General features: G+C 34.8%; 1 protein-coding gene across 2 annotated transcripts; it reads right to left on the reverse strand.

The window, feature by feature from the left end:
* Window positions 1-40595: 40595 nt before the first annotated feature.
* On the reverse strand, window positions 40596-107008 carry LOC132561921 (choline transporter-like protein 1). Of its 2 annotated transcripts, none has more exons than XM_060226640.1 (17): window positions 106959-107008; window positions 86405-86455; window positions 75938-76039; window positions 74896-75044; window positions 67109-67321; window positions 64820-64986; window positions 52847-52936; window positions 52176-52324; window positions 51637-51823; window positions 50811-50976; window positions 50356-50496; window positions 49947-50062; window positions 47555-47592; window positions 46756-46884; window positions 45986-46078; window positions 45641-45736; window positions 40596-44831 (listed from the first exon to the last, which is right to left on the reverse strand). In XM_060226640.1, the coding sequence occupies exons 2-17, from the start codon at window positions 86426-86428 to the stop codon at window positions 44748-44750; spliced, it is 1944 nt and encodes a 647-aa protein (XP_060082623.1). In that variant the 5' UTR covers window positions 86429-86455; window positions 106959-107008; the 3' UTR covers window positions 40596-44747. The 2 variants fall into 2 exon arrangements, with proteins under 2 accessions (XP_060082623.1, XP_060082631.1); XM_060226648.1 differs by lacking the exon at window positions 106959-107008 and adding an exon at window positions 96606-96951.
* Between the last annotated feature and the right edge of the window lie 353 nt (window positions 107009-107361).

The following is a 107361-nucleotide window of genomic DNA, read 5'->3' on the forward strand; positions in this document are numbered from 1 at the left end:
GGTCAATCCAACTAAATACTGTTAGTTTCTCACATAGGAACATGTATACAACAACGGAACCAATAGGCAAACTAACGAGCATCAAACACGTCCAACTTCATACATCAGCTTTCCACATTGATTTCGTTGCAGGAACAGATTCAGATAAGTAGTTAATGGAGAACAGTTGACTAATCCCTTCCTTCCCATGGTATTTTTCTAAAGGGAGAAATCGTCTTTAATGACTCATTAATGATCCTCCACTATGGCGAGTCTACCAGTAGCTACTAACCAAGCCATCTATATCTTGCTCTCTGACAAGTATTCCTCCAGATCCTAACCAGTAGCTACTAACCAAGCCATCGTTATCTTTCTCTCTGACAAGTATTTCTCTCGATCCTAACCAGTAGCTACTATCCAAGACATCTATATCTTGCTCTCTGACAAGTAGACCTCCAGATCCTAACCAGTAGCTACTAACCAAGACATCTATATATTAGGTGACATTCGTGTGAGAGGCATGCCCTTTGCAGATTAATGTTTTTTACCGTTATAATTTATCATCATTGATATAAATCTCAATGAAAAAGAGATAATATAAAGTGACAATGCTTTTTGTTAGTCACAACTGAGCATTCTTTTTACATAATCACTAGACAATCAAACTTTTTAATTTACATACAAACACTCCTAGTTTAAGGACGAAATACAACGGACAATTTAGAAAGACGTTTTGTGATCAATTACTTCTTGCACTACTTGCTTTTTGGCGAATCCAGTAATTTTACAAAGAGAAGACCTAACTTTAGAAATTATATAACACGAAGTACTAAGGATCTATGTGCAGATACAGTAATCAACAAGACTTAGGATGCCAAGGATGGCCGGCTGGCTCATTGGTAAAGCTATCGCATTTCACCTGCACGTCCGGGGTTTGTTGCCTGAAGCGGATGTGAAAATGTATGAGGGTCACCTGCCCAACCACTTGGGTTTCAACTGGTAGTTCGGTTTCCATCTAAAGTCAGACACACGCTGGCATCAATCCGGGCCTGTAAGGGTGATTAATTAATGTACAATAAGTAGAACTTCTATTTTGTTAGATACAAGGCACAAGAAAGTTTAGTTTAGTCGTATACAATGAAATCATTAAACATCAGACGACAAAACATATAAAAGTGATGACACAGAGATTGTACGTAAGTAAACAAACTACAACAAATTATACAATTTGAATATAAAGAATATAGTTGATCACAATGAATAAGAATATAATAATTACAATACTGGATATATCATTACAACAGAATAACAAATATATAGAATACAGTGTATCACAGTGAGTTAGTATATACAGCACTGGACATATCATTACAACAGAATAACAAATATATAGAATACAGTGGATCACCATGAGTTAGTATATACAGCACTGGACATATCATTACAACAGAATAACAAATATATAGAATACAGTGGATCACCATGAGTTAGTATATACAGCACGGAATATATACTACAACAAAATAACAAATATATAGAATACAGTGGATCACCATGAGTTAGTATATACAGCACTGAATATATACTACAACAGAATAACAAATATATATATGAGTTAGTATATACAGCACTGAATATATATACAGCACTGAATATATACTACAACAGAATGACAAATATATATAGAATACAGTGTATCACAGTGGGTTAGTATATACAGCACTGAATATATCATTACAACAGAATAACAAAAATATATAGAATACAGTGGATCACCATGAGTTAGTATATACAGCACTGAATATATACTACAACAGAATAACAAATATATATAGAATACAGTGGATCACCATGAGTTAGTATATACAGCACTGAATATATACTACAACAGAATAACAAATATATAGAATACAGTGGATCACCATGAGTTAGTATATACAGCACTGAATATATACTACAACAGAATAACAAATATATAGAATACAGTGGATCACCATGAGTTAGTATATACAGCACTGAATATATACTACAACAGAATAACAAATATATAGAATACAGTGGATCACCATGAGTTAGTATATACAGCACTGAATATATACTACAACAGAATAACAAATATATAGAATACAGTGTATCACCATGAGTTAGTATATACAGCACTGAATATATACTACAACAGAATAACAAATATATAGAATACAGTGGATCACCATGAGTTAGTATATACAGCACTGAATATATACTACAACAGAATAACAAATATATAGAATACAGTGGATCACCATGAGTTAGTATATACAGCACTGAATATATACTACAACAAAATAACAAATATATAGAATACAGTGGATCACAGTGAGTTAGTATATACAGCACTGGACATATCATACTACAACAGAATAACAAATATATAGAATACAGTGGATCACCATGAGTTAGTATATACAGCACTGAATATATACTACAACAGAATAACAAATATATATAGAATACAGTGGATCACCATGAGTTAGTATATACAGCACTGAATATATACTACAACAGAATAACAAATATATAGAATACAGTGGATCACAGTGAGTTAGTATATACAGCACAGAATATATACTACAACAGAATAACAAATATATAGAATACAGTGTATCACAATGAGTTAGTATATACAGCACTGAATATATACTACAACAGAATAACAAATATATAGAATACAGTGGATCACAGTGAGTTAGTATATACAGCACTGAATATATATATAACAAATATATAGAATACAGTGGAACAGTATATACAGCACTGAATATATACTACAACAAAATAACAAATATATAGAATACAGTGGATCACAGTGAGTTAGTATATACAGCACTGAATATATACTACAACAGAATAACAAATATATAGAATACAGTGGATCACCATGAGTTAGTATATACAGCACTGAATATATACTACAACAGAATAACAAATATATAGAATACAGTGGATCACAGTGAGTTAGTATATACAGCACAGAATATATACTACAACAGAATAACAAATATATAGAATACAGTGGATCACAGTGAGTTAGTATATACAGCACTGAATATATACTACAACAGAATAACAAATATATAGAATACAGTGGATCACAATGAGTTAGTATATACAGCACAGAATATATACTACAACAAAATAACAAATATATAGAATACAGTGGATCACAGTGAGTTAGTATATACAGCACAGAATATATACTACAACAGAATAACAAATATATAGAATACAGTGGATATATAGTATATACAGCACAGAATATATACTACAACAAAATAACAAATATATAGAATACAGTGGATCACAGTGAGTTAGTATATACAGCACAGAATATATACTACAACAAAATAACAAATATATAAAATACAGTGGATCACAGTGAGTTAGAATGTTATCATAAAATACAGAAAATGTAACAAAACAGAAAAATGCTACATTCTTTTAAGATCTGTATATGACCGAGATTGGTTAAGATTAATGAATGGACTGTTGATACATGGTCAGTCTCACTGATGGTTTTATCAACTGTGGCCATGAATAGTTTGACCCGCTGCCCACACTTGTACTGAAAGAATTCGGTCAAATATTTAAGTTAAATTATTGAACTTTGATTTAACTGGTCTTGGCAAACAGAGTTTAAAATTTCATTGAAAAAAATATATCATGATTCGAATAACAGATATAGCCACTGGTTAGAATACACCTGATGATAAAATAATGGTTAGGTTATAAATAAATTAACAAAAAATACTTAGTTTACTATGATGGTATGTCTGATGCCAAGAGCAGTGAAGATACAGAACTGATATTCTGAGGACAACATGGGTGAACACCGATACTAATCACGACATCTTATCACATACCAGAAATACGTCAAACTGGAAACTGCGTCTTAGAATGTACTGACAAATTTAATGTACGCAGAGACCTTGATAAAGTCGATTTTATCTAAAAATTGGTGCACAATGTTCTACAGAGGTGTAGTTTTAAAACTGGATGTTCCGCATACTGAGAGATATTTTGTATCTGAGAAGGCGACAGAAAGTAATAAATTATTGGATAAACCATAAAATATGATAGTGAAAGCTTTTTTGTAAAGTCGATACAGAAACCCAAACAAATTCGTAATTTTAGCCACCACAGACAAAAGGGGGATCTCGCGTATTACCTGCACTAAACATCAAAAGAATTAATCCAATTTAGAAACACAAAGGAAAGGAAAATAACACTTCAGCTTTTAAAATAACTGGCATAGTTTATACAGGTATTTAATGTCAATCACACAACCAGAATGAACAACAAGGGACAGATAGACCCAAGGTATGCAGCTTTAACCACCGTGTTACAATATATTAAGTGTCGATCTAAAATATATAAATAAATCGTATCAATGAACTGGCTCCGCTTAGATCTGAAAAAACCAGAACATAACTTATTATCAAAGTCTTGGTAGTGCTTCACAATGTAGTTCAGGTTGAGAATAAAAATGTTCGGTCTGCTCTGATTGGACATGGCAACAATACCGTGCAGTTTTGAAAGTATGGTAATACCTGGACTTGAAGATTGGAGTTAGTTGCCAGAGATCAAAAACACTCCACGAGATAGAAAAAAAGGAAAGTAGAATGGCTCCAAAATTTTATAAGTGACCTGCTTGAACAAACCGATAGCGAAGACATTGCTTATCGTTTCATTAAAGTAACAGAGAACAGAATCTACTCCTTTAATACCGAACGACTTATTTGTGTTTTGGTACATGATCGACCGACCACGTTTTGGTGGTAAACAGGAGAGGAAGGTCAAAACAAATTCTGCCCACTTATCTGAAAAAGATAGTTTGCTTGTATATGTAGATTTTTTTACATCTTATATCTAAAACTGGTTAAAATGTGTTTACATTCTTGTTATTAACATCGTTCTGACAAACGAGCGATGCTTAAACTTTGTGTGTGCCAAAGAGCCCCAGATATCTAACGAAACACCGCCATCAGATATACACAGGTTAGGGCGATATGATAGTAAGTGCAAACATTACACTGTGTACGTACGTGGTTTACTTGTTTGTGAATCTAGCTAATATAAAATCGGCAGGAGTTACAGCACTGAAATTCGTGTAATCTCTGTTATACCCTGAAGTTTACTTTTAGATCGACATAAAGCATGTCATTTTGTAGCTCAATAATTAATGTGATATATATGGAAATACGTATGGAAATTTTCTTTGAGTTGAATTAAGAAACATTGGATTACCTTATACGTTATAACACAACTATATATCGTCCATAATATTTAGATTTTAGTAAGTAACATCGACGGTATATTCCAATGTTGGTAATGGAATAGATATATGATCAATGAAGTAATATTTAACGCCAGCCGAGTTTTTGACGCAATCTGCCGTTTTATCAAGAAAACAAAATATTACAAAGTTACAACACACACATAGAACACGTAACTTCCATATTTACTCTGCATCGTGTTAAACCTTTGAAGAATTTCCTCTTGTAGCACATCGATAGACTTCTCAAATATCTTATGCTACTCTGATTAACATCTTCGTTGAGTTTGGTGGTAAGATCTTGCATCAGACTATATGTATACCAATGTGAATTTACTGTGCATCTCTGTTGGCTGATTTGTTTTTGTTTTCCTCCGAGGATGAATTTGTTGAAGAGCTTATCAAAACAGGTCACAAAGACCTTGCATAGTCGTTTAATTTCACTTTTAGATATATCGTTGACATCTTGTGTAACGCGAAATTTATTTAGGTCGTCAATCGTATATACCTTCCAGAATTTACTACAAATAAATCGATATTGACAACGTTCAACCAAGCTGTGTGATAAATGTAATGATTTCAATTATATTATTGTGAATTTGGAATTGTGATTGCGGATAGCAATAGCCCTGCATTCCCAACCTGTGGTATTTACATGTCACAGTTGAGTCGATATCCAATGGCTTATTCTCATTGTGAAACATTCTATTTCTTTGTGCGAAATGAGGCTGGACCATTGAATTGAATTGACCAAGGTTTACATGGTGGGTGTCGTCGATGAAGCAGAAGACGCTTACTCGTTCCGGAACACCTGGCCCCACTTGTATAAAACATCTCACCTTGAGATTTTCTCAAGTCGAGATTTTCCTCAGCTAATTAATCAGGAATTTCAGGACATCCTAGCCGATGCCTTCCTCCTGTTCCTTGAGAAAATTTTATACAATCCGTTTTCTGAGGAGATATCAGCTTAGGAAAATCTCGACTAGAGGAAATCTCAAGTTGAGATGTTTATACAAGTGGGGCCTGGTCTCATTATCATTTTACTTTTTAGGAGTCATCGTGTAAATCATTTTCTTTATATTTTGCCCTAGTTTTGATTATGATTATGTTGACAAGTAAGTATATTCTTGATGTTTTTGTCAAAGCGTATGTTCGAAATAACGCTGACTGTGAAGGATGTCGTAATAAATAGAAAGGGATTGGAAATAGTGAAGGCAATCAGACTTTGTACATGCTAATAACAGTAATAAATCTAAAGTTACAAACATCGCAGTTTACAACAGGTCTCGTGAGTCCATACTCATTGCTTCAAGAGAAATCACAGGGACTAGCAACGATATATATATATATATACATGGAACAAAAGTGAATGATAAGTAAAAGTATGCATCAGAACATAAACCAGCCCCTGTGATCAAGCGGTCTCCATAGTGTGACGATATTATCATCAGGAGCAGGTTACTGACCGGTCTCGTTTTATAAGATTCACTTCACAAGATAAGATGATATATTTATCGGATTCTTTAGCACATTAAATGAAAAGGAAACCGAGAAGCTATCAGACAAACATATGTTAGACAGAAGAGGTAGGTTCGGGTGTCTTAGTGAGTCAACAATTTAAACAGCTGCAAAATATCGGACTTTCCTATTCTGAAGTACGAAAGATGAAACGAATAATCTAAAAGATAGAACCCAGTTGTATTTAGGCGCAACTATTAGATAAGATTCAATGACTGAAAGATTTACTTAAGTGATTTGTTTTGTAAAATAAAATCTTCAAGTTAATACCTATATATTATGTATATAGTATGTATACATGTATGTTTTTTTTTATCTTAATCGGATATATTTTTTTTTTTTTTAGAGATTATTTGTAGCTCTACCTATGAGAGTTGTAACTAATAACTAGTCATGTTTTAGAATACGTAGAATAAGGTTAATCTCGCCATATATACACTGCAAGATGTCATCAAATATGAAGGTGGAAGGGAGTTAACTCCAACACCGTGCATGTCCCGAATAAGACATACATTACAAGATAAGTAGTATCCTTACAATAACTGAAAGAACTAAAAAGCAATTGAATGATTTACAAAAAGCAAGGATTTGTACTGAACATGATATTATGGTTTAGAAACGTTTAATGTAAGGATTTTTTAACATCTTATGCGATGATATTACAGTTGTACAGTTGATCGATAAGAAATCGGTTGATATACTGAATACAAACGAGACTGGTAACAACTGATTGGGGTATTTACTAATGATAACTGGGTAGCTTTTTGTACAGATTATACAAAAGACACACAAGTGATTAGCACCGCTTCACAATTTAGAGTGAAATACAGTAGAGCAAGACAGTTAATTAAACTGCATTCTATAATTGTTTCGTCCTGCTAAGATTCGTCAGTGATGCTAAAACTGTAATGTCTAGGAGGCGACCAAGGAAAATCCAAAGTGATCAAGTCGACGGGTAGGTGCAGTAGCCCCATAATTAGATAAATTTCATTATTCAGATAATTTAGAAAAGCGTCAAGTACATGTGTATTTTCTGCCACTGTTTGAGTGAATTAAAACGTATTCATTAGAATAAAACTACAATTTGTAACGTTTTGTATGTTTATTATCTAATAACTACGGGGAAACTTGATTAATTGTTTAATTAAATCATTAACAGAAAGATATTACATTTTTATTTGTTTATGAACTGTTCACGGCATGTTTGTACCAAACTAAACTGTAAAATTGGTTTATGTACAAGATGTACCTATTCCCACTATTCCTTTTGAGTGATATTGATAGTTTTTTCCCATCACTGTTCCAAACTTTCCCGAAGGACATCAATGATCGATCAATAGGCATGATTTTATTCTTAATAGTAAGAAAGGAAAAGGATTTTACTGATTTGCTTTGAAGGATCGGTAACATTTCCGGTCTTCAGGAACAATCTCTGTGTATCAAATAAGGTGATCTTTTTGATTAGTACTATCAGGACCCGTGCTGGTAACTAGGAGAGAATATCTTATAGCATGTCGTAAATGGTATCAAATAATGAGGCCTCCCTTGTAGGTCAGGGGTGGTTCCTCAGATGCCTTTTCTTTTGGAGACATTAGAAAACACAAGAACAGCGTCTGTTGCATTTCTCTATGCTTGTTCGTAGGAGATGACTCGACTGGTTCCCTGATATATCTGATATTTTCTTCTACGTCTTCTACTAATGTAAATTGTAGAGACCAAAAAAGATCTGCTATGCCCATTACAGCAGTTGAGGTCTTGATATTTCCTTCCTTATGTTTCCCACTCCTGATGTCCCTCTTGACACATAACCTTGTTACTGCGATGACTTTAAACACCTTGTACTTAAATGTAACATCGGGTTTATATTATAAGGCATCTTACTATGATTTTAAAAGAAGAAATATACAATGGACGAAATCATAAAAATGATCGAGTTTTTGTTTGACATCTTTATCAAGTTTGGTGATAAGATCTTCCTACAGACTATTGGCCTACCTATGGGAACCAACTGGGTCCCTCTGTTAGCTGACTTGTTTTATCTGGTCTTATTCTCCTTTCTATGGAATTTGAGTTTGAATTATGATTATGTTGATATGTTGGTATTTTTTTTATTTATTTCATCGTTATAGGCCCATTAATCACATCAGATTGCCATAAGATACGAGGAATGTGAACCCAAGACATCATCAAAGAATAAATCGCAATTGCACTCATAGAGGACAGACAAGATATGGTTTTTGATTGACAGCCATTGTATAATTTCAAGTCTACCAGATAAACCGATCGAAACACGAAAGTGCACTTACTGTATAGGTTAAATGACACTTTATGTCTGGGTCTTGTTAATTAAACACTGTAATTAATTAAAAATGTACTTATTTCATAATAACTTCTATCCAAAATCCAGACATGATTGACACACAAAATATTCTCTATTAAATCATAAAAAAACAGCCAATGGAATTTTATCATCATTATTATTCAAATTTTATATATGGTTGTGAGAAATTTCTAAAATACTGGCGATTAAAGCTTGTAATTTCAGATAATACCTGATCAGGATATATATCGTCATAAAAAATATTACACAGGTTCATACAGTACAATATATTGTATTGTGATTATTTCTTCCATTTTCTGTGGGATAAGAATCACACAATGAAATTATAAACATTTTTAATCTTCCAGTACATGATCAATTATCAGGCACTTCACATACAGCTCGAAGGCATATCTTTATGAAGCTGTAGGTATATGGGGAGAAGTTAGGTCGACCGAAAAATACATGTGTGACGTTTCGTTGAAACATATGTACCTCTCGGCGAAAACGAAGTTGACATCGTGTAGTCTTCCTAGTCATGATATCCGAAAACGTCATTCTTATAGAGTCAAAGACTAATGTAAATCGACGGTGATGTAATACGCATAGCAATAATGAGATTCAGTAAAAGTATTAATACAATTAAGTATGTTAGTGCTTGGATTTCAATAGAAATTTTGAAAAAAAAATTACGAAATGTAGATATGAAATAAAGCTGTGAGTAAATATTTAACAAAAAAGCTGTTAGATAATTTTATATAATCACCAATTAATGGACACGTTACAAATGATACTACAGTACATACCTTCTCATTTTAGTGGATCAAGTTAATAGAGCAAGAAAATACAATTAGACTTATCATTGATAAATATAGCGCTGAAATATACCTTGCATAGATTAGAATCGATATCAATATCACACTGTAAATTACAAACTACCGGTATCAAAAGATTATTAACGAAATCAGGAGAAATAGAGAAAGCATAAACATCCAATGCATTACAATTCAATGGCACATATTTTCATATACATAAAATAAGCAACAATGTTTTTAGTTCAGTAACATTAACTTTGATCGATAGAAAGTAAAATTTATACAACACACATTTTGATCAATATACTATAAAGATATGTATTTGAATGAAAAATATTTTTTTGTTAAAAATATTTGCAATTATGTTGTTAATTCAATATCATTCACATATATTATCTACAGAAAATTAACATGCAATGTTTTGTAATTAAAAGACAGCCATTTTGACCTACATGGTCGTTTACAATAAAATACACTTAGATGTATCTAAAACAGAAACATACAATGTAATCTTGTGTTAGTTACATACATCTAAATCTACACTACTTGGTCTGATATTTACAAACAAAATAACAACAATAAAACTTGTCTACTCCTGCGGCTCAAGGCTCAACATAGTCATCAGCTGTAATAAATAAAAATGTTTATTGTTTACAGCGGTTAAGTCTATTGATGTACTTATGTTCGACGGCAATTGTATAAACTAACAAGTAGAAATATTACCAAGTCAAATGATTAACCATGATCGATGTTTTATTTCGATTTAAAATCAGCATCGGTGCGCAAAGGGTCTTACTGCGGGAAGGAAACCCACGTGGTTGGAGAGGTGACCCCCTACCTTTTCACATCCGTTTCGGAATTGAACCCCGGCCGTCTGGGTGAAAGGCGAGAACCTTATCATTGCGCCACCCGACCACATATATCTTATATCGTATGTACTTGAAGCACTTGTGTGTACTTGAATTTGTTTTATATCAACTAACTAAAACAATGGCTACAAGACTACAACGCCCATAATTGCTGTGATACTTGTCTTCAGCTTAAACAAACAACCCAAATTACTTGATGGTCGCAACAGCAGGTTTAGTGATTGACATTCATATTATAACTTCACAATTTCAAAACACTGTTTTTTATGGAGCCACTAAGGAGAATGTCCGACAAGTTAAGTAAATGATGATGTTATAGATGAAAATGACTATGATGTTAAAATGGCATCATTTTCCTGCACTTTCTCAATAGTATGTTTAAAAGCTACATTTTAGTTCATACCTCTTTCTGGTGTGATAAAAAACTGACCGAGATGTAGTTATATAGAATATAGACATATATTATGAAACACTTTGTATAACAAGCTTAAAACCACATCAAGATATTTTCAAGCGTCGTGTTGTTGTTCAAAATCCTCTCTGAAGGAGTCAACTGTCATGTATTTGCCATTAAAACCAGCTGGTTTTACATAAATGCATTTGTAAATTACTAATTTGTTTGTTTCACTTTTTGTTTTTTCATTATACACGCATGGGAAAATAGCTATAACAGCTAACAAAATTTATTACTGGAGTCTAACCCGTGAGGAAGTTTAAAATTGTCGGAAAAACGCAACAATAGAGAATATCCGCAATATATTAGTTGATATCATGCACCAATCTTTTTAACAGACATATGACACGTACTAGGTACAAAAGGAAACATTTCAACATACCATACTTACATTCAGGTTACCAGTGTGCTTGTGAATGGTTCTAGTTAGGTGGCGGGTTCTCTAGAGAAAAAGATAAACCAGACATGTTTGATGAGTAGGAACAAATACATGTATATGTATGATACAGGAGTGATATGTGACATCGGGCTTTAAAGTGTGTGCTTTAGAAAACTTGGCGTTTAACAGAGCGTATTTGAAGTTTATAGAAGGGCAGAATGGTGTGGCAACTTCAGTCAGTGTAAGAAATGGATAAGAATAAGAAACGCAAAACTGAGCAAATCATTAATGGTTTGCAACAGGAAATAGAGCTAAGAAATAAGATCGGATCAAAACATTACTGGTAATGATGATCGGATCAAAACATTACTGGTATACAACAGTAAATAGAACTAGGAATGATGATCGGATCAAAACATTACAGGTAATGATGATCGGATCAAAACATTACTGGTATACAACAGTAAATAGAACTAGGAATGATGATCGGATCAAAACATTACTGGTAATGATGATCGGATCAAAACATTACTGGTAATGATGATCGGATCAAAACATTACTGGTATACAAAAGTAAATAGAACTAGGAATGATTATCGGATCAAAACATTACTGGTAATTATGATCGGATCAAAACATTACTGGTATACAACAGTAAATATAACTAGGAATGATGATCGGATCAAAACATTACTGGTAATGATGATCGGATCAAAACATTACTGGTATACAACAGTAAATAGAACTAGGAATGATGATCGGATCAAAACATTACTGGTATACAACAGTAAATAGAACTAGGAATGATTATCGGATCAAAACATTACTGGTAATGATGATCGGATCAAAACATTACTGGTAATGATGATCGGATCAAAGCATTACTGGTATACAACAGTAAATAGAACTAGGAATGATGATCGGATCAAAACATTACTGGTATACAACAGTAAATAGAACTAGGAATGATGATCGGATCAAAACATTACTGGTAATGATGATCGGATCAAAACATTACTGGTATACAACAGTAAATAGAACTAGGAATGATGATCGGATCAAAACATTACTGGTAATGATGATCGGATCAAAACATTACTGGTATACAACAGTAAATAGAACTAGGAATGATGATCGGATCAAAACATTACAGGTAATGATGATCGGATCAAAACATTACTGGTATACAACAGTAAATAGAACTAGGAATGATGATCGGATCAAAACATTACTGGTAATGATGATCGGATCAAAACATTACTGGTATACAAAAGTAAATAGAACTAGGAATGATTATCGGATCAAAACATTACTGGTAATTATGATCGGATCAAAACATTACTGGTATACAACAGTAAATAGAACTAGGAATGATGATCGGATCAAAACATTACTGGTAATGATGATCGGATCAAAACATTACTGGTATACAACAGTAAATAGAACTAGGAATGATGATCGGATCAAAACATTACTGGTATACAACAGTAAATAGAACTAGGAATGATTATCGGATCAAAACATTACTGGTAATGATGATCGGATCAAAACATTACTGGTAATGATGATCGGATCAAAGCATTACTGGTATACAACAGTAAATAGAACTAGGAATGATGATCGGATCAAAACATTACTGGTATACAACAGTAAATAGAACTAGGAATGATGATCGGATCAAAACATTACTGGTAATGATGATCGGATCAAAACATTACTGGTAATGATGATCGGATCAAAACATTACTGGTATACAAAAGTAAATAGAACTAGGAATGATTATCGGATCAAAACATTACTGGTACTTATGATCGGATCAAAACATTACTGGTATACAACAGTAAATAGAACTAGGAATGATGATCGGATCAAAACATTACTGGTAATGATGATCGGATCAAAACATTACTGGTATACAACAGTAAATAGCACTAGGAATGATGATCGGATCAAAACATTACTGGTATACAACAGTAAATAGAACTAGGAATGATTATCGGATCAAAACATTACTGGTAATGATGATCGGATCAAAACATTACTGGTATACAACAATAAATAGAACTAGGAATGATGATCGGATCAAAACATTACTGGTAATGATGATCGGATCAAAACATTACTGGTATACAACAGTAAATAGAACTAGGAATGGTGATCGGATCAAAACATGACTGGTATACAACAGTAAATAGAACTAGGAATGATAATCGGATCAAAACATTACTGGTATACAACAGTAAATAGAACTAGGAATGATGATCGGATCAAAACATTACTGGTAATGATGATCGGATCAAAACATTACTGGTAATGATGATCGGATCAAAACATTACTGGTATACAACAGTAAATAGAACTAGGAATGATGATCGGATCAAAACATTACAGGTAATGATGATCGGATCAAAACATTACTGGTATACAACAGTAATTAGAACTAGGAATGATGATCGGATCAAAACATTACTGGTATACAACAGTAAATAGAACTAGGAATGATGATCGGATCAAAACATTACTGGTAATGATGATCGGATCAAAACATTACTGGTATACAACAGTAAATAGAACTAGGAATGATGATCGGATCAAAACATTACTGGTAATGATGATCGGATCAAAACATTACTGGTATACAACAGTAAATAGAACTAGGAATGATGATCGGATCAAAACATTACTGGTATACAACAGTAAATAGAACTAGGAATGATGATCGGATCAAAACATTACTGGTAATGATGATCGGATCAAAACATTACTGGTAATGATGATCGGATCAAAGCATTACTGGTATACAACAGTAATTAGAACTAGGAATGATGATCGGATCAAAACATTACTGGTATACAACAGTAAATAGAACTAGGAATGATGATCGGATCAAAACATTACTGGTAATGATGATCGGATCAAAACATTACTGGTATACAACAGTAAATAGAACTAGGAATGATGATCGGATCAAAACATTACTGGTAATGATGATCGGATCAAAACATTACTGGTATACAACAGTAAATAGAACTAGGAATGATGATCGGATCAAAACATTACTGGTATACAACAGTAAATAGAACTAGGAATGATTATCGGATCAAAACATTACTGATCAACAACAGTAAATAGAACTAGGAATGATGATCGGATCAAAACATTACTGGTAATGATGATCGGATCAAAACATTACTGGTATACAACAGTAAATAGAACTAGGAATGATTATCGGATCAAAACATTACTGATCAACAACAGTAAATAGAACTAGGAATGATGATCGGATCAAAACATTACTGGTAATGATGATCGGATCAAAACATTACTGGTATACAACAGTAAATAGAACTAGGAATGATTATCGGATCAAAACATTACTGATCAACAACAGTAAATAGAACTAGGAATGGTGAATGGCACGAAAGAGAATTAACACATCCATAATTTTTACAGTTTACAGTTCTGGATTGCAGCAAATATTTGCTTCTTTCTTATCAACTCGTCATTGATGTTAAGTGGCTTTAGTGCTTTAGCCTATCACCAGTTTCTTACATACCATTATGTATTATCAGCGAATAACTTTACTTCAAACGACAATTTATTATAAAATATGATTTATAGATCATGAAAAGATACTAATTATGGCCGTAACCTATCCCATGTGTTACCCCTGCATGCAAGTTATAACACATGTTTGGTTTTTACCTGTTACTCCACTGTACACATGTGGTAACTCCATATCATTCGGGTTTAGATCGGTGTAACCTATGAAATATATGTATGAATTAATACAATATTAAAAATCGGTTTGAATCAGCAGGTTGTAAATTATGAATCTGAATCTGATTCGGGAATAGTGTTATAAAAAGTTTCAAAGCCTGTAGGCTCCAGACATATCTAAAGACCACATTTAATGAATATCAGTTTTCTTATAACTAGCATCGCAACGAGTAAAATATTTTCATTATTTAACGCACATATCGAACGTTTCTTAAGAGATCAACAGTACATCATACTTAGTATCAAATTATTCAACCAGATCAACAATATATCATACTTAGTATCAAATTATTCAACCATATTAACAATACATCATACTTAGTATCAGATTATTCAACCAGATCAACAATACATCATACTTAGTATCAGATTATTCAACCAGATCAACAAATCATACTTAGTATCAAATTATTCAACCAGATCAACGATACATCATATTCAGTATCAGATTATTCAACCAGATCAACAATACATCATACTTAGTATCAGATTATTCAACCAGATCAACAAATCATACTTAGTATCAAATTATTCAACCAGATCAACGATACATCATACTTAGTATCAGATTATTCAACCAGATCAACAAATCATACTTAGTATCAAATTATTCAACCAGATCAACGATACATCATACTCAGTATCAGATTATTCAACCAGATCAACAAATCATACTTAGTATCAAATTATTCAACCAGATCAACAATACATCATACTTAGTATCAGATTATTCAACCAGATCAACGATACATCATACTTAGTATCAGATTATTCAACCAGATCAACGATACATCATACTTAGTATCAAATTATTCAACCAGATCAACAATACATCATACTTAGTATCAGATTATTCAACCAGATCAACAAATCATACTTAGTATCAAATTATTCAACCAGATCAACGATACATCATACTTAGTATCAAATTATTCAACCAGATCAACAATACATCATACTTAGTATCAAATTATTCAACCAGATCAACGATACATCATACTTAGTATCAGATTATTCAACCAGATCAACAGTACATCTACTTAGTATCAAATTATTCAACCAGATCAACAGTACATCTACTTAGTATCAAATTATTCAACCAGATCAACAGTACATCATACTTAGTATCAAATTATTCAACCAGATCAACGATACATCATACTTAGTATCAGATTATTCAACCAGATCTACAAATCATACTTAGTATCAAATTATTCAACCAGATCAACGATACATCATACTTAGTATCAGATTATTCAACCAGATCTACAAATCATACTTAGTATCAAATTATTCAACCAGATCAACGATACATCATACTTAGTATCAAATTATTCAACCAGATCAACAAATCATACTTAGTATCAAATTATTCAACCAGATCAACAGTACATCTACTTAGTATCAAATTACTCAACCAGATCAACAATACATCACACTTAGTATCAGATTACTCAACCAGATCAACAGTACATTATACTTAGTATCAGATTACTCAACCAGATCAACAGTACATCAGACTCAGTATCAGGTTATTCAACCAGATCAAAAATACATCATACTCAGTATCAGATTATTCAACCAGATCAACGATACATCATACTTAGTATCAAATTATTCAACCAGATCAACAATACATCATACTTAGTATCAAATTATTCAACCAGATCAACGATACATCATACTTAGTATCAGATTATTCAACCAGATCAACGATACATCATACTTAGTATCAAATTATTCAACCAGATCAACGATACATCATACTTAGTATCAGATTATTCAACCAGATCAACAATACATTATACTCAGTATCAGATTATTCAACCAGATAAACAGTACATCATACTTAGTATCAAATTATTCAACCAGATCAACGATACATCATACTTAGTATCAAATTATTCAACCAGATCAACGATACATCATACTTAGTATCAGATTATTCAACCAGATCAACAGTACATTATACTTAGTATCAGATTACTCCACCAGATTAACAATACATTTACTCTTTACTATCCTATCCAGTTTTAGATTGACTGAAATGCTTCCAATGTATCTGATTTGCAAAGTTTTTCAGTAATCAGAGAAAAATATGATTTTGGTTGCAGTAGACATCGAAATTACATCGCTAGATGTCATGCTATGATTTGTTATAAATCAGCGCTGTATAATGAAATCATACTTCTGACAAACACACATGGTTTTAAACAGAAATATCTTCTGGCAATAGAAAAGTCACTATTGGGAATGTTTGTATTTATCTTACCTTCTACTAATCCTTGACAACCATAGGTTTAAATCAATATTTTGATAAGCATGTATTACAAAGGTAAGGTAAATAACGAACTTCAATAAATGTTCTCGTTTAACATTTAATTTATATACGATATAAAACTAATTGTTGTATTAGAGATGATTAAGGAAAGATGTATGTATTAAATGTTTTCTATATACTCACCTTGCGGATTTAATCCGTGTTGTTCGGTCAGTGACGCTACTGTTTTTTGTAAATCATTCATGGTCGTCTTCATTTTCCTAAAAATGGTACAAAAAATGTTTTAGCACCGGCGATGATAAGTTGTATAGAATACTCAATATGCCCTTATACAATAATAATTTGTCAGACCAGGTGTTTCGAAAGAGTTAACGCCTTCTGCTTCCTCGACGACACCAACACAACGTTTAGTAGTTGTTTATCATGTTTATCTAATCAGGGTTACAGTTTTTTAAATGACGTGACACTTATCATCTTTCGATACAAGTTTTGAATAAGTCACAGAAGAAAATAATGAATAAACTCAAAATTTCCGAAACAAAAATAATTTTTCGCCACTTTTGAGGAAATCTGAAAACCGCTTTCCTCATATTGCCACTATTCTGACGTTACATATGTATTGTATAGCATAAAGTATACACAATCATTGTTCGAGGTAAACAGGCAAAATATTGTTATCGCGTGTTTTGTCGAAGACATAAATTCGACACCAAATGTTGGCGGTGTACCAATCACTTAGTCAGTACACTTATTTATTACTCGTACACGGTAAAATGGCATTATTTATTTACTGACCAAGTGTGAAAAACAATGACCATCGTGAGGACCACAACTATCACATACAGCACACAGACGGCCACGATCAAACCCCGATTCGTGACGACAGTTTCAGCTGAAACCACTTGGTTAGTTTGATCTGCAACAAGAATTACAAGATATCCCTTAGGGATCTTGGTGCCCTCCATTGTATTGTCTTTATTAGTCTGATCTCTTCTTTTATCTTCTATCCTCTTACTTGTTCTTAGATCTGAACATAAAATATAAAGTACAAAGGTAGAACTACATGTGTTGATAAAGATTCATACAATACTTCAAATATAGCGAAAACAAATTATAACCGTCAAAATCCAAGATGGCCGCGTATCGTTCATTTTTTTTTATCAGTCCCATTATATACTTTCCACGAATATGGACAAAAGGAAGCATGCATTTTAAATTTGCGATTAATCCATCCAGTTCTTCTCCTGAAAAAAGCCATTACTGTGAACGTCCAAGATGACCATGTGTAAACTATTTTTTAATCAGTTCAAAAATGAGCAATGCTCAATTTGAGACAAAGGGGAACTTACATATGAAATTTTCAAATGATTCGTCCATTCTTTCTACAGAAATATCGATAACAATTATTGTGTACTCACGGATAAAGGACGACGGACAAAAAGTGATCTGGACAGTCCATCTTTTGATGGATAATTTTCCATAAAATTCCAACGATAATATTTTGTAATAAAACAAGTCATCCTCATTTGAACATTTAATAATGATTTTCTCTTGTAGATTGTTGAAACCATAACATTGACAGAATTTACCGTATGATTGCTCTGAAATACCAAGTTGTCTAGCTATAATGGATATATTTCACTTAAACAAAAATACATCATGTCTATTTCTTGTTAGAAGCGTAAACGGCTTATGTGTTCCCGACTACTACATCTAAAGTTGAAGGCGTTTAAACTTTTTGAGGGTATAATTTCAAAATTCAGATCGAAAAGTTTTCCATGAAATGAAGCCGGGGTAATCCTTACTTGGGAGTTAGGGTAACGAAATAAGCACGTGCAATACAGTTAACTGGTTAGTCCTAAAATAAAGCGGATGTTCATAGCCTGTTTGCTACAATGAATTTCTGACTGTCACAATAAAAAAACAAAAAACACTCCAAAATCTTAATACGCAGCAAGGACAAAGACTCCTGCTGTTTGCTTCAGTTAACAATCATATTTTACCTGTTGTATTTTGATCGGGGTCCTCTCCTTTACATGTACAGGGACTGCCTTTTTCTCCGTGCTTACCAGGTAATCCTTTCGGGAAATAATCAACAAGTGTTTATTATTATTATAATCAATAGTCATTGTTTTTTCTGGATAAAAGTTGTTAATCAGAAACTCATTATATCCCAGAGGTTAATTAATTCTATATGTACTTCTATTAAAGTCATCAGTATTGTACATAGATTCTGGAACACATAAGAAAAATCCAACTCTTGATTTATAAATCTATTAATGCGACAAAATTTGTGCAGCAACGGATAGATATACACTTTGATAACATTAATATAAGGCATTTACTAAGATACGTGTAGATATACACTGTGACATTATGAATTAAAGGTATTTACCAAGTCACAGGTAGATACATACTTTTATTTATGAAATGTATTTACTAAAAACCTTTAAAATTCTTATTGCATTTTATACCCAATATATTACTTATCGATTTTAGATTTATAGACTCTGAGATAATCTATGCAACAGAAGTGTAAAGAAAAGAATGACTAGTACCGCGAAGTCCAGACAGACCAAAGGCTCCTTTTGAACCTGCAACATCAGATAAATAAAATTTAGCAGTGCTTAAGGTAGCTTTTATATATTGATATCAATTAAGGTAGCGTAATGTTTCACTTCAAAAATACATACATTAAAACAAAATTACGAATAAAAAAAATATTGCATTTGGCGATTCGAAATTTTGGTCACCATAATCAAACAGAAAATATTTGATGATTTAGAAATATTTCGTGCTGTTAATGTGACGTCCACTTGTGACTGATATGATCTTTACATGTTATGAACGTTATTACCACGCGTAAAGTGACCTCCACGTGTGATCAATATGATATGTACATGCTATGAATTTGACCACCATGTGTGATCGGCATGACCTGTACATGCTATGAATGTGACCTTCTCATTTGAAGTAAAAAGGTGGGGAAGCGTGAAAGTTAACGAGTATATCACACATTCGTGACTTTGAATTCAATCCGTCCTCTAAAGGGCATTGCCGAGATGATATGGAGAAGACGCTGTTACTTTTTAAATTCCACACCACATATAGAATGGTTTTGGTCGCTGTCTGTAATTCTCCGACAATAAATATTTCTTGGTTCTTTGACATCTGATTATAGGGTCTTACCTTTTTCTCCTGTACGTCCTGGGTCTCCTATAACACAGGAATTGTTTATAAAAATACCAAACATACCACGATATGTATTAGACGTCTCATTCAGACATTTGGAAAGTTTTTCGTTTCGGATGTTGAATAATTGACAAATAATTGAATCAACCAAGTCAAGTAATATAAGTACATTGTTTATAAGTTATCTCTATAGCTTTCTGATTAAAAATAGTTGGATTATATATAAACGTATGTAAACATCTGTTCAAAGAGCAGAGGGTATAAATTTGTTATGACAGAATTTTATTATTAATATTAGGTACGATACAAAATTTATGAATTTAACCACTTAACGAAATTAAGAAAATGAGAATATATGTTACAATGGAAATGTTTAATGTAATGAAGCATTAGGCATAGAAAAATATAAACAGAGAGATAGCAGACCCATAAATAGAGAGTTAGCAAACCTACAAATAGAGAGTTAGCAAACCTATAAATAGCGATATAGCAGACATACAAATAGCAAGTTAGCAGACCTTATAGATAGAGAGTTAGCAAACCTATAAATAGCGATATAGCAGACACACAAATAGCGAGTTAGCAGACTCTATAGATAGCGAGTTAGCAGACCCTATAGATAGAGAGTTAGCAGACCTGTAAATAGCGAAATAGCAGGCTTATAAATAGGGAGATAGCAGACCTATAAATAGCGATATAGCAGATATATAAATAGTAAGGTAGCTGACCTAACAATAGCGAGAAACAGACCTATAAATAGCGAGATATGATATTAATAAATAGGGAGCTAGCAGACCTATAAATAGGGAGATAGCAGACCAATAAATAGGGAGATAGCAGACCTATAAATAGGGAGCTAGCAGACCTATAAATAGGGAGATCGCAGACCAATAAATAGGGAGATAGCAGACCTATAAATTGGGAGATAGCAGACCCTATAAATAGGGAGATAGCAAACCGTACGGATAATCAACCTAAGAATGAGGTGATAGTAGACCTATAAATAAACAGTGATGCTATTAACATTAGAAATTACAAGGATTTATCAAATGTAGGTGTTAAACGTGCTAAGCTCCATCGACGTCACCGCACATTGCTATTTAAGTTTCCATCGAAGAAAGTAACGTCACCAAGTCAAATAAAACACCAAACAACGAAACCCTCACACATATTAACGAGCACCAAACACCAAACAATTTTATATTGCGATAAAGATAATATTTGAATTCTAAATTCATCTCTTGAAACCATGTGTCATATGTTTATCTGTCGACACACTTTGGAAATCGCGATAAAGTAAAACAAAATCCTAGATTATCAATGTTTGTTAACACCATAGGATGTTACTATCTAAAAATGGAAAAACACAATAAAAAAAACGAAATATATTAAAGCTTCTCATACAGCAAATTTGATAGCAGAACCGTTATGTTGCGTGGTAAGTAAGGATCGAGGGAAGCGGCTTCTTATGGGTATATAAAATGGATACAGTCAGTGAATTTCTTGTTGGTCCAACAGTGAAATTGGAGGAAATACTTCGATTAATTCAGCTCTGTATGAGTGGTTAACCATTTATTCTTATCGGTATTATTAGTAATATTTTGATCAAATTCAAACACTCGTGATTCTTATACTTCCGTTCCTTTTTTTAAAACATATTGTTGTCTCTTAATTTGCTACAGTATAACTCCCACTGATGTATTTGCACCACCATTCACTTTTCTATAAAAAAAAACTAGCCCACTGTACATATATACCAGTACCTTTCATAACTAAGTGATATTTTATGAGCGCAATGAACAGCAATGGTAGAGATTGAACCAGAGGCGAAGGATTTTCCTTTGATGTTTGACTTGGTAAACTATACAATGAAAAAATCATGTTTTCATGAGCAGATGTCAGAATTTGTCAAAAGCTCTTTGGAGATCATTTCATCTCATATTTTACAATATAACAATAAGACTAAGCCGTATTTGATAGTAATAAGAATGCCAGTTAGAAGTTTGCAATAAAAATGTCAGTTGAAATAACTAGACACGCTGAGAATAAAACTTCGAAGATTTAACAATTTTCAGAAGTTTAAGAATCTTGTGATCACGAGAATCTTACCATTAACCGGTGACCTGAATGGATGTAACACTGAAGAACAATAAGATAATTATCATCTATGAAAAATAACCTAATGTGTACGTAAGGTTTTCTAGATTTCTGAGCAAACCCTGTTATTTTTCTGTAAGCAGGAAATGTATAATACCTTTTATGCAGACATAAATAATATTTGTCTTATATTTTTATAGCAGTGCTTGTAATACAGAATAGTATGTTAAAATATGGATTAGTTTAGAACGAACACGTTGCAGTATCAGATGTTGGACATTACATGCGATGGCGGAAATAGCATAAGCTGAAGATGTTTTGAAAGAAATGATGCCGACCAAGTATACATAAGTTAGAGAGGTTAAAACGAAAGGTTCATTTGAGATAGTGATTGTCAATACTACATACCTGGTTCTCCTATAAAACAAAAAAAGCAATGCATGTCATGATCCTAGTTATCCAATATATCCGATATTTCAATAAGGTCCATGGAAATCCAAAGTCAATATCGGTTTCAGTTTACACAGTTTGTATCTGTATTAGTTCAGACATTCAGATCTGAACAGCAAATTTCATGATAAATTGAGAATTAGTCACGGTAGAACCAAATAATGAATTCAATTGTTTCATCCTCCTGGGACTTGTCAGTGACGCTAAGGACTTAAATCAATATTATAAATGAATATTTATGTTATCACACAATAGATTTAGATCACGCAAAATTTAATACTTATATGTCATATATACAGCATCAATAACTACATGCAGGCATCCTTGGTCACACCTTATGTACCTATATATATTGTGAATTTACAGGAATATGCTGCAGTTAAGAAAAGAAAAATGGTTTTAATGTAATTCTAGTTCGTCATAAAAATCTCTTTTGTGAGGTCAGAAGGTTAAACCTATGTTAAACCTAAACATCTGGTGTATTTCTCCAAAGACAAAATGATAAAGATGGTATAACAACCTACCTTTTAGACCTGGGAGGCCGATGTCACCTGTAACGCCAGACGTAAGAATTTAAAGTGATATTTACTGAAGTATACATAAAAACCAATGCTAAATGCTAAAATACGCAATAAAGAAAATTGCATTGTTTAGGTATAAATATTTCAACTATAATTATTCATCAACAGAGTTATCTAATTAAACAATTTATTTTTATTTAAGAAAACAACAAATATTTTACATTTCATTTCATTTCCAATTTACATTGTTAAACGTCGAAAGTATGTTGGTATGGCATTACGAAAACCGACGACTAGATATCCAGGGATAATGGAGACACGTGTAGGTGAAAGTTAAGGCAGAAAATTGTAATGATAGAAACAACAGAATTAAACAAGTAGGTCAGCAAAATCGTAATTCAAACCAAAAATCGATAAATTGAGAGTAAACTACAATCAACAAATCATTAGATATTCTGAAGAACACAACTTATTTATACCACACAAACACGTATCCGGCATACTTCAGAGAATCGGATACTGCTTACTTACACAACACAACAAAAACCATCAGATATATTATACATACTACACGGCAAAACCATCACCAGCGTAATCAATATGCATTTCCCGGAACTACAATTATATGAAAAGGTTTAGGTAACTTAAATGTGGCTATCTTGAAAACGATATTTTCGCAAAACACGCAGTTCAATGAAAATTAGTCCCTGGTTGTGGTGTTTTAGTGGAGATCGAGGAGGATAATAGTGACATATACGTATGATATCAGAAAAATATAAGATTATCCGGAGTATGTTTATACAGGGGGTGTTTGGATGATACTCACATACCTTGAGGACCTGTAAGTTAAAAGGTCAATACAAGATCAATAAAAACCAATACTTTCAGCGCCATTGGAAATAAGAACGGAATAAATTACATGTGATATGAAAGCTGATATTGCGCCATACTATATTCATATTGCTTAATGATTTTCCCAATAAGACCATGATGATGTCATAATTATTCTTGGTACGTCATAGTCTATTATATAGACCAACAACTTTCAGGTAACCTAAATTTTTCAAATTTCAAGTTTCAAAAAGGGTTTTTAGACATGTAATGTTACGATAAAAACACTCTCGAGTAGACAGAAAGTCAGTGCAGTCAAATGAAAACCTTTAACGGTGAATGGCTCATCACCTCCTATGCACCGAGGATTTACTTTCGCCTTTCAACAAATATGAATGTGTAAGGTATGTGTGACCCATCCGAGGTAGATAGCTCAGGTTGGAATTTCTATCGTTCCAAATGAATGAATTTGGTCAATATCAATATTTGTGTTTTGTTGAAGAGCGGAAGTCCGAATGGTGAAATGGTCTTTGGTTTGTTTTGAAACAAGGTTTTATATTTTGGATCAAATACAAGTGAAAAAGCAGGAGTTGAAGAATTTGACTTTAGCTGAACGATGTATTGCAAAGTCAAATCTATATAGTGATGGTTCGTTAGCCTCTACGTAGCGGCTTGCTGTATGTGTGGTCGTAAAAGCTCCGAGAGCGAGCCTCAGACCTTGGTGATGTCTGATAGAAAATTTGAAATTAAAATTGGTAGATTACCTATATCGTGCAGATCTTTCATAATGCCGTATTTCCGCGTTGTGTCGTAACCCTTTTCCAAGTCGGAGAACACAGCAACCAAGTGCTCCTTCTTTAGAAAAGCCTCACGCACAAACATTTCAAGTCTAACTCAATGGTCATTTGTACCTCGCTTAGATCTAAAACCGCTCTGTAGGGGTGATTAGCTTCCAGATACCAATCTTGAATTTATCATCCGCTCTAGACTTTTACAAACGCAACTCGTGAGTGATATTTGGCGGTAACTGGAGGGATCTGTTGTATCTTTACCCTGTTTGGGGATAGGAATTACAGTTGTTTCCATGACTTTGGGACATTACACGATCTAAAGATATAATTAAAGATATCAAAACGTTTTTCTTAGGATGACTCTGCTAGATGTTTCAGGAACTGATAGTGAATATCATCAGGTCCTGTTGCAGAGTCACGTGATTTTTTCAACGATTCTCAAAGTTGAGAAAAGTTTATTGCAAGTTTCATGGTTTTTGGAAGAGAATTTCAACTTTGTTTTTTCTCGCGTGGTCTTAATTTTTCTAATTTTTTAAAAATGATTATTTGCAGACGAATTTTTGGAAAAAGCAGATCCTAAAGCATTTGCAAATTTTGATGTGGTTAATTTTTCATTTGTTTTCAGATGTCCCATTGTTTTGAATGGTGTTTTACCGCTGATTCGTTTAATCATATCCCATACCTTTTGGTGGATGTATTGGAATTTAATTTGGACACATAAGACCTCCAAGACATTTTTTTGTTTAAGCGTATAGCACGACGGGTTTTTGCCCTCATGATTTTATAGTTTAAACTATCGCTTGTGGGGTTGTTTTTTTAATTGCCTCAAAGCGGTTTTCCTATTTCTAATAGCTTTATCACAATCTTCATTAATCCAAGGTATTTTGTTATGTTTTCTTTTGGACTTTGGTATACATTCTTTGGCTATCTCAAGACATTCGGTAGTAAATGATTCTAATGATGCCAATACGTTGGACATTTATTATTGTAAAGACAAAGGTTATTTTCCAATATGTAAATATATATATATTTTTAATTTTTGTTCCTCTATCATTAGTGTCGAGTGAACTGCAAAGGTTGTTATGACCATTAAAGTCACCCAAAAGGTTGAATGGGAGAGGCAGTTGCGATAGGAATTCGTCCAGTTGGTTGTTCGTTTCTAGGGAGATAGATAGAGCATACTGCAAGCGTTCTATGGAGCGTTACACTAACAGCAGTTGCGTGGAGGTCTGTATTTAATGATATATTTATGTGAGGAACTTGGTTGTCAACCAGGATAGCAACTCCACTGGTTGCTTTGTTGCTAACAGGACCGAAGCAATTAAACAATCAATAATTTCTGAAATTGATATTTGTCTCGGCCCTGGTGGGCGTTTCTTGGAGACGGATTACACTAGGGTTATGTTCTGAAGACAGTCGAGAATTACATCAATATTGGATCGAAGACCTGTACAATTCGAAGGTTCTGCTTCTGTTTTGATGGGGATGGTGGTGGCCGAATGCCAGAAAGATTGTCGCACGCCAAGTCAGTCTGTGAACCTGCATCACATGTCTGTGTAGCAGCATCACGGGTCTCCATGGTCGTAATACCAACCTTTGCACGACTGGCATAGGATGGACCCGACACAGGTATTTCAACAATCTTTCTTGCCTCGGGAAAAATACTGTTGATTGTGTACTTGACGCGAAGTATCTCGTTTGCCTTGCGCCAAGCAGAGCAATCTCTGGAATATGCTGGATGCCTTCACCACAGTTTGCGCTGTGAGCCTTACCATCACAAGCGCCATCTGCCGACCCATCTTCGTGGCTCGCAACTCCACATTTAGCACAAACTTTCAGGGTTTTTTTTCACATTTATCAGAATGATGGCCAAATTTTTGGCAGCCGAAGCATCGAAGTGGATTTGGAATGTATACATCCATGCCAACACTTTCGAAGCCAACTTTGAAACGTTTTGATAAGATTGCCATCTCGCTTCACCCTGATCCGTTTAACATGGGTGATCTTCTGTTGTTTTTCTTTAAGTTAACTGAGGATATTCACTTTGCTCTTTCCCTGAAGAGATGGTCAGCGTATAACGCCCTGTGATGTGTTCAAGGAGGAATGAGGGACAACCTGTACAGTGTAGGGGAGACAATCCATCATACATGCAGATCATACCATTAGACTTGAATAAAACATTAAAGCATTACTTCCTTTAGCACTCTCAGAAATATTGAAGTATCTTATATACCTACCATACGGTATCTTCGAACAGTCGGAGTCAGGACAGCATACCTCTCTGTCGATAGAAAAAAATGTGTGAAGGCATCTCATTTGATATACTCGAATGGTTTAAGATAAAACATCTTTTGATTGTTTGATATATCGAAAGATATCGTTTCTTTCCAATGCAATTTGTACATTCAAAGAGAAACCTAATATTTTTAAACAATAGGTTATTTTGTGCTTTACTAAAATCAAAGTGTATTAACGTTGAGAGTGTAACCTAATCGAGTGGCTAATTTCATAGCCATATCGTACGTTATTAGTTGTTTTGATTTTAAGATTACAAATCATAGTCAAACAATTTTCTTAATACTTGCGCAATATGAAACTTAATTTACATTCTAAAGTTACTTAATGCTTGCTTATATTGAGAACTTCTTTATCTAAATGTCACATGGACTTAATCTATAACGTTTTGTCCCATAAAGCAAAGCATATAATTAAGTATTTCCGAATAAAAATGCAATCTGTTTTAAATATGCAAATATATTTAAATTATATATAATTACTTAGCACATTTTGTAAGGTATGGTCCACATTGAAGAATGTTTTGCAACCTTATCAGATCTTATTTTAGCTTGAATATGCAGTGTTGGAGGATGTATTTATCTACTTAGAAAATTTGTGAAATAGAGATATGAAAGCATTAGACCTCGGTGAGACCTATGGTAGAATCCGTGTGAATGTAACTGAAGTTATCGGAATTTATATGGAAGTTGCTAGCTATCAATGTAGGAAAATCTGGCTTTACCATCCTAGGGATTATCATACTTACCTCACTGTGCAGGACTGGGCTCTGAAAATGAATTAAAGGATTGTGGTAAAACAAACAGTATATTTGAATTTACAATGAGAAAACAGTAAATAAATAGATGAATGAAGAAATTGGAAAACAATCAAAGAATATGTTACAGTGACACAAGAAAGAAAACGAACCGTAAATAAATACGCAAATCAATATATTTAGTTTAATTGATTGAAAAAACAAAACAAAAAAAACACTGACAAGTAAACAAATAGATAAATAAATAGATAGATAAATTAATATATATATCGACAAATAATGATATATAAATATATAAACGAATATATAAATAAAAAGATAAATTGATATATAAATAAATAGATAAACGAATATATAAATAAAAAGATAAATTGATATATAAATAAATAGATAAACGAATATATAAATAAAAAAATAAATTGATATATAAATAAATAGATAAATCAATATATAAATATAGATAAATGAATCAAGAAAAAATATTAACGAAAAAGTTTTGACAGGACAGAATTGAGGCTATAACAAGCATGTTTTGCATCAGATATATCATTTTTGTTGAAATTCTGAAAGAGGGCAAGCTCCTGGAATAATTCAAAGTAGTACGACATACAGGTAAGCAACTTCACATTTTCATAGAAACTGTTTTGTTATTTCTCGGTAAATGCAGGGTCAGGACCACACCGAACGTGTTGATGAGCGTCCAAGGTTTGTTAGACCTCGAAACTGTGTGGACAAACAATGCGATCCCCAATCACCATAACCAACAGGCTCAGAGAACAATGGAACATCAATGTTCACCAAAGCTGGCGTATCGTCAACAGACGATTAAACCATCAATGACTTCACTCTCTCCGACAAGGAAAACATCCCATGTTGCGGAAAGGCACAAATACTACAAGACTTGGTACACTAGGTCATGGAGAAGAGTCCACTAGCCTAATAAAGTCACTTTTTACTTGGTCCGACAGACGGCAAAGTCCATGCTAGGGGACCAAGAAATACAGAATACCATCAGATTTGTTCCAGAAGTCGAATGGATATACCCGATATTGACGATGTCATCCCAATAGAACTCATTCATTAGTTAGTTGTCTTGATAAAATAATTTGATTTGGTGATATATCTGTTTAATTTTGGGAATCCCCCACCCGTTTTTTTAAGTACGTTTTTTTTTTTAAATATACAGCACTTCGTTTTAGTTTATTTTTCCTTTCCCCTATCAACGGTGTATAGTTTCGTTAGATGTCTAAAAATACCTTTCTAAATACCCTGTTGTAATTGATGACTTTTGTTAAAAAACAGCGAACAAAATTTAACCCTATTTAAGATATGGGTGGTTCATAATTTAAGTCCAAGTGTACGTGGTAAACCACAGACTTTTTAATGGTCAAACACGGCGTACATTATGAAATATTAATCAAGTTCCGTAATAAATTACTGTCCGAAAGTTTCTAAATAGTTAATGATGGGTGTTTTAATCCATGAAGTACTAACATTATAACCATGTAATGAAGATAAGCCTTAAAACTGTACAATGCGTGTGAGAGAAGACAGATCGAAGTCCATTGGGGCCGAGATCGTCCCCTTTAACACATATTGTACATGGCGGGCTCTCAATCTGTCCCCTTTAACACATATTGTACATGGCGGGCTCTCAATCTGTCCCCTTTTAACACATATTGTACCTGGCGGGCTCTCAATCTGTCCCCTTTCACACATATTGTACATGGCGGGCTCTCAATCTGTCCTCTCACACATATTGTACATGGCGGGCTCTCAATCTGTCCCCTTTCACACATATTGTACATGGCGGGCTCTCAATCTGTCCTCTCACACATATTGTACATGGCGGGCTCTCAATCTGCCCCCTTCACACATATTGTACATGGCGGGCTCTCAATCTGTCCTCTCACACATATTGTACATGGCGGGCTCTCAATCTGTCCTCTCACACATATTGTACATGGCGGGCTCGCAATCTGTCCGCTTGCACACATATTGTACATGGCGGGCTCTCAATCTGTCCTCTCTCACACATATTGTACATGGCGGGCTCTCAATCTGTCCTCTCTCACACATATTGTACATGGCGGGCTCTCAATCTGTCCTCTCACACATATTGTACATGGCGGGCTCTCAATCTGTCCTCTCACACATATTGTACATGGCGGGCTCTCAATCTGTCCTCTCTCACACATATTGTACATGGCGGGCTCTCAATCTGTCCTCTCACACATATTGTACATGGCGGGCTCTCAATCTGTCCTCTCACACATATTGTACATGGCGGGCTCTCAATCTGTCCCCTTTAACACATATTGTACATGGCGGGCTCTCAATCTGTCCTCTCTCACACATATTGTACATGGCGGGCTCTCAATCAGTCCTCTCACACATATTGTACATGGCGGGCTCTCAATCTGTCCTCTCTCACACATATTGTACATGGCGGGCTCTCAATCTGTCCTCTCACACATATTGTACATGGCGGGCTCTCAATCTGTCCTCTCACACATATTGTACATGGCGGGCTCTCAATCTGTCCTCTCACACATATTGTACATGGCGGGCTCTCAATCTGTCCTCTCACACATATTGTACATGTTCCTTGCACACATATTGTACAATCTGTCCTCTCTCACACATATTGTACATGGCGGGCTCTCAATCTGTCCTCTCACACACATATTGTCACACATATTGTACATGGCGGGCTCTCAATCTGTCCTCTCACACATATTGTACATGGCGGGCTCTCAATCTGTCCTCTCACACATATTGTACATGGCGGGCTCTCAATCTGTCCTCTCACACATATTGTACATGGCGGGCTCTCAATCTGTCCTCTCACACATATTGTACATGGCGGGCTCACAATTGTCATGTCTCCTCTTCTCACACATATTGTACATGGCGGGCTCTCAATCTGTCCTCTCACACATATTGTACATGGCGGGCTCTCAATCTGTCCTCTCACACATATTGTACATGGCGGGCTCTCAATCTGTCCTCTCACACATATTGTACATGGCGGGCTCTCAATCTGTCCTCTCACACATATTGTACATGGCGGGCTCTCAATCTGTCCTCTCTCACACATATTGTACCTGGCGGGCTCTCAATCTGTCCTCTCACACATATTGTACATGGCGGGCTCTCAATCTGTCCTCTCACACATATTGTACATGGCGGGCTCTCAATCTGTCCTCTCACACATATTGTACATGGCGGGCTCTCAATCAGTCCCCTTTTAACACATATTGTACATGGCGGGCTCTCAATCTGTCCTCTCACACATATTGTACATGGCGGGCTCTCAATCTGTCCTCTCACACATATTGTACATGGCGGGCTCTCAAACTGTCCTCTCACACATATTGTACATGGCGGGCTCTCAATCTGTCCTCTCACACATATTGTACATGGCGGGCTCTCACTCTGTCCTCTCACACATATTGTACATGGCGGGCTCTCAATCTGTCCTCTCACACATATTGTACATGGCGGGCTCTCAATCTGTCCTCTCCCCTTTCACACATATTGTACATGGCGGGCTCTCAATCTGTCCTCTCACACATATTGTACATGGCGGGCTCTCAATCTGTCCTCTCACACATATTGTACATGGCGGGCTCTCAATCTGTCCTCTCACACATATTGTACATGGCGGGCTCTCAATTTTTCCCCTATTAACACATATTGTACATGGCGGGCTCTCAGTCTGTCCTCTCTCACACATATTGTACATGGCGGGCTCTCAATCTGTCCTCTCACACATATTGTACATGGCGGGCTCTCAATCTGTCCTCTCACACATATTGTACATGGCGGGCTCTCAATCTGTCCTCTCACACATATTGTACATCTGTCCTCTCACACATATTGTACATGGCGGGCTCTCAACTCACACATATTGTACATGGCGGGCTCTCAATCTGTCCTCTCACACATATTGTACATGGCGGGCTCTCAATCTGTCCTCTCACACATATTGTACATGGCGGGCTCTCAATCAGTCCCCTTTTAACACATATTGTACATGGCGAGCTCTCAATCAGTCCCCTTTCACACATATTGTACATGGCGGGCTCTCAATCTGTCCTCTCACACATATTGTACATGGCGGGCTCTCAATCTGTCCTCTCACACATATTGTACATGGCGGGCTCTCAATCTGTCCTCTCACACATATTGTACATGGCGGGCTCTCAATCTGTCCTCTCACACATATTGTACACATCTGTCCTCTCACACATATTGTACATGGCGGGCTCTCAATCTGTCCTCTCACACATATTGTACATGGCGGGCTCTCAATCTGTCCTCTCACACATATTGTACATGGCGGGCTCTCAATCTGTCCTCTCACACATATTGTACATGGCGGGCTCTCAATCTGTCCTCTCACACATATTGTACATGGCGGGCTCTCAATCTGTCCTCTCACACATATTGTACATGGCGGGCTCTCAATCTGTCCTCACACACACATATTGTACCTGGCGGGCTCTCAATCTGCCCCTTTCACACATATTGTACATGGCGGGCTCTCAATCTGTCCTCTCACACATATTGTACATGGCGGGCTCTCAATCTGTCCTCTCACACATATTGTACATGGCGGGCTCTCAATCTGTCCTCTCACACATATTGTACATGGTCCTCTCACACATATTGTACATGGGGCTCTCAATCTGTCCTCTCACACATATTGTACATGGCGGGCTCTCAATCTGTCCTCTCACACATATTGTACATGGCGGGCTCTCAATCTGTCCTCTCACACATATTGTACATGGCGGGCTCTCAATCTGTCCTCTCACACATATTGTACATGGCGGGCTCTCACACATATTGTACATGGCTCTCACACATATTGTACATGGCGGGCTCTCAATCTGTCCTCTCACACATATTGTACATGGCGGGCTCTCAATCTGTCCTCTCTCACACATATTGTACATGGCGGGCTCTCAATCTGTCCTCTCACACATATTGTACATGGCGGGCTCTCAATCTGTCCTCTCACACATATTGTACATGGCTCTCAATCTGTCCTCTCACACATATTGTACATGGCGGGCTCTCAATCTGTCCTCTCACACATATTGTACATGGCTCGGGTCCTCTCACACATATTGTACATGGCGGGCTCTCAATCTGTCCTCTCACACATATTGTACATGGCGGGCTCTCAATCTGTCCTCTCACACATATTGTACATGGCGGGCTCTCAATCTGTCCTCTCACACATATTGTACATGGCGGGCTCTCAATCTGTCCTCTCACACATATTGTACATGGCGGGCTCTCAATCTGTCCTCTCACACATATTGTACATGGCGGGCTCTCAATCTGTCCTCTCACACATATTGTACATGGCGGGCTCTCAATCTGTCCTCTCACACATATTGTACATGGCGGGCTCTCAATCTGTCCTCTCACACATATTGTACATGGCGGGCTCTCAATCTGTCCTCTCACACATATTGTACATGGCGGGCTCTCAATCTGTCCTCTCACACATATTGTACATGGCGGGCTCTCAATCTGTCCTCTCACACATATTGTACATGGCGGGCTCTCAATCTGTCCTCTCACACATATTGTACATGGCGGGCTCTCAATCTGTCCTCTCACACATATTGTACATGGCGGGCTCTCAATCTGTCCTCTCACACATATTGTACATGGCGGGCTCTCAATCTGTCCTCTCACACATATTGTACATGGCGGGCTCTCAATCTGTCCTCTCACACATATTGTACATCCTCAATCTGTCCTCTCACACATATTGTACATGGCGGGCTCTCAATCTGTCCTCTCACACATATTGTACATGGCGGGCTCTCAATCTGTCCTCTCACACATATTGTACATGGCGGGCTCTCAATCTGTCCTCTCACACATATTGTACATGGCGGGCTCTCACACAATCATGCTCTCCTCCTCACACATATTGTACATGGCGGGCTCTCAATCTGTCCTCTCACACATATTGTACATGGCGGGCTCTCAATCTGTCCTCTCACACATATTGTACATGGCGGGCTCTCAATCTGTCCTCTCACACATATTGTACATGGCGGGCTCTCAATCTGTCCTCTCACACATATTGTACATGGCGGGCTCTCAATCTGTCCTCTCACACATATTGTACATGGCGGGCTCTCAATCTGTCCTCTCACACATATTGTACATGGCGGGCTCTCAATCTGTCCTCTCACACATATTGTACATGGCGGGCTCTCAATCTGTCCTCTCACACATATTGTACATGGCGGGCTCTCAATCTGTCCTCTCACACATATTGTACATGGCGGGCTCTCAATCTGTCCCCTTTCACACATATTGTACATGGCGGGCTCTCAATCTGTCCCCTTTCACACATATTGTACATGGCGGGCTCTCAATCTGTCCTCTCACACATATTGTACATGGCGGGCTCTCAATCTGTCCTCTCACACATATTGTACATGGCGGGCTCTCAATGGCGGGCTCTCACACAATCATGCTCCAATCTCTCTCACACATATTGTACATGGCGGGCTCTCAATCTGTCCTCTCACACATATTGTACATGGCGGGCTCTCAATCTGTCCTCTCACACATATTGTACATGGCGGGCTCTCAATCTGTCCTCTCACACATATTGTACATGGCGGGCTCTCAATCTGTCCTCTCACACATATTGTACATGGCGGGCTCTCAATCTGTCCCCTATAACACATATTGTACATGGCGGGCTCTCAATCTGTCCTCTCACACATATTGTACATGGCGGGCTCTCAATCTGTCCTCTCACACATATTGTACATGGCGGGCTCTCAATCTGTCCTCTCACACATATTGTACATGGCGGGCTCTCAATCTGTCCTCTCACACATATTGTACATGGCGGGCTCTCAATCTGTCCTCTCACACATATTGTACATGGCGGGCTCTCAATCAGTCCCCTTTCGTACATATTGTTCAGTTTTAGTCTTATCTTTCACTTAAAACCACCTTTAGTTTTTAATTTTTTGGACGGCTCTACCTCCGTGTGTTCAACCCAAACAAATAATAACATTACTCATCACATATAACACAGCCAATGGTAAAGGTAATGGTGAAGTGCACGGTGCATGCATTTGCCGTGCTTAATTCACGTCTACAATGTTTTTTCATCGTGTCGTCCGACAGTAAAACAGGATATTCCTTTCTCTACATATTCCGATTGGTGGATTTGAATGATACAGATGATCTTTAAATGATGTTTTATCAATGGAACATTGACACGTGGTCTGAACGTGGAAAAAGATATGTTAACCATGATAAAAAAAATAAAACAATAATAATAAATAGAGATTCTCAATTATAGACACAAGAGAGCTCAACATGAATACTGTCTTTTTTCTTGAAAAATATGGAAATTCTCACTATATGAATAGTGTGACAATCTTTGCAGATATGTGTATATGATTTACTTTTTATATCAGTTGGCACACTGCACATTTTTCTGCTATTGGAACAAATTGGACTATACAAACTCCTTAATTATGTTTTCGTTTTGACCGTGTCGAGTTTGAATTAACCTTCGACGCTGAACCTGCTATTTTTAAACAGGAATATCTACTAGTATACTTGTTCTGCATTGTTCTGTTTGTGTCCAGATTAGGACAATAGAGTGACCAGACAACTTTGAGTTTTCTTAAGATGTGGTATAAGTAACTGTCAAGTAAGGGAGAACAGTTATAATTAGCATGCATCAGTGAAGTACAGAAAGAACAATGGATGACGTCACAACCACGTGTTAACAAGAGTGAACATACAGATGTCAAAGACAGAGAGAGAATGAGGGACCTCCTTCGTCATGCTTCGATGATAAGTATGTCACGGGTGATGGCACTTTTTATTTTTCAATGAACCTACATATATACCGGTTTACTACTAAAACATGTCTTTCTAAATGTTGTGTTCCGTCAGTGGATGTCTGTGACATGATGTGCGAGCCATAAGGGAGTTATCTTATGACACGTTAATAATGGTCTTTATCGAATCATGTTACGACTGCCGGCAGAAAACAGTTATTGTTGTTATCTACCCGACAATATATCACTTCACCACCATGCTAGGCCAAAGTTGACAAAAACTCTCACAGCTTCATTGTGAAAAACGTTCGGACACTACTAATATACGGTCAAATGTCCAGTCACGCCACAGTGAGGATATAAATTACCGTACAACACCACTCTTACATACGACCAAAGATGGCCAAACTTTCCCTTTTTCGCCACACCAATGTAAAATTACATATTAACCATACTTAACTCAACACCTATCCGTAAAGGACGTGCTGACCACAGTGATACACGTGTTGGCCTTACTTACCTAACGCCAATCTGCTGTAACACCAACATGGACGTGATAAGTTGGATGACCTTACATGACATGATGCAGGTTGATGTGTTAGCAATGGGACCCTGAAGCTGATAACCTCCCCACGAACAACATACGGGTTTCTACAATGTTTACGGGTACGTGTCATGGTTCACGGTCATAGGGTATTCACTGTAGCGGCAAAAATCCGATGTGACATTGTGTGTTGACAGCCCAGCAAAACACAATATCTAAGATGGTACATTTTCTTTCGTGTGAATATTTACGGTATAGAGTTATCCCTTTTAAACGTGGCAATTTTTATGACATTAACTTTTAAAGCGCTAAGAGTTGTAAGTAGGGACATATAGAACAATTGTTTTGAGTAACACGGATTTGTGACTTGTTGACTGGGAATCAAATTTCGGTCACGTCTATACACTCGCCATAATCTCGTAGGAATATAAACAAGATTTCTGTAAATGGGCAAAGAATTGTGGGGAAAAAATAACAACATGCCAACATAAATCATCGCCCAAACTCAAATTCCATATATTAGGCCAAGATATGAATTTCAAAAACTTCATACGGAGACACCTGAAAACCTACAAGGAAAACAAGGCCATGTGTTCCGGAAGAGTAAGCGTTTTCTTCTTCATTGACGACATCCGCCATGTAAAGTGTCGCGTTCTCAAATGAGAACAAGGTATACAGCAACGAAACCAACATGTAAACTAACGAGCATCAAACACATCCAGCTTCATGTCTCACAAAAAATCGAATATTTCTCAATGAGATCACTATGGTAACCATAAAACTTCCCCATGGTTTCATCAACTCGCATCTTTTGAACCCTTGTGTTACGAGTTTGTCCGTCAGTTGCAAACTTCTTGCAGGGAAATCGGGATAATAGGAACAGGCCCTTGAATATCAAACCATTTTTTTTACAGGAGAAATGTTTTTAGAAGAGGTTGTTAAAGATTGGTCAAAAGTTCTTTGGAGTTCTTCAAAACCCACATGAATTCTATTTCTTGATTAAACAGCATCACAATAAGACTGTAACCCAGATTTGGTTTTGGAAAAGGCTTGGTTTAACAGCTAAACGAACCAGCAATAAAACGTTGTTTATACGGATTCTTGTAAAGTGCAGGGAATCTATATAAACGGGAAGAGTTCGTATCCTTATCAATAAATAACAGTCAATCTAAATAATTGTAATACCGAAGTACGATTAGCTAGTATTTCGTCTTTTGAAAGATTGCATAATGTATAGGTGGGATTTCCTTGTTATCAAACAAGCCTATTTCTTGCTGTATACAGGAAATATAAAAATGTTTGCAGACAAGGGTCAAGTTATTGGACGCCTGATCTGCATGCACAATAACATACCTGTCATTTAAAACTTGAAGTGTGGATTTAACATTAGGATCGAAGAGAGTTGGCCTGTGTTTTGTTTTCATTTTCTGCTTCAAGCTACAAACTCTTTTACGAATGATGGACTGAATTGACTTAACCCTCGAATGCAGTATGTTCTCGTTTCAAACATCCTCTGACATAGTTTACAACAGAATACGTAAAATTCATAATCCAATTAAAGGACGAGGTTTCACGATATTTAGGACCCTTCATGAAAAGCTCTCGTAGCTTAACTTTTTGAACAATGCTTACATCTCCTGTAATTTAAGTAATGTCATGCACTCCAAAAGAAAACCGGGTTAGTGACGAAGCAACTAGGCATATTAATATCACAAGAATGGAGAGATAACTATGACAGCTTTCTCATAGTCTTGTCTTTACCTTCAGTCATTATTCGATATCTAACACCGAACTCAAAATATTGATATCACAACATATCATACCAACTGAGAAATGCGAAAGAAGTGCCAGTATTTTTTAATCACAAGACAAGAAAAATTCACAGAAAGGAAATTGAAATCAACACACGAATCAGAAAGCTAAAAATTCAACTACCTAATGTGTTAGTCTATAGATTCCATGGTTTCAAGTTAATAAGTGCTGGTAAAAAATGACGAAATGTAGAATATACACATGCGAACAGAAGGGACGTGTGTCTTGTACAATCTTCGATATTGTAGACGGTAAACATTGTTTGATTACTTTTATTCCCTATGGTTTGTCGTAACTAGCAATGCCACATTTAAGTTCACTGGAGGAGTGACACAGTTCAGAATATACACATTTTCTAAATTATAATATCCATTTGTACATGAAAATTATCAAATTTACTGAACTATGGAGCTAGTGCATTTCTCCCATCTACATGTTTCCTCGGTCGCCTCCTCAGAACAGGGACTTGGCACTAATTCCAACCAACGGATCGTATATAAGTATTATTTAGTATCACAGTATATGACATATATTTGTGGGTTGGAAAGTCCTTGTACTCCTTGGTGTCAATATTTAGGCCTTAGCATCACTGAGGAGTGCTAGAAGGACGAAACAGTTGTGTGATGTAGCATCACCGACAAGTGCTAGAAGGACGAAACAGTTGTGTGATGTAGCATCACCGACGAGTGCTAGAAGGACGAAACAATTGTGTGATGTAGTATCACTTACGAGTGCTAGAAGGACGAAACAATTGTGTGATGCAATGTAATTTATTGTTTGACATTTATCTCATACTAAATGTGTCTATTGTAAAATCTTAAAGAAGATACATGAACAATGATTTGCTAAACAATGAAGTTTTACAGTAAACCCCACTTTTTCCGAAGTAGAATTTACCGATATTTTGCTTTTCTCGAAGTAATGAAATTTCCCCAACTGAGCCCCTAAATAAATTTTTACCTGTATGAACGAAGTCGCTATGTATGATATACTACTTTGTACGATGTGATTTGAGGTTCCCCACGGGGTAATTTACTTGCCTGTACGAACCTTCGTCACTCTCGTGTAACAAATTTGTACTTTGTCTCGACAAGAATACTGACAGTAGCATAGTAAATCGTTGTAAAAACATCTTACTATTCATATCTAGTCATTATACACTGTATTCGTAGAGAGAAGCTTGGGAAAATGTCTTCTCCTCGGAAAAGAAAAATACCTGACATACAGACCAAACATGAAATATTGTATGTAGACAAAGGATTACACTCAAAAATGGTATCCTTAAAACTTATGGAATACCACAGAACTTCTTGTGTACTTTATCAAAAAAATAAACTGTAGATAGAAACTGCATTCAATACTGTAACTTTCAGTCCTAAATGTTAATATTTACAGGTTGCCAACCACTCAGATATCGAGGAAGCCCTTTTCAAATGGTTCCACAATGTAAGGGACAAAATCATTTCTGTTAATGGACCAACATTATCTGCAAAGACAGAGGAACTTGCCTGTGAACTTGGCTATGATGATTTTAAACTGTCAAAGGTTTTATTGAACGTTTTAAAAAGCCGAAGGGTATCTCAAGTAAAGTGTCCGCAGGGGAAAGTTCATCAGCAGACGACTGTAAAAGCATAGAAAATAAAGTCGGTGGAATTATTGAAATGTATATAATAAACAGATCTTTTGTTGAAATTCAGAGAAAAAAAACCCAAAAATAGCAAAGCTTTTTATCATTAAGTATACCTTTATTAGTCATCATATTATATATATATATCATGAATTATACAAAATCTCATCAAAATTGAAAATATATGGGGTGAAACATATCTATATAAAAAGCATACAAAAATGTATATAAGTCCATACATCTAGTCTCTTTTCAAAAAGAGAAAAGGAAAGAATAACAATCTTAATTTTTTGCTACAACAAAAGCAGTCAATAAACTTGTAGTCAGATTTCCCTGACAAAATTGGTTTGATATTGAACCATAGAGTATTTGAAACACCTTTCCCATTATTTCAAGTGTACATCTTAAATGGCTAAAAGTGTTCTAATGATAAAATTACCTTCACCTTACATGTGCTCTAAAAAAATCACCTGACGTTAGTGTTCTTACCCTGGTATCTTGGTACCCTGAACCCTCTTCTCTGTTCCTTCTTTCCTGACACCTCCTTCCCTGTACCCTCTTTCCCATACCATGGCAGCTGAGTTGTCAAGACGTCTGGCTGTCATTATCAATAGCCTTCTACCCCTGGGTCGCAGAGGCCTACATGGGCCGGGTACTTGCTGCAGATTTGTTTTGTAAGAACTTTCCTCCACCACCCAAACCTGGCACTTTTTAAAAATTACACTGGGATTGGTAGTATGTAAAGTAACAGTAAGCCAAACTTTCCTATACGGGGCACTAGCATCAGTTACATGTTTTGTCTACCTGATATCCATCATATATATGTGTAATGTTATCAAGAACTTCAGCAAAATTTTACATAACATTTGTTCATAACAAAGGACCTTTTGTACAACTTGAAATTTCTACGGATACACACGTTACCTAAGGCCATATTTGAAAGGAGCAGCAAAATGTATGATATACCATAATACCTGAAGTTATATATCAGACTGAAAAAAACACCTTCATGGCAAGCTTTTGCAGTAATTATTTTCATCAGCAGGTGTTAATTGCAAACAGCAAGATCACATTAAAACTTGGGGCCTAATCATGTAAGAAAAGCCCTCAGTTTGGGGCCTCAAAGAAATCAATTAGTTGAACTGAAGCACTGATACGTTTTCTTTGCCTTATTTTTTTCATAAAGTTTGATTTCAAAATAAACATTGTTTTTCTCAAAATACATAGATAGGCATATAATAAAATCCTAAGTGAAATTGAAGTATTAATTATTTTCATCTGCATCAAATGAGAAAATAGATTTAAAGATTATGTATAATTATGTAAGGTACAACAAAACAAACATGAAGATAATGTTAACAGATGTAATAAAAAAAAAGCATGGGAATAAGATTGACATAAACTTATTTGCACCTTAACAAAATAACTCATACTGCTCACCTGGATATTTCAACACTGGCATGATTTGTAACTCAAATTAGTTTATATAATTTGTTTTTTATCAGCACCATGAGGGATAAATCAATTCCTGTATAAAACAGGACTCCTCCAAATATGTTCCATAATATATTTGTTTAAAGTTGATAAACTTCTCGAGAGGTTTTTAAATATATTCTATTCAGATCCAAGTTACCACCTAGAAAATCAAAATACCACATCTTTTATCTACTTTTGGCCGAGGTACTCATTTTTTTCATTTTTATCAAAACAGAAAGGTGTTTGTTTTTTGTTTTTTGTTTTTTTTTGTTTTTTTTTATGCTTATTGAGTCATTGTCGTTAGAGATGTCACAAATTCTGTTATATACAAGCTAAAATGTCCATGTTCTAGATCTGATTATGGTTATATAACCCCTCCACTGATACTCAAGGGTTATGCAATTTCTCAACAAATTTTTAATTTCCCAATTAGCCATGCACTTTTTGCCACACCCCTTCTTTATGAAATAGGGAACAGTGGAATCCCTCCAGGGGATACCTGATATAATAAGTAAACTCTTTGTCTCCTCAGGATTATCAGAAATGAATGGAAGGACAAAAGAACCATGGACGACGGATGCCAAGCAAGAGCGTAACTACACATGTTAAATTGAACCAACTGAACCACGACCTCATAATCACAACTAATCTAACAATAAAAACAATATCTTCAAACTGAGAAAACAAGTAAGAACTTGCACCAATTCATGCATTATGCTGGAATGAAAATCTCCTAACAAACAACTGAAAAACTGTTCAAGCTGCATTGGGTAATTCAGCTACAGCCAATTATCATGAAGACTATAATATACAATGTGTTGAATGATAAAGACAGGGAAATATTTTTTTATGAACAGCCTAAAATAAAAATGTTGTAAAAGCTTCCAGCTACAGTCAGCCTGATCAGTAATAAATATCATACGTGTAGAGATCGTTTGATAAATCTTCCTGTATCACTTGCACAATTACTGTAAATTACTGTAGATGTAAAATTAAATCCAGTCTTTTCACTGGCTGTCTATTTAATGCACTAGACCTCCTTCATAGGCATAAACTCCATAACTCTTCACTGATATAGCGTAAGGTGTCCCTACATAATATATTTACTACAGTAGGTATAAGCAATATGAATCAGAAGTAGACAAGTCCTAGTATAGAAAAATACAAAAATAATAAAGAGCAAAAATGATTATGGTATAATGATGATAAAATAAATGTATTATCAAATAAGTAATGAAAAATCAAGTTACAAAAATATTCAAGCAACCATGACCAGGAAAATATACAAATGATATCTACATGGCACAAATTTCATTAAACCACAAAAAACATCTCACATTCTTAACCAAAACCATCAAAACAGTAACAAGCTTTTTATTTCACAGCATATTTCTTATTTGTTCATTTAAATTGTTTAACTATACTTATATCTGCATTTTGAAATAAAAAAAAATCTAAAACAAAAAACATCCAATATATATTGGTTAGTATATTCTTTACCCCACTGCAATCAACATCTCCATACCCCTATGTATACATATCACAAACATAGACATTTAGCAGGAAACCACTAGCAGGCCTCACCTTCCAGTAAAAGCAGTTTATTTTATAAAATATATACATCAGGCATGAGCAGCCAAGAACAGTAACTCTGACAACCAAGTAATGTTTCAGGTCAAGGATGAAAATTTTGACAAATTCACACATTTCAGTTTTTAATATGTAATTCATATTGTGAAAAATAAGGAAAAACACCAAACACATTAGGAAATACAACATGTGTCAATTTAAATCTTATTTCAAATATTTAAAGTAAGCATTAGTTTCCAAACATTCAATAAAGACCAGTAACTAAGTGTAACAAACAAGTGTACAGGTAGAAGCCTTGTCTGTCAGTATGTCAATACCAAAATGCCAGTCCCCCAAAACCTGAGATGTTGACAAAGTAATTCCTAATGCAACATTTATGTACAACTTGTGGAACATCACTTCAAATTGGACCATCTTTCAATTGATTTGATAAACAAATTAGTAATGAGATTTCAAAGACATAATAATATGGTCACTTTCATTCACATTTTTTATTGTAAACCAATTCAGCTTAAACTCTTGACTGGCATGACAAACAAGAAAATCTTTTATATAAGTATGTTCAATTGAGCCAAGCCTATCTGTTTAACACTGTACATAATCTATATTGTATACATGTCATGTGTCTGAGCCAGATGGTTATGACAAAATTGCAGGTTTCCTGGGGCAAAGGCATTATCACATCAATTACCTTGTTAGTATTACAGTTAAATTGGTACATTGGGCTAATACCAGTGAAAGTGTATTTACATCATGCTCCTGGTCATGTAGATAAACATGATAGCTGAATACATCACTTTTGTCAACAAATTGTACAGAGTACTCTCCCTTGGGTTGTCATCTTGTTCTCTGTATCATGTTATCATCTTTCATTACAATTTGTGATGATTTGTCAATGAGTAAATGGTCAGCATATTGTTTCTCCTTGGTACCAAAAATATATCTTTATTAACTAGTTCAGCAATTTCTATCATTGTTATAGCAGTCAACATTTAAAACTTAACACACCCACGCCTCAACTCTCATCCTAGAGCAGCATCAAATAGCTATTATAATCAGAGAAATTACCTCCCCCTGACAACTTATCATATAGATCTTTTCTTCTTAATACAACTACAATGAATTCCCTACACAAGTTTCTGTATCAGCCAATCAACAAATGAAGAAGATGACATTTTATGAATCCCTGGAAATTCTTGTTGCTATAGTTACAACTTGGCTGGTTCTACTTCTTCAGCTGTTCCTTCCCTTGTCAGTTCATTAAGCTTTTTACTGCTTTCTTCAATGAATTTCTATAACAGCAAATAAAAATCATATTACATAAGTTATTTGCCAGGAGAAGTAATGGGCTAAGGTAAGTTATTTCTGGATTCAGGAGAAAAATGGCCTCTGTCTGTATGAACAAATATATGATAAGTATTACATACTATAAAATTAAATGATACGGTGAAAGAAGGCTGGTATTGATGGGACTTTATTTTCAGTATTATTTTAAGTATCAGAAGTGACAATATATTTCTAAGATGGCAGCTGCAATGTCCTTATATAATACTTTGTACAGTAAGATTACTTTACTAATCACGCGTCCCTCTAACACAATCAAATCACTTGCCTTAATCATTGATGTGTAAGAAACATATTGATTATTGCTAAAGCAATACATGTTCCATACCAGACCTTGTAAACACTGTAATGATTGATAAAGATCATGCTCTTTGGTATTAATTAGGAAAAAAGGTAAGTATATAATTAGTTTGTAACTAATTTTAATGTAACAATGCCAAAAAAAATTATGACAATCTGACAACATAGTTTCATCACCAATGTGTAATAATATCTTATGGTCATTTGTATGAAATCCTGTAAGGAATGAAGTCACACGAGCACTGATTTGACCTTGACTCAATAACCCTGAAACTCAGACCTGTCCAAGATATTAGGTACTTTATAGGTATATGATGAAGCCGCTAAAGCGTTAACAAACTTAAGTGTTAAGTAGGAACATACACAGACAGATCGATGAAGTGACAGTGAGGAAAACTTTAGTCCATCCAGTTTGACCAGTAGGGGATTACCAGGTAAAAATCATTATTTTACTTACATGTAATTCCTGACTGGCATAATAACGTCTTTCTGGTGAGCCATCATTCATTTCAACATCCTCACAGAAGCACAGGAATATTGCGTCAATCACCATCTATATCAGTATCAACCAGAATCGTTAATATACAGCTCCTAGCTGCTAGAGGATTCTGTTACCTTAACAGTCTTTATCACATGTCATGGTGAAATGTTAGTGGTATAAAATTACTGTAAGTTCAAATACTCCCTTTTTTGTTTGTTAATTGTTCTTATTTAATTTGACTATCATCAGATTAAATTGATTTTAAAAATGCCCAATTCTCCAATTAGAACAAAAATTCAGCTTGGCGTCTTATAACCTTACCTCGTATATAGACAGGAAACAGTGAGCAACAAAGAAAGCAAACACACAGGTGAGTAGGACCGGAATAGGGTAGTAATGAAGACCTTCCTTGTCCTGAAACATTAACATGTTCATTATATCTAAAATGAAACGTGTTTTTTTTTTTTAATTTGGAAAGCAATAATATTTATAATGTTTCCACATAAGAAATTTACAGGTGTGGAAAATATCTTTCAATGGAATACAAAAATAATACTTTATTTCACTTTGTCTTAATAATGTAAATTTGATATCAGATAGTTTAAAATTTCTATTAAAATACATAGGTATCCAAAAATAAGTAACATGTAACTAACTTATAAACCAGATCTTTTGAAAACCATACACTGTAGAATAATCAAAGTTTAAGATCAATTCATCACTACAGACTATTACATACTAACTATCTCACTGTGCAAAATTTTGCAAACTGAATAATTTTGTTTTTGAATTATTCCTAGCATATCTTTGGAAATCAAATTTAGTTGCAATCATTTGGTGTCTATTTAATCTCTAACCTGACATAACTATTATACACTAACCTGATATAAAATTTCATATACTGACCTTGAACCTGATAAAATGTTATATACCGACCTTGAACCTGATTAAAAATATTACATACTGACCTGGAGCCTGATAAAATGTTATATACCAACCTTGAACCTGATTAAAAACATTATATACTGACCTTGAGCCTGATAAAATGTTATATACTGACCTTGAACCTGATAAAAAAATTATATACTGACCTTGAGCCAAATGATGCCCACTGCTGCAGTGGCAGCCATCACACCAATTTTACCCAACATCAGAATAAAGTCTCCAACGCTATTAATAGCTACCACACGGAGGGCATTATTGAATAACGTCAAAAAGGCCTGTAACAATGTAAAGGCATATTGACACAACCATCTCAGTCATATCTACACAAACAGTTCGGTATTATCTCAACAACACTAAAACAGAAGGCTGTTATAATTATAACAACATGAGCCAAAAGCTAAAGACGATTTACCTGATGCTAACTATAATGTTTTCAAATTTTGGATTCTGATAACATTAAGCAGTATTGCATTTGCATAAAGTTAAATGTTCAATGGTATAAAGCAATTATTTCTTCCTGAAAATACACGACAAAATCACATAATCTTTCATGCTTAAAATGGATAAATAACTGTTTTTCCTTTTCCAATAGAATGAAGGCAAAAATCAGCACCTTTCACAAAAGAATTATCAAAATGTAATATTGATTTAAAAATGGAATACAACATGCACATGGTAAATAAAATTGAAATTGCTTTTCGTTTCATTAGTTTCATGTAATATTTGATACCTAAAGTGTCAGTTAACAAACTTGTCATCAAGTTTTAAGCTATGAATAGAGATACATAATTGAATCTTGCCTTCTGCCCAGATTTTGGGCGAAACGAGCATCAAAGAAACAGTGCTTGGGAAATAAGAAATCGCAGTCAACACAATAATATCAGATAATAAATTGCCTGACCAGAGGTCTCTTATATTATAGCTGTTGGTAGAGAAGAAACTTACCTTTTTGGCTGATGAACAGAAATTGGTTCCTCTTATTGCTGTGTGAAAAAAAAGATGTATTTCAGCTCAGGCATAAAGGTAGGAGTACAATCTATAAGATCTTCTAACAAGAGTTCTGTTGTCATTAGTAATAATACTACACAACTAAAGACATTCCAATGAAAGTAACTAAGTGTGGAGTTATATGATAACTGAAATCATTTTGAAATGTCTTGAGAAAAAAAATCCAACTTTGGCATAGGGTTTCAAAATTGGCTTAAACATATCCACAATTTTGAACCTATTTTTGTTGTAAGAAATCACTTTAGCATCACTTCATTATTTGGTTTCATCACAGTCAAGACTGTGCCAAAACGTGGATCCTTAATGCCCCATAAAAAGGCTATTGAAAATTCACAAATCCAGGATATCATACACAACTACTACATTACACTGTTCAGTGAACAAACTTAATATGACAAAGAATCGACCTACCTACAACAGTGTAAAGCATACATCAACCTACCTACAACAGTGTAATGCATACATCAACCTACCTACAACAGTGTAATGCATACATCAACCTACCTACAACAGTGTAAAGCATACATCAACCTACCTACAACAGTGTAATGCATACATCAACCTACCTACAACTGTGTAATGCATACATCAACCTACCTACAACAGTTGTAAGCATACATCAACCTACCTACAACAGTGTAATGCATACATCAACCTACCTACAACAGTGTAATGCATACATCAACCTACCTACAACAGTGTAATGCATACATCAACCTACCTACAACAGTGTAATGCATACATCAACCTACCTACAACAGTGTAATGCATACATCAACCTACCTACAACAGTGTAATGCATACATCAACCTACCTATAACAGTTTTCAGTAAACATCAACCTACCTACAACAGTGTAATGCATACATCAACCTACCTACAACATAAGCATACATCAACCTACCTACAACAGTGTAATGCATACATCAACCTACCTACAACTGTGTAATGCATACATCAACCTACCTACAAAAGTGTAAAGCATACATCAACCTACCTACAACTGTGTAATGCATACATCAACCTACCTACAACAGTTGTAAGCATACATCAACCTACCTACAACAGTGTAATGCATACATCAACCTACCTACAACAGTGTAATGCATACATCAACCTACCTACAACAGTGTAATGCATACATCAACCTACCTACAACAGTGTAAAGCATACATCAACCTACCTACAACTGTGTAATGCATACATCAACCTACCTACAACAGTTGTAAGCATACATCAACCTACCTACAACAGTGTAATGCATACATCAACCTACCTACAACAGTGTAATGCATACATCAACCTACCTACAACAGTGTAATGCATACATCAACCTACCTATAACAGTTTTCAGTAAACATCAACCTACCTACAACAGTGTAATGCATACATCAACCTACCTACAACAGTTGTAAGCATACATCAACCTACCTACAACATTGTAATGCATACATCAACCTACCTACAACAGTGTAATGCATACATCAACCTACCTACAACAGTGTAAAGCATACATCAACCTACCTACAACTGTGTAATGCATACATCAACCTACCTACAACAGTTGTAAGCATACATCAACCTACCTACAACAGTGTAATGCATACATCAACCTACCTACAACAGTTGTAAGCATACATCAACCTACCTACAACAGTGTAATGCATACATCAACCTACCTACAACAGTGTAATGCATACATCAACCTACCTACAACAGTGTAATGCATACATCAACCTACCTACAACAGTGTAATGCATACATCAACCTACCTACAACAGTTGTAAGCATACATCAACCTACCTACAACAGTGTAATGCATACATCAACCTACCTATAACAGTTTTCAGTAAACATCAACCTACCTACAACAGTGTAATGCATACATCAACCTACCTACAACAGTTGTAAGCATACATCAACCTACCTACAACAGTGTAATGCATACATCAACCTACCTACAACAGTGTAATGCATACATCAACCTACCTACAACAGTTTTCAGTAAACATCAACCTACCTACAACAGTGTAATGCATACATCAACCTACCTACAACAGTTGTAAGCATACATCAACCTACCTACAACAGTGTAATGCATACATCAACCTACCTACAACAGTGTAATGCATACATCAACCTACCTACAACAGTGTAAAGCATACATCGACCTACCTACAACAGTGTAATGCATACATCAACCTACCTATAACAGTGTAATGCATACATCAACCTACCTACAACAGTGTAAAGCATACATCGACCTACCTACAACAGTTGTAAGCATACATCAATCTACCTACAACAGTTTTAAGCATACATCAACCTACCTACAACAGTGTATGCATTTTGATTGAGATATTTCAAACATTTCTCCAGGCACCATAGACAACAAATACAACACTTGAGACAGTACTGGGCACACTGGTTCTCTGATCCTTTTAACCTGCAACAACAAAACAGTTCATTAATGTCATTGATAGGAGACATATAAATACACAACAAATTCAATAGAACTTAAGTACAGAGGACACATCTAACCATTGGAGTACATCAGTAGATACATAGCCACCAGCCAACCTACATCTGTTAAAGGACAGGAGTATAGCATGGAGCAGTTTGTTCTGTCAGTACATGAGTATCATAAAGGATAGCTTGACCAGTGTAATGGTCATTTACGTGTTTTATAAGAACATGAGAATCATTCGGGGCAGTTTGGCCAGTGTGATGACCACTTACTTCTTCTGTAAGTACATGAGAATCATACGGGGCAGTTTGACCAGTGTGATGATGAATGCTCCAAAGGCAACAGATCCCAAGTGGTGGAACACCAGCAGACTAATAGAATTACACAGAGCACAACTCATAGAACTCTTCTCCCTGTTAAAATAATCAAGAAAGACAAATACAGTTAGTCTTATATTCTTGTCAAAAAGACCAAAACAGCTCTTTACAATGAGCAACAACTTGGAACAATTTGGAGGGAAATTAAGTGGAAATTCAGCTACTGAATATATGTGTATACTCTAGACATGAAAAATTCAGAGGAAAGAGAAATGATATATCCTAATACCCTGGTGTTTGCTTGGAATGGCAATGACTTAATTCACCAGCACATTCTTCCAATGACAAGGATAAAATTATTTGTAAACTCTGAAGTGTTTTTTGTAAATCCAGATTGACTATAGACTGACCTTGTAAAGTACCATGTAGCTACAGCCCCGGAAATGACGAGTTGTTGACAAGCAATGATGAACTCACTCGTCCAGATCAAGCCTATCAGGTGATACCACCACAGGTAAGACACTGTCTCATGTTCATCATACCGCACATAGTTATTCTCACCAAGCGATGCTTTTTCTGAAATATCAAATGTTTTTAATATCAAATGTAGCCAACAAAAATTTAGTCATACAATTAATTCTGAAAATTTCAATCAGTTTTATATAATCCAGTATTTCGTAGAAAGACTACAAATAACACTAAGACAAACAAAGAGTTCCTAGACAGATTTTGTTGTACTTTACTTTATTGATATGTTACCAACGCTATGCAACCGTCATCAAGACGACTTTTACAACTTTCATATGCCCAGAAGTAAAATTTTGTGATTCAAGATGGTTACAGTTGTTAGGTTAACAGTGAGACGTGATGCATACATAACACTATGACGTCATAATTATCTAAGGACTATTGTGATTCACTGTGTTATTCTGTAATCAATGGTAGTGTATTAACCTATCAGCTTCAATCAAGTATAGAAGATAGTTAATGTTATTACACAGTAATGTAAGGAATATTGCTTTTAACAATCTAGCTTTCTGGATAAACTTAAAATTACTAGTAAATCTAATAGTCTCGCAATTGTACTGAATAGTGTACATCACATGCTTCAAATTGTCATTTAAAAGTGAAAATTTGACAAAACCAATAAGTAATTGGAATATAACAGAATCAGAAACATGATTTTGTACGTACAATGACAGGAGCCAGACAGGAAAGTACATCACCAATTTTTACCTGATGTGGAGAGATAGGCCAGAATAATGACCCAGTAAACGAAGAAAAGTATGAGAATAAGGAAAGTCCATAACGGCTGTATCAACAAACAGGGCATAGATTGTACACATTCTCCAGCCTCCTTAAACAGTGCTACTACCAGGGCAATCCTCTTCCTCATCACCAGCAGAATCAGTAACAGGATCACCTACAAGTCACACAAATAAACCACAACTACAGACAAGTCACACATCATTACCTTTCAAAACCATTAACAAATCAGGTTTTACTTTAATGAAAGATAAATGTAACTGACACCAACTGTATATATTGACCTTTATCTTAATTGATCAACTTAACTCAAGTTATAACATGGTCTAATGACTGAATCCTCAAAGCCACCAGAAAATGTGACATAAATATGATCTATGACAGCAGTAGGTAGGACTCTGCTCCTTATTTTAATGATTTGAAATATAATCTCAAAACTATAGTCCTTACAATCCTTGATATAAGAGATGAAGTGTAACTGTAAAGACTGTGGAGCTGAAGACACTTACTGTAAGGACAGTAGCAATGATAGAAAAGATTAAGAAAGCCTGCTCATTGTCCACCTCCACATCTAAAAGTGGTATTCTTTTCATCTGCTTCTTCAAGTCCATATCACTCTTAATTTCTGCGTAAGTCCACCACAGGAATCCAGTGGCCACTGAAACACAAAGCCAGGTTTATATCAGCTATTACTGAAACAAGATGTGTGCAATGTTCACGTCAGTTGTAAACAACTGTAACTATAGAAACTTTTATCCCTAAAGTAAGATATCAGCTGTGTATTCAGTGGTCCCTTCGGAGAGTAATCAATTTCAATTTAACATGCATAGGTGGCCCACATAAGGAGTTTAAGATCAAAAGCTATTTTTTTTTATTGAAGAATCAATCCTTGTTTAAAGTGTGTTCTTGAACTTGAACACATAGTCTTCAAAGTGTTTTAGTTTTTACACCCTGAAACTTGTCCTTTTATATTGCTGTTCAGAGAGAAAAGGACAATAAAATTTCCTAACTTGTGGAGAGACTTGATTTAACTTTGGTTCAGAAGAAAATGTTTCCTGTCAGCTCCTACATCTATAGGGGTACATAAATGATCTTAAAATTGCATTGGTTTGAAATCCGTAATTAAAACTGGTCAAGAACAATCCATTTTAATTAGATAGTGGTACAAATCAACACCTACCCACACTTCCAACAACGGCTAGTCCCATGATTACCCAGACAATGAAAGCTGCCAGGAACCTGATGAGCAGCACCATCAACACAGCAAATCCTGGGAAAGTACATCACAGTATGGTCAGTCAAATCTAGCATCTTATTGTTTACAAACATTTCTCATGTAACAACATTTGTAGAGTATACTTCTCATCTCCACATATGTAAAAATAAGTCTTTTGCCCTATCTAATCTAAATCCAACTATCATTAACAAATGATTTGAATGATAAATCTATAAAACACACAACAAAACAGTATATTACCTCTGATATTCCTAAGGACAGTAATTACTGGGTACATCAGATGAGTGTGGATTAAATATTTTTTATAAAAAGTTATAAGAAAACTATACATGTAACAACATGAAGGGCAGTTGTATTATTCAATATGATCTACCAATAATAATAGCTCTCTTACTATGAAAACTACCTAAATATTTTCATATATTACAGTATGTATCTTAATCAAGGTACAAAGGATTGCCAAATTATACAATTGTAAAGGTATTTAATATTTCATAATTTCTTCTCAGTTTCACAAGTTTAGTCCTGTTTTACACCTGTAACTATCAAATGATGGAGATACTTCACCCATTTGTACACAGTCTCGTCTGAAGTCAAACCCAAAAATGAAATATTATCTACCAAATATTGTCTTCAGTGAATATTTACAAAAAAAGTCCTGTACTTCTTTTTTTAATGTCTATCCTATCTCACGCCACCATTAAATCCAGATCTATTAGGTTCTTAATGGCTTACAGTATGAATAATGAACTTGTGTCAAAACCTCAAAAAATTATAAATGAATTCCAGAAACAAAAATTAACAATTGAATAAAGATAGATACAATGTGGTAATGAGATTACTAAATACAAGATTTCTAGTTCATTGACTGTACTTCAATCACCCAGAAATGATCATTTGGTAAATCTAGTATCTCCTTTCAACATCACATATTTCTTAATGAAAACAATTCACAGTCCTCTACATTAAACTGTACACACTAAGAAAAATGTAAGGATTCCTAACAGATGAAGTAAAATAACTAAAACACCTACAGAATTTATTCAAATGAATGAATGCAAAAAACTACAGAATTAGTTCAAAGCCGTTAATGCAAAATAATTGCAACACATGACACAGCAATTACTGGTTTGTAATATGGTCAGCAGTACAACATTACAAGGACGGACTCCAATAAGCTGACATATTACACTAACAAATCAAAGTATTTTTGTAATAACTTGCAAGGGCAAAATTATGTCAAGTGTAATGTATATAACAAAAGGCAAGAGGTCCAATAGGCCTGTCTTCCTCACCCGTTATTTGATCTTTGCAGGATCACCTATCTACCAAAATTGGACCAGAATAACCTCAGGGTATCTCCATTTTCATGGTGGCAAGATTCTCATTAATTTCAGAAAACGACAGGTTTTTAATTATACCTCTGGGACACGTTAGTTATGATGAATTTTTAGTATCAATATAAATTTTCAGAACAATCTGATGGTTACGTAATTTTTGGCTAATGCTGATATTCCACTCCAGATATTAAGTTTGAGTAAGTACATGTATAGTCTAAGGAGCTCAAAATGTCCAAAACTTAAATTGACGACAGACATTGAGCCATGGAAGATGTTTATATTGCCTTTATGGCCAAATGAACTTACAAAATCCAAACCTAACCAAAGCACACATATGCATTGATTCTACAGCGTATATTAAACTGTAAGGTAGGCCATGCTAGGAAAGCGTGCTGTATCTACCAAGCTGGGAAGGTGTGATCCCAAATCTGTAATGGTGCCCTAGCAGTAATAGTGATCAGTAGGGTGGTGTTTACTGATTCATGTTGTCTTCAGGTAATTTTATTAAAAGTCAATATCTCCTTTTGGGAACCCTAAATTAATGATCAGAAACAAAGAAAACTTTGTCTAAAAGAAGAAAATTCAATTCAATTTGAGGTCTGATTTGCCTGATAAACAATTCCCACGCCGAGATATTCCATTTGTTTACCAACAATAGACAAAATCACTGATTCTCATCACTTACAACAGATATCATCCTGCCTCTAAAATTTACTATAAATTCTATAACTATCATACATTAATACTATCATTTCCTTCGTCAATATCCTCTCCAATACTAATGCCCAGGTAGTGATTTCACTATAATTTCTGTCACAAACAATTACTACACTTCATTCAGTAAGACCCATTGATACTATTTACATAACCTTTAACAAATTAACATTTTCCCATTCCAACATACCTCCCTCCAGTAATTGACTTTCTTCTACTCCTATTAAGTCCTAATAGTGTTTACTTATCAATTCGAATCCTCTTCCTCCTCAATGATCATTAAAATGATTTTTATTTCTGTAAATCTAATCTCTCCCTATTGATGAACATTTATCTCCAAATTACTTACATCACCCTCTACTAATTAATTACAGTAAGATATCTCCTTTCACCTCCCTCAATTAGCCAAGGACACTTTTACATTTGTCCACTTTTTTCTCCCTCCATTAACTGAACACTTTTCATCTGCCCCTGTCAAACAATTGGTTTACCTTGCTGAATTATCCAATAATTTTCGCCTCCTTCCACTGAACAATTGGCTTTATGTTCCTACATTAACCAGTATTTGTACCTCCCTCCACTAACTTTAACATCCGTTCTTCAAACAACAAATTTCACCTGTCTCTATCAATCAATTAATTCTAACTGCCTACATTAACTGATTATAGCATAAGCCTTCCTGTAACTTATAACATTTACCCTCTTTATTAAGCAAATACTTTTAACTCCCTTCACTAACCATTTACTAAATGAACATATACCTTTTATACTTGTCCATCTCTCCACTAACCAATAACATTGATCTTCCTATGCACCAGTTATTCTACCCCTCTCCACTAACCAATAACTTTCAATTTCTTCCATCGATCAGTTGCAAAACTTACTTGAACTAATCCATATCTATATATGTCACTTACTTGTCCTATTATCATTACCTTCCGTTTATTAACGTCACTCACCCATCCAATTATAACTACCTCCTTGACTAAAAGCCAATTCCTTTTTCTTCTGCCACTAACCTATCACTGTTCCTCCCTCCACTAACAAGCTAGACTGTTACTTTTACCTCTCTAGCCTAACCATTTCTACTATTTCTCCAAAGAATGAAATGACATAATCTTCCCCAGAGACAATCAGTGCTATATAATTCAGCAGTGTGTAGGAGTCAGTGTCACCTTGTCCAATGAGCAGATGTTTTCAGTGATGATATATCAATGACCATGAGTGTTGCCAGTGGGAAATAGCAGTCCTAGAATTGTGTTAGCATGCATTAGGTACAGTGTTAGGTTAATGGGTTATGTCTATAACTCCAAAGATAAGTTAGTGTATAATACAAACAAGTGGCAAATTAGGTCATCAAAAGCGTTCTCCTGTTTTTATAAAATAAAATGGCCTCACTTAAAATTAATGTTTTCTTCTTCAAACAAAACAAAATATCCTGGCTAAATTCTTCTGATTATAAGAAAAAAAAATTTCTCTGAAAAAAGAACATTCCAATGTAAAACTGTCTTATTGTTGCCTTATAGAAGAAAACCTGCAAAAGCTATAATATATCAGTAGAATATGTTAACAATGATTAGAGGTTAAATAGTTAATAAATCAGTTAATGATGAAATGCATTTCCAAAGTAGTTTTTCATTTAAATTAAATAAAGGATGTGTCCAAACTTTTAGTGCAACATATCACTAGTCATGCCAAAAGAAAATGTCATCATGTATTCAATATATTTCTTCCAATAACATATACTAAACATGAAATTAATGTACCCTTTTATTATCAATCCACTCATATTTAAGCACTGAAAACAGCCTAGCCGTTATTCATGTATTTCTTCAAAATTGAATTTTCTCATTTGTTTTCATTTTTTATCAAAATTTTTCCAATATTCCATCTAACTATAGAGGACACCTGAAGTTTCTTAATGAAACCAAATGTTGACAATACACACCATACAATGAATTAGAGCAACCTGGATTCCAATTATCAGAAAGAAACATGTTGTTTTCTAAAGTCCCAACATGTTCCAAAGCATGTGTTCCTACATACTGAGTACTTTATATGAAATATTGAATTCTTTTTTGTTATGAACAAAAGATAGGTGAAATTCCTTCAATATTATCTAAATAATTCCCTTAACCTAGGGGTATGCTTTATCGTGTAGTATTTTGAGATAAAAATACTAGCCTGGTATGTAAGGGGAAAAAAATGTAAAAAAAATAATAATTCTGAAAATTTTAATAAAAAGTTTTGTTTGTTCTTCAATGGCAGTTTTCAATTACTCTTACACAGCATGAAATAGAACCAATATCATGTTACTATTTTGTTGTTTCCTGTATTTAAAAGATGCAAAATGACATTGTTTTTGGCATGAATGAGGCTTTCTATAGCTGACTGATGAGGTAATAAAGCATAGCAGAATAAGGCTGTGATTCACGATTGGGAGTGATGGGGATCCTGTAGTCACAACAGTGAGACATTAGACACATACCAAATCCTGGTCATGTACAAGGAAACAGGAAAAAGTGTTTAACAATTATAGTAAGATCACACAACATCATAATAAATTATCCTAGCTATCAGATCGAAGATGGAAGCCACTGAGATACGGTTATAGCAACAAGTAGCATTTAACAGACTTTCTAATGAATTTATTCTTTCTTCTTTGAGAATGTACAAACATAAGACAATATTTATATTTTATATAAAAATGAATTTTGAGGTAAGAATTACTTAAAATTGGAATGAGAAAAATTACATGTTTCAACCAATCCTCTTATATAGATACTCCATAAAATAATAGCAGATCCCATCAAATTTGACCCATAACTGACCATTCCCTGATTCCTACCACATTTTCTACTGCCCAATAAATAGCCATTACAGATTCTATCTACATTTATTTTTTGACCAATGACTGACCATTGCCAGATTGTACCCATAATATCTTATTGACCAATGACGGACTATGGCCAGATTGTACCCATAATATCTTATTGACCAATGACTGACTATGCCAGATCCTACCTATATTTCTTTACTGACCAACGTTTCTCTGCCCATACTTTTTCATGGACCAAGGGCAATATTTTCAATTACCTGTAAAAGTGAAGTTCTGCCTATTACCCTTCAAATTGAGTTATTCTATTTGATGGAAAAAATAGTACATCTTTCCTTTGCAAGAAAATAATTCATTTGTTGAAACTTTCCCAAAGTATACATATCAAACACACAAAATTATTGTTGGTTTACCGACATTTCTTTTTTAAGAAATAATTAGGTGTGCACAATATATAATCAACACTAAAAGTGAGACATGTATTAACATGTCAATATTCCTCATTAAAAAATATGTTTCATGACATGCATTGCACATAGAACTTGGCACATGAAAGCATGACATTAACCCTGTAAGGTACATTACCTAAGAGTACTAGCTGAGGAAAACAAGCCTGATTATAAGTTAGCACGGTAAAATGTGCTCTACAAGCAGCCAGGAAGTAAGGAGAGAAAGGATGTCAAATTAATCTGTTTGATGAAGATTTGTTTGTAAACAGATACCTATAAATAAACTGTTGTGATATATCTGATTTGTTAACTTAATCCACCATCAAGGACAGGACATTTACAGGCCGATACCTGTTATATTATTCCTATTGAATACATGTTTTTACATCAAACGTAACAATGTTTATTGTATATTTATACATTTGTGCTTGTAGTAATGAGATTCATTTGACCATATGTTGTATTCAAGAAGGCAGCTTTTCAAAAAAATCTTATAATTATCATTTTTTTTAAAAACGAAACTACATGAAATTACAGATGATAATTTTGAATAAGTCTAAAATATGTAGATTGACTAGGTAATATTTTTACGTAAACCACTATCAATATGATATAGTTTCTTGAGAAGAGCACATACATACATACATAAGAATACATACATAATTATTTTACAATGTCTTTCACAGTACACTGATTTACTTCTACTTTCAGGTGTAGACAACTGGTATATATATGGCGTTACAGAAAACAATATTGTCCTCTTAGACCACATGTAAAATTGCATTATTTCTAAGCATTTTGAATATATAGATAAGAGAAAGACCAAACCATAGATAAACCTAGGAACAACCAAAACTGGCTCACAGGATTGTTTGTTTCTTTGCATGATAATTTCACATGTAGAATGAAATAAATTCCATCTAATTGAATTCTGCAAGGCAATGATGAGAATAATTTTGCATCTATTAAAATTCCATTTGAATAAATCGTTTAATGTACTGCCTATGTAAAGGGTAAATTCCACATGAAAACACAACAGATGAATATCTGATCATTAGTAAGAACTCTTGTAACAACAATCACAAGCAAATGCAAGATGGCAGCTACTGATATCAAAGTCCTAATGCTATAAGCAAGCTGCAAATGAAACAAACTTTAAACACCTCTTACCATTGTCTGTAAAATCCCACTAACACATTACCCCTCCCACCACTATAGACACCACCCATCACAGTCTGTCACATCACACTAACACATTACCCCTCCCACCACTATAGACACCACCCATCACAGTCTGTCACATCACACTAACACATTACCCCTCCCACCACTATAGACACCACCCATCACAGTCTGTCACATCACACTAACACATTACCCCTCCCACCACTATAGACACCACCCACCAGTCTGTCACATCACACTAACACATTACCCCTCCCACCACTATAGACACCACCCACCAGTCTGTCACATCACACTGACACATTACCCCTCCCACCACTATAGACACCACCCATCACAGTCTGTCACATCACACTAACACATTACCCCTCCCACCACTATAGACACCACCCATCACAGTCTGTCACATCACACTAACACATTACCCCTCCCACCACTATAGACACCACCCACCAGTCTGTCACATCACACTAACACATTACCTCTCCCACCACTATAGACACCACCCATCACAGTCTGTCACATCACACTAACACATTACCCCTCCCACCACTATAGACACCACCCATCACAGTCTGTCACATCACACTAACACATTACCCCTCCCACCACTATAGACACCACCCATCCCAGTCTATCACATCACACTAACATAATACCCCTCCCACCACTATAGACACCACCCACCAGTCTGTCACATCACACTAACACATTACCCCTCCCACCACTATAGACACCACCCACCAGTCTGTCACATCACACTAACACATTACCCCTCCCACCACTATAGACACCACCCACCAGTCTGTCACATCACACTGACACATTACCCCTCCCACCACTATAGACACCACCCATCACAGTCTGTCACATCACACTGACACATTACCCCTCCCACCACTATAGACACCACCCATCACAGTCTGTCACATCACACTAACACATTACCCCTCCCACCACTATAGACACCACCCACCAGTCTGTCACATCACACTAACACATTACCCCTCCCACCACTATAGACACCACCCATCACAGTCTGTCACATCACACTTAACACATTACCCCTCCCACCACTATAGACACCACCCATCACAGTCTGTCACATCACACTAACACATTACCCCTCCCACCACTATAGACACCACCCATCACAGTCTGTCACATCACACTAACACATTACCCCTCCCACCACTATAGACACCACCCACCAGTCTGTCACATCACACTAACACATTACCTCTCCCACCACTATAGACACCACCCATCACAGTCTGTCACATCACACTAACACATTACCCCTCCCACCACTATAGACACCACCCATCACAGTCTGTCACATCACACTAACACATTACCCCTCCCACCACTATAGACACCACCCATCCCAGTCTATCACATCACACTAACATAATACCCCTCCCACCACTATAGACACCACCCACCAGTCTGTCACATCACACTAACACATTACCCCTCCCACCACTATAGACACCACCCACCAGTCTGTCACATCACACTAACACATTACCCCTCCCACCACTATAGACACCACCCACCAGTCTGTCACATCACACTGACACATTACCCCTCCCACCACTATAGACACCACCCATCACAGTCTGTCACATCACACTGACACATTACCCCTCCCACCACTATAGACACCACCCATCACAGTCTGTCACATCACACTAACACATTACCCCTCCCACCACTATAGACACCACCCACCAGTCTGTCACATCACACTAACACATTACCCCTCCCACCACTATAGACACCACCCATCACAGTCTGTCACATCACACTTAACACATTACCCCTCCCACCACTATAGACACCACCCATCACAGTCTGTCACATCACACTAACACATTACCCCTCCCACCACTATAGACACCACCTATCACAGTCTGTCACATCACACTAACACATTACCCCTCCCACCACTATAGACACCACCCACCAGTCTGTCACATCACACTCACACATTACCCCTCCCACCACTATAGACACCACCCACCAGTCTGTCACATCACACTAACACATTACCCCTCCCACCACTATAGACACCACCCACCAGTCTGTCACATCACACTAACACATTACCCCTCCCACCACTATAGACACCACCCATCCCAGTCTATCACATCACACTAACATATTACCCCTCCCACCACTATATACACCACCCACCAGTCTGTCACATCACACTAACACATTACCCCTCCCACCACTATAGACACCACCCATCCCAGTCTATCACATCACACTAACATATTACCCCTCCCACCACTATATACACCACCCACCAGTCTGTCACATCACACTAACATATTACCCCTCCCACCACTATAGGATAACTCTGTCACATCCAAACCTTTCCACTACCACAACTACTTCAGGACACCAGAATCCAATCATCATGTGTCAAATCAAAACCATGCCACACTCAGCCCTACTCACTACGACAGGTAACCCATTATTGCTGTCTGTTAAATCTCATCCCTTCATTGATGGATTCAAATCCATCTGTATGTAAGCTACAGTATATCACATCTCAATCACACATAGCTCCCATTCTCCACCCACCACCAACACCACTGTTATTGATGATACCGTTATTTCAGTGATATTTATCCTCTATCAATTAGCATCCACCCGGATTACATTACGTTACGATTCATGCACACCAAAGTACAGCAATACTTGCTACAAGTTTTGGTAACATGTAAGTGTGATTGCTCCTTTCTGTAATTATTCCAATTACAAAAAGATTGGCTAAATTACACAAGTAACAATTTCTAAATTACATAAGATCTGGTCTATAACAGCGTCTGTACATCGTAGTTCTATGTTACTGCTGGTAACGCCACACTAAATATAGGGTAACTTTTACATTGTCTGTGGGTGAACAGAGAAAAACGTTTTAAATATTGATGTTTCCATGGTAACGTTATTTGGTTTCCTTTTCAAATTGAACTTCACCCACTAATATGATGAAAAGAGAACTACCAGTAATAAGTTTTGATGGGCTTGCTCGCTATAAGATTGATGCAGTTTTATCCGTAGCGTACTAATGACTGTACCTCTGTTTAGCATGACCTTACACCTCTGGCTACAAGCTAGTTCATGAAAGCTAAGGTCAGTACTTTTTGACTTCCAGCACAGTATCATTTGGAATAATACCTCTAGTATGACTAGCAACAATTTACCAGTAATACCAGATCTATGATGCAACTAAATCTAATATCAAAGTCTAAGATTTATAGTCTAGTAATCTTAAAGTGGAAAGAGTTCCGTTTGAACCCCCAACCCAAAGTGGCTACCAATGGGTTATTATTCCTGGTAAATATAAATGGGGGTGGGGGGATTATAGAAGAACTATTTTATAAAATATTTTTGTAGAAGGTTCATCAATGATGTACTATTCAGAAATCCTTGTTAGTGTGAAATTTAACACAATAACAGTTAGTTATATGCACCTATGTAATTATACATATCTATTGACCAATGTGATTACTTTGTAATGACATTACATTTCATACTATAATGGGGTTATGTATAGGCTACTGTGACTTCTGACCTTTTAACTTTGACTGAAGACCATCAAAACTTTATCAGGTGTAAAAGTCTATTTTGTTTAGCTGTTCAGAGGATGGTTAATGTAAGGTAGAAATTGAATTAACGTTACCAGCAGGTGTGGAACCTGATGTTATGACATTATGGTATAAGTAAAATACTGTGTTTTTCTTATACAAAATACTTTTACTGCGAAAGTATGGCTATTGACCTATGACCTCTTGTCCTTGAGAGAGAACTACAGGAATCCTGTCACAGAACTTGATGTAACACCAGAGTGATCTGACAAAATTATTTACTGGGGATCATGAAATGTCTTGTACAGACATTTTTACCATAAACTGAGAGACTGACACATGCATGCACAAGACAAAGCCATTACTGCATACCTTCTTTAAGAGTTGGAGGAAGGGGTGTTGGGGGATATTATAGCTTTTGTATGTAAAGTAAGTTAAAAATATAAGCAGAAAAAAAAGATGCTTGAGTATTCCAAGAATAATTTTGAAGTTAGCAAAGCCAAGTCTTCAATATTTTCAAAGATAAGGATTATTAAAAAAATTATTGTATTCTGGATAATTTAAATCCTATCAAATGTGAAAATAAAACTAAAAATGTTCTATATGACTAACATTACTTTCAGAATACTGTTTTTGGCTGGAAAACTACCATAGCTACCACTTTGAAAACACACTTAACATTCGTTTTTCCGTTAAGGGGGTCAATATTTGCTGACAGAATTCAACCCGCAAAAAGAAGTAAAGCACAAAGTAATCGGACTAAAAATTATTTTTCAGCCAAATCATTTATTATCATGGATTGGAAACTTTAAAATGGAATGGTGGTAAGTCGTGTGTTCTGACATTGCAACATAATTTTTTAATAACTCATTGTATTTGGTGGATAAATACATTAAATGATTTTATACAATAACAGGTAACCAGGGACACTTCTAATGCATGTGGTTTAGAGACCATGATGTGGTCTAAATTAAACAGTATCTCTATGTTGCTCATTGTTATCACTGTTTTAGCCCTACCATGTTTTCAATAAATCAGGTGGACATAGGTTGTATATATTTTACCTCCATTCCCCTCCATCCATGTCATACACACGTTATTTAATTGCTGACAAACTAAAGATACAGGGGTGAGGAGGAGGCGTAAAATTACTTATTTTGATACATTACGACTGGGAGGACAAGCATGCATTTGGCTATTTTTTTCTAAAAATAAAATCCTTAGTTTCGGTTTAGAGTAATTTGATCCTCAGCCTTTCAAGGCATTAAGCTGTAGTTTATGTTGAATCTACTGTGAAAGGGAACATGGTTAGGGGCAGTATAAGTAGCAGTCAACACTTAGTCAGCTTATAATTCTGTCTATAGGCAACGTTAGATAATTCCCATGATAGTGATCACTATATTATAACAATTAGGAAAACACAGAAACACACATCATTAAAACATGATATTCAGTTTTTTAATTCCTCATATATCTTTGTAAACTTGTTTAAGCTAATGTCAAAAACTTGTAAAATCTCTTCTTTAAAACAGTATGGCTGAAATTCCTACTCAATATAAAGGCACATAAAGCTTGCTTTGGCGAAGACAGTGTTTATAAGCTGACTAATCATTGTAACTGCTGTAGAAATACAATAATGTCAGTGATTTTAGTGCTGTAGCCTGTGAGAAGCAGCCGTGGTTTAAGCAGCATTGTTAGCGTGTTACTGTACAACAGCAGTCTGGAGAATGGACACATCCTCATATAGGAAAGGGTAGAAACATAACAAATACCCAATGTTAGAACCATACCTAAGGCAACAAAACATAGGACCATCATTTCTTTCCAGCTGGTGTATAGGTCACTGAGTACTTTCTGGAATAAGTCACTATCATTTAAGGAGTCAAATAGTCTGATTAAGGTTTGGTTGGCTAACTTGGTCAAATGCTTTGGAACACACCTATTCAGCAAAGGGACACTGTAAAAAACGGAGAAAACAAATTATAAAGTATTCTTATAACTAAACACAGAAAATACTACAAACAACCATAACTTACGTTTGTCTCCACAAGCCAGCCTGCTAGAAATCAATGATGCTATCACTTGTGTGCTCAGATCAATCACAATTTTGGATAATTCTTTGAATCGATTTGGTTCTCTCCCTTATCTTCATTTGTTAAGACAATGAAAGTTCTGAGATGGAATCAATGACCAGGTATATATTTACATAAAATGTGAGGGCTTGTGGAACAAACCTGAGTTTTGTTGTACATAAAGTGTCAACAATGAAAATAGTACAAGAGACTAGTGTTGGAGATGATCCACTTGTCACTCATATGAATGGTATACCTAGGGCGATAAAACACAGGACAATCATCTCCCGCCAAACCAGGCAAACGTCCCGCACAATTTTATGGAACATATCAAACTTGTTAAAGAATGACAGCAAGCCATTCCCAACCTTTGGGGCCAGCACACTCCAGCTCTTGGGCACACAATAATTCAGGACCGACTCACTGCAAAATCAACCAGCCTACAGATCTAATAACACATCAAACAACTACATACACAAATAATTCATATAATACCTAGATAATTTTCTTCAAAGCATGTCCTGTATCATTCTCTGTCTACTTGTGGGTTAATTTTTATTTAATAATTTCTTCTAAATATTTTGAAGAATTAGCTCAATTTCAAGCCTGTCAAAATTTACATAAGACAGCAGACTTTTTCTCTGAAATTCTTGTGATAACCAGGCTAAAAAAACATCTCCACAACGACACAGCTCTAAGCAAATAACCCTGTATAAAGACAATTGTAAAAAAAATCACAATCAAATGACATGAAGTTGATATGTGAATCAAACAATGATCTTTAAACCAAGTAATTCCAAGTACTGTATGTGACTTAATAAGTGCACTTGTAAAATACCCATGAGAATAAGGATAGGAGTGCTTAAATAAAGCTTAGAAATTTGTTTTTCTTGATGTTCAGCATTTTAACTCTTTGTCTCTTATAACAACCAAACCTTAGATTATGACAGTGAATTTTACTATTTCTATATCAAAGTCAAATTCTGAATGCTGATACATTTGATATGTCTGTATAACCAGTCTTGTTTTAGTCCTAGTTTAAACAGAAGTGATATACTTCTGTTCCATTCAGGACCTCCATTTCCTACCTCGAGAAAAACACTCAATCTTAAAATTAGCATCCTTATATGAAAACTTTTGCTTGATGAGCACATTTAAGATCAAATACAATACTTATTTAAATGTTGTTTATGTTTATATCTTTGCAGCAATAGAAAACTTTGAGACGAAAGCATTAAACTGTTATAAAACTGGGTGCTGTATACTTCATGTATTTATTTTAAAAACATACTCCTTATGATATATTCCAATGTACTTTCAGTAATAAATTTATAGGACCCTGTGTTTCAAATATTAATTTGTATTGAGCATATATTTCTTTTTACAATTTTTCACTTTTACAGTTCAAAATTCATTCTTTTTCATGAACTAATTGCATTTTCATATACCTATACATCAATTTTAGTATAAGCAAGTGCCCAAACATAGTATTCTGAATTACAATGGGAAATTATTTATACAATATAAACTTTGTATATAAGGCTAATTTCTCTCATGTTCATGGATTTGTTTTGTGTTTACAGGTTTAACATCCTTGCAACAGCCAGGGTCTTATGAGAATGGACATAAAGTTCTCTTCAAAAGAATGTCTACTGTGACAGCAATAAGTATCAACAACGCAAACATTCCTTTTGTCATGAGATCTATCTTGTAAATATCTTTGGTAAACCTTTCCGGTACCAGTGACAGCACCATATGTGTCTAACCATTCCATGAAAACTGATATTAAATGCTTGTAAAATCAATATTTCAGCCTTTGAATGAAGAGCCACCAAAGTATAGCGACAGTATAAGAGTCTCACAAAAGTAAAAGATATGTGTGTGGAATTCTGGGATATTTGGTATGGTTATGTTGTGTTAGACAGAGCTTACAGCATCTCTCTACCAATATTCCATATCTATAGAATATCATGTAAGATGAAAGACATAAACAGGACCAAAACAAACCTGGCCAGAACTGGCACTTGTGGACAAGAGCCTTCATCTATCATTTGCTGGCTGTAGTCAGTAAAGTTGATATCATAGCGACAAAGAATGGATCCTTCTGACCGGGAAAAGTCACGCACTTGATTGATGTTTTTTAGTTCATAGTCTGGACATTTGTTCACACACAGAGACATCTTGGTCGAGGGGTTACTGATGTCCATAAAAAACACATATCTGAAACACAACATAATTATATAAATGTTAAACTTGAAAAATTTCCTGAAAATAAAAGACAATAAGACCTCACATTTCCAGATTAGAATCCTGATCCTGATCGATTCTTTGGTCCTGGAACTTAAATGATACAACTTATCTATCTATAACACGGAAGATTAAAGAGGACACACACATACATACCAAAGGTTAAAGGGAACACACATATATACCAAAGATTATAGGGAACACACATATATACCAAAGGTTAAAGGGAACACACATATATACCAAAGATTATAGGGAACACACATATATACCAAAGATTATAGGGAACACACATATATACCAAAGATTATAGGGAACACACATATATACCAAAGATTATAGGGAACACACATATAAACCAAAGATTATAGGGAACACACATATATACCAAAGATTATAGGGAACACACATATATACCAAAGATTATAGGGAACACACATATATACCAAAGATTATAGGGAACACACATATATACCAAAGATTATAGGAAAAACACATACATACCAAAGATTATAGGAAACACACATATAAACCAAAGATTATAGGGAACACACATATATACCAAAGATTATAGGAAACACACATATAAACCAAAGATTATAGGGAACACACATATATACCAAAGATTATAGGGAACACACATATATACCAAAGATTATAGGGAACACACATATATACCAAAGATTAAGAAACACACATATATACCAAAGATTATAGGAAACACACATATATACCAAAGATTATAGGGAACACACATATATACATAGGGAACACACATATATACCAAAGATTATAGGGAACACACATATATACCAAAGATTATAGGGAACACACATATATACCAAAGATTATAGGGAACACACATATATACCAAAGATTATAGGGAACACACATATATACCAAAGATTATAGGAAACACACATATAAACCAAAGATTATAGGGAACACACATATATACCAAAGATTATAGGAAAAACACATACATACCAAAGATTATTGGGGACACACATATAAACCAAAGATTATACGTAACACACATATTTACCAAAGATTATAGGGAACACACATATATACCAAAGATTAAAGGGGACACACATATATACCAAAGATTATAGGGAACACACATATATACCAAAGATTAAAGGGGACACACATATATACCAAAGATTATAGGGAACACACGTATATACCAAAGATTATAGGGAACACACATATATACCAAAGATTATAGGGAACACACATCCCTATATCAACTATAAAAGTTATACAAAAATCTTGGCTACTTTACCGAACCTTAATAATATAATAATGTCAGGAATACTAGACTGAAATGAAATTCCATCAACCATCGAGATCACACTTTTGTTCCGGGTATCACTTTCATGATCTGCCAGAGTCAGTCGGAATCATTTTTGGGATGCAAATGAGAAACATGTAGACATCAATCAAATATTAGATTACATCTTAATTGAATTACAACAGAATATCTAATTGTAGAATTCATAGGATAGAAAGAATCAAGATCTGTAAATGAAGAAATCAAACTGGAAATATTGCTAAGAAAACAGATTAAAGTAAAGGCAGGACAACAGTAGTTCAAAGTAGAGACAGGTCAACACTGGGTCAAAGTAGAGCCAGGTCAACACTGAGTCATAGTAGAGGCAGGACAACAATGGGTCAAAGTAGAGACAGGTCAACACTGCGTCAAAGTAGAGACAAGACAACACTGGGTCAAAGTAGAGACAGGACAACAATGGGTCAAAGAAGAGACACGACAAAACTGAGTCAAAGTAGAGACAGGTCAACACTGGGTCAAAGAAGAGACAGGTCAACACTGAGTCAAAGCAGAGACACAACAATACTGAGTCAAAGTAGAGACAGGTCAACACTGGGTCAAAGAAGAGACAGGTCAACACTGGGTCAAAGCAGAGACAGGTCAACAATGGGTCAAAGTAGAGACAAGACAACACTGGATCAAAGTAAAACAGGTAAACACTGGGTCAAAGTAGAGACATAAAAACACTTGAGTCGAAGTAGAGACAGGTCAACACTGGGTCAAAGTAGAGACACAACAATACTGAGTCAAAGTAGAGACAGGTCAACACTGGGTCAAAGAAGAGACAGGTCAACACCGGGTCAAAGCAGAGACAGGTCAACAATGGGTCAAAGAAGAGACACAACAATACTGAGTCAAAGTAGAGACAGGTCAACACTGGGTCAAAGAAGAGACAGGTCAACACCGGGTCAAAGCAGAGACAGGTCAACAATGGGTCAAAGAAGAGACACGACAATACTGAGTCAAAGTAGAGACAGGTCAACACTGGATCAAAGTAGAGCCAGGTCAACACAGGGTCAAATTAGAGACAGGTCAACACTGAGTCAAAGTAGAGACAAGACAACACTGAGTCAAATTAGAGACAGGTAACACTAGATCAATGTAGAGACAGGTCAACACTGGGTCAAAGTAGAGACATCAAAACATGGGGTATAAGTAGAGGCAGGATAACACTAGATCGAAGTTCAGGCTGGACAACACTGGGTCAAAGTATAGCCAGGAAATTACTGGATCATAGTACAAACAGGAAACCAAACACATAAGCCAAGGAAACAGTGAATCAAAGTGGAAATGTAGAGACAAGTATTAACGTATAGCAAGGAATACAATAGATCGAAATACAGCAAACAAAAAACAAAACGAGAGGTTAACAGCCTGGAAAACATCATATAAATGGAAGTAAAGAAACCAGAAAAAGAGACATATCATATACCATTTTATGTTGACAACAGACTTATACTGAAGTTTATTTTAATTACCTGGAAAGTAATCATTAGTTATGGCACCAAATCAAAGATTTCCATTTGTCTTCAAACACAAATACAAACCTTGATATGCATTATGAACTTTAACTGTGAACAAAATGATGATAAACAATGAATTGTAGATAGAGCAAGGCATGACCCAGACTTGGGCTTCAAAATGAATTGTAATTTATCACTCTCAGTAAGAAACATGAAGTGTCAATATTCCACCACCTCTGTGTTTGTGAATGTATGAAAATATTTCATAAATTCAAAAATGTCTCTACAATATAATATTTCTAGCATTGATTAAAATGGATCTCTATGTAAAGTTAAACATCTGCTGGTTGACATATAATGTATGTCTGAAGCATCATTCCTTCAACAAAGTCATTTAAGTGGTGCACAACAAATGACTGTAGGACCGCCAGCATTATAGCCATGGAGCTAAACACCAAGGTTAATCAATTGTTATTGACAGAACTATCCAATATCTACCTACTTTTGTTTTGATCTGAAACGAATAATCAGTGAACCCAACTTCTGAAAACAACTAGGGGTTACTTCAGCAACGGAGCTGCAGATTCGCTGACAGTAATATCAGATCCAATGATAAAACCAGGATTATATAAACTCAGATCCAATGATAAAACCAGGATTATATAAACTCAGATCCAATGATAAAACCAGGATTATATAAACTCAGATCCAATGATAAAACCTGGATCACATAAACTCAGATCCAATGATAAAACCAGGATTATATAAACTCAGATCCAATGATAAAACCAGGATTATATAAACTCAGATCCAATGATAAAACCTGGATCACATAAACTCAGATCCAATGATAAAACCAGGATTATATAAACTCAGATCCAATGATAAAACCAGGATTATATAAACTCAGATCCAATGATAAAACCAGGATTATATAAACTCAGATCCAATGATAAAACCAGGTTCACATAAACTCAGATCCAATGATAAAACCAGGTTCATGTAAACTCAGATCCAATGATAAAACCAGGGTCACATGAAATCAGAACCTGTGATAAAACAAGGGTAACATACATTCAAAGCATGTGATATCACCAGGGTCACAAAAAGGGAGTTTTCCTTAGCCAGAGGTTTGTACATCCAAGATAAGTAACTTAAAACAAAACTACTAAATCTGATAAAACATGCTTGCCTATAAAATTCCATTTTAACTAAAAGCAGTTATTGTAATCATGAAATCTCTTGACTTTTCCCCTCCAACCACTTTCACAGGAGACAAGATGCAGATGTGAAATTAATGAAATAAAAGCAAGCAAAATGAATTACAAGATTCATTCAATAATGATGCAGTTATACAGTGTTATCCTGCTGTACCACCTCCTCTACAACAAGGACCTACTATTGATGCAGATACTAATACATACTGATTATTCTGATGAAATATGATAGTATCTGATCAATGAATTTTTCCATGGAACAAACAACTGCAATAAAGTTGAAGCAGAACCAAGGAAGTAATAGATTTCAATCCGTTCTGTGGCCTTGACATTGGGCAGAGGATTGTCATGCTATCATTATGATAAATTTCATTCACTTCAAATAAACAAAATGAAGTTGAAGAAAAAGAGAGCAGTACATCTGGTTAGTAACCTTAAGTAGTAACCTTTAATGTTTTGAGTGTTTCAGTAACAAGAAATGCATCCCAATGTAATGGATGATGAATGTGATAACAGGAAGCCTTACAGTCCAGGTTGGATATAAATTCAGCTGTTGTAAAAAAGCTTTAGGAATAAAACTTTCGACTAGAAATTAGATCTTGCAGTGATCCTGCTCCCTGCAAATAAGTATATTAATGTTTGAAAATTGTCTATTCCTAGTAACTGTGGCTTGACCTTTGAACCCTGTAAAATGAAACTCATAAAGTATTTGAGAAGTTGATCTTTGTTTTAAAAATTCTTGAAAGAAATACAATGTAAGTTCCTTTGGATATACCAAAGCTGTCTAGCAATATGTATGGTAAAGAAAGCAAATAATTGAGGTCTAAACATGGTTATCAAGAGATGGTAGTGGATAGATAAATAGGGTACTGCTAGACAACACTGTTCAACAACTCTAATTTCATCCTGTTCATTAATTCTATGTTACAGTTAATAGGTCACATCCTATGTTACAAGACAATCAAATCTACATGCAATAGCGCACAATCTAATACAGCAGGCCATCAGGTATTGCTTTGAATGGTGTAGACAACATATCCAGAGTGTCTACAATATTCCCACATGTGCTCAAGTCATTCACAAAGACACAAAGACATATTTCGCATTTATATTCCATTTAATTTATAGAAAAGTCAGTTTTATTACTTTCAAGGTAAGATTAACAGAGTATGTAAAAAATGGTATTGTTCTAGTTCATTGCTTTATAAACGACATGAAGGCAGGACTATCATTACACATTCAGCAATATCAACATAGCAGTGCTGAAAGGAATATTAACATGAAGGAAAGTAAACATTTTTGTAATGAAATAATTTTAGCTGATAAACAGTGCAAATACCATCACAAAATTCTGAACAGTGAGGAAGTTAATTCTAACGGTCTGAAAAAATGTATCACCGTTTGATAATGTGAAAGACAAAATGTAAACTTTTTCAAACAACCTGTGTGTGAGTGGGTTATTTTTGCAATTAATGTACCCTCATATATTCAATGTCTATTTACATATTTAATATGGATGTAATACGTCACAATTCATATGCATGGGTGAAATTGACATGGCCAAATGATTTCTGTGTATTAAGTACAAATTTCCCCATGCATCAATTTCCACCTTTACAGTAATATACTAACATAATCCTACTGACTCTGAACTATTGTCAGTAGCCCCTAGTCCTGATGCTCACGCACAGACAGCGTCAAGACCGTGGGTCAGTAACTATGCCCTAGTACTGGCTTATTTCATTCTACAATTAACAACAATAGTAAAAAGACTTAGCATGGAAGAGCCATACAGCAGTAATTTCTTTCATTCAAAGTATTCAATATTTTAATGATTTTGTTAGGAATGCATTGTATTGAGTTAGAACACTTTGCATTCATAGACAGTATAACCACTAGCACACTCCAACACTTCCTGTTCAGTAATCCAGGTGACACATATCCTTCCCTACAAGTGCCACCAGAAATCAGTTTAATACTTACATTTTACTTTATAGCTTGACTCTATAGATAGATAGGTCTATTGTTCACTAATTAAGTACATTGAAATTCTTGCTGTAATGTAATTTTACGTTATGAACTAATGGCAATGAACTTGATAAAACCATATAGCCACAGAAAATAAACAACAGATAGTCTTTTTTTTCTAATTCATAATAACAAGAGTTTATAATTTATGAACTTGTAACAGTATAACTAAGAATATATTTGTACAGTATAGATATATGTCACTGATAGTCAATAACCTCTGTTTTGTTGATCAACAGCTGGAAAAGCCATCTGGATGTCAATATTCAAGCCAATACATTTCTGTTGGCTATATATTTCTAACCCTTTAGATCCTCTAAAACAAAAACTACACAAGGATTTTATTCATAAGTTTTAAGGTACCTATTCTGTTAAAATACAACTGGTACTCCACCTATTTAAATTTCAAACAATGCAATTATTCCACCTCTGGTTTTAGAAATTCTAAAGCATTCAGACGATTGTTATACATACGTAGCTGTTTCATTCACAGGAGAGAATGCACTAACACATACTAAAAGGTCATGACAAATATAAGAGTAATCTGGCATCATTCAACAAAGCTGAGGGTACATCCCCATTCGAAAGAGGAAGTACAAGATGCTACAACCGACCACCATCATAAGATCACAATCATTTAAAGAGCTATAAGTGTGATTACTTAAAGAGATAGATCTACATGACATCTCAAAAACAGTGAGTTGTAAATCCTACCTCCTTCTCGATCTGAAAAAATCAGACACTTCAGGCATTACAAAAAATTACCAATTTCTGGTCACAACACCTGAGCTGGTGCCTTAGTCGCATAACTCAGTCCACTTGGCTGGTTTTCTGAGAATACTTTAAAATATAGTGCTTTTATACAAATTATTGTCAAGGAAACTACCACATCCATCCTACATTAAGCCCCAACATACAAATTCTGATACAAAATCAGGGTTTATTAAAGGCAATGAAGAGGCGTTTGTATTTCTTCTGACAGATATATATATATGATTTTTAATTTTTCCTTTCTACAAAATGGCCAATTTGGGTACAACAAAAAGACTGTGTAAAGAGGAAATGTCTGTCAAAATATTTAAACCAGCTCTAAATGCTAGTTAATGTTTTGAAAAAATCTTTTACACATATTTGATGGATAACAAATGCTCATATTTGTAATGTCAATATACTGCAGTCAATAATGTTATCTCCCCTTCTCTGATGTATTATGTATGACGGCATAATGTCATTACCAAAACATCATAATAAATGTGTCGCCTAAAGATGGTCGTAAGGCCTGAAAACATTAGCGGTATACATTTGTCGTGTTGATTTTATTCTTTTCAAAATAAATATATTTATATATATATATATATATATGGAAGGGCTTACTAACAAAAAAATACAGTAATGATTTTTTTGTCTGTAATATTTACAAACTGTGTCTATAATGTTATACAGTAATCCTCTCTAAGGAATATGTCATTGAATCTGTTATGTTAAATGGACCAAATTACTTACGGTCTATTCTTCATGTTCATGCCCGACAAGGACACATTGGGTATAGCTCGTCCAGTGTTATCCTCATCACAGGTGTTTCCAAAGCTGTCGTAACCGTACACCAGGCGAAAGGCATCACCGTGCATCACAGAAAAGACAGCAATGTAAATCTGAAAATCATCATACATGTGACAAACTGTAATCAGAGTGTAGTATTTCATTTACCTTGTAGTAAATAAGATATTTTTGCTTTTTAAGAACCTGTTTGTTAAGGAATTAAATTTGTGTGAAGGAAAGTACATGAAATGATATTCTGAAGGTATAAGCACTATTTTAGTTTACCAGATGGTGATACAAGGTAGACTTGAATGTTCACCTCTTCAGGATCAGAGGTCATTGCATGAACCCGATCGGCCAGCATCATAACTTGACCTTTGATCCATGCTGTGGGCAACAACAGATCTCTGTCCAGGATATATACTGTACACCCAACTATTAATCTAACATTCCAACCAATGTTCTTTTGTTTAGAAATTACATGTATTATTTTCTATATCAAGTGTTTCAATTGTTTTTGACTTTGAGTTACAGACTTCAAAATGGAAAGATGAAAGATAGAAAATACAATAGAAAATCAACATAGTTTACTGCCATCTTGACATTGGACATTTTGACCCTAATGCCTAATTGTCCTTTGTAGAAAGACTCTCCACCAAGTCACTCAGAAATATCATATTTCCCATCTAAAGTCACCATAACTTTAATATGAGCTAACCAGCAGTGACAGTTACCTGCAGTCTGAAGTCTACATAAGGTTTTATTGTCACAAAAATGAATCTCTAACTCTGTATCTCCCTCCATTTTGTAAAGTCATTCTGATTCCACCAGAACATAGCATCCCTAGAGGTATCATTTATGTAGCAGTAAAGTCAGAAACTAAAAGTGATGCCCTAGAAACCTATGATAAAGTCTGTTTAATGCAGAATTTCAGACCATAAGTAAGCTGTATTTATGATAGATTATGGAGAACCATACTAAGAAAATTGTGTTCTTAAATACAAACCATGCCAGCCCAGAACAGGATGAAAATGATGAGGACAACGATGTCGGTACATCCCCGATTCTTGATGGGGTTGGTCAGTTCCCTTTTATCTTCTCCATCCGCCTACAGAAGAAACATACATTCAAGGTTTACCAAAACCTAAGTCTGCAAGTAAATGATAAAAGACGTTAACATACCAGCAATCTATGTTGAATTAATCATCAATTTTAAGGACATTAGTTTCAAAACATACATGCAGACATTAAATTCCTGAAATAGCATCTCATGTTACTTTCAAACCTTAATGATAACACTTTTTAAGATAAATCTGTGACAATATTTTTATAACTGTCCAGACGTTTTTTCGCCGTTTTCTACTCTGAATACCAAATATTGCATACAGACTACACAAAGCATATCAGCAGGATATAAAACACAGTAACAGCCAACTATACTCCGTACCAGGTATATCAATACACAGGACCAATAATGATAACTATTTAAAGAAAATTAGATAAAAAAAATTACCCAAACCCAGAAATTAAGAAACCAGCAACACCTAATAAAAACGTGATAGGACATTCCAGAAAATGTAAATGTTGATTTGACTCATCCTATAATAAATACTTATATCCATCCTGTAATCACATATTTAGCCTGCTTTGCCATGCAAGATACATATGTAGATGTCATTCATATTATCATATGTGTATTAAGAGAATCTGATACATCAATGAAATCACACAATTGTCCATTTGTCCCCTGTGAAAGACTGTATAAAAGAAGCAAGTATGAAAAACACAGAATATGCCAACTGATGAATAAATTCTATGATGTGATGGTCCTAGATAAAAGCGATCCAGAAGAAGAGGAAAGAATTATTGTTCTACAAAAACATGAAGATAGTGTTTGAGTTACCAATTTTCAATATTTACCAGGTTTGAGATTGTTTTCATTGATTCTACTTGTTACCAGTATTGATGTGAACTCCTTAGTTTGACAATTTTGTTTTCGTCAAAAGATCTTAAAATAATGTAGAATGGAACTCATATGGTAGATATTGTGATATTCTGAATATGAAAGTCTAACATCAATGCTTGTGAGAAAATATATCAAAACCTTTGCCTACTAATGAATCTAATATTATAGAGGTCAAATTTTATGTATGTCAGGAAGGCCTGACATTGTGTCAGACTCCGAGTGCTACTTATCCAAAAATAATGAATTTTTGTTTATTGCTTTATAAACATAATAATTTGCCTATGAAAAATAAATCAATATTTCAGAGTCAGAATGTAATTACAAAAATAGAACTGGAAAAACTTAGTACCAACTGATTTTCTATTTATAGTAACAAGGACCTTAGTTTTTGACCACAGGACCTAAAATATCACCCGCACAAGCACTTCCTTTGAAGAAGCATGGACTTTGCTTTGCAAGCAACAGACCTAACAGAACATATCATGTCAATAAAAAAATAAACCAGACAGACAGACGGACAGTCAGATGGACAGACAGATGGATATTCTGTTTACTGTAATGGCACCTGCATCTTCAGTGCCACATCCTAACAATCAATAATTATAGGTTAAAATCTATAAACCTGAAAAGTTATTAGGATCAAGATTAATATATCAATATGTCTCTTCTGCTCAATAGTTTTCATTCTGTCTTAATTATTTACATATATTTATAGTAATCGATAAACTACCTCTACCTAAATCAGTTGTTATAAATACATTTTCTACCTAATATTTACATACTAATAGAAAACTGCACCAATCCTATCTACACTACTGCTAAGTATCTACCAGATACTTAGAAAATATACATAGGTAACATATAGGTAATTTATAGATAAATTCAACTAGCTACATATAATATCAGTGCATAGGTCAACCACTTCCTGTGTATGTCTTCTCGATTCTGTTTTAGGTACATTATGTATTAATAAAATATCTGTTTGCTCAACCACACCATGTGTTTACATCATTTGATTAGAAAAAATCATCAATTTCATAAATGCCAATTTCATTGGTTTACTTTGTCCTTTCAAATTATGGTTTGTTTTGTGGTTTTGATACTGATGATTTAGTCAGATATTCACAATTTTTCTGGTTAAAGCAGAGATAATATATGTTAACAAATAATTCCTAAGTCACATTTTTGATAAAATATTAGTATGAGCTTAGTCTGGTTTAGGCAAGGCATACTTAACTCAGACCTCAATTATATCACAGTAAATAATATACCCGGACGTACTTCAAAAGCTGTTCTGAGAGGAACAAAAATCACAACAGTATAATCATTGTGATGAACCTCTGAAGATTATGACAAGACCCACCTGTTAAATAACATTGGCAGAATCTATTATTTCTATCATCCTCTAACGGAACAGCAGGATGATGATGGGTTTTTGGCCAATACTTAGCTCTTTGTGGTGAAGTAGTTACTGTGAAGTGTATATATTTCTTGGCAAGCTCCTAGAGCTATCATACACATGTCTACTGGTACAAACTCACATTGAAAGCCAGCTAGCAATCAGTAACTCTGTGCTCTTCTATATGTTTGAAATAACCTATCGCTTGCATACACAGATAGAGAACTTCAATAGTCATGGTTCATCTTTTATTTCAGAATTATCATTAGTTATCCCTTTTCTTTACAAGGCTTCTCCCTATCAATTCTTGTTCTTTATACAGGATAGCGATACCGACAGTTGTCTATTGGCTTGATTTGAAAATTACTGGGCCTTTTATTGAAAAGACAGGGAGTTAAATATACTCATAAAGACTGCTACAGACATTTGAGCTTTAACAAAGATATTCCTTCAAAAAAGGCCTTGAACAAAGATATTCTTTCAGATGTGACCTTGAAAAAATGCACTCCTAAACATGACTTTTAACCAGTTATTTTTAAAAATATGACCATCAAGATATGACCTTCAACAACTGCAATACAGGTATGACCTTCAAAAGAGTTCCTCATACAAATAAGGCCTTGAACAAAGGTCATCATACTGATATGACCTTCACCAAATAAACTTCTACAAATATGACATTCAAGGAAGGCCCTTCTACAAATATGACCTTGAACAAAGGTCAACATACTGATATGACCTTGAACAAAGATACTTTTACCAACCTGCTCTTTAATAAATGTTTTTACCACAGACATGAGCTTGGCTATTGGCACTCCAATAGATACTTGCTAAAGAGAAAATCTGTGATATCTAAGTAATGTATTATATACAGAGATACAATAAATGCTGTATTGGTACTATATTGGTACTGATATTTCTTCAGACATTAATGATGAATGTACATTGACCTTAGCCAGTACATATTTCTTTGTGGATCAATTCTAGACCTTACTTTACCTTAGCTTCCATTTAAAGCCGAGGAACTTTTACACCGTACATAGGGAGCCCGGGATATATATGTAGCAGACATTATTACATCTAATCTTAACTTCAACCTACTATACACCTAAACACACATTATCTCCACTACATTATTCATAGCACAAGTGCTGGCATCATCCATTTTTGAGAAACAAGAAGGCAAAAATGGAGAAAAAAAAAGTGATTCAAAGGGTAGACCAAGAGACTGAAAAAGAAATCCTATATTGAGTAATTAAATAATTGAAGTTCCAAAGCAAGGGCTACAGTTTACCATTAACTATTTACTCATGGCTCAGGTTCTAATATGAATAAACATCCAATGCAGACAAAGATACACCCATGATTTGATATTAATTACTTTATCTAAATCAATAAGAATGTTATATTTATTGCCAGCTAATTGAAAAGCTATGGTCTCCTTTTTGGGATATTTATGAAACACAGAGTTAACAAGATCTGAACTATATACTGTATACCTATACCCACCAGTATATAGGTATAAAGCTTATAGTTTAATTATATAGATCACATTTGAAATACAGTAGACATATTTACATCAGCACATTATGTTTTCTTTTATAATGATATCAATTACACCCATTATTTGTAAATAAAGAATTCCCAAAGGACGATATCAGCATCAGATACACGACAAAAAGTATTAGCGGCATTTGATAACCGTTGTTGAGTGGCTAATCTGAACAATTACCCTTTTAGTTTCTGGACTTCCATCATAATGGTTTCATCTGTGTACAATTTTGTACATGACAAAATGAGGATTTTCTATAGCTTTAATGGACCATATATAACACATATACTACAGATAATCTAGGTTTCTATAAACATTGTATAATACCGAGTCTAACTAAATTTTCTTTATTAATTTCTTTTAGACATATACCCACCATAAATCAGTAATGACCAAACTTATGGCAGGATAGGTCCAGTTGTGTTTGGTAATCATGTTTATATTACTCATCAATCTGTACATAAACAATAAAACAAACCAGACAATGCAGTCTGTAGATGCCAAGTTACAATGAGATATTTAGAATAAAGATAATGCCGTACTAAATACAGCATCACAATGTTTTATTTTATTATAAGAATCAAACACTTTGATAAATATCACTTTGTTTGTACCTTGTAAAAGCTTTGAGCTTTATTCTGAACTTTCACCATACTGTATCAAGTCTGAGTTTTCTCAGTCCATGATATTTCTATATAAAGATAAATGGAGCCAGACACTAGTTTTCTAACACCCATACATTAAGCAAGAAATTTCTCTGCCCTGATATACTGCATTTCTATGCCCATATAAGGTTTTGAGTGACGTATAGAGTTTTCGGAGTCCCTGATAGCTACTGTATCAAGGTATGGAGCGAGACACTTCTCTACACCCACATTATACAGTCTGTATACAGTTTAGGATTAACGAGTTTTCTGAGCCCACCATGTTATGTGTCAAGGTAAGGAGACGGATACCTGTGAAAAGTTTCTTCACCAACTTTACACCGTACAAAACTCAGGGTGACAAGAATTTCTAAGCCAATGATATATTATTAAAAGAGCCTGAGATTACACTTTTACCTGTTTGAAACTAAAATCATCATTATGGTTACAATCACAGATAACTCAAATTTATAATTCTTACGTAAAGGAGGATTTCAGATTTACCATGGTGACTTGAAATGATATGTGTTTAAGTTAATGTGATTTTTACATCAACTATGTTTAAAAATCTTTTTCCAGTTGTGTAAAGAAAACCAGTGAGTCAATATGAAAAACATTTACAACTTCAATTTTCCATTTTCCGTAACACATATGATGTCTTGTGCACGGTAACAGCTGTGGTTCCTGTTGACAAGTGTCATTCTGCTATACTTTGACAGGTTGTTATAGAAGAATGACTGTATTCCTGTATATTACCATGTTGTTGTAAACATGTACATGATCCCATGGTGTGACGATTTCATGGCCAAGATGACAAGGACTGATCTTCCTTTAAAGGGATGAATAATAAATGGGAACGCAAACAGGTTTAAACCATCATTCTATATTGTCATAAACAGTGTAATAAGGGAGTCCCCAGTGCATGACTGGCATACACAGGACTGGTATTGACATTTACAAGTACCTCAGTTCCACTCTGTAAACACTATCACATCTAATGCCCGACTGGCATACCAACTGGTACTGTTGGGGGGGGTTTTTAACATGTAACTTGGTATACCAACACAGTGCAGATCTAAGATGTATTGTGAATTATCATCAGCATGCTACATGATTTGACAGAAGATGTCCCTATGGCATAAGCAGATCTTCCAGACTCAGTATCTTGGTTGAGAAGATGCTGGCAGATCAATCCGGACAAAGAAATAGGGTGGAAACTCTGCCCAGTCTTTAATCTCTGTCATGGGGTCAAAAAGATGTGCCATATGCTTATAAGCTACAGTCATGTTCATTCTGGAGTCTAGCTTTATTGACAGGGGGTCACAATCACCATCATCGGAGATCCCAACACATGACATACAATATATATACTGGAAATTGATGATTTGTTAATAGTTTCTGGTAGGCCAGGATAAGCCACATTTGACAGCAATATCAATTAAATATATTGTTGTCAATGGGAAAATAATCTGTTCTGACTAGAAAGGTCCCCACAGATCACTGAATCTTTCACTATCACTTATATCCAATAATGGGTTATACAGAATTTATAGTGGTCAGACAAATTTATAGCTCCCAAAAAGTTGGATGAAGGCAAAGGAAAACATACCAGAGGACTAAACGGCGTTAGAATGTATTCCAGTAAAGTTTTAATCATGTAGCTACTTCGTGTCATATCTCACTTCAGAACAATTTGTTCCCTATAAACATCATTTCATTATGCATGTACATTATCCAAGGTTATGAGATTGTACCACTAGTTTGACGAAACACAGCTTTCATAATATGAGACGCCTCTTTTTATTGATATATATCAAGGATATAACTTCATCTATAAGTATGACAGACAACATATGTGCCTACCAATAATGTTAGACACAACATGTATGTACTTGTTCTATTGAGTGCCCACATTCAATACCTATATGATGATTCATGCCTATAACATTACGAGATCTGGTGTGTTTGAAACAGTTTTGACAAAACATCATATATCCCAATTATTACTTACATGGTATTTCTTCCATGTGCTCAGATGTGTAGGTCTAATAATTGAAATGCTAAGTCATAATTGATATGTTTAAGGATTAAAAAGTATTCCTCCACTGACTGATCTTTAAATAATGCATCAATTAAAACAGTCTTGCTGTGTTATTGCTGTAGATGTGGATGTCTATTTACCAAGCATGAGCTTTCATTAATACAAGCTACAAATTGTCAAAGGCGACATTAAATATTTTAAACTTCTTTGATATACACACTATGGTGACATGCAAAATGTATTGTTTCTGTCAGCTCGAGACCTTTTACAACTTCCTCTGCATTGTACACCAGTATATGTAAGTCTGTGAATCCTACGGATTTCTGTTAGTGTCATTAATATAGCCGAGATGGGGATCCTCAATATATCGAATTTATAATACTAATGTTAATATATAACCAGCCAATATGAGCATTATCATATGCCAAGTATAACTGCACTGTGTAACTAATAAAAAATTCAATTTATGATCAGACAACAGTCCTACAATCAGCACAGTATAATGAGGATTCAATATTGACTTTTGAACATCTGTCTAAATTTTTCATTTTCTAACTAATGTATGGTTAATATTTATATTTTCTTACTCTTTCTAACTAACATTTGTTTGAATTTAATTTCTAACTAATATCTGTTTAAATTTTTATTTTCTAACTAATATGAGCCAAATTCGTGCTAAGGAGATATTTGATTAAGAAATTCATGTAAATGGTTCAAGCAGTTTGACCATACACAGCTGTACAAAGTCAGGCACTTGCAGTAGTAAATGCTTAATTGGTTATTTCAAAAGTATATAAGGTAGCTATGGGCAATGTACATTCGAAAGCAAACATCTGTCTAAAAAGACTGAAATATTTCGCACCTGTGTGATCTGTTTGTGCTATGTACATACTTACCACCAATTCCAATTCCTCACCATCCTATATAACAATAGTGCTTGTGGTCAAGAAGCAGTAGAAATTCACAAAGAAATCAATATCAAACTCGAAATTTTTTACACAAATATTGACCATCTATGTTCATCATATGCATGTGTTCGCATCTATATATCTTCAGTGAAGTAAAAAGCTGTGGAAGCTAGCATTTAATTTATTGCCTTTGGCACCTGAAACTATAAATTCCAAGAGTCAAGCATTTTTGTACCTTTTCTATGAGATGTTTTCACATTTGACCCCTGTGACCTTTAACATGGATCAAGGAAATGTATTTGGACAGCCTTTTACTTCAGCAAGCAATAAACAAAATGTCTCAATTCTACTATGCATACTTTATAAGGAGAATTACTTGGAACACACCATTTCAATAGTGTTGTTGGTAATTTACTGAACAAACTTGAAAGTAAATCCATCAGCCAAGCCAGCTAAAGATCAAGAATCTACATGTAGGTTTCATGGATGAAGGTTCGTATTACTCCAGGCATTGCAATTCTTGAGAATAAAACTTGAGCTTTCAACCTGTTTACAAAGGTCTGTGATACTGTAAAATGGGGCAAGGTAATTTACTTCAACAAATTTGATAGGCTTTCACCCCTGAATGATACTCTTCAAATAAAAAGTTGTTATGCATGGCAGAAGCTGGAGTCACCATGACAGGTGAAATAGTCATGGTATATCAACAGATTAGTAACTGTTTTATCATTTAGTGAACTACTTTTATCATACTCAAATGTGTTCAATAAGTCTGAATGAATATCTACACAAAGAACAAGCAGTACTGAGTATTAGTGCCACCAGTTGATAAATCTATTGTGTTATTTGTATTGTCAATCCCATGCAGCTGAAAAGTGATCTAGATTTCATCAGGCCCATACCTGAAGTTTAGAACATGTTGACTGGTTTTACAGTGTGATGAATAGTAATGTAATCTATATGATGATATGAGGCGTGGTACATTGACATCTGACAAACTTGACAATCAGAGATATTTTATTATATATATAAAGACCTTCATAATTCTTCAAATCAAATACCAGCTTTGTACATTTTAAAACTAATTCAGTACAAAAAAAACAACTAGTAGTTTTCTGAATTTCAGTTAGCCAGATTCAATTAAACATCTTACAGATGTGTGGACTGAAGGAGTTTTCTCGCCTTGTATAAAAGTCCCTACGTATTTCCCTCAAGCAAAAACGCCCATGTAATCTATATCAATTGACATGGATTATAATCAGACATACATTCCAGTAGAATTGTGGGTTGATCAATGATTCCTCTAATACATTCGGTCTCCGACGTATAATGTAGATGGATGTCACAGATTTTGTGTCTTAAAGCTTCAATTCCAGGAATTTTCAAGCCCCTTTGCCATTTATCTTTGCCTAGATTTGGATAACATTGAGATATGTCCCAATGTATTTTACATACATAAATACGCTGGTGTGAACAGCTCAACTACCCCATTATAGTTAAGTCAAAGCCTTAGTATGCAATTATCCCTGTCAATATGTTTCCTTCTTTTGACCCAGACACAAAATAAGTGATCTTTATATAAAAAAAGTCTTAAATTAAGATGGAATGAGCAGTTGTCAATAAAAGTGCTTGCAGAAAGCATACATCACGATTAAAGAATTTCCAGACATCTGTCATCTACATTCTTGTTAAAAAAGCGACAACAGTTCATTTGAAGAGACTCTTTCTATTAGCTCCAGAAAGGTCATCCAGTCCATGTAACTTGACCTGGATGTGTCAATGTCCATGAATCAATAATGAAACTACAAATACAGCTCGTTCACCAAAAGAGCAAGAATTGGTGTTTATGGCATTAGTCAGTTGAAGAACAAGCGTTACAATTTGGAAAACAATTGCTCCTTTCCTTTTTTTTTTTTTTTTTTGGGGGGGGGGGGGGGGGGGAACACCTTAAGAGCTAGTTTTATTTCAGTCAATATATGGGTCCCTAAATTACACAAACATAGCAAATAAATGTCCTAAAATAAATAATGGCTCATTCCAATCACCTAAGGCAAAATAAAAACAGTTGTCAACAGAGACAATATGAATATCTAAGAACACTAAACAATAAATGACAGGAAAGTTAATAGCAACTTTAGAGTATTTCTATAGATATCCAGAAACAGTAAGTGTTCTATAATGGTCTCTATTGTTAAGGGCTATATAGGTTCATGATGAACAAGTACAAGAATTCTACCTAAATATTTTACCTTTAGGTAATACCAAATTCTTTGCATGCCTTGATAATCTGATAATAATCTTGTCCAGAACAAATTTCAATTCTATACTTATCAAATTAGAAACTGAAGCATTACCCTAATTTTAATGCAATCTATTTTTATGTACCATCTCACTGGACTATGTTAACCTAATAAATAAGAAAAGATCCATAATAGTGTCCCTTTGGACAAGGAATTTCACCTGTAGTGACGATGTTACTCTCTTAACATGCTTCAGATAGACTGTAGCTGAGGACTGTGGTATACGTATATTTAGGCCAAGCCCAAGTCCTTCACAATAATCTGTTCCCAAACTTAAAAACAGATCATTAATTGAATATATATATATATATGTGTGTGTGTGTGTATATATATTTACATTTCTTTTAGAAAACTGATCTACACAAGTATTTCATTTTCAATTTCAAGACCAAAGGGAAATGCACATATCTTACATGAGAAGTTGATAGTATAGCAGTGATGTGTTATAACTCTGGTAAAATGCTCAGGTTTCTCCATTGTTCTTTTCCACAAGTATTGAAGATGTCTAAAGACATCTGCATAATTTATCAGTAATTGAACTATAAAGTATGTTAAGTTACAGTTGCATTAAACATGACAGCAGAATGTTCAGGAATAATATACTGTGTGATATCCCTATATACCTTGGCCTTGCACACTTCATTGCACAGAGCAACAACCTACCTTAGCACAGCAGCACCCACACATTGTGACAATCTGCTATCTTCTGTTCACCTGTAATAGAAAAAATTAACGAGTAATAAATATGACATTTTACAACATAATATGCTGACACAAGTTTGCAATTCTCACCTATCACTATAAATGCGGTGATGAACCTGATGAGCTTTGTCAACAAGGACTGTAAAGCATGTGTGGAGGTATGTGTATACAAACACCTGTACATGTTTAAAGATATGTCACACAGTTATTTGTAGGGTCACAACCATTTTACAGATCAATGCCCGCATACCTACCAACATTATTTACCAGCTCATGAATTTTACACTAAACAGTTTTATGGTATAAATAATTCTCATTCTGCATGAAAAATACAAACAAAATCTATCTTTTTTTTGTCTAATGTTACAATATGGTTGCATGCTGATTGGAATCATGTAGAAGTTGCAGTCTAAAGTTTGTATTTTTTAATTTAGACTTGGATGTCAACATTACACGTATTACATACAATATCACCATTACATACAAATTGTACATTCTGTGAAAGCTTCACAATAATATCCCCACATCATATTATCTATTACTGTGGCTTATAAATGATTTTAAATGCTGATGAATTAGAAAAATCCTCCTTATATTATCATCTGTAATTGTTACATGCATTTACACATGACAAAATTTTGTTTAATGCATTAATTTAGTGATTTGGCAATACTGTAAACTTTCCCTGGCTCTGGCCAATAGGACAAAAATGACAGGTAAGGAATCCAATGCTTAAGCTGAATGATCAGAGGCCATATGTCTTATAGGGAAACACTGGGTGAAGATGAACAGTTTTAAGGTTAAAGGTCACAGTACAATACATCAATATGTTTTTTTCTTCACCTCCGATTCATTTGCTCAGACAGCTGTGACATGATTCTGATGTATGTAATGATTCTATTACTGAAGTAAATGTGACTTTACCTTGGTGTGTACAGTGCTGTTAGTTGTTGATAGTTACTGATCAACAGTAACCTACAGAGTAATTAGTATGTCTAATAAAACATCTGATTCATGAGTCTGAACATATGACTCAATTTAACTTTACTTGTATCCTCCTAATTCTTCACTCCAGCAAGTTATAATGTCATTAGTGTAGACATCTTCCTTATTTATAGGAAGCTGTGTGACAATCTCTTTACACTTCTTTCCTGTAACAATTTCACCAAACAGAATGTCAACTCTTCAGCCAAATATTCATCACCGCTTGTCTTTATAGTTCTTTAGAGGAAGTAGTTTAACAACTTTTATAAAGTTAATCTGTGAATCCTTGAAATTTATCAAGGTAATTTACTTGATCAAATGAAACACTTTACCTCCAAGATTAAGAACTTTTTTTACAACAGTACCCCTTATGTTCAAAAAGTCAAAGTACTTTCGAGTCTGCTGAAAGGCAACAAAGCAGTAACAGCAGATGTTTAGCCCATTGATTAAGTAAAAAAGATATAATAACCTAAACCATTTCAGAAATATGGTTATTTACCCTAAATCATATTACATAACATGTGGTTGATAGTGGACGGTTGGAGAGCCATATATGGCTAAATTGGATTCATAAATCATGATTTTATGCTTATTCACCCTTAAATATTGTTGTGTTCCACTGGGCAAATATCTAATTAGGAATCTCGAAGAACTAAACTTGAAGACCTTTACCAAATCCCTATTCATCAGACCATCAGGAGTTATTACAGAAACATTATATAACTCTTTTATCTTATTTTATGTCAGTCAATTTGCTGTATTTCTCTTCCTAGTCTTGCAGAAGTCTAGCGTATGTCGTAGCTGAATGAACCCAGTAGTGGTTTAAGGACTGGCAATCTCTCTCAATACGTCGACCAATACATTGGAAAGTTAGAGATGCTTTAGTCACAATTTATTTGTCCAATACATGCAACACTTGTCGAAAGCAGCTAGCCTACAACACTAACACAGTTTCAATGTAGAATGCTAGACTGTATTATGATACAATAAAAGAATCAGTTCTATGTTTTTTGCATCATCAATTATTGTGGGAAACTTGGGATCTATTTTTGTGGACCAATGTTATAGTGTACATGAAAGGATTTGCACAAATGTAAACTTTTACAGTCTACAGATAAAGAGATCTACTGAAACAGACATCTAAATCTAGTTAGAACAGTCAAGTTATTGCTGCAATAAGACAACTTGATTTCTGTTTAAATATGAAACAAGATGTACTCATGTGTAATCCAGGCTATCCACTATATCCAGCCACTTTAGAAAAATAAGTTGCTTCATTTACAGTCATAAGAACTAAAGAGTCAACAGGAAATTTTTGTCTCAACATATAAACCTAATTAAAACTATTACATACAAATTTGTCTCTCATCGATTCCGCTCCATTCAAAACTTTTACATCAAAGCATTATCTACATAGGTGAATCTCGGACAGCCTTTTTCGTACCTCTAGTAACTTCTTGTGCTATTTTTATCCAGCAATAAGCCCATGCCTAATAAGAGGACCATCTTTATTGGCTACCCAGAAGAATAAACAAATAATGTTATTACATTGTCCTGCCTTAAGCCCAACTCCTGACTTCAGTCCAAAGTAATATTTGCTTCAAAAATGACGTCCATATCCAGAATATATAGGTATTCAAACAGAAGATGAATACTTTAAAGGAATATTTACCTAAAGGTTGAATGTTATACATGGTTATATAACTAAGTACATTTCAAGCTCAGTGAACCACTTTAAAAATGATTCCATAATTTCCTCTTCATTTTATGATTTACCATGAAGGAATGATTGCAGGGGTATCTTATTTGTATTTTAAAAATGAAGCTGGTCAAATGGATTAATTTCTGTTCAGTGTGGTTCTTATAGTATTGTCACATTAAGTTTTTTTTTTGCTTTTTGTTGATGTTTTTTCGAAAGAAAATTAACAATTACTGCCTAATTCATGAAAAATTCATATTGTTACAAAGCAACATTCTTTTGAGTGATGAGAGCAAGATAAGCTATCGCCTGGAATCTTCTTTCAGGTGTATCAAAAACTGAAATAAAGTGAGGACTATCAATCACAACAGTATCAGAGCAAGTTCTTATATTTATTACTAACTGTCAACTGGTTTCACCCTCTCCGGGATTCATCAGGATGACAAACGTAAGATTTCTTAAACCTAAAGTATATAAATTGCAGCACCCTATTCTATAAATAGTAGACAAGGAATTATGATGTATATATATAGTTGCAAGCACAACAACTTAAGAAACTGGGTTTGCTTTTGGCACTGATGTGCTTGGATGCTAAGTTTATGGAGAGCTTGAAAGTACGGTACCACCGTTGCCTAAAGGCTGACCCTCTCCACGGTCCCTTCTACCCTTGGTCTCTTTTTCTCAGAGTTTGTTGTATCTTCAGTATTTAACTGGGTAGGTCTAAGTCTAAGAAATCTTGTTTGTTGTCCTGGTGAAGCTCGGTGAGGGCAAAACTGCTTGACGGCTAGTAATAAATCTAAAGAACTCACTCTGATGCTGTTGTGATTGATATTCCTCACTTGGTTTTCCTGACAGCTCAATCACCCTGCATACTCTGAGGTATCCAGTTGAAGAGTGAAGGAACCCACTCCCAAACCTACCAGCACTAACGGTGTTGACTCATTGGTATATCCTTTTAAAACTGAAATACTTAATTGTCTGCATTATAATCTGCAGCTTTTTCTGTAGTGGTCTGCATACAGCTTATACCAGTGCGGTTTATATGTAGACAAAAAAATATGGGTAGAATGTAAAAGAAATTTCAAAAATGAAGTGTACCAGTATGAGATGGTACTGAATAATTCACGAGTACCTGTCCCAACACATGTTTGTGACTGAAACAGATTGTCTGGAACTGTCATTTGCAACCATATACAAGATGATTTTAAGATTGAAATAAAATTTAAATTTTCATGGACTTAATTTATCATACCTTTTAATATGAATCACAGTAATATTTTCTGAACTTTTGCGGTTGCTTCGGAAGCTGTAGCGGGAGTTTACAATAGCCTCTTGTATCCTGGGATCAATAGGTCATCAGGTTATAGGTCAAATTCTATAATGACTGCATGCGTGTTTGCAATAAGAAAGGCTTTGTGTAACTTACAAGAAATAATATGCAAGGGCCTTCAGTAACAGTAACATATCTGATGTGTACATATTCACAAAATTTGTCCTGTTTACAAATAAATAAATATTCTAGAAACAATAATTGCCTGTTGGTCTTTGTAATGTTTCTTACAAGCCAATACACAGAAACTGTGACAATATTAGATAGATTACTTCATTCCAAAGTGTCTGTATATATAAGACTGTAAGCGGTCTGGCTGTCCATATGAGACAGTTAACGGATGGATATCTGCCATGTGAGCATGGTTGTAGACGCACATCACACAACAACCTTTGACAGTATTCCTTGAAAGAGGAGACTTTAGTTGTTCCTTAACAAGACAGAAGTGGCTAAATTGGATTGACCATTGCCACAGAATTACCTCAAATATCTGCCTTAAGACTATACATGGCCGTGGGGCTCCAGCTTGTGCGATAAAGGGTAAATACATTAAGGAAATGGGAAAAGAACAAAAATCAGTATGAAAAAGCCCACATGTAGAAAGTTGATGGCATTTCTTGCGAAAATTAACACCATCACAGGTTGATAGTGAATTCTAGTCTGCTTCAGGCGGATAATGAGCGAAATTACAGCTCTGCCACACGCGTCCCCATCATTCGCTTCCCTGATAGATGAGAAGTCGCAGCCTGCAGAGGCCATCAATTCTACAACAGTATCTACAATTTATCACAATAATTTTTTCGTATCTGATTTGTAAAGAGAGCAGAAGAGGAGTGGATATTTCCGTCGCCACATTGGGGACCCACTGATTGTACATTTGTTATACTCTGAGAAAAACCAGTTTCCAAATACGCTTCAGTTCTAGTGTTTATTAATTCAGTTGGTGTAGTGCTCGAGGGAAAAAATATCGATAAATCTCAATTAATGAAGCGTCTTAAGCTTACCAGTAATTGTAGAGCTCAACCTCCTCAATGTCACAAAAGTGGTACCTTTGTTGACAGGTCAGACCAATGCCAGAATAAAGTAACCAATAAGGTTATAAATCTTAACACTATAGACTAAAACCAAATTCCCTTATATGAGAAAAACCTGTAAAAAGGCTATTTTTGTTCAATAAAACACTGGGAACAAATACTATGTTGCAGTATAAGTATACCAAGAAGCTACTTCAAAATTATATATAAATAACAACAGAATTCCAACCAAACACAATGCAAATTGGCCTGAATCAGTAAGTATTTTTTCCAGTTTATCACTGTTTTGCTTTGAATTTACATCTAACAATGCTCGTCATAACCTTAGATTATGTGAATGTGCAAATACAAAATTAGTTCATACAAAAAATAATTCAGTTCTGTAGCAAGGCATCAATGAAAGACACTAACCTCCCCCTCCTCACTCCTTTCATCCCCTTTCCCCATTCATTTAATGACTGTTTAGTGACTGTTTTGTCATTTTTGAGATTGATCAGACCATCAAAACTTGTGTTACTGTGTTTAAAATTTTTTTCTATTTATAGTAACAGTGACCTATACCTGTGACATTTCACATCAAAAAACAATCACAAGCAAGCTGTGTCCTCAAGAAACACTGGTCTAAAGGAACTTCAGTTATTCAGATAGAAAACTTTTTATAGTAATAGTGACCTTGGCATTTTACCTATTGAACTAAAAGCAATATCAGGCATTTAAGCTCTCTCCGTAGAAAAATAGTGTGTGAAATTTGGTTTGACTGCTCTACTTAACTTACAGGATTGTACAAAAATGGTGATCTGGACCAGTTATTTATTCATAGAAAAAGAGGGGTTGACATTTGATGTTTTGACTCAAGTTGGAATGTGATCAGTTAAGTTACTGTCAGGAAATGGAAATACAGATTGACAGAAGGACAGAATAATAAAACGACAGAATTATGAATGAGGGTGCACAGTGGTACATTTCATTATTTCATTATTGGGTCTTAGAAGGAAACAGCATAATAAGAAGGAAGACAAATTAAGGTGTTTCCTTCAGAACTTTTGATCAAAGTTGCTAAAATGTTGGCCTATACATGTTTACTGGTATAACTAGTGTCTGCAGATCCCTCACACGGCCCTTCCAGATAAAAAGCATACATCTATAAGAAGCAGGATAAGCACATGCATTATGGATATGACATATATCTACAATTAGAATTGGATATGTGTTTTGAATCTTTTTTTTACCTGACCACACAGAAATTTTCAGCAAGGAAATTACAAGAAATCTTTCTTCTAATAATCTCATCCATAGAAGTTTCCATTAGAGAAACAGTAAGTTATGGTATTACATGTAGATTAAAATAGGACCCTAGAAAACAAACATGTCTATACAGTTTCCCTATTCTAACTTTTACATGACTGCCGAAATTTTGTAATCACTATCATAAATTTTAGAAGGTTCTAACACTGGAAATTTATGACCTAATTCACTGTTAATAAGCAGCAGCAGCAGCAGTATTCTGACAGAACCAATGTCAATGTTTTAGAGCAAGAATTAACAGTAATGGTTAAAGCCTTTCAAAATTCCATTCTGACTATAATGCTGCATCAATTTCAGTGATTTTTTTTCCCTCAAATTGATGTGGTCTAATTTTGTGGATTTACCAGTAATCAAAAACCATCAATTATTAAGGAATTTCTTGTGTAAGCCTGATATTTACTACATATCAATCAAAATTATTAAACAACATTTCCATATGGACAGTTTTCTAACTCATTTCACAAAACATAAGGAGCAGAACACACAATTCTGATTTTTTATCCACCTAATCGTCTACACAAAGCAAAGATAATTCTTACACAGAACATTGAAAGTAAATCAATATGTATGATACGAGGAAAACAGAAAGCTATTTTTGAATGTAATTAACAATATAATAGAAAAATCATTACAATAGGTTTATAACTGTTATTAAGTAGAAATCTATAGCACAGGTTAAACAACCAACAATTACCGGGCCCAACATGATCATATTTACAGGGAAAATGAAAGAACACAATCTCTTAAATCTAGTTATTGTTTATAGTGAACACCACAAATGGACATTACACAAGAATTTAAACCAGCAGTTTCTACTAAATGAACGTTACTATGGTTATCAGCAAACAGTAATGGGTGTTTGCCGGAATTTGAATTTCCTGTGATAAAATACAATATTGACATAACACAATTTATGGCACCATTTAAAAAGTACAAGATGTTATCGAGATTATTTTAAAGGAAGTAACACGGTTCCAGAAAATGTATAATGGCGAGATAACGTTGGTTTCAATGTGTTATAGCATTATGAAATAATGCGTAAATAACCTAAAGCTAATGTTAGAATTACCTTAAAACACGATTTCAATAATACAGCAAAAAAACACAAGTTTCAGGTCTCTAGCATGATAATCTATGTGTCTAAATCTAAACTGGGTGACAGAAGCCACATTTACCTATCTCAGTCTTTCAATGTGAGTGTTAATTAATATGATATTGCAGATGTACAAATGTAGTAATGAACATTTTTAAGTAAACGAAACAAAGTACAACGAAGAATATCCCAATATTTTATGATATTCATTTATCAGCGGCAAAATCTAAAAACACATCAATAATTCAAACTTTGATGACTTTATCAATGTTCCTCTTACACCCAATCACTTAACATCAAATTCTTATCCATATCCATTTAACTTTCCTGTTGTAGTCAATGCTTCAAATTATAACCATTATTCATTTCCAGATAAATACTGATTGCTTGTTTGCATGGTTTATTGTCCTGTTAACAGCTAGGATCATTTATAACAGGAGTCTGCTTGTAGTAGCTCAATATTATTGTGGTTATTCCATCAAACAACATACAGGAGATCCACCACATGCTAACAAGAGCAATCGGGGTAAAGTGTTGCCAAAGGACATGAACATGACAGCACAGGCCAGTCCATTTCTCAGCTTCCTAAAGAAACTAACTTCCACAGGTAGGGAACATTGAACCACACACCCTGAACTCTTGACCTCAGATTATGTAGGCTAATGCTTTACTAATTACCATATTGCTGCCCTTTGGATACACATTAAACACCAAGATAAACTTTTTAAGTTGGAAGGAGTTCAATATTATGAATACGTTGTTTTTAATGTAATTCTATAGACCCAATTCAAAATCATAGAAAACACTACCATTCCTTTTTAAAGCCCTCATTATGAATCAGACTTCTACAACACATCTTCAAAGCCAAGACTGTATAAAGATTCCATGAACATTTTGGCTTGATATCTAATGTAAACAAGAACACTGACAGGTCAGGAAGTCACAGCTTCTGTTGCTCCAGCAATAATTATAGAGTATGGATATTTTTTCAGCTGCAAGTTACAATTACATAGTTTCGCTTCTAATATTTACAAGTATGCACAAAATCAGACCAACAGAACAAAATACAATGTAGTACCAGTGGTTTCGGCCAAACAAAAGCCTCCACAGCCTTCTTGGGATTACATGGTGGACTTCGGATTTATCATGGAGTGTTTTTTGTAGCCTATCAAATCCTTCAACCTCATGTATGGTCTAAATAAACCTATGAAATTAAAGTTTGGTCATTTTCTCTGAAAACAAAACAAAAAAAAAAGCAGGAAATTATATCCCAGATTTGGGGACTTGACAGGACTTGCCTTGATTTATGATTAGTAAATTAATCTTGACTAATCCAGACTTTTCTTAAGGACAATTCTGAAATAGTCCAGATTTACCTTGACTGCAGTAGTCTTTACTAATCCAGACTATTCCAGACTTTCCATGATTTAAAATAATCCAGACTTTTCTGGATTTAAATATCCGGAGTAATCTAGACTTTTCTGGATTTAAATATCCTGACTAATCCAGATATAAATGACAATAAGAGATACAACATTCACTCTAGATTTTTTCTTGATATCCCTGAATATCCTGTACCAATACCATCCTGGGTTATTCAGAGATTAAATATTGGATATCTCTAGACTTACACAAAGGATTACTTTGAATAATCCAGGGATATCCATGCATTTTTTTTCGCAGGGGTAGGGAACATGGTGCTAATGAAATAGGATACCACAAAGTACCAGTATTTACTATAAAAACAAGGACACGTCGGACAGGTACATATCATGACCTAATTATTATATGTGGCTTCCACATCTTATTAATCACCATTTTTGTTTTGGGGCTGAATATGACCTTGATTTTGATGAAGGATTTTCAAGATATGACCCCAAGCTTTTTAGCTCAAAGTAGATAGTTGAGCTTACTGTTTCCTTACAAAGATAGATCACTTAATGAAAACATGTATCCACTTATTCTATATTAAGTAACACTGTCCATGACTTTGGAATAAATTAACTCTCTTCACTAGTGTATGGCATTGTATACAAATATGTATGTGAAATTCTGAAAGAAAATGGAAACAAATACTGAATACACTAGTATTACTGGTTACCTGCATCTCACGTAGAACAAGAAATCAAAAATTTAATCAGTAAACATGTCTTGTGTTTCTTTTTTAGCATCCAGACTGACTCTGAGCGACTTGTTATAACCAATGCTTAATTTACAATGCGAGCTGACCAATATCTATACTGTTTAATTTGCACACCTGTATATGGGAGCTACACAGCAGGGCAGCAGGGTACTTTGATTGTTTTAAAGTTGATCAATGAAATCATAAGATCACTTCTACATCTTATCAAGTAGAAACATTTCAAAAATAATGACTTTGTTGATTGGTAAAAGTAGGGCAAATACAAGGTAACATAAAAGCATAGATGATTTACATATGTATATCTTCTATAAATTATCAAACGATATATTTCAAATTCCTGAATCAACCCAACTACAGTAAATCATACTGATAACCAAACTGTGTCACTACATGATGATATGATTTTCTTTAAGATAACATTTAAAGTTTTTTCAGTTCCATTTACTGAAGTAATATTTTGTTTTGTTATTGTTCCTTAAAATTGGTTGCTTAGAAGACATAATAACTTGAAGCATTACACTGTTAAGTAGCCTGGATACATTTTACAAATTATGACATTATCATTCATACAAACCTTTCTTTTGGTACTGAAATTGTTGTTGAAGCAGTTTCTGACCACTAATATTACTTCATCTGAATCTCCTACACACTTCCAATAAGGACAAGGAAAGCTCCATACTTAACAGTGATGTCAGTGTTACAGTTGCAATGTAGATGTAACAAATCTAACAACTTCCTGTCAGATTATCCTTATATCCTCATAATCCCACACAACATTTGATGATTCATCTAGTGGAGCTAAGAATGGTTGGCAGTACCAGTAAGTCACTGTCATGTACCTCTGGAGAATTGACACTAAACTTCAGTGCTGTTGATGCTGGACATCTAGCTGCTACCTTTACTAGGCTAGTATATCAATGTTGATGCCAAGTACACTGTAGGTCTGCACGTGTATGTGTATGGTTAGTACCAGCTTCCTTCACTGTTTGTCACACATGGACAAACTAACTGTATGGCATACAAGTATATCAGATACTCACTGGAATAAGCTAAATAAATATGCTGTCTGTCTGAACAAAATTAGCATTGATTATCACCATAACTTAACCGCCTAGCTGTATTTGTATTTGTGCTGGTCATCACAATTGGACTTGTCAAATAAGTCCCACCGGTTAGACAACACGTCATTATTTCCACAATTAGCTGCCAGACGGTTCCGTCCTGAGGTTACGTCGGTGAAAGGTGCAATTATAACGCCAATCCTCTGAAGTGTTTCCCAGCAACACCGCCTGTTGACCCTTTTAATCAACAGCAACGCACCAACTGCGGTCTCTCAGCTTGTGTGTTTCACTTCAGGCTTCATACTCGCCAACGGAAGGTACAACAACTTTCATTATATATAAATAGTTCACTTCAATACAATTTACAGTAATAAACAGAACGCATATAACGTTCACTTGTATTCTTCTTGACTTACAGCAGATAATTGAAAACACAAAAGAATTAACTGAGCAGTGATCAATTTTTCATCAAAATGATTGCCATCTGTAAACCATATTGTGATGGTAAGTGTTCTGTTTGTAAAACATAATATTCATCAAGCACTGAGCAGAACTTACAAAACCAAGCTATAATTGTGATTAGACTCCAAAACAACAAATATCAATACAATGGAAGCCATACATGATATCCACTAAATAACTTCCTTCAACAAATGTATCGAAGTTGTGTACATTTATGAGATAACTAGGCTCTCTTTAAAACTGTACATACAACAATGTAGGAACATCTCTTCCTGTTACAGAATGGGCTCAGGGACATTGCATGTCAGCTCTCGATTTTGGCAGAAGGTAAAATCTGTGGATGGTGTTGAGCTGCTTAAATCAATTGTAGAAGTAGCAGCTAGAAAGCAAGCATGAAAAAACCGTTACACAAGCATTTCCCGGGAGACTTCCTCCAACTGCTGCTGATGTCATTCAGTGAGGTGGAAAATGATAAGTCAGTCATGAAATTATATGTACATAAACTGTACTCCTTGTATGATGAACAGCACAAGTTCTAAGAAACTCCCAAAAGGATCTTATGTTTCAGTCCCCTTCCGTTCTCCTTAATTTATTTTCCTATTTTCTCCCCAGGCATCAAGACAATGTTAGTTAATAGGGAATGAATTACCAACATCCAAATAACTGGAATTTGATCACAATTAGTTTAAAGCAGCAAGAATTCAGATGTGATCAATTTTTTTGATGTTTCATGATCATTTTTTTTCATTTATTACTTCAACATCAACAAGAAGCCTAACAGCCTTGAGTCACCAGTGGTAGGCAATATTGATTATAACAGTTTTAGGGTTAGTACCTTTCAAGTGTCATGAAAAAGAAATTGCAACATTGATCAAAGTAAGACTAAAATGACATGTTCTAAGCCCTTAGGGGTCAGCCAGTGTCAATGTATGCAAACCCCTATCAAAACAATCATCTTATGCTAATCATTCAAATCAAGTAATTTCCAATGGAAAATAAACAATGTTATTCTCAAAAATGTAATTTTGCTATAAAACTATAGTAAAGTTAACCCCTTCCCAAAGGGAAATGTAAGATCCTGGGGTTATAAAATTTACAGTTTTGATAAAGCACTAAAGACTCTTCCAACAACAAAGAGCATCTGATTCTATAATATCTTGGTGTTGAAATTTTTTGAATTAGTGTCAATTTGACGCTTTTTGACCAAGCCTATCAGCCCCTGGGTTTTAGCCTAGATAATGACATCTATATAAATATAAATACTGTTAAGCTGTAATCCTATATAGTGTACAAGTAATTTTAAATATATTTCAAATGAAAATTAAAACAAATTATGCTAAAAGATCACGGGGCCTTGAAATTTAGATTTTCGTAAAGCGCCTTAAGACACTTTAATCCATTAAGAGCATTTGATTCTACCATATATGGGTATTGAAAAGAAGATATTGGAAATTTGAGCCCTTTTGGCCCTTTCCCTAAGGCACCTGGGTGGGGAAAGCTGAGGAAGGTTCTGAAAAAATTTCATGGAAATCAGTATAGGGCTTTTGAGAAGTCGAAAAAATGTTAAAAGTATACAGATGCACTACACACAACACTCGACACAGCACAAAAAACATTCGCAAAAGGTCACCATGAGACACTTGGGTGACCTAATAAACCTTTCAGGACAAGGAGATCACAAAATCCACAATAAAATATGAAAAAGATCCTTCTTCAAACTGGAACGAATCTATACATCAGAGAATACTTGGTGCCATGTATTGCAAAATGTATGAAGTGCACCCAAAAAATGAGATATCTCAATTTTTCCTGCTCAATCACCAGAGTATGTACAATGTAATTTACTAATATTGTATAAAGACAAGATAATTGATTCCCTACACTACCACACCAGATCCTTTGAAGATTCTGTTTGATATCTACAGAGATTTGTCACTGCAAGTTCTCATTAGTAAATTATATATTTCCTTTGTAAATGTCTTTTCACAACATGATCGCAAAAGCATGAGATAACTATCAGGTTGCCGAGGGAGCGGGTGCAACCTTCCAAACATTCCTCAAGCATTTTTGGTCATTCATTAAATAGTTATGTTCATAATGAAATGATACTGAGGAATATATAAGCCTGTGTGTTACAAATCACTATAGTCAGTCACAAGAAGCAGATCAATACCCCAGGCTTGCACACTGCAGTGTTCATGGCTAAAACAATGTGTTGGATTCTCCTCAACAATCTCCATACATACAGCTACTACATTGACATGTTGGCTTAGCAAGTTTGTTCTGCAGTCATCTTGTTAAGATCTGATTAGACTAAACCATATTGGCAGCAAAAAAATCAAGGAATATAAATGGTCTCCCCAACATCCCCTTATGAGCCTTAAACCATACAATAATGAAGCTATTAAAAGGCACATTGTCATAGTTATTGGTGATGTAGATGTACAGAAGATAAATGGAAGTATCAACATTACAAAAATATCTACTGACTTGACTATACATCTAGATGAGGTTTTACAATAATCACAGGAACATCTGACCACTCATTACATCAATGAGAGGCTGAGGAGCCTGAATGGATACCTTAGTGAAATCCCTATCAGAAGCAATTGAAATGATTGTGTAGTAGAGAGAAAATGAGAAATGCCATTTGTACAGGGACAGAAGAATTTTACTGAAGTTGAAACTGGCGTCATGAAATTTACAATTTTGGTTAAACATAAACTTTAGCAAACTTTACGCCTTCCCCACAGGGGAAATTTGAGAATCTGGAATCATGAAATTTACAACTTTGGTAAAGCTTTTAATGATCCTTACATCCAAGAAGAGTATTTGATTCTACCTTATTTGGGTATCTAGAAGGTTTTTTGAAATTTCAATCCATTTGACCTTTTTAGGCCAAGCCCCTCAGGCTTCTAGCCAGATATAGGGGGATGCAGGCCATAAATTCACAATAATAGTTTACTTTAGGTCATGGAAGGTTTCTGCCAAATTCCACTGAAATTGGCTCAGGCGTTTTCCAGAATGTGAAAATGTAAAAAGTTCACAGACGCACAATAGACAACCGACCATGCCGGACAAAAGGGTATCACAATGGGTCACCATTAGACTTTGTCTCATGTGACCTAAAACAAGAGTTCTGTGAGGTGGTACTTGGTACATCAATCATAGGTTGAATGAGCATTTTGTAATAGGAAAGGGAGGGAAAGTGATGATTAATTGGTCATAAATCAATATATTTATATATAAATAACTTCAAAGTTTTGAAAACATTACATCAACAAATTTGTTAATCTCACATGATTATACACCCACTGCAACATGCCTGAGGCTTTTTATGCCCCACCATATAAAAACAAGTTTTGTAACTTGTTGCATAATCCTTAGGATGTTTTCTGGGCCACCACGTTCTGGGTGTAAAATCACAATATTTGATGACAGCAATATTATCATACTAAAAGATGAGGACAAAATCTTTATAAGCAGTGGGACTTTGGTAATATGTTGTTGAGGCAGTGTGAGGTGAGGGCAGATTTAAAGTTATTGGATCTTGGCTTTGTATGCAGAGCAACATAGCTATATTTCATGGCTACTGCATTACACGGGTACAAGTACCTGGGGTCAGGATTTTCTCAAATTTCATTCACATTGCCTTTAAAATGTTTTGACATATTCCACAGCCTATTAAAGAGTGGAATAAGTAATGAAATTCCTAAATGCTCTCCTCAAAGAGCATGCCTCCTTGACTTGTATGATCACTGATCACGTAAACAAGATCCTGAATGATGTAAAGACATTTTTAAAGGCCATACAATTTTCTTTTCAGAAAACCTCTACCTTAGGTATCTATGCTAGCATTGCAGAAATTAGTTCATCTGAGGCATAATCAGCTGTGTACTGTGACTTCTTTGCATGCTGTGTACACATATAAAACATACGTAGCATGTAGGCACATTATATCTTGTGGACAATATTTGATGTTGAGTAAAGGCATGCACAACTACCATGTCCATACTCATACTGCACATGTGCACCAGCAGTACCAGAACACAATAAACGCTTTGTAACATCTTGATTAATGTGTGGTAATGTACGTATTGATCTTATAATAATGTAACACTGCTTCTCCGCCAAGCAGACCCTCCATCACCCAGACTAGTGTCTCCTAACATTCATTTATTTGGTACCATCATCATACAAATCTAACATATGTCTACAGCAAAACATTGAATGCATCAACTTATACAAATATTGTTATTGCTTCTTCTTGAGAAGTAACAGTGCATCTTTCTCAAATTTCATATGTAGCCTATCCAGACTCTGTAGTTGTGCCCCTTTGATTTTGGGACTGATCCCAAAAACGAAATGGCTAAGAGGTCACATCATGGACTGACATTTATTATCAATATTTCTTTGAGGAATTTTCAAATTTCATATAGTCAAGATCAGAGGAGAGAAAAGAAAAGAAGGCACATGGCGAGTAAAAGAGTATACATACAATATTGTCTCAACAGGTTAGCAAATCAATGAACATGGGATCAAAGATTTAGAAGAATGTGAACACCAATGCACATATTATAATGATATATCGCAATTTCCCCAAACCATTCCTTCTAAAAACAGATTACTTCTTGAAACCGAATGAAACTGTGATGTATAAAATGACATCCTCTTTATTATAGTAATAATAATCTTCCCAATACCAATCCCTCTCAATTCCACATACCGAACTGATTTTGTGTCCAAAATGACTCGAAATATACTGAAAATCGCTTCTTAAAACTGGCCTTACCTGCAAGACCCAAGTCTGACCAGCAGACCGTGAAATCAACACCTGTGGCGACAGTTGTAATTTTTGTTCCCTAAGCATGTATGCTTGTCAAGGGTAGGCTTTGTACACAATTCCTTCCCTGATTGGAAAGATGGTAATTAATAATATGTATAGGTAATGTATAATGATTGAACTAGACAATCATTTCACCAAACGAGAGACGATTACAAAGTGAAAATAAAAACTGACGCAGAGTTAGAAATGTGTTAAGCATCTAAATCTTAGGTAATTGAATAACATTATTTTAGCTTATACAGAACGAAAATATTAATGGAGTGTTGTTTTAGAAGTTAAGTTTTGTGTATATTGATCAACAAAAACACATTTTCATCAAATATATTGTTTGGTAACACTTTCCAACAAGCCAACCATCCGACTTGGGCTACATCGGACCACATGTAACTTTATGTTACTTCCGAGATAGCCAGGCAATGCGTTGATTTCCAGATTACTAAAGTCACATACAGATTACAAGTATCACTATTTTTTTTAACTTTATACTGAAATGCTTTTACTCTATAAATCTTTCTTTTTTGTATTCAGTCGGACATGTGCAGTGTAAATGCTTCAAGCACATGGAATGGTTATTGTAAGGTACAGAACAGAATCGGTTCAATTATATCCGAGTCTGACTGGTCAACTTGCTTCAAATCTACAAACTGAACTCTCCTTAAACTTGCCAAATAGTCATGCAAGGTTCCACTGTATATAAAACTTTACATGATTTAAGCACAATGAAAAATGCTGATGACTGTTACGTAACGAAACAATTCACTTAAAACAATTACTATGGCACTGGAAAGACAGCTGGCCTAGATGACAAATGCATCTTGCATCCATGTAAGTATACTCATTATACACACAGCAGTTTAAGTGTATAAATATATAAGTAACAGTATGTTTAGAGATTTATGATTATCAAATAATATGAACCATTCATACATACAGTAATGAACCACTAAGACTTAATCATCTTGTCAGGATCATGTTATCTATTATAACAAATACCAGGTGGAATGGAGAGAAAAGTTCAAAACAATGTGTTGTGAATTCCTTTAATTTCCAGTTGCCTATAGTATACGAGTATAGCAAATGTTTGTAAACAAGGTATTGTAAAGCAATACTAATCCCTTACAGTGTTTATGTACTTCAATCATGGCATGTAAAAGTAACATTCTATATCCTGCAATGCTGTAATGATATACAAATGCCACAGTATCTATCCACATTAAAATCTATGATATGATAAAGGATTTCAAACTTATTATGTTGATACCATATTAAAGTTACTGCCAATAAGTAAGAGAGAAGAAACACAAAATTGGAAAAAAAGCCTTCCTGCTGGCTCAGGTCACCAACAGATCACCTGGAAGGCCATTTTGGTTTTCTCTCAAACAAATTGGACAGGCAGAAATTCATCAACAAGAAAGCAACAGGTTGCAAAATCACACAATAAAGTACACAAGCATTACAACAAACCTTTTAGATTCCAAAAGTATTTGAGATTTACATTGTGATATGCTTATCACAGGCGCATTCTGCAACAACATCATCAGATAATAAATCAACAACCAGGGCCTCTTACAGGAGTGCAACAAACCCCTACTTACTTAAAGTGCCATCCCAAAGACCAAAACAACTGAAGTTCCACAGATTTAATAACCTTTTAAGCATGACAGCACTATTAATTATGGACCAATGATGTATGTAATGAAATATATGTATGAAATTTCATGATGATGTTTGAATTTTGAGTTGAGATAAGGAAAGTACATTACTGTTAACAAGTTTCTATAAATAGCATTTACAGTGAATGATAAAATACAATCCTCTAAAACAATCATAAGCAAGCAGCTTCCTCAAGGAAACACTTGATGAAGTCTGAGAAGAATGTGCAAAACATTGTGGAAACCTTTTTTTTTTACCTATAGTAATAGCGACTTTGACCTCTGGATCTGCAAAACAATTTCAAGAGCACTTTATCTAAGGAAGCAATAGTTGAAGTCCATGATCAATCAGTCCAACAGTGCTTGAGAAATTGTTTGCCTAGACCTCTGGAAATTCAAGCTCAAAGGAAGCAATGTAGAAGTCTTCACAGGGCTTGAGATATTGTGTGCAAACAAACACACTGTTCATGAAGCACTGGATGACATCTGAGCATAAAATGGCCAAACTGAACTTGATATAATATATGGAAATACAACAGTCCCAAAGGGCCTATATGCTTGTTGCTGTCAAACATAAGACTGAAATATCTACAGGTGTAAAAGAAACCATGTAAGAAAATGCCTGTATCTGTTTATCAAATGTGATAAATGTCTAAATAGATTCTTACTTATCATTACCATTCAATCTTTCACAAATACTTTTTTAATTATTTTGGATTTGTTACTAGAATAATTAAATATGGGAGAGAGGAAATGTCAGCTCTGGATAACTGGATTGATATGCAATTTTATATTGCTAGTAGTGAAAATTCAAATTGGACATGATAATAGTTTTTACAAAGCTGTTTATGAGACAATGCTCCAACACGTTTACTGTTACTGTCAATCACAAAAAGACAACAGGAAACTGTTAGCAAGCTTAGAATATTGATGCAAGTCAACAATTTTGTTTAAGTTTGCAGTAGTTTAACTGCATAAATATAAAATGCATGATGTAGGAATTTAATCACTGCTTTTCACATTAGCCATTTCTGGAGTTAGTTTCACGATCAGTTGTAACCTTTGAAATTTTGTTGACACTTCCTGCTTTTGGTGTATGGTGTATGCATATTTAGTCCATTAAACACACTAAATTCAAGATAATTAAAGCATATCTTTTCACATATCAAACATCATTTCAGTTTATCCTAACAGATATCTTAAAACAACTCTTACCTATCAAAACTATGTCACACAATATATAACTGTTTCTTGACTGGGTGAACCGCTGAGGTAATGGACTACGCAGTTCTGAGAAAAAATTTCTTTTTCAACCTTGGATTAATTGAGGTTTGAATCATCTGAATTACTCTAGCGTTCCATCAACTTTAATGCTGACCCAGGTACTGGTCACTTATTTCCCTCACTTTTTACAGGGTGAGAGTTCTAACATTCATCGACTCCAGGCCAACATATAAATGTTGATAAACATCAGAATAATTTGGAGTAGGGTTTGAAATAAAAAAAAATTACTTCTGACAATTGATGCTATATTTTCTCTGCATTTCCATTATTACATTATCTAATCACTATAGAATAATGCATTGATACTTGAAATCTCTTCACTAGCTTACTATCAATTGCACACACAAGAAATGCCTTGGAATAACAAAATTGTTGAGTCAGGTGACTGAAATGTCTATTTGGTTTTGGATCTAACTCAAAAGGCAGCTAATACAGCGTAAAAAAATATAATTGAACTTAGCAATTTTTGTTACATATTTTTTGTGTACATGTTTATTTTTCATTTATAAGGTAATATGTATATGTTCAGAAAATATTGCAGTCTTAGTCAGACACTAATTAATATGATTAAGGAAATTAACTTGTTTTAAGATAGAAAGAGATCCACAGTTTTATACAAAGTCTACATGTTTTCAAAGAAATCTTATCCTTCCTTTTCAGTCCCTTGTATATTGAATTGATAATTATTTGCACTGCAATACTTTACAAATTGAGTTTAGCTAATGAGGAAATTTTAAACTGCATAAATAGTTTGAGACAAAGTTACTGTTTTTGGACAAATACATTACTCATTGACAGATATATGCTGGGCAGGTCTTAAGTCTTCAAAAATGCAACAATATAAAAACATCTCCACAGTTAACATTACCAAATGGTATTAAAAAATGCCATACTTTCATATACTAGCCTGCTTTTGACATCTGTCAATAAAAATGTCAAATGTCTGGGCATATGTACCACAATTAAGAAAAATCTGGACAATGTTTCGACTGTAAATTGCATAGCCCAGTTTAAAAATTATCAACTGAATTACGAAAATGATGAACAGTCATGAAATAACAGTGATCTATTAATGATATAAGACCAACCTAAATATTTCTCTTGGGCCAGGGAGGGATGCAATATACATCACCTGGTAAGGAGACCTACTATTATTTCAAAGAAATATTACACAATTTCCCTGTCATGATATTAATAAATTATTTTTGTCAACAATATTTATGTATAACAAATGTCAGTAATAATTTAAATCAGTCGGTGGCAATGACAGAATGAAAACTGTCTTGATTTACCTTATTGTATAGGGCTATAACCGATTTACTGTATAGTAAGAAGGACTACATGTATGCGCTACGTACGTATCTATCGTAAACATCTTTCATAAGGAAGTATAACCATTAAACGCCTTAGGTTAGATTACACAGTGGGAAAATCACGCTCCGCTAGCCAACCGTAAATATGAAAAACTTGGAGAAAGTGATGCAGCGTCAGATAGGTTTGCTTGTTTTGTTGCTTAAACGTCATCTATGTAAAAAGAGCACCCTGTTAAATTAATTGCATGCTTACAGAACAATAACAGGTTATTTGAATGCGACAAAATTTACAGTCAAAATGTCGTTTACCTGTCGAAAAATTGTCCACAATCTTTCATCACATTCACGATGTATCACAGCTGCGCTCGCGCACTGAGACTGAATTTATTTGCCAAAAACCGTTCGCCAGCAGGGAGGTCGCAAAACTTACTTTTAAACATAATTTGAGTTCTTCACATAAATAAAAATCATTTATTACAGCAATCATAAAATTTTAATAGCCTCATCTCTTATGCCCATTTTTGCTATATTAAGACATTTTGGTCTTAGTGAACGACATCAAGGGGCCCCACAAGGGAGTTTTTCTTCAGGCATAGGCGTGTCATATAATAATAATAGTAGATGTAACCATATGCACAGGTTAATTAATAAGAGAATGTATGTCAGGCTCTTTGAACCAGGGATGTAAAAGTTCCTGCTTTGAGCTAAGACA

Source organism: Ylistrum balloti, unplaced genomic scaffold (genome assembly GCF_031769215.1).
Source record: "Ylistrum balloti isolate Yb309-2 unplaced genomic scaffold, AGI_CSIRO_Ybal_v1 Utg369668, whole genome shotgun sequence".
Lineage (NCBI taxonomy): Eukaryota > Metazoa > Mollusca > Bivalvia > Pectinida > Pectinidae > Ylistrum > Ylistrum balloti.

Coding starts and splice junctions, on each gene's coding strand:
- LOC132561921 (XM_060226640.1), bottom strand. CDS start 86,428: ATGTGTGGGTGCTGCTGTGCTAAG. Junction 52,937..64,819: donor CCTATGTTTTGTTGCCTTAG/GTATGGTTCTAA, acceptor GTACTTTCCCAG/GATTTGCTGTGTTGATGGTG. Junction 45,737..45,985: donor GTTTCCTGTCTATATACGAG/GTAAGGTTATAA, acceptor ATACTGATATAG/ATGGTGATTGACGCAATATT.